The following is a 143,577-nucleotide window of genomic DNA, read 5'->3' as shown; positions in this document are numbered from 1 at the left end:
TATGTTTTGTTTTTTTTTGGCCGCAAGGCATGTGGGATCTTAGCTCCCTGACCAGGGATAGAACTCTCACCCCCTGCATTGGAAGGCAAAGTCTTAACCACTGGACCGCCAGGGAAGTCCCAAAGGCCCCAATCTGAAGTAAGGTCTGAGAAGTGCCCATTCCAAGGTGTTAGCCATCCGCTTTCTCCTCCATCTCATGTCAGATTCCCTGCATATTCTTCTAAGGATGAGAAGTTTATTCTTCATGTTACACTTAGAATAGTATTTACTGACTCTGTCCTCTTTCCTATATATCTTGCTGATTTATCTTTTCGGTCTCACACACGAGCTAGAACCATTTTCCACCTACAGGAAAGTGTGCCATACACAGTGTCTCTCCATTTAGTACAAATGCACAAACAGACACACACGCACACACACGCGCATACACACGCACGCACGCACACACGCACACACACACACGCGCGCGCACACGCACACACACACACGCGCGCACACATGCGCACACATTGTTTAGGAAGAAAATCTTTTCCTCTACCCTCTTAGATTTTGTTCTGGGAGGGGGCACTGCAAATTAAACCGACAAAAAAAAAAAAATTAAACCGACAAAAGACAGATTAGCAAAAAAAAAAAGACAAAATTACACAGAGCAATTCACCAAAATGTGACTCAAGGACTTTGGTTAGAATTAAGATGGCTTATATATCATCTTTTTTTTTTTTTTTTTTCGGTACGCGGGCCCCACACTGCTGTGGCCTCTCCCGTTGCGGAGCACAGGCTCCGGACGCGCAGGCCCAGCGGCCATGGCTCACGGGCCCAGCCGCTCCGCGGCACGTGGGATCTTCCCAGACCGGGGCACGAACCCGTGTCCCCTGCATTGGCAGGCGGACTCTCAACCACTGCGCCACCAGGGAAGCCCTAACTGCATTTTCTGATATGGTTTGTGGGTTTGAAGAATAGAGCGTTTTTTCTTAGTAATTCAATTTGTATATGTGTGTTATCTGACATGATCATCTGTTGGTCAACAGGTCCTTCAGCTGGAGATGCTACCTTGAGGTAAGAATTATACTATCATAGTGCACATTTAATTCAACCAAGAATAGATGGATATTTAAGAGATGGAGGACTATAGCTTTCCTTATTGTTCCTTACTTATTCCACGCTCCCATTTTTTCTTTTGCTTTTTCTCTCTCTATCCTCTATGATTATTATTGCTTTCTGTATCTTTGCTCCTATGGCTTTTGGTTTCTGTTGAAAAAAATTACCTTCCAGCTTTGTTCTGTTATTGTCTTACTATTGTTCTTCTCTCTTTAAATCACAGGTTTTCATAGTCATTAGTGAAAAGTCCAGGGAACTCATTTGTCACTTTGATTTCATCCTCTTATTCCATACTCTATGCCCATTTTCTAGACTTTTTTTTTTTTTGGCCACATCACCTGGCTTGTGGGGATCTAAGTCCCCCGACCAGAGATTGAACCCAGCTCCCTAGTAGTGGAAGCGTGGAGTCCTAACTACTGGACCACCAGGGAATTCCCTACACCTATTTTTTTTCTTTTTTTGAAGTTCCAGGAGAGCAGAGATTGGTTTTATTTTGTTCATGGCTGTATCCCCAGGTTTTAGAACACATAGCAGATCACATACTAGATTCTCAATAAATGTTTGTAGAATGATGGACATAATAAATGAACATTTTGCACAGTTTTCAAAAAAAAACAAAAACAAGTAAAGGCATCTGGGGAGGCTGGGGCTTGCCTCCCTGGCACCTAGACCTATTTTTATAACAGGGAGACTTTTGTCAGGGAGCATATTATCTCGTGATGGGTGGGTGGAAGGATTGATTTACATAATAAATGAAGTGATTCTTTAGGAATGAGTGGAAAATATGATGATGTAATAAACTTATGACTCAACCATATTGCAAGGAAGAGTCCTCAGAATAATTCTGAGTCACAGCTTTGACCCACAATGAGGGTGGTTATCCAAAGATGCCCTTGAGAGAAATTTGAATTTATTTCTTTTGAGGAAATAGTGTGCAGAATTGAATGTGGATGAAGCCTGAGGTTAAATTATTCTCTTCTCAGAGTTGGGAATAGAATCCTCTTGGCAATTTGAGACTTCCACACCTGAAAAAACTCTAGCTAGAGTCCCCTGAGGAATAGTGAAGATTAATGAGTGGGACAGGTCACCTCTAAGTGTGAGATAGAGAGATTAGAGGGAATTCCCTGGTGGTCCAGGGGTTTGGACTGGGCAGTTTCACTGCCGAGAGCATGGGTTCAATCCCTGGTTGGGGAAATAAGATCCTGCAATCCGCACAGCATGGCCAAAAATAAATAAAGAAAAAGATAAAATAAGATTAGAATATAATGAGAAACGTTTAAAAGAGGAACAAGGACACACTTGTACCTGAATTCAAGACCACCAAGCAATGGTATAGAGAGTGGTAACCAAATAACGTGAGCTGGGAAAAATCTCTTCACTATGTTTGTGAGAGAAAATTTAATAATCCAAACGGACCTCCCCAGATAACTTTGAGATACAGAATAGAAAAAAAAAAGTTTCCTGAGATGTCATGTTTTAAATATTTATTTATTTAGGCCGTGAAGGGTCTTAGTTGCGGCCCGCGGGATCTTTAGTGGGGGCATGTGGGCTCTTAGTTTCGGCATGCATGCGGGATCTAGTTCCCTGACCAGGGATCGAACCCCGGCCCCCTACATTGGGAGCACGGAGTCTTACCTACTGGACCACCAGGGAAGTCCATGAGATGTCATGTTTTAGATCTGCCTGATCCAGAAGGAGAAGATGAAATTATTTCTAGGGTCCCTCAAATGATGACATAACAACACGAGTGATTTTTTATATTTCAGGAGAAGAATTGAACCCTGGGAATTTGAAGTCTCCTTTGACCCCCAAGAACTCTGTAAAGAGACCCGTCTGCTCTATGAAATCAAGTGGGGCAAGAGCCAGCGCATCTGGCGACACTCGGGCAAAAACACCACCAAGCACGTTGAACGCAATTTTATAGAACAAATTACTTCAGAAAGACGTTTTCACCGATCCGTCAGTTGCTGCATCATCTGGTTCTTGTCCTGGAGTCCCTGCTGGGAATGCTCCAAGGCTATTCAGGAATTTTTGAATCAGCATCCTAGAGTGACCCTGCTTATTTACGTAGCACGGCTTTTCCAGCACATGGATCCGCGAAACCGGCAAGGACTCAGAGACCTGACTCACAGTGGTGTGACTATCCAGATGATGGGACCCACAGGTGAAAACAATAAACCAGGAATCTTAAGTGTTTCTTAGAGACTGTGGTGGTGGTGATATGTTTCTAGGCCAGGAGACTGATTACCCCAGACCGGAAGTCTCAGAAGTTAAAAGTCCAAAATAACAGGAGAAAGAACCAGGTCTGAAATTCATAGCAAGGAAAGCACCAAAGATATGACTCCTTTCCCCACTCCTGTCGCTATGGCCTCTGTGCCATCTTCAAATGAATTGCTGAGTTCCTTTAAGGGATTCTGGAAGAGTCTAGCCTTCTCCAGCAATAAATAGGCCAGAGAGATTTTTATATCTATTGTATTTTTTAAAAAATAAATTTATTTATTTATTTTTGGCTGTAGTGGGTCCTCGTTGCTGTGTGCGGGCTTACTCTAGCTGCGGCGAACGGGGGCTACTCTTCATTGTGGTGCGTGGGCTTCTCATTGCGGTGGCTTCTCTTGTTGCAGAGCACGAGCTCTAGAGCGCAGGCTCAGTAGTTGTGGCGCACGGGCTTAGTTGCTCCACGACATGTGGGATCTTCCCGGACCAGGGCTTGAACCCGTGTCTCCTGCATTGGCAGGAGGATTCTTAACCACGGCGCCACCAGGGAAGCCCCATAGTATTATTATTTAATAACAATAATAATTATTATTATAATTATTATTATTTTTAAATTGGGCTCTCTTTAACTTTCTGTTGTATGTGTTGACTGAACCAAGATTTGTGTTTCCTTAGAGTATGATTACTGCTGGAGGCATTTTGTCAACTACCCACCTGGGAAAGAAGCTCACTGGCCAAGATACCGCCCTCTGTTTATGAAGCTGTATGCACTGGAACTCCACTGCATAATTCTAGTAAGTTACTATAAGGGAAAATGATTCTGATGCAAAAAGAGGCATCCGTCTTCAGACTTCTCTCCTGATTACGTTGACACATACTCTTCTCACCATCACTTTGCCATTTATATTGACATTTAGTTATTTACCTGACATCTTTAAAAATGTGAGAACAAGACAATCTCTTTGTGGGAAATAAGTGGGAGAAAGGAACGGATAAACTGGTCTAAGATGTATGTGGACTCCATAGGAGTTAGATTTCATCATCATCATTACTGTTGTTGTTACAGCACATACTTGTCACACCAGATTGCACAATTCTTCCTTCCCTTATTGGTGTGTGTCATCTTACTGAAGGAATGTATGTGTCCCACTTGTATTCTCTTGCAAGTAGTTCAGTGGTCTTTCAAATGATGTTTTGAAATGTTTGTGAAATATCACCCTAACTTCTTTTTTATTTCAGGGTCTCCCTCCCTGTTTAAATATTTCAAGATGTCAGAATCAGCCGACCTCGTTCAGACTTATTCCTCAAAATTGCCATTACCAAATGATTCCACCCCATATCCTTTTACATACGGGGTTGATACAACTTCCTTTGACTTGGAGATGAATAGAGTATATACTGTTTCATGAACAGGAACTGATGGCCCACTAAAGAGTACCATTAGAATCGAGAAATTTTACGTTTGCATTTCTAGACACTAACAACATGTTATCTGGAAAAGAAATTTAAAAAAAAAATCCCATTTATAGTAGCAATGAAAAATGATAAAATACTTCGGAATTAATTTGACCGAGGAGATGAAAGATCTGTACACTGAAATCTACAAGAGAGATTGAAGAAGACACAAATAAATGGAAAGACATCCGATGGTCGTGGATGGAAGAAATAATATTGTTAAAATGTCCCTACTATACAAAGCCATCTATAAATTCAATGCAGTCCCTATCAAGATTCCAATGGTATTTTTTACAGAAATGAAAGAAAAATCCTAAATTTCATATGGAGCAACAGAAGACCCTGAATAGCCAAAGCAATCCTTATGTATCTGAAGGAAATGAAATCATTTTCTCAAAGAAATATCTGCACTTCTGTATTCATTGTAGCATTATTTACAATAGCCAAGACCTGAAAACAATCTAAGTATCCACCAACAGATGAATGGATAAAGAAGATGTGGTATATATACATATATACACACACAATGGAATATTATATAGCCATAAAAAGGAAGAAAATCCTGCCCTTTGCAACAACATAGAAGAAACTTGAAGGCATTTTGCTCTTTGAAATAAGTCAGAGACAGACAAATACTATATGATCTCACTAATATGTGGACTCTTAAAAAAATCTGACCTCAAAAAAAAAAAAAAATCTGACCTCATGGAAAGAGACAAAATTAGTGGTTGCCAGGGACAGGAGTGAAAGTGGTCAGAGGGTAGAAACTTTCAGTGTTGTTTTTTGGGTTTTTTTGACTACACCATGCGGCTTGTGGGATCTTAGTTCTCCAACTAAGGATTAAACCCAGCACTCGGCAGTGAGAGCGCAGAGTCCTAACCACTGGACCGCCAGGGAATTCCTGGACAAACTTTCAGTTTTAAGATGAACACATTCTGGGGATAGAAGGTAGAGCATGGTGATTATAGTTTATACTGTACTGTGCAGTTGAAATTTTCTAAGAGTAGATCTTAAATGTTCTTGCCGTACACAAAGAGGTGTAAGTCTGTGCGGTGATGAATGTGTTAGCTTACCTTATTGTAGTAATCATTTTGCAATATATACATATATCAAATCATTACGTTGTACACCTTAACGTAGTGGGGCTTCCCTGGTGGCACAGTGGTTAAGAATCCACCTGCCAATGCAGGGGACACAGTTTTGATCCCTGGTCGGGGAAGATTCCACATGCTGTGGAGCAACTAAGCCCATGGGTCACAACTACTGAAGCCCGCGCACCTAGAGCCCGTGCTCTGCAACAAGAGAAGCCACGACGATGAGAAGCCCACGCATCACAGCGAAGACCCAACACAGCCCAAAATAATAACAAATAAATAAATTAATTAAAAAAAAGACTTACACAATGTTATGTCTCAATTATATTCAATAATACTGGGGGGAAAAGAGATTAAAACAAAAGAATATAGAAATTTTCACAAATAACAGTATCACGGATAGCATTATCTACTGCTGTATCACAAATTACCCCGCTACTTTGCAGGCTTAAAACAACAATAAATATTTACTATGTCACAGTTTCTCTGGCTCAGGAATTCAGGAGTCCCTTAGTGTGTTCGTGTCTCAGGATATCTCAGGAGGTTGCTGCCAAGCTGTCAGCCAGGATTGCAGTCATCTCCAGCCTTGACAGAGGCTACAGAATGTGCTTCCCAGGTGGCATACACACGCGGCTGCGAGCGGGCACCCGTGGATGGTGGGAAGTCTCAGTTTTTCATCATGTAGGCCTCTGCACAGGGATGCTTAAAAGTCCTCATGACTTTGTGGCTGGCTTCCTACAGAGCAAGTGGCCTAAGACAGACCAGGGCACAATTTGCCATGTCTTGGAATCATACACTATTTCTTCTGCAGTGTTCTTGGGTCACACTGGCCAGCTACAATTCAATGTTGAGTGGGGGGAACCACACAAGGACTTGAATCCCAGGAGATGAGAATCACTGGAGGCCATCTTTGGGTTTGACCTGTAGGGACATTTGCTGTGACTTCAGGACAAATAATTCCATGGAGCCAATTTCTCAGAAGATGCTAAAGGGAAACAAAGGACAAAGTAGCATCTAAATACAGAAAAGGGTTATTTCTCGCTCCCGTTGCAAGGCTAATGTCATTTGGGTGGAACGTTTTTGCTCTCTGTGGTTACTCAGGGACCTCATTTTCTACCGTCTGGTGACTCCGCCATCTCCTATGGCCTTGAAGTCCTCTGCTGAATTCTCTACACTCAGCTGGCCCACAGGAGAGAGAGAGAGACAGAGGCGCACAGAGAAGGAAAGCATTAAAGCAGTGTGAAAGGGTGTTTTTTAGAATCAGGACTGGAAATGGCAAACGTCACTTCTGACCTGATTCCTCTAAGCCAAAATCAGACCCGTGACCCCACCCAGCTTTAAGGGAGGCAACAAAACACAGTCCAGCCACGTGCCCTGGAAGGAGAGGAAATGGGGTTTGGTTGAACACATGACGTGTCTGTACAAGGAGGAAACTAGGAAACAGAAACTTTGTGGCCAGGGTCAGATAGGCAGTACCACGGCAGAAATGAAACTAAAAGGCAGTGTGCTGTGGTTTTTGTTTCCTTTCCTTGGCATTCAGGATATGCTGGTAACCAAAACATGACCGCTTTTCAGAATGGGCTCAGGCTGCTCAGTCGCTCGCCTGGCTTGCCTTCCTGGGGTGGCGTGGGGATAAGGCGGTCTTCTCTGGGAGGCATAAGTGGGGCTGCCACCTTATTAGATGTCTGTGTGAAGACTGTCTATGCATATTTTAAAACTGCTGTGGAGGAGTTAGCGACAGGGAGGGCGAGGGCCCTGGGCTTAGTTTTGGGGGAGGAGGTGGCCAGTTTAGGGTCTCAGGGGACAGGTGGGGGAGATGGCAGAGTTAGATGGGGCTGGGGGGGTGGGGGGTGCCAGGAGAAGGAAGGTTGAAGGGGAGACTAGATTTTGGGGGAACTGTGCTGGGAAGAGCTGCGTCGGAAGTGTCCACAGTAACCCGTGGGGGAGGAGAACACCCCAGGCCTGGCTGTCGCAGCTGCCTGCTGGAGAAGGGGGGCCTGACCTCTAGGAGGGCGCCGCTCCTGTACAGAGGGTTGTGAACCCGCCTGGGGATGAGGCCTGGTGTTGTGGAAACTGAACTTAGCTTCGCGGGGCTGACAGTTCTGGCCCAGGGCGGTGGCAGTGCACCCCTTTGGACTTTTCCTCTAGGTTCCATGCTTACCTCTTCTGTGACCTCACTCTGCCCTTCCTCCTCCCTCTTAACTCTCTCGAGGTTACCCCTTCACTTAAAACGTTGCTTCTGGTAATCTGGTAAGCCGGGAAAGTTGCTGGAGTCCCTGCCGGAGTCGGTATTGTCGGTAACCCCGAAGGAGGAGAGGCGTCCCCAGCGGAGACTCTGGGTGGGCGGGTTGGTCTTGCTTGCCGGTGGAGAGGGTGGGGATGGAAGGTGCACCCTTGGGTGGGCCCACAGCGATGGTACCAGCTGAAAGCTACAGAAATGCTTCATAGACCGTGGTCTGTTACTGCAGTGTTCATCATGGCAAGCCGGTGGCACCAGGAGAAATGGAGCCCCTGGCCAGTGTGAGTCGTAGCCGTGCAGGAGGGGAGACCCTGGAGGAGGAGAGAGCCCGCCTAAATTGATGTCTACAGATTGAATTTCCAGAGGCTTAGGAGGAGGAGTTCTCCAATGTCCTGTTTCCAGGCCTTGCTCAGGAAGCCCTGTATTCATTCAGGAGACCACCCTTTAAGGTTTTCAGATGAGCTTATGAGGGGGCAATCTTTAAAAGTCCAAAGCACATGCATCCGGGGCCTTCAGCAGATGCGTTGCTTTGAGTGTGTAATCCGGGAGCAGCGATCTCTGGGCACGTGAATGCCAGCAGGCGCCTTTCCTGTTCCGGGGTGGAGGTTTTCAGATGCTGCATCTTCTCAATTCAGCCTCCTGTTGTACTAGTTCTGTGCCACGCACCTTGCTCCCAGAGGACTCGTCAGCTGTAGAACATTTTAACGCGATGCCACAACACAGAGTGCTGCCTTGTAGACGGAGCTCGCAGATGCATCCCCGTGCCCCTCTCATCTACCCGCCCGCCTTCCTGCGCATTGGTCGGAGGAATTCTTAGTGTGATGATATAATCTGTGTGTTGGGAAAGTGTTCAAGATTGAATGCCTTAGGCAAATACTTAAATGAGCCGACTGGCAAATTGAGGGGGCCATTGTACTGTGCTGGAGGTGCGGGTGGGTCACGCCCCAATTGTGATAGAAATGGCAGGTCTAGTTTGGGCATTCCTACTAAGAAGGGAGCGGTCAGGATACCGGTAGTGATCTTTGATTCATCTTGCTCTTTGTGTTTTTTAACTTCAGTTTTACTTGATCAGATTTGAGAGTAATCTTAGTGTTCAAATGGGAGGACCCTGAGGTGAGGGGTGGTGGGGAGGGAAAAGCCTGCCGCAGGTGCTGGGAGGGGTGGGAGGGGTGGGCGTGAAGAAAGGGAGAAGGGGGGAGGGTTGTGGTTAGGTGTGGGTTGTAGAGGGTGGGAGTGGTAGGGAATGTGGGTTGAAGGGAATTCTCTGGAGAAAAGATCAGTAGACAGAGCTCTGGGGAATTATATAGAGCTCATGCGCAAAGAAATTACTAGTTAATAGTAAATTGTTAATGCTAGTTAAATTATCACTTGTAAGCACAGAAAACAGTTGCTTGGAAACTTTCTAAAATGCTTAAAACTCTGCTAAGTGCAGGGGAAAAAGCAAAACTGCTTTGCTGCAAGATGGGGAAGACTGAAAAGGTAACTGAAGACCTGGTTATTGGTGGCTTGAAAGATTGGTGTCAGAAACTTGCATCAGCAGGTTAGCATCCTTCACTGCTTTCAAGCTTCTTACGTGGTTCATCTGGAGATGTGTGGTATTTGGGAGAGGTCTTCGAAAAGACTTTAAATACCCATATTGTGGGCTTTTAAAGCAAGCTTGAGATTTTGGAGTGCACTTAAGATGGTGAGATGTACTCTTCCGGGTTTGCAACATTGTTTTTCACTGAGGTTTTGCAGTTGAAAACTTGAGCAAAGTGAAAATGCAATGAATTCTAAAGCAATTTTGTGTTACTTCCTGCCTTAAAAGCACATCTTTTCTTTGTGATGAGTATTAATTAGAAACAGCAAGAGTTTTTACTTTTCGTCGTCAGTGTAACAAGGAGAACCTAATGACTTTGTGATCACTGTGAAATTACTGTCATGTTTGGTAGCAGACAATCCATGTAGGCTTGCTAAGGTTACAGTCAGTAATCCACTGCATCTTTAGTTTGAATGTTTGTGTTTTTTAAGTGATAACCGTATTAGAGGGGAAACTATCAGCCAAACTCAGTTTGGGAAATAAGCAAAACTGGGGATGGGGAGGTGCTTTATTACTAGATTATGGTGTGTTTGTGAAAATTCAGGGAAAGATCCGAATCCTTTGTGATAAAGTAATACCAGTGGCTTTTTTATCTTGTCCCTCTTCCCATTGAATTTCACTTTGAAAATTTTAAATCCCCAATATTTATATACTTGGGATCTTTCTGGGTTCTCTTTTTAATGTTTAAAAATATGTTGACATGATAGTTCAGTTCTTAACCCGTGATTTGGGCATGATATAGTAACTGTCATTGGAATGTAAAGAATACTAGTCATGCATGTATGGGGAAATGGTAAGCTGTTGTGAAATTGAAACTGGGCCCAGCCTCTCCGCGGCATGTGGGATCTTCCCGGACCGGGGCACGAACCCGTGTCCCCTGCATTGGCAGGAGGACTCTCAACCATTGCGCCACCAGGAAAGCCCAGTGAGAAGTTTTATAACAATATTACCCAAGGCTGGGTTGCTGACAAGATGAGGGTGTGTGCAGGGTTTCAGGTGGTCGGGTCTCCTAATCTTGATGAGCTTCTCTGGTCCCTTTAATCTCGCCTCAGGTGGTTTCTTGCCTGTTCTCCCTTGATTAGCAACTGTTTGAAGCTCAGCATAGGTCGTGGAGGCTGGAGTCTTGCCTACAAGAAATCGGGGGCCAAAAAAAGAGGCTCCATGCCTGGAAGCCTCACAGGGCCCCACTCGGTTTCATTACCTGCCACAATCAAAAATCTAACTCCATTCTCAAAATCTAACTTCCAAATGGCCCTACTTACCTCTTTTAGATTTTTCAGTACCTTGTAGATTTTCTGCTTTATTTGCTTGGTTTGAATTCCATAGAATTTAGAACCAAAAAATGTGATTTTACAGACTGAAGGTGTCCAGCCTTCTACATGAAAAAAGACCCACACTGGTGCACATCAGCCTCGTGGAATTTCAACATATGTTTAAAAAGAGAATCCTAACAGCTTGGGGGTGAGGCAGGGGGTGTTACATGCAAAAGATAAGAAGATTATTGTCAGTCTTCTCAAGATCAGCCTTGAAATCTAGAAGAAGCTTGACCCATACTTTTAAAATTCTGAAGATAAAATGTTTCTCAGCTGACTTCTACAGTCGGCCAAGCTATCTAGAGGAAGTTGTGAATAAAGACATTTCCAACGTGCAATGTATCCAAAAAAATCATTTCCCATGCTTTCTCAGGAAGCCACTGGAGGATTCCCTACATCAGAATGAGGGACTAAACCATAAAAAGAGAGTGCTTGGAATTCAGAACACAAGTAATTCAACACAGAAGAGAAGAGAAAAAAAATTCCCAGGATGATAGTGAAGGGAGATCCCAGGGTAACAGAAAGTAATGAGTTTGGAGAAAGAGGATAAAGAGATCCAGAAGAATGTATCCAAGAAAAAAAAGTGAAATTCCAGTTTTCCTACATCCTTGCCAACACTGGATAATGAAAAAACACAGTCCTCTGTGTCTTTCCTTTACTCTCACCCTGCTTTGCTACTTCACTTTTGACACCAACTGTGTGGGTTTTCCACACATAAAGCAATTCTTTGATTCTCAATTCTGATACTGTCTTGTGTCAGATCCCGCTGGTTAAGGACTCAGTCCCGCGAGACTGCCCCCACCTCGGATGCCAGTTGAAAGTCCAGGTTGTTACCTATGTTTCTGACCAACTGGGTATAAATTGGAGGTTCCCTTGACCCACTCCTGGGGTCTGATTAATTTGCTAGAGCAACTCACAGTATTCAGGAAGTCAGTTGACTTACTAGATATCTGGCTTATTATGAAGGATATTAAAGGATACAGATGCTGGGACTTCCTGGTGGTCCAGTGGTTAAGAATCCTCGTTTCCACTGCAGGGGGCACAGGTTTCACCCCTGGTCCTGGAACTAAGATCTCGCATGCCCTATGGCGCGGCCCCCCCAATAAAAACGGACACAAATGAACAGCCAGTTGAAGAGATACATGTGGCAAGACCTGGAAGGGTCCTGAACAAAGAAGCTTCTGTGCCGGTGGAGTTTGGGGTGCACTACTCTCCAGGGATATGGTTACCCTCTGGCTCACCAATATGAAAGCTCTCAGAAACCCCACCTTTTGAGTTTTTATGAAGGCATCATTACATAGGCATGATTGGCCATCGGTGATTGAACTCCGTTTTCTCCATCTTCTCTCCCCCAAGGTCAGGGGCTGAACTGAAAGTTCCAGCCTTCTAATCGCATGTTGATATTCCTGGCAGCCAGACTTCACCTTTACGTTACCTAGGGGGATTCCAAAAGTCACCTCATAAACATAACAAAAGACACTTACTGTGCTCAACATTTAGGAAGTTCCAAGGGAGCTTTGTGCCGCGAACAGGGTGAAGACCAAATATATATTTCTTATTATAAATCACAATGTCACATGGGTATGATCAATCTCTTAAATCTTTGACAATCTGATGGATGAACAATGGTACTTTAAGTTCTAATTCTTTAATTTGTCGTATTTGGCATTTTGTGTGTGGGTATTCATTGACTCGGAATTATGTTTTCCTGTTGCGGAGGAAGAAATTTCCCTCTACCCTTCTAGTTCTTCTGGATGGTCTAAGAATTGATGTGACATGATATAGATAACAGGAGAAAATCAAACAAAAGTTTGATAACATGTATACATGGGAGAGACCCAGAAAAACTGAGTAAGTCACCCAAATGGCTGAAGCCCTGACCTTAAATACCATCTTCAGCTAAAGACAAAAGAAGAGGCTGTGGGTAGTGATTTGGGACCTCAAAGGGGAGGAACGCAATTCACAAGGAAATGGAAAAGTGACTGGGAAACAGATGTTTGCTGGGCTGTGCAGAGACAATGGGACCCAGAGTGGACTCTGATCTCCAGGCCCTGCGGAGTTTCCCCACCACACTCAGCCCATAATCTTTGCAGAGCTCTCTGGTGACAGCTCTGTTCTGGGAACTGGCCCTTTATCTAAATTCTTTAGGCAGCTAAGGAGGAAGGTCAAATTTTCTCCTTGAGTCTTTTGGGCCTTGATTGTTTTCAGCTTGAAATAACCCACATGCCAAAGAGATGTTTTAGGGTGGCAAATTTTGCTCCCCTTCAGTCCTTTGCCCTTTTTTTCTATTGGTTTGTCTTCTCTCCTCTATTAATTTGTGAGAGAGATTTGTACATGAGAGGAAACGTCCATTTCTCTCATATGTATTTTTCCCAGTCTTTTGACTTTATTGAAACAGAGCTGGACTCTGTGGGGCCCTCCTAGGTACAAAAGCCCCTCTGTGTCCCATGGTTTCTTGTTTGTTAGAAAAAAGCTTTAGACTCCTAGGCCTCCCCTGACTTCCAAAGTGCAGAATCTAAGTTTCTAATTAGGGAGGTGAGGGAATGCAGAAACTCAGGAAAAGCAGTCCAGAAGCAATAGTGCAGCAATAAAAGAGTCTGAGTTCCTCTCAAGGGATATATATAACAATCTGCTGCATATCTTTGAATTGCTCTGCAGAAAATAAGACCCCAGCCCAGGTGGAGGATGGTGACTACATGCCAACCACAAACATGTAGACCCCAGACTGGTTGGAACCAGAAGGTCGATGATTAAGGTTTCTGAAACACCACCCTGTTACCTCACCAGCAACCAATCAGAAAAAAGTCATGCCCTCTGCAACCCTCACCCCAAATGTCACCTTTAAAAACCATTCCCTGAAAGCCATCTGGGAGTTCAGTTCTTTTGAGGATGAGCTACCTGTTCTCCTTCCTAGGTGCCCTGAAGTAAATGCGGTACTTTCCCTCACCACGTCCCCGTGTCAGTAAATTGGCTTTGCAGGGAGGCCGGCAGATCCAAGTTCGATGCGGTAATGTTATGACTTTTTTTCTTAATTTAAAATTTTATATAGACAAATACATATTTTGTAGTTTCTATGGCATGCTGATAAGGATAATTTGTATATCGGGACTGGGATGTTAGGAATTATGATGTGAATTATAATAAGGAATATGTATTCGGGCTTTGTCCTGTTTTCTACGACTGAGCTTCTAAAACCCTTGGAATTTCCTAAGTGATGAGAGAGAGAACGGTGTTTTGCTATGTTCAGGAGGCAACTTTTGGAATGCCCTTATGTTGCCTAAGGATAGGGCTGATTGCCAAGGGAGATAACCCTGCATTTGTAGGGTTGGAACTTTCTCTTCCACCCTTGCACCTTCTAGGAGGGGAGAGGGGACCAATGGCAAAAGATTTAGTCAATCACGCCTGTGTAATGAAGTCCTGTAATAAAAATCCAAGACAGTGTTTGGAAAGCTTCCAGGTTGGTGGAGATGTGGGGAGAGGGTGGCGCTGGGAGAAGGCATGGGCACCCCATACGCTTTCTCCAGACCTTGCGTTGTGCATTTCCTTTATCTGTTTTTTCCTGGTTCATATAATAAAACGGCAATCGAGTAAGTAAAACGTTTCTCTGAGTTCTGTGAGCTGCTCTTGCAAATTAATCGAACCTGAGAAGCGGGTTGTGGAACCTTTTTTTTTGGCTGTACCGTGCAGCTTGTGAGATCTTAGTTCCCCGACCAGGGAGCGAACCCGTGCCCCGCCACGCCCTCGCCCCCCCCCCCCCGCAATGGAAGCGAGGAGCCCTAACCACTGGATCGCCAAGGAATTCCCAGAAACTTCTGATTGATAATAGCCAGTCAGTGAGAAGTATCAGTGATAACCTGGACTTGAGATTAGCATCCTAGGTTAGAGGGGATCTCCGGAACCTCTAATTTGTAGTCAGTCAAAAGCGCAGGTCATTTGGCTTGCAATTGGTGTCTGAAGGACAGGGTTGGGAAGTAGTCTTGGAGAACTGAGCTCTTAACCTGTGGAATCTGATGCTGTCTCCAGGTAGATAGTGTCATAATTGAATTGAATTGTAGGACAACCAGCTGGTGTACCAAGCATTGTTTGGTGGTGTGTATGTGTGTGTGTGTGTGTGTGTGTGTGGCGGGGGAGAACCTCCCCTAGCAGTGGAAATGGGTCTAGGACCTAACTTAGGGACCCAAGAAATAGAGGATGGTCCACATCACAAAACTTCAGTTTTCAGCCCACACTTAAACAGGAAATGCCCCACTGTCCAAGAAACCTAATACACACCAGCCACCACCCTCCCACTCAGCTTTAGTTTACCTTACCCGAGAAAATAGGACCTCCAGCCTTACAAGGAAACCCTTGACCTCCCAGCCAATCACACATCCCCTGTCTCCAAGCTGCTGCTTCTAACACTCACTCTTGCCTAGACCTCCCTAGGAAAAAAAAAAAAAAGAGGGCTCCAGGGCTTCCCTGGTGGCGCAGTGGTTGAGAGTCCGCCTGCCGATGCAGGGGACACGGGTTCGTGCCCCGGTCTGGGAAGATCCCACGTGCCGCGGAGCGGCTGGGCCCGTGAGCCATGGCCGCTGAGCCTGCGCGTCTGGAGCCTGTGCTCCGCAACGGGAGAGGCCACATCAGTGAGAGGCCCGCGTACCGCAAAAAAAAAAAAAAAAAAAAAAAAGGGCTCCACTGCTTCGAAGGCACTGTATTCCCCCAGCTCATGGTTTGTTTTCCTTTGAGTAAAGGACATCAAACTGGTTACTAAATTGTTTTATTTTTGTTATTTGACAATGATTAGACTTTTCCTTCTACCAGAGTATAAATACATTCACTCACCTCTACCCCCTTACACCCAAGGTGGTGAGAGTGAGTTGACAAGGGGAATCGAGTAGACTCGCTATCCTTAGTTATAAGGGCCCCTTTGGGATGCTGGAGATATATTTACAGTCCTTCATCTGCCCTATTGGAATTCCCTGGTGGTCCAGTGGTTAGGACTCTGTGTTCTCACTGCCCTAGCCTGGGCTCAATCCCTGGTTGGGGAACTGAGCTCCCACAAGGCACATGGCGTGGCCAAAAAAAAAGAAATCTGCCCTATTGTGTGGAATTTTCCCGTTGAACTGAGCTGCTAAGGTGCTGGCGTGGAGGATGCTGATAGCCAGTTTTAGGATTTGGGCAGATGGGAGCAATAAAAAGAGGCAGAGGGGCAAAAATGAGTCAATCTCTGAGCTGAATAAGAAAGAAAATGAAGAAAGAAGAGGGCTGGTGGGTTGGGAAAAGTCAGAAAGGTCACTGAAGTGGAAATCTTGATAAGATTAAATAGGTATAGTGGATGTATTTAAACAATCAAGCTTGAAGAATAATACATATGGTCAGAAACAGGATGGATTAACTATTTTTAAAGTGAAGTTAGAATAGAAAAGTAGAAAGGAGATCAAGGAGGTATGAGCCATCCTTTTTCTTTTCTTTTTTCTCGTTTTTTTAGTAATTTTTATTGGAGTATAGTTGATTTACGATGGTGTGTTTCTGCTGTACAGCAAAATGAATCAGTTATACATATACATACGTCCATTCTTTTAGGTTCTTTTCCCATATAGATCATTACAGAGTATTGAGTAGAGTTCCCTGTGCTGTACAGTAGGTCCTTATTAGTTATCTGTTTTATATATAGCAGTATGTATATATCAATCCCTATCTCCCAATTGCTGCCCATCCTGCCCCCATTATTCTTTTTCTTTTTCAGAGTTTTCTTGGTTTTCTCACGTTTCTTTTACTAGATAAACTTTATGATTTTTTTTTTTTTTTTTTTTTTTTTTTTTTTTTTTTTTGCGGTATGCGGGCCTCTCGCTGTTGTGGCCTCTCCCATTGCGGAGCACAGGCTCCGGACGCGCAGGCTCAGCGGCCATGGCTCACGGGCCCAGCTGCTCCGCAGCATGTGGGGTCTTCCCGGACCGGGGCACGAACCCGCGTCCCCTGCATCTGCAGGCGGACTCTCACCCACTGCGCCACCAGGGAAGCCCCTAGATAAACTTTAGAATAATTTTGTGGGAGTTCCTAAAGAGCCAGCAGTGTTTTCAAAATGTCACTAGTGAAACAATAAATGCCAGATAAAAAAGGTAACCCTCCCTCTAGTCTCCAATTATGTGTTACTCTTGTGCAACCATTTCTTCCCAGCCAAGTTTCTTGAAATAGTAGTGCAGACTCATTATTCTATTTCTTTTTTTTTGTGGTACGTGGGCCTCTCACTGTTGTGGCCTCTCCCGTTGCGGAGTACAGGCTCCGGAATCGCAGGCTCAGCGGCCATAGCTCACGGGCCCAGCCGCTCCGCGGCATGTGGGATCTTCCCGGACCGGGACTTGAACCCGCGTCCCCTGCATTGGCAGGCAGACTCTCAATCACTGCGCCACCAGGGAAGTCCATCATTATTCTATTTCTTTATCTTCTGCTCCAATTGCTTTGTAAGCCTTTGCTAAGGACACCAATGGGCTGTCTTCAATTTTGACTTCTTTTGTCTATTTGTCTTCTTGTGTTTGATCACATTCTTCTCAGAACTCTTTGATACCCAAGACCTGTTGTCTCCTGGTTTCCTTCTCAGTTTTCTTCTTAGGCGTTTCTTTGTCCACCACTGAAATATTGGTGTTTTATAAGATTATCACCTCTCATTCATTCATTCATTCATTCGATAGATTAAAACCAATCTGGTAACAGCAGTAAATAAAAGAGACCCTATCTTTCATTGAGCTCAAATACTAGTTTTCTCATATCGTATAAATATTACTGAGTCCAGGCTCGCTCTGCTCGCCCCACGACAGGCCAATGAATAGAAGGTGTTTATTCGGAAAGCTGGCAGACTGGTGTCTCTGAAAAACCATCTTATGGGGTTTGGATGTCCGTTTCTTTTACAGCACAGAGAGGGGGAGGAGATGAGGAAGTAAAGTAAAAAGGCCATAATTTTTGCAGATATCTCCTGGAATGGCCAGCCTCCGGGAGGGGATGTGTTAATTTCTGCTTCCTTGCAGCCATCCACAGGTGGAACGGGTCTGGATGTTTCCCTGAACAAAAGCACTTTGGTTTAACATTCAGGCAGAGGGGCAGTGTTCCCCTAGGCAAGCCATTGTGTAGAGACAGTGAACAAAAGCAGTGGAGAGCAAAGGTTAAAGTGAAAGAAACAGATCCAACGTGTAGTCCGATTTGGCCCTTCCCTGTTACCTAAACACTTCCCAGGACATCTCATTCATTTCCGTGGCTTCAACTACACCTGTAATCAGGCGTGATATAATATGTTAACAATGGAATCATCCTAGCACCAACTAAGTCAGAAGAGGGCGTCAACCAATCAGACAGCCGGTCTGGCTGTACTCTGTTGTACTGGCTGAATATCAGCGCAACCTATAATATATAAACATGATAATATGATGTCTGGTAGGAAGAGGACAGTCTAGAGCCTAGAACCTCCAAACTGCTCAAATTCTAGCTCTGTTACTTCTGCTGCGTGACATGGGGCAAATTACTTCACCTGTTTGTGCTTCAGTTCTCTCCTCTATAAAATGGCATAATAGGGCTTCCCTGGTGGTGCAGTGGTTGAGAGTCCGCCTGCCGATGCAGGGGACACGGGTTCGTGCCCCGGTCCAGGAAGATCTCACATGCCGCGGAGAGGTTGGGCCCGTGAGCCATGGCCACTGAGCCTGCGCGTCCGGAGCCTGTGCTCCGCAACGGGAGAGGCCACAACAGGGAGAGGCCCGCTTACTGAAAAAAAAAAAAAAAGGTATAATAAAGTACCTACACCATACGGTTGTTACAAGAGTCATACAATATAATACATGTAAAGCATTTAGAACAGCCTGGAATTTTTTTTTTAAGTGATTTAATATTTTATTTATGGCTGAGTTGGGTCTTCGTTGCTGCGCATGGGCTTTCCCTAGTTACAGTGAGCGGGGGCTACTCTTCGTTGAGGTGCATGAGCTTCTCACTGCGGTGGCTTCTCTTTGTTGCAGAGCATGGGCTCTAGGCACGCGGGCTTCAGTAGTTGTGGCTCATGGGCTCTAGAGCGCAGCCTCAGTAGTTGTGGTGCATGCACTTAGTTGCTCCGCAGCATGTGGGATCTTCCCGGACCAGGGCTCGAACCTGTGTCCCCTGCATTGGCAGGCGGATTCTTAACGACTGCACCACCAGGGAAGTTCCTAGAACAGCCTGGAATATTGATAAACACTCAATAAATGATAATTATTATTATTAATTATTTTACAACTATGTTTCTAATCCTGACTTTTCCCCCCTTGAGCTCCAAAGTTATAGATTAAGTGGTTTTTCTTCCAAATATACCATAGGTGCTTGGGAAACCTACAAGGTTCAGTATAGTTAGTCAAGGCAGCCTTGTAGACAAATAGGGCAATCAAATTTTATAAGTACTAGGTAGAATGGGGAGAAATAACATATATATACATTTATATATATATATGCATAAATACATACCTATATATACAGTTGTAAGTGGTTTATACATGTGAACTCATTTAATCTTAACGACTGCCCCCACTAAGTAACTACTATCATTTTTTTTTTTTTAACATCTTTATTGGAGCATAATTGCTTTACAATGGTATGTTAGTTTCAGCTTCACAACAAAATGAATCAGTTATATATATACATATGTTCCCATATCTCTTCCCGCTTGCGTCACCCTCCCTCCCACCCTCCCTATCCCACCCCTCCAGGCGGTCACACAGCACCGAGCTCATCTCTCTGTGCTATGCGGCTGCTTCCCACTAGCTATCTACCTTACGTTTGGTAGTGTATACATGTCCATGCCTCTTTATTGCTTTGTCACCGTTTACCCTTCCCCCTCCCCACAGCCTCAAGTCCATTCTCTAGTAAGTCTGTGTCTTTATTCCTGTTTCACCCCTAGGTTTTTCATGACATTTTTTTTCCCTTAAATTCCACATATATGTGTTAGCATACGGTATTTGTCTCTCTCTTTCTGACTTACTTCACTCTGTATGACAGACTCTAAGTCTATCCACCTCATTACAAATAGCTCAAGTAACTACTATCATTATCCCCACTTTATAAATGGGAAAACTGAGGCACATAGGTTCAAATGACTTGAGAAAAGTCACATAGCTACTAAGTCTAAACCCACTCTTCCTCCAGAGTTTAAGCTCCTTGTCACGCCACTATACTGCTCACCAAAGGGGAAGCCGTCTTGTGACAAAAAGAGCATTTCTTATAATTTTCTTTACGGATCAGATCTATTTCCCTTCAGATTTTACAACTTAAAAACATCCCTTGGAGGAAACATGCGGTGGGTTCTTGTTCTGCTAGTTTGTACATGTCTTTTTCATTATACTTGGAATCAGCACCCTAGTGCAGACTTGTTTTCTGAGCTAATATTTTTATTTTTTTATTTTTAAAATTATTTATTTATTTATTTTGGCTGCAGGGGTCTTAGTTGTGGCACTCGGAATCCTCATTGCGGCATGTGGACTCTCAGTTGCAGCATGCAGTCTTCTTAGTTGTAGCATGCATGCAGGATCTAGTTCCCTGACCAGGGATCAAATCCGGGCCCCCTGCATTGGGAGCACGGAGTCTTACCCCCTGGACCACCAGGGAAGTCCCCTGAGCTAATATTTTTAAACATCTGATCCTTCTTCATGAAAGATCTATTTCTTGCTTTAAAGTATAAAATGAGTTTTCTGAGTCTGAAGAGTTTCCATGGGCTTGGACAGCCCTGCTTCATTGCCTCATTACTAAAACTAACAAATTCCATAGGAGCCAGAGACAAAAGAACAAACAAACCCAAATCACTTCCTGTACACCTACCTCCTTGTCCCAGCACTCAAAGTGAGTGGACGCAGATACGTGTATCTGTACAGACCTGGATGATGAGTTTTGCACACCAAAAAGTATCAGATTTTTACACAATATAATAAGAATGCTATCTATGTTTCTAGTGTTCTTGACAGTTTCACTGAGACCCTATACTTGCTGAGAACAGGTATCCTCTGAAACTGGCCAAGACAGTATTTCTCAAACTGAGGTTCTTTACTTTTTTTTTTGGCTGCCCCCTGCGGTGTGTGGGATCTCAGTTCCCCAACCAGGGATTGAACCTGACTGAGCCTCTTGCAGTGGAAGCCCAAGGGTTGTAACCACCGAACCACCAGAGAATTCCCTAAGAGGTTCTTAAAGGATCAGAGATAAAGTACAGACTTTCATATAAGAATAGGCTAGACTATCTGGAATAACTATTTTATAACTGATAATTGTCAATGTCAAGAGCAGCGTGGGGACTTCCCTGGTGGCGCAGTGGTTAAGAATCCACCTGCCAATGCAGGGGACACTGGTTCAAGGCCTGGTCCGGGAAGGTCCCACATGCTGCAGAGCAACTAAGCTCGTGCACCACAACTACTGATCCTGAGCTCTAGAGCCCGCAAGCCACAACTACTGAGTCCGTGTGCCACAACTACTGAAGCCCGCATGCCACAACTACTGAAGCCTGTGTGCCTAGAGCCTGTGCTCCACAACAGGAGAAGCCACCACAATGAGAAGCTGGCGCACCACAACGAAGAGTAGCCCCTGCTCGCCACAACTAGAGAAAGCCCACGTGCAACAATGAAGACCTAATGCAGCCATAAATAAATAAATTAATTAATTAATTAAAAAAAAAGAGCACCAGGTATGCCAAAGAAAGATTCGCAGTAACTTGAATAAATTAAAATTCGCAGTAACTTGACAGCTAACCCACAGACATAGAAAACAAACATATGGTTACCAAAGTGCAAAGGGTGGGGAGGGATAAATTAGGAGTTTGGGATTAACATACACACAGTACTATAAAAAATAGATAACAACAACAAAAAAATTAGGGGACAGCTGATTCAGCCTGGGACACAAGATGGAATTCTGAACCCGTTTCATTCCTATGTAAGTTATTGGCCATTTTTATTTTGTAGTAAATACTTATGAAATCTCATCTTTGCGTGAACCGCTCACTGATTTTGATATACTTTATCCCTCTTAGCTTAATTTTGGATTCAGATCTCATCTATGGTAAAGGGTACATGAAGCCCCCATGGGATATAAAATTAGAAGGAAAAAGAAACCAGATTTCATGGACCATGACAGCTTTAAAACCCTAGGGGCAGAATTTATTTGATTAACACTCAGAGGTGGTTATTTGTACTGTGTAGGTTTCATGGTCCAAAGATTAGAACAGCTTGTTATGCATTAAGCTAGCTAGGCTTTGTGCCTATTTCCCTGGTGGCCTGACTTAAGACAAGTTCTTTCCAGTTCTTTCTTTTTTTTAAATTTATTTTTTTATTTTTTAACATCTTTATTGGAGTATAATTGCTTTACAATGGTGTGTTAGTTTCTGCTTTATAAAAAAGTGAATCAGTTATACATATACATATATTCCCATATCTCTTCCCTCTTGTGTCTCCCTCCCTCCCACCCTCCCTATCCCACCCCTCTAGGTGGTCACAAAGCACCGAGTTGATCTCCCTATGCTATGCGGCTGCTTCCCACTAGCTATCTATTTTACATTTGGTAGTGTATATATGTCCATGCCACTCTCTCACTTTGTCACAGCTTACCCTTCCCCCTCCCCATATCCTCAAGTCCATTCTCTAGTAGGTCAGTGTCTTTATTCCCATCTTGCCCCTAGGTTCTTCATGACCATTTTTTTTTCTTAGATTCCATGTATATGTGTTAGCATACGTTATTTGTCTTTCTCTTTCTGACTTACTTCACTCTGTATGACAGACTCTAGGTCCATCCACCTCACCACAAATAACTCAGTTTCATTTCTTTTTATGGCTGAATAATATTCCATTGTATATATGTGCCACATCTTCTTTATCCATTCATCTGATGATGGACACTTAGGTTGCTTCCATGTCCTGGCTATTGTAAATAGAGCCGCAATGAGCATTGTGGTACATGACTCTGTTTGAATTATGGTTTTCTCAGGGTATATGGCCAGTAGTGGGATTGCTGGGTCCTATGGTAGTTCTATTTTTAGTTTTTTTTTTTTTTTTTCGGTACGTGGGCCTCTCACTGTTGTGGCCTCTCCCGTTGCGGAGCGCAGGCTCAGCGGCCACGGCTCACGGGCCCAGCCGCTCCGCGGCATGTGGGATCTTCCCGGTCCGGGGCACGAACCCGTGTCCCCCGCATCGGCAGGCGGACTCTCAACCACTGCGCCACCAGGGAAGCCCTATTTTTAGTTTTTTAAGGAACCTCCATACTGTTCTCCATAGTGACTGTATCAATTTACATTCCCACCAACAGTGCAGAAGGGTTCCCTTTTCTCTACACACTCTCCAGCATTTATTGTTTGTAGATTTTTTGATGATGGCCATTCTGACCGGTGTGAGATGATATCTCACTGTAGTTTTGATTTGCATTTCTCTAATGATTAATGATGTTGAGCATTCTTTCATGTGTTTGTTGGCAATCTGTATGTCTTCTTTGGAGAAGTGTCTATTTAGGTCTTCTGCCCATTTTTGGATTGGGTTGTTTGTTTTTCTGATATTGAGCTGCTTGTAAATTTTGGAGATTAATCCTTTGTCAGTTGCTTCATTTGCAAATATTTTCTCCCATTTTGAGGGTTGCCTTTTTGTCTTGTTTATGGTTTCCTTTGCTGTGCAAAAGCTTTTAAGTTTCGTTAGGTCCCATTTGTTTATTTTTATTTCCATTTCTCTAGGAGGTGGGTCAAAAAGGATCTTGCTGTGATGTATGTCATAGAGTGTTCTGCCTATGTTTTCCTCTAACAGTTTGATAGTGTCTGGCCTTACATTTAGGTCTTTAATCCATTTTGAGTTTATTTTTGTGTATGGTGTTAGGGAGTGTTCTAATTTCATTCTTTTACATGTAGCTGTCCAGTTTCCCAGCACCACTTATTGAAGAGGATGTCTTTTCTCCACTGTATATTCTTGCCTCCTTTATCAAAGATAAGGTGACCATATGTGCCTGGATTTATCTCTGGGCTTTCTATCCTGTTCCATTGATCTATATTTCTGTTTTTGTGCCAGTACCATACTCTGTTGATTACTGTAGCTTTGTAATATAGTCTGAAGTCAGAAAGCCTGATTCTTCCAGGTCCGTTTTTCTTTCTCAACATTGCTTTGGCTATTCGGGGTCTTCTGTGTTTTCATACAAATTGTGAAATTTTTTGTTCTAGTTCTGTGAAAAATGCCAGTGGTAGTTTGATAGGGATTGCATTGAATCTGTAGATTGCTTTGGGTAGTAGAGTCATTTTCACAATGTTGATTCTTCCAACCCAAGAACATGGTATATCTCTCCATCTATTTGTATCATCTTTAATTTCTTTCATCAGTGTCTTATAATTTTCTGCATACAGGTCTTTTGTCTCCTTAGGTAGGTTTATTCCTAGATATTTTATTCTTTTTGTTGCAATGGTAAATGGGAGTGTTTTCTTAATTTCACTTTCAGATTTTTCATCATTGGTGTATAGGAATGCTAGAGATTTCTGTGCATGCATTTTGTATCCTGCTACTTCACTGAATTCATTAACTCTAGTAGTTTTCTGGTAGCCAGTTCTTTCTTAGCTGGCTCTCTCCCTACAGCTAATTCTTCCAGATCCTGCTAATATACCTTTTCTGGCTCTCAGCCAAGAGATGGGACAGCTCCCATGCTGTTACTAGCCCCAGGACACTTCACTATCTCTTTTTGGCTCCCTTAAACTCTATTCTCACTTGTAGTGAAAGTGTGCACTCAGTTCCTGCCAGGATTCTGACTGTTTTTATGAAATCAACAGGAAATACACTCTGCTCTTCCCAGATTTTGTAGGCGTTGGCAATATTCATGGTTGTGTTTGTGGACCAGCATTTATTAGTGAGCTGTGGTTTACAGAGCCAGTAATAAAGCAGAGACCACCTCTCAACTTGGACACCTGTATGGAAAGGAAACTGGGGACAACTTTTTTTTTTTTTTTTTGGTGGTACGCGGGCCTCTCACTGCTGCGGCCTCTCCCGTTGCAGAGCACAGGCTCCGGACGCGCAGGCTCAGAGGCACGGCTCACGGGCCCAGCCACTCTGCGGCATGTGGGATCTTCCCGGACCGGGGCACGAACCCGCGTCCCCTGCATCGGCAGGCAGACTCTCAACCACTGCGCCACCAGGGAAGCCCGGGGACAAGTTTTTGTACCTAGTTCTGGAGTGCAAGTACCCAGGACCTGTCTTTAGGTCTCATGCCCTTCCCATAGCACCAAGTATTGGAGATGGCAAAGGGTTCAGAAGTACTTCCTCCAAGCATCTGCTCTTTTGTGTATTTTTTTTCTTCATTTTTATTGGTGCTGGATGCTGGTTTCTGAGCTAGAAGATCCAGGAAGGGTGTATCTGAATAGAGAAGAGTTGTTGAAGATGAGAATCTAAAGGTGTTATTAACTCTATCACCTTCAGTAGCTTAAAAGAAAAAGAAAAAAGAAAGAAAAGGGGCATACTTACAGTTTGGACTGGAGATGTGAGAGAGACACACGAAGAAGCAAACCAATCAATATCTCTAGCTTGTATTTTCTCTTGGTAACTGATGCTTTCACTTTATGCAAAAACTTATGAAGGATCTTAGAAACTGGTTGGTCGTCTGCAGCTCTTCCTGGCCTTGTTATAGTGCATAGTAGTATGAGCAAGTTGCTAGGATAAAACCATAGTTGCTGTACTACAATATACTCTTGGTAGAGGAGGGAATTATTCTATGGGATTTCTGTGAAGGCAACGTTGGTGGGTCGATCACATTCTCTGACAGACAAATGGCAGAGATATTCTCCCAGGTTCTGACTGGTCATCAGTGAGAGGACTCAAACAGTGCTTTCTAGACTGATGATATCAAAAGAGCTGAATTGAATGAGAGATTATATAGCCAGGTAAGCAGTGGAGGTAAGATAATCCAGAGTCCTTTTTTGGGCCGTGCGGTGTGGCCTGCAGGATCTTAGTTCCCCAACAAAGGATCGAACCTGTGCCCCCTGCAGGTGAAGCACGTAGTCCTAACCACTGGACCTCCAGGGAGTTCCCAGAGTCTTAAAATAATAAGGAAAATTACTCCATATCTTCCTGAATCCCCAAATCCCTGAATATGGAAATGTTTGTACAATTTCCCAGCTGTATCCCAAATCAAATTTCCATGGAGGGTCATATGTTTCCTACAAATGTCCTTATACCACAAGGTAATAAATTCTTAACCTTCAGTAAAGTTTTATATATTACCTCAAGGCAATGTTTTCCCACAAAGAAACAAGTTACCCTCTATATGATGCATAAAAAATAATAAAGCCATGTTGAAATACAGATTCTTGGTTGTCAGCTTCCTTTATACCAGCCTTGAAAATCATGCACAAACAAAAAGTATTACAGGGCTTCCCTAGTGGCAGAGTGGTTAAAAATCTGCCTGTCATTGACATATATACACTAATATGTATAAAATAGATAACTAATAGGAACCTGCTGTATAAAAAAATAAATAAAATAAAATTCAAAAAAGAATCCTCCTGCCAATGCAGGGGACACAGGTTCGAGCCCTGGTCTGGGAAGATCCCACATGCCGCGGAACAACTAAGCCCGTGCTCCACAACTACTAAGCCTGTGCTCTAGAGCCCACGAGCCACAACTACTGAGCCTGAGTGCCACAACTACTGAAGCCCACGTGCCTAGAGCCCATGCTCCGCAACAAGAGAAGCCACCGCAATGAGAAGCCCGCGTACCACAACGGAAGAGTAGCCCCCGCTCGCCGCAACTAGAGAAAGCCCACGCACAGCAACGAAGACCCAACACAGCCAAAAATAAATTAAAAAAAAAAAAAAGGTATTGCATATCATAGCAATTCAGTCTTCTAGGGAAATACTAAAACTATTTAGGGGTGGAAAAATGTTTCCTTCCCTTCTGGATTCTTTGGCTGGTGTAATAAATTACACCTGCCACAAGACAGAGTAACAGGAGAAAAACAATTTTAATTTTGTGTGTACTGGAGCCCCATAGAAATCTGAGACTCAAAGAAGTAACCAAAGCAGGAAGCTTCAATACTGTTTAGGCAAAGAAACAATAAATTTGTGAGGAATTGACAAGATCAGGGGTTTTGGGCTTGGTTTAGTAAATAGGTGAAGAAGTAACAAGGTTTGTTTACATAGCCTTCTTGGCCCTAAATTCCTTGTCTCTGGTGATAAGGATGCTTTATATCCTCCTGGCACAGGGAGGGTACCTTTTACTTGGAGACAAAGGAGGGTCAGAGTGTCCTTGTACCAGTTTCACCATTTTATCTTTCAGAAAACTAGAAACACTATCAAGGGTTGAAGGGAATACCCAGTGTATTATGTATGACTTGGGTGAAGGGTAAAGGCATTCTTACATTCACCAACTAGACCCATTCATGGCCTTGGGGGAAGAGGTGTGTATAAGATAAAATCACGAGGGATGTGTCAAGGAGATGGCTGAGTGCTATCTTAAGACCTATAGACCTGAGGAGGTACTTCCTTGGGTAGGGTGAGATGTTTAACATTCTTTTTCTTCTGTTTTACATTCCTTTATGAGATGATCAGTCAAGTGCAGCCACGAGAATACAGACTAAAGTTTATTATACTTGCAGATCTTAGAGATAGGAGGCACAGTATGCCACCCAGGGCTACAGAGAAGAACAGAGCGGTCAGGAGACACAAGACAGGAGGGAGCAGGTTTAGGCCAGAGATGTTATTGGCCTTTCTGGGAGGAAAGGCAAGGCAGTGCAGGGTAAGCAAGTTAGGACTGGCTAGTTTGAGTAATTTCACTGGGTTCTACCCTATAGGGATGGTCCCTAGTTGCCTGGTACCCGGCCCTGGGATGATTAAGGGAGAGGAATATTGCCTCTTGGGGTATATGAGCCAAACAGAGGAGTCATGGCTCTGGATTGGTTAGCTTGCCTATCTTTGCTATGTCTAAGAATTGGCTCACCCCAGAAAGGACAGCCTCTCCCCAGCCAGAAAGGTATTTTTAAGGTGTCATAGTATACAGAAAAAAAATTTTTTTTTAATGTATACAATACAGGGGACCCTACTACATATGAATTGCCTATATTTATGTGTGACATTAAATTTATACATGAGTTGGGGAACAATTGGCTAATTGGCATGGTATATTTTTTTTTTTTTCATGGTATGTTTTTTTGCCATTCAAATGTTTACTTTGTTTTTGCAGGAATTTGGCAATGGGGAGCTGGGTATTTTAGAGGTATTTCTTTGCTTTTAGGTCTCAAATAGTTTTTAGATCCTTGAAAAGTTTATAAACTGTAGGGTAGCTTAGACTCCAGTTATAACCTAGTTTATCAAACTAGGACAAACCTAGGTTGTCCTTAATCTATCTTCACATGTACCAGGAGTGATGGGTTATGGTAATCCTCAATTTTGATGGATATCATACCACCCCTCCACTCAGTAAGACCAGACAAATTTGTCCTTGACTAATGGACTGTGTGATCCCCTGGCCTGCTATGATACTTGGCATATGTCAACAGACCTAATCGTCCACAGAACAGATAGAGGTACCCTGCACTCCACAGACCAGCAGATATTTACTATTTGTGGCCTCCCAGGCAAGAGGAGGTATGGCCTGGTTGCAAGCAATCTCATTAGAATTAAAGATCTGTTGAGGAGCTTGACCTGTAGCCCAGTTTAAGATGCTCAGCCAATCAAAACAAGATGTAGGCTCTCCTGGTGGCGCAGTGGTTAAGAATCCACCTGCCAATGCAGGCGACACGGGTTTGAGCCCTGGTCTGGGAAGATCCCACATGCCGCGGAGCAACTAAGCCCATGTGCCACAACTGCTGAGCCTGCCCTCTAGAGCCTGTGAGCCACAACTACTGAGCCCGTGCACCACAACTACTGAAGCCCGCGTACCTAGAGCCTGTGCTCCCAACAAGAGAAGCCACCGCAACGAGAAGCCCACGCACCGCAATGAAGAGTAGCCCCCGTTCACCGCAACTAGAGAAAGGCCGCGCACAGCAACGAAGACCCAACGCAGCCAAAAAATAAACAAATAAATAAAATTAAAAAACAATATGTATATAAAAGGCCTATTATGTTTCAGACAACCTTCTAAGACAATAATGGGCAAAACAAGACAATACAAATCATACAATTCTCTCTCATACACAACCTTCATAAATGAACAATTTCTTTTTTTTTAAATTTTTATTGTAGTATAGTTGACTTACAATGTTGTGTTAGTTTCAGGTGTACAGCAAAGTGATTCATTTATACATATAAATATATTCATTCTTTTCAGAGTCTTTACCCATCTAGGTTATTACAGAGTATTGAGTAGAGTTCCCTGTGCTGTACAGCAGGAGTCCCCAACCCCCTGGCTGTGGCCTGTTAGGAACCAGGTTGCACAGCAGGAGGTGAGTGGCAGGTGAGCCAGCAAAGCTTCATTTACCACTCCCCACTGCTCCCCATTACTGCCTGAACCATTCCCCACCCCCCGCCCCCATCCTTGGAAAAATTGTGTTCCACAAAACCAGTCCCTGGTGCAAAAAAAGGTTGGGGACCGCTGCTATACAGTATGTCCTTGTTGGTTACTTATTTTATATATAGTTGTGTGTGTATGTTAATCCCAAACTTCTAATCCCTCCCCTCCATGTTTCCCCTTTGGTAAGCATAGGCTTTATTTATTTATTTTTTTTCGAAATCTATGTGTCTGTTTTTGTTTTGTAAATAAGTTCATTTGTATTATTTTTTAAAACTGGATTCCACACGAGCGATATCATATATTTGTCTTTCTCTGTCTGACTTACTTAGTATGATAATCTCTAGGTCCATCCATGTTGCTGCAAATGGCATTATTTCATTCTTTTATATATATATATCACATCTTCTTTATCCATTCTACTGTTGATGGACATTCAGGTTGCTTCCATGTCTTGGCTATTGTAAATAGTGGTGCACAGAACATTGGAGTGCACGTATCTTTTCGAATTATGGTTTTCTCCGGGTATATGCCCAGGTGTGGGATTGCAGGATCATATGGTAGCTCTATTTTTACTTTTCTAAGAAACCTCCATACTGTTTTCCATAGTGACTATACTAATTTACATTCCCATCAACAGTGTAGGAGGTTTCCCTTTCCTCCACACCCTCTCCAGCATTTATTGTTTGTAGACTTTTTAAAAAAATAAATTTATTTATTTATTTATTTATGGCTGTGTTGGGTCTTTGTTGCTGTGCGCGACTTTCTGTAGTTGCAGTGAGCAGGGGTTACTCTTCGTTGCGGTGCGCGGGCTTCTCATTGCGGTGGCTTCTCTTGTTGCGGAGCACAGGCTCTAGGTGCGTGGGCTTCAGTAGCTGTGGCTCGCGGGCTCTAGAGCGCAGGCTCAGTAGTTGTGGCACACAGGCCTAGTTGCTTTGTGGAATGTGGGATCTTCCCGGACCAGGGATCGAACCCGTGTCCCCTGCATTGGCAGGCAGATTCTTAACCACTGCATCCCCAGGGAAGTCCCCATCATCCTTTTTAAATTGTTGCACACTTTTACTAAGAATGGCGGTTGTATAATATATTTACCATTCTACTATGGACTTTCAGTTACTTTTAGTTTCTCCCTACTACAGTGTTGGAATGAATATCCTTATATATGTAACCTTGAGTGAGTCCCTGGGACAGGCCACCAAGTGAGGTTCCTTGGCTTTGCACAGGAAAGAATTCAGAGCAAGCCAGAGTAAAGTGAAAGCAAGTTTACTTAGAGAGCTACACACACCATAGAGTGTGGGTCTTCTTAGAAGATGAGAGGCGGCCACAAAATATGGAGTGTTTAGTTTTTATGGTCTGGATAATTTCATAGGCTAGTGAGTGGGAGGAATCTTCTAAGTATCTTGCGGAAGGGCTGGGGATTTCCAGGAATTGGGCCACCACCCACTTTATGGCCTTTTTGGGAAATTGTGTCATGGCCCCTGCGGGTGTGTCATTTAGATGCTAATGAGCGTATAATGAGGCCCAGGTCTACTGGAAGTAGAATCTTGTGCCATCTTGGACCTAGTTGGTTCTAACCAGTTTATGTTCTTAAATGGTTGTGGCATTCCCTTAATCGTTGTGCCCTGCCCCCTTCCTTCTTGTCTCAAAGCCAGTTACATAATACCTTTGATTTTAGTTCAAGATAATATGCATTCAAATGTAATGCAAAGAATTCTGCATTAGATATTGGCATTTCAGGCTGAAAGGTTTAAGAGAATTTAAGTCCGTAAACCATATTAAGATGTTTGGAATATTTAACATTTATTTTGCCCTTTTATAGGTTTAATTTGTTAGCTTTGTTTTCCAGTCTGCCGTGTCAAGCATTTAAGGTGGTTAAAAAGCAGCTATGTTAATGTAAAGTAGTGTGATCATATTTGTGAATAGAATTGTTTTTTTTTTTTTGCGTTACGCAAGCTTCTCACCGTTGCGGCCTCCCCCGTTGCGGAGCACAGGCTCCGGACGCGCAGGGCCAGCGGCCACGGCTCACGGGCCCAGCCGCTCTGCGGCATGTGGGATCCTCCCAGGCCGGGGCACGCACGCGCGTCCCCTGCGTCGGCAGGCGGCCTCTCAACCACTGCGCCACCAGGGAAGCCCAATAGAATTGTTTTAAAAGGGAGATGGGAAGCCAGCGAGGTCGGTTCCGCCCGACTCCAACATGGCGGCACTCTTTGTCTGCTCTGAAGTGCTGTCCCTGGCCTCCTCGCGGCCGTGATGCATCTCACTCTGCGGTGTCGTCCAGGACATGGCAGGTAATGAGCTGGAGGAGGAGAGCCAAGCTGGAGTTGCCCCAGACAAATTGTCAGAACAGAGTAGGGTGCGCTACTTGGAAATCTGAGAAACAAGGTAGTGAGACTTCCCTGGTGGCACAGTGGTTAAGAATCCGCTTGCCAATGCATGGGACACGGGTTCTGAGCCCTGGTCCAGGAAGATCGCACATGCCGCGGAGCAACTAAGCCCGTGCGCCGCAACTACTGAGCCTATGCTCTAGAACCGCCGAGCCAGAACTACTGAGCCCGTGTGCTACTGAAGGCTGCGTGTCTGGAGCCCATGCTCCACAGCAAGAGAAACCACCGCAATGAGAAGCCCATACACTGCAAGGAAGAATTGCCCCTACTCGCCGCAGCTAAAGCCCACAGACAGCAATAGAAGACCCAACTTACTTATTGTAAGTAAATAAATAAATAAAATTGTTTTTTAATTAAAAAAATTGTTTTAAAGGGTTTAATATATGTTTTGAGTTGCTCTAATATTAAAAACCAGTGAAAGTTATTCCTCGTATTTAATACAAAATTATTATTTAAAAAATTAGTTAATTATTTTTTGACTGCATTGGGTCTTCGTTGCTGCATGCGGGCTTTCTCTAGTTGCGGCGAGCCGGGGCTACTCTTCGTTGTAGTGTGTGGGCTTCTCATTGCGGTGGCTTCTCTGGTTGTGGAGCACGGGCTCTATGTGTGCGGGCTTTGGTAGTTGTGGCTCGTGGGCTCTACAGCACAGGCTCAGTAGTTGTGGCACATGGGCTTAGTTGCTCCGCGGCATGTGGGATCTTCCCGGACCAGGGCTCGAACCCGGCTCGAACCCGTATCCCCTTCATTGGCAGGCGGATTCTTTTTTTTTAATATGTATGAACTTTTTTTTAAATTAATTAATTTAGTTTTGGCTGCTATGGGTCTTCATTGCTGCTTGAGGGCTTTTATCTAATCGTGGCGAGCAGGAGCTACTCTTCATTGAGGTATGTAGGCTTCTCATTGCGGTGGGTTCTCTTGTTGTGAAGCACGGGCTCTAGGCTCACAGGCTTCAGTAGTTGTGGCATGCGGGCTCTAGAGCGCAGGCTTCAGTAGTTGTGGCTTGTGGGCTTCAGTAGTTGTGGCTTGCGGGCTCAGTAGTTGTGGCTTGCGGGCTCAGTAGTTGTGGCTTGGGGGCTCTAGAGCGCAGGCTCAGTAGTTGTGGTGCATGGGCTTAGTTGCTCTGTGGCATGTGGGATCTTCCTAGACTAGGGCTCGAACCTGTGTCCCCTGCATTGGCAGGTGGATTCTTAACCACTGCACCACCAGGGAAGTCCCAATATGTATGAAAATTTTTAAAAAGTTATTTATTTATTTATTTATATGTTGTTTATTTATTTTTTGGCTGCACTGGGTCTTCGTTGCTGCGTGCCGGCTTTCTCCAGTTGTGGCGAGCGGAGGCTCCTCTTTGTTGCGGTGCGCGGGCTTCTCATTGCAGTGGCTTCTCTTGTGGAGCACGGGCTCTAGGTGCGCGGGCTTCGGTAGTTGTGGCACGCGGGCTCAGTAGTTGTGCCTCGCGGGCTCTAGAGCACAGGCTCAGTAGTTGTGGCTCACGGGCTTAGTTGCTCCTTAGCATGTGGGATCTTCCCGGACCAGGGCTCAAACCCATGTCTCCTGCATTGGCAAGCAGATACTTAACCACTGTGCTACCAGGGAAGTCCCTTAATAGAAAATTAGATTTGGAAATCATACTACACAATTTTGAAGGCTTAAAATTAGGTATTGAAATTTGTATCTTTAATAAATTGAACATGTACTTAAATTCTAACATGCTATAAATAACATTCTGTGACCAAAGTCCTCCAATTCCCATTAACAGATTCAGCATTTATTTCTCATGAAATTTTCTTAAAAAAACAACCATCATCATCACCACCACAGAATAACTGTCAGTAAAATATATTAAGAATTACTGAATACCATAACTCTTGGCAATAGAGTAAGCAAGCAATGTTGATAGCTCCAACTAAGGTGTCAATGGCTCCAGCTAAAGACCATGAAGAAAATGCCTGCAGTTGAAGAAGTGAGATTTATGACTCTCTGTGAGGGAGAATGCACCTCATTTGGAACCATGAGCCATGAAATGTCTCAGCATGAGGGCGTTTACTGGGACTCTCCATAGCTATACATTCAATTATAGAATTTGGGGTTTGGTTTGGTCATTTGGGGGAGGGCGTAAGAAAAGGGAGATTTGCGTTTGATTGGTTAGATTGGACATTGTGAGGGAGTAGGGTCGATTCTATGGTTGTTGATAAATCTTTGGGGAAGGCTGACTGGAACAAGGATAAGGCTGTAATTGGTAAAGAAGTAGCAGACATTCTTTTTACCCAAGAGAGGGGGTGTTGGGTGTTTTGTGGGTGTCTCAGACAAATTATGAAGTGGCTTTGCTTGCTCTCATTTTATCATGGTCTTAGAGTCATCTTGTCTGAGGTTGGTATTCTACGAGACTTATGTCCAACAGGGAAATGATATGGCCTGGTTACGAGTATCAGGCCAGTTTTTGACTGTCAGGGGTTGCTCCTTGCCCTCCACCGTGCCACCCCCACCCCTGCCCACCAGGTGATAGTAAATAGAGAAAAGTAAATAAATTCAAGAGACTTAGCCCACAAATCTACAGGACCAGATATAGGGTCAGAGGGAATGTCAGCAGTGATTTCTAGGTTGCTGTTTTCTAGAGGGTGGCAATGCTGTTCACGAGGATAGCACCAGCTTTGTGTAATCCTTCACCTTGAGACCAGAAATAAAGAACCTACTGTACGACACAGGGAACTTTACTCAGTACTCTGTAAGGACCTATATGGGAAAAGAATCTAAAGAAGAGTAGATATATGTATATGTATAATTGATTCACTTTGCTGTATAGCACAAACTAACACGACATTGTAAATCAACCATACGCCAACAAAAATTAATTAAAAAAATATATGAAAAGTTAACATATCATACCCATTTTACAGATGGAAAATTAAAACTTTAGAAAGGTTAAATACCTTGCCCACTGTTGCATGGAATCAGAACTCTGGATTTATCCATTTTGGACATTTCACATAAATGGAATCATACAATAGCTGGTGTTTTGTGTCTGACTTCTTAGCACAATGTTTTCAAAGTTCATCCATTTTGTAGGAAGTGTCATTACTTCATCTATTTATAACCAAGTAAAATACCATGGTACAGATGTACCACATTTGTTTATCCATGTATCAGTCGATGGATGTTTGGGAATTTCCACTTTTGGGCCACCACAAATAATGCTGCTAGAATAGTCACGTACAAGTTTCTGTTTGAACATGTGTTGTCAATTCTCAGATATACGCCAAGGAGTGGAATTGCTGTGTCATACAGTAATTATATGTTAATTTTTGAGGAACCACCAAACTTTTTCATAGTGGTTGCACAATTTTACATTTCCACCAGCCAATATATGGTTCTCATTTCTCCACTTTCTCATATGACAGTTCTGATTTCTCCACATTCTCACCAACAATTGTTATTATTGGTTTTTTGTTTATAGCTATCCTAGTAGGTATAAGTGGATCTCACTGTGGTTTTGATTTGCATTTCCCTAATGACTAAGGATGTTGCGAATCTCTTCATATGCTGACTAGCAGTCTGTAAATCTTCCTGGGAGAAATGTACTCAAGTCTTTCAGCCGTTTTTAAATTAGGTTGTTTTAGGAGTCCTTTATGTATTCTGGATACTGAATATGCAGAGTATATACAGATAATATTTGTAAATATTTTTTTCCCCATTCTGTGAGTCTGAAACCGAATCCTCCTAAAACAAGAGTTCCCCTGCTGAGTTTATGATTAGCCTCTCTATCCAAAATTTATCCCCTTTCTTGTCCCTCTTCATTCCCCTCAGGATTGAGTCCTATCAGAGAAAAGGGGGGATTGAAAACGACCCTTCCCGGTACAAAAGCCCCACTGTGTCCCCTGTTTCTTGTTTGTAGAAAAAGGCTTTAGTATCTTAGGCCTTCCCTGAGTTCCAAAGAGCAGACTTAAGCATGTACTAATTAGGGACATTCTTAGATTTAGGTATTTGATAAACTTTAAGTTAATTTTTGTGTATATTGTGGTAGAGGTCCACATTCATTCTTTTGCGCATAGATATCCAGTTGTCTCAGCATCTTTTGTTGAAAAGACTGTTCTTTCACCCGCTGCATGGTCCTGGCACCCTTGTCAGAAATCAGTTGAACATAGATGTGTGGGCTTATTCCTGGACTCTGAATTCTATTCCATCATCCGAATTTTGTAATTTAACCTTTTAAAAATCACTTTTGGATTTACTTGAATTTGGCATTTTTATCTCCAAAACTTCCAAAATTATTTATCATTTATTCAGTTGATTGAAATGAGCCAGAATCAAATTTGCTGTGGGAAAAGTTTACTAAACATCAAGAGGGTTTCATAGCAAAGTTATTACAGTGTTAGACTAAGCATCGAGGGTTTCATAGCAATGTTATTACAATGTCAGACTATGTTAGAATTACATGCTTTGCTACTAGAAGCATTTCTAAAGGTATAAACTTATGAGACATTAGGAATCCATTTCAACATATCAGAAAGGGAAATTATGATAAAAATACGAGACACCACACAGCATAAACATACAATATGAATGAATACATGAATAAGGATTTTAATATTTAACTCTTTCGCAAATTATGTACAATAAAAATAAAATAATACAGTTATGTGTTCAGCCTTTCCTGTGGATCTGTTTGTCTGCGTTGCAAGGGTTGCTAGGTAATAATTGTACAGTGTTATGGTTATTCTGAATATTTTTCTCAGAGTCCAGGATAGTTATTAGGGACAAATGACCGCTCTCCGCCATGCTGGCTCACACCATTTTACTGGATAAAACACCATTTCCTTGCAATGCTCTGTCATCCTTCCCTCCCAACTATTCTTCTGTCACAGTCTGTTATATCGTCACATTTCTTTGAGAGAGGTGACACATACACACAAAAAGGGGAAAACCTTGACCTGGTTGGCATTGCTGAGGTTCAAAGACCCATCAGAGAGAATAGATTTTTCTGTTCTCAACATTCAAGCAAGTCCCTTCCAAGCATTCACTAGTTATATGGGAAATGTATAGTTGCAAAACTATGATTTTAAAAGGATCATATATATATATATATATTTTTTTTTAAATTTAGTTTTTATATTGGGCTGGGTTGGGTCTTCGCTGCTGCGTGTGGGCTTTCTCTCATTGGGGTGAGCGGGGCCTACTTTTCGTTGTGGTGCACGGGATTCTCACTGCGGTGGCTTCTCTTGTGGCTCACGGGCTCTAGGAATGCGGGCTTCGGTAGTTGTGGCTCGCGGGCTCTAGAGCACAGGCTCAGTCGTTGTGGTGCACGGGCTTAGTTGCTCCGCGGCATGTGGGATCTTCCCGGACCGGGGCTTGAACCCGTGTCCCCTGCATCAGCAGGCAGATTCTTAACCACTGCACCACCAGGGAAGCCCTTAAAAGGATCTTTTTGCAGATTTGTTACTTGAGGTATACATTCACTTTTAGTGTGTCTTCTTCACAGCCCTCAAATTCATTTTAAGATCCTTTATTATACAAGAGCCTAAAGGTGACCAGGCATTTTCCATACCAAGAAAAAAATCCTCTGTACGTACAAACATAAAAACATACTTCAGACAATTAAAACATGCAACACATGCTTGGATATTAATGCTTTGAAGAGATGGCTTGGGGTTACAATCACTCAGGTTCTCTCATTAGGAAGTTCTGTGGATCACAGGGTGACAGAATTTTGTTCACTTGAAAGTGAGCCCCAATGGAAAAGAGTAGAAAAATTTATCATTAATACCACTGAAAACTCAGAACAAGAATCAAATAATAAAGAATACCGGTTATAAAACATTTGATCCTCTCACCATGCTCCTCAGTATTTACCTTCTGCTTTCTCTCTGCTTAAATGGCAGAGTATTGACACTTAGGGGCTCCCAGGCCCTGCAGTTCTGTCGTTTCCCAGTAGGGGGCGATGCTGCATTTAAAAACTGCACCAGTTGCGGCATTAACCCTGGTGGGTCTGGGTTCCTTCTATTTTCAAGACATTTTAAAAACATCTATGAATACTTTTTTCTAAACTCAGAGAAAGTTAGAGTTGAAGAAAAACAGAATTCTTGAAGGATAGTTCTTTTACCCCCTGTCTTCAGAGGTATTTCTTTGTATGTGACATTCTTGAAGGTTGGTATCAAAGTCCCAAAGTACGAAATGCATCTCGTAAGTCATCAACCTCATATAGGGGCTGTGGAGAAAAAGAGAGAGTGGATGACTTTGTAAACATTTTTGAAGAAAGTAAGGGGAGAGGGGCTTCCCTGGTGGCGCAGTGGTTAAGAATCCCCCTGCCGATGCAGGGGACACGGGCTCGAGCCCTGGTCTGGGAAGATCCCACATGCCACGGAGTAACTAAGCCCGAGCGCCATAACTACAGAAGCCTATAGCCTGTGCTCTGTAAAGTTTTCATCAGAGGAAAAATAAGGAGAGAATGATAAATACACACACACACACACACACACACTCACACACACAAACACACACGACAATGTGGGAAATATAAGAAAAGGAAGTGTAAGTAGCTCCAGGGATAGATGACTTTGGAGAGAGAAAGAAAATGAGAAGCAAAGAAGACCCTTAACTTACCAAAAGGATGCGTCGAAGCTGTCTGGTCAAACGAACCGAATTTTCATGCAGCCCCTCCCAGGCTTTGAAAGTTCTTTCATGATTTTCCACAAAAGTATTCCAGCAATAAAAATAATCTATAAAAAAAAGGAGGGGGAAGGGGATAGCTCAGATCTCAAATCATGAGGAAAGAAAGAAAACCCTGGCTCCGCCCAAAGCCTTGGGTCCAAGCCATTGGTTCTTTTTTTTTTTTTAATATTTTATTTATTTATTTGGTCTTGCTGGTTCTTAGTTGCAGCAGGTGTGCTCCTTAGTTGTGGCTCGCAGGCTCCTTAGTTGCTGCATGTGAACTCTTACTTGCGGCATGTGTGTGGGATCTAGTTCCCTGACCAGGGATCGAACCCGGGTCCCCTGCATTGGGCACGTGAGTCTTAACCACTGTGCCACCAGGGAAGTCCCAAGCCATTGGTTTTTTTCCTCCAATTCTAGTTGATAACTTTTGGCTCCAAAGGCGAACCAGAACTCCCAGAATTCTGCCCCCCTGGTCCCCCCACCCTGCAATCTGAATTGCAAACCGTGCTTTGCTGAGCCGGGCAGAAAGGTCCCTGCGCACCTTTGAAGGTCATAATGGCGATTTGGACCCCAGCGCGGTGCAGCCGCCTCAGCCCCTCGGGCTCCGCCTTGCGTTCCTTGTCGCAGAAGTAGAGGCGCGCTGTGAAGATCCTCAGACTCAGATTGGGGTACCCTCTCAGGAAGTCGGCCACATGCCGCGCGCAGTCGTAGCAGGGGCTCCAAGACGTGAACCAGGTGACACGGTAGCACCGCCCGGGGTCCAGGTCCCAGTCGGAGATGTAGCGGAGGAAGAGCAATTCCACATGGCATCCCGCCTGGGGAGAGAGCAGAGGGCTCAGTGGAGGGTTACTGACCTTGACTGCCCTGCTGGTAGCTTTACAGTCATTAATTTGTGTCCCTCCCAGGGTGATCTTTTTTGGGGTGTCTGCAGTTTTGTCCTAGGTTACAGGAAGGTTAAGCAACTGCTGGAAAGGACACAGTGTAAGTGGTGAGCCCAAACACTTTGCACTTTTGGCCCTAGGAAGGGAAAAACGTACAGCTTCTCTGTGGAATGGGGAGGATGGAATGAGTTGGCTGGATGAAGGAGAAGCACACTATCTCAGATTTCATTTTTGTTTGTGAAGTTCCTTTTTCTTCCTTGGAGGGGAAGGCAAATGGCTTGGAAGGGCTGTTGATGTAACGTTGTGGAAATACACTGGACCACTAAGTGGAGGTCAGAACATTTAGGGTTAGGAGATAGATTATGAGACTGACAGGTGAGTGTTGTTTTTTTAAAATTAATTAATCTATTAATTAATTAATTTGTTATTTTTGGCTGCATTGGGCCTTCGTTGCAGTGCGCTTTTCTTGTTGCACGGCACAGGCTCTAGGTGCGCAGGCTTCAGCAGTTGTGGCACGCAGCCTCAGTAGTTGTGGCTCGTGGGCCCTAGAGTGCAGGCTCAGTAGGTGGGGCACATGGGCTTAGCAGTTCCACGGCATGTGGGATCTTCCTGGACCAGGGATCGAACCCATGTCCCCTGCATTGGCAGGCAGATTCTTAACCACTGCGCCACCAGGGAAAGTCCCTGAGTGTTGTTTTGAGAGAGGTAATAGGTGCCACTGGGGCTAAGAGCAATTAAATACAGGGATACCTATATTGTTGTGCTTGGCTGTATTGGACTTTGCAGATATTTTGCGTTTTGAAGGTTTGTGGCAACCCGGTCTCGAGTACGTCTATCAGCATCATTTTTTCCAACAGCATTTGCTCACTTTGTGTCTCTGTGTCACATTTTGGTAATTCTTGCAAATTTCAAATTTTTCATTATTTTATTTGTTATGGTGATCTGTGGTCAGTGATCTTTGTTACCACTATGATTCTCTGAAAGCTTAGATGATAGCAGTTTTTAGCAATAAGCTTTTAAAATTAAGGCATGTACTCTTTAAAAAAAAAATTTTATTTAGCTGTGCCGGGTCTTAGTTGTGGTGCACGGGATCTTTACTTGTGGCCTGCTGGATCGGTAGCTGCATGTGAACTCAGTTGCGATGTGGCATGCGGGACCTAGTTCCCCGACCAGGGATCGAACCTGTGCCCCCTGCAGTGGAAGCGCAGAGCCCTAACCACTGGACCGCCAGGGAATTCCCAGCAAGTCCCCTTAATACTGCAGAAAAGTCATTAGTCCCAGAATCTGAAGACCCAGGTTCCATTTCCTGGCATCGCCACTCTTGTGACTTAAACAAGTCACCCAACTCTTGGATCTCCTGATTCTTCATCAGCGGAATGAAGTTTGGTTGTGAGGATTAAATGAGAGGGAAGGAAAGGGTTGTTAACACAAAAGCTTTCTATGTTTAGAATGTGTCTTATTACCAAATAGGAAAGAGATTAGAATGTAAAACAATTGCAGTGAGATAATTTACACAATACAAATGGAGGCCAAAAAAATTGGAGAGTAAAACTAGCCCTAGAAACTAGCCAGTGTCATTCCACCCATGGATTCTTCCCTGGGATTCCACCAAGACTAGATGTCACTGCATGTTATGAGAGGAAATATTCATTGGCAGAAGAGTATGTGAACCCATCTGGGTTTTGGTGAAGAAGTCTCTTGGAAATGTAATTCTCTGATCTTCAAGTTTTAATTAATGGCTTCCCTGAGTTTTCTGAGGCTCACTATTACGTATGTACTTACTGGCCTCTGATCTAGGTGAGCAGGAAGGAATAGAACTCATTTGGAAGACAGAATGGAGTCATTAATTTTTCCTAAATTTTTCTTCCTTAATTTTTTAAAATTCTAAAGCCACAGTTTGTTTTTCCACATTTAAAATTCAGCTTGAATGAGCTGTATATATATTCCCCCAAATCAAAAAGCCTCTTTCTTTGGATATCTTCTTTAATCTTAAAGGCAATTTGGATGCTGGGGAAAGGAGAGGAAGTTTTGGGGCAGTTATTCTTGGCATTGAAGCAAGGTGTGGCCTTGATGTGCTCAGCATGATTGGGGAGGACATTAAATGACACCCTTTGGGGTATTTCTATTGTGGTTGCAGGGACATGTAAAAAAAGATTTGAGGAATCTAGTGGAGACAAATGAAACAGGCTGAAAGTGGTACCATCAGCAGGTGGCTCTAAAAATGCCCTGCTTGGGAAGCAGGTATTAATTGATACCTTGTTTCGAAGGTGCCCAAAGTCCAGTGAGAAGGAGGTGGCGCTATCCCGTCGCTTCACCACGTAGCACAAGTAGGTTTCATGGCGGCCCTTAGCCCAGCGCACGTTTTTGAAGTGGTAAAGAAACTTCCTCCTCTTCATCAGGAGGCTGTGGGTGAGAGGAGGGAGGAAGTGCGGGAGCATCGCTGATGCTCTGGTCACTCCTGGCTTTCCTTCAGCTTTTTAAAAAAAATCTGTAATACTTGGGCCAAACCAAAGGAGATGCTCTTGCTTCCCTTTGTTGGATGCCTGAGACTTACTGAGCTTGGAATCCATTACAACCCCCTTATCATGCTTATATTTAAGACCAGTTGAGACAGCAAGAAACCCAAAGCCAAACGCACTCACAGGACAGGCTCCTCCCATGGCTGCCTTCTAGATGCTGATAACTTGGAATTACAAACCTGTTCCCCAGTCCCATATTTCCCCTCCAATCTCTATCTAAATGTCCAGCATGGACCTCTAACTCACGGGGTTAACACAGTATTCCCAAATTGCCCTTTCCTGAGCTGCCTCTCCTCTCCTACCGACTTTCCGTCCCAAGGAACCAGGCTAAAAGCTTGGAATCATTTTTGATTCTCCTTCACTCCTCATATTGAATTAATTTATTAATCATCTAAATTTATTGAGTCAAACTTTCAAATATTTCTGGATTTGTTCCTGCTCTACTTCCTCTGTTCTCTGCTTCAGTCCAAGCTCTAATCTTTCCCTTTATCCGTTGTCCTGACCTCTTAACTGGTCTCTCTGCCCGCAGTCCCTTCAAAATAACATTTTCCACGAGGTGCCTGAGAGATCTCACAAAAGCCCAGGTGTGGGCCTGTCATTCTGATACCGAAAAGCCCCTAACTTCCGCTGGTAGAATAAACTCCAAACTCTTTAATGCAGTAAAGCTTTTACATCTGGACATCAATCTACATTTCTAGCCTCGTTTCCTAGTATTTTCTCTTTTCCGCATCACTTCAGCCTCCCCGCCATGCCTACAGCAGGACCCCTGGCACTAGTCTTTTCTTTCCAGCCACCTGACTGCAAGCTTCCCTGCCTTTTTTTCCACTGGGCAAAACCTACCCATCCTTCAAAGCCTTAATCACAATTTCAGACCTTTCTCACTGCCACTATGCCAAAATTTCTAGGCAAAATCAAACATTAACAGCAACAAAAAACCCTCCCGTAGTTTCCTACTGTTCTCCGCTTATCCTTATCAAAGCATTCAACCTTTGTTATCAATTGATTGCTACATCTGTCTCCTCAATTAGAATTTCTGTGTTTTGAGTCAGGAAGTGTCACTTTTTGAGTCATGCTTTTTAAAAATATGTCAACTTGCATGCTACTAAAAAGTAGAAAGTTAAAATTTTTTTAATGCTTAACCAGTATATCTAGTGATAATTAGACATACTATCTCATGATAATTACTGTTAATATACTTACGTTTTTCGTTCTAGTCTTTTTTATAGGCATGTATTTACAGGATTTAGATTAGGCTGATTTCCTGTGTAAATTTGTAATATAGCCTAAATATTTTGCAATGTTCTTCACACATGGTGTGTGTGTGTGTGGGGGGGCAGGGCGGGTTAGGGGAGGGGCGGATTGCACTTTGTTTCCCAGCACAGTGTCTTGCATATCATAAGCACTAAATTGAGTTGAATTTGTGGAAATACTCTCTAACACAAGTTTCTTTGTGGTTGTGAACACACCACAAGCTATACAGTGCGGTTGATACCAAAGCATCAGGAGTGAGTGTCCCTGGTTTTTGTCCTTGGACTTTTCCAGAAATGTACTTATCTAATCTGTGGAGATAATGTTGCCACCTAGTGGCAATGAGCAGAAGTGCAGAGGACTTGTCAAAGTAATGACCTAGTCAGTAATTTGAATACGGTTTGCTGGCAAGAGAATTGAAACTTTTTTCAATTTTTTTTTTTTTTACATTGAGGTATAATTTACATACTTCGCCCATTTAAAATGTACAATTCTATGAATATTGGCAGATGTAAACACCCAAAACTGCTACCACAATCAGGATACAGAACATTTTCAGGGCACCCCTCCCCCACAAGTTTCCTCACCCAACTTTTCAGTCAATTCTTCCCCTCCCTCCCAGGCAACCACTAAACTGCTTTCTGCAACTATAAATTATTTTCTAGAATTTCATATAAAGCACACATTATTTCCTCCTTTGTGTCTGACTTCTTTCACTAAGCATGTTATGACTGTGACATTCATTCCTGGTGTTGCATCTATCAGTATAGTTTGTTCCTTTTTACGGCAAAGCAATATTCCATGGCTTAGATACAGCACATTTCGTTTAGTCATTCACCTGTTGATGGACGTTTGGATTGTTTCCATTTTGGGGCTATTGTGAATCAAGCTTCTCCATTGATGTACTAGTCTTTGTATGGACATACGTTGATTATTGATATTTTAATAATGAAATACATGAGATAGACCCTGAAGTCAAGTTCTCAAATGTCACTCTTATTAAGTAGATAAGCAAGTGCTGGAGATTTTTAAAGCTGTTACAATTTGAATGTCTTCCTCACACACATGAAGGTTATAGGAATCCACTTTTTTTTGGGGGCGGGCCATGCTGCACGGTATGTTGGATCTTAGTTCCCCCACCAGAGATCGAACCTGTCCTCCCTGCAATGGAAGCACAATGTCTTAACCACTGGGCTGCCAGGGAAGTCCCTGGAATCCACTTTAAATCCTGAGGCAGAGATGGTGGTACATCTAAATCACCAGTATATACATTACGTATGTGAAACCGTATAAAAATTAGTCAGTCAGATTTTTAGAATTAAAAATGCACATTTGACAGGAATCCGAAATGGATGCTAACAAAGATCTAATAATAATTGGCTTAATTTAATTAATTTATTATTATTATTATTTTGCGGTACGCGGGCCGCTCACTGCTGTGGCCTCTCCTATTGCGGAGCATAGGCTCCGGACGCGCAGGCTCAGAGGCCATGGCTCACGCGCCCAGCCGCTCCGCGGCATGTGGGATCTTCCCAGACTGGGGCACGAACCCGCGTCCTCTGCATCGGCAGGCGGACTCTCAACCACTGCGCCACCAGGGAAGCCCAGTTGGCTCTATTTTAAACTGATAATAGTTCACACGGTGATCACCACAGCACTACCTCTGTTACTATTACGATTGTTAAATAATTAACATAATCAGCCTCAGCATAGAACATAAACCGAATACATAATACATGCTTAATAAATACTGGAGTGGAAGAAAAAACATTCTGTCTTTCGGGCCCAGTTTTAAATAGATTAAGCATAATCTCTTCATATCTTATTCATTCATAATTCATAATCTATACCAGTAAATTCCTTTTACATTTAACCTGTCTTCCTGGAGTGTGTGGATGTGAAGTGGAGAAAGGGGGACTATATGATGCACTGCAGGTGGTGTGGGAGCCCTGTTCCCATGAGGAGTAAAAAAGTGTCCTGGGAGTATAAGAAAGGACAGGACATAGACTAAGGGATTCACATAGCCTTCTGTCTCCTACCCCACATGAAAATACAGTAGCTCTGTTTCCATCAGAAGTTACCAGTCACAGTGAAGTGAATTGCATGACCATGGCCTTGTTAATTAACTATCTTGATCCATCACTTTCTTTTACTATAGCTGGGGGCCTATGTCCAGCACCCTATGCTCCTCTGGTTTCTCTTAAGTGTTCGGAGGACTCGGCAGAGACAGTCTGTAAGGCCTGCAGGTTGACAGCTGCACAGGACAGCTGTGTTCCCTGAGGCAGAACACTGGCTGCATCCCCAGCAATGCAAACCGGAGACAAATGGGTTAAAAATAATCGTGACAAGGTCACGCTCTCCCGCCGTGTGCCATTACTACTGTGCTCTGCAGATAGTATTTTCCTTAATGAAAATCACGTATTTCCCTTTTTCTCCTGTTGAATTTCATCTCCTTTGCCTTCTCTGACTTTCTCTGAATTGCAGCTCTGATTTTACCATTGCTTTGCATTTCATTATTTACAGGTATCTCCACTGAGGCTTTTTTCTCTCTCTTTTACCTCAGATTAGTTTTCAAAATCTCACTGTAAACTGAGCTGACATTTGACATTTTTGCCCTCAATTTTCTGAAGGACATTGAATCTACCCTTAAGATTCTTAGCTCTGTAGTTTAAATTCTTTGTAAAAGATTAATTTGAGATAAAGTATGGATTAGGTGTAAATTTTCCTACATTTGCAATCATCAAAAATAGGACTAGATTAAGTTCTATGACAATAACATACTTGTCATAAACTTCATGTGAAGACATTGTGAAAATCTTACAAAAGACACAGTGAAGAAGTAAGTTAAGTCATGTCTGAAGAAATGGAAAGACTAGGTAAATAATAAATACCATTTGACTGCCTAACAATTGGGCCTTTAATATTAAATAAGTTGCTTGACTGATTTATCTCCTTATAATAGTAGACAGAGTCATAGTGACCTGCAAGCAATTAATTTTGAATATTGGCATTTAAAAAATAATTTCTTGACTGTGTAATTATTCAGTAAAGTCTCCCTAGTAAAACTTTTCTTCAAGGAGTTTCATAGTTGAATGTTTACAGAATGATTACATAGTATTACATAGTATTGCTCTGAGCTTTTCATGATTTCAGTCTCTTAACATTTGATTGGTTCATATTACTACCAGAAACTAGTTCTAACTGCAAGGACAAGTCAATACATAGTGCATAAAAGTTCTTTTGACTATGGGAAGAAAAGAGAAAGAGACAGTTGGTTGGAAAGCATGTTAAGATCTGAACAGAAGATGAGACAGAACTAGAAAAATAAATGTGCATCTTGACCAAGCAGATCTTGTGAGTCAGACAGTGACAGGGGAGAAGGGGAGAGTTTACCCATCTTATTACTCAGATTTGCTCTGAGAGGAAGGCCAAACACAACCACCCACGAGCCGGCTGCTTTACCTGTCCATGGTGGACTCCAGCGTGGCTTTCTTGGCTCCCTGAAAGTCTTAGGAAGGGAAGCTTTCCTCCAGCACTGCTGCTGCTCTGGCTGACAGTGCATGGGCCCTACACATTCAAATTTGAACTCAGTCCTTTACGCCCCTCCCCACAACAACATTACCACCACCAGGCAGCCTTCCTCCTGTGTGGGTCCAGTGAAGGTGGGCGGGGTTTTCACAGGCCAAATCACATAGTTCAAATGATTGAGGGCCACTCTGCCTAATACGTAGGTTCCTTTAGGGCTGCCTCTTTAAAAGTCCAGTCCATGCTCCACAGGTAATATAGATCAGGGGACGGGAGGAGTAGTCAGTTTGTAAATTGTAATCATGGTAAAGTGATATCTTTAATTTTAGAAGCATAATAATAATCGTAGTAACTTTATTTATAGTTTTTTATTTATTTAATTTATTTATTTTTGGCTGCATGGGGTCTTCGTTGCTGCGCACGGGCTTTCTCTAGTTGCAGCGAGCGGTGCGGTGCGCGGGCTTCTCATTGCCGTGGCTTCTCTTGTTGTGGAGCACGGGCTCTAGGCGCGTGGGCTTCAGTAATTGTGGCACATGGGCTCAGTAGTTGTGGCTTGCTGGCTCTAGAGCGCAGGCTCAGTAGCTGTGGCGCACGGGCTTAGTTGCTCTGTGGCATGTGGGATCTTCCCGGACCAGGACTCGAACCCGTGTCTCCTGCATTGGCAGGCGGATTCTTAACCACTGCGCCACCAGGGAAGCCTGTAACACTTATTTAAAGGCATCTTGTGTTCCATCAGCCAAAAGCATCTATTCCCTCATTTAATTACACAATATGTCTGAGTCTCAGTAGAGACCAGCAGTAACTGTTCCTGCTTTGTGGCCGGGCAAGTAAACCCAGTTATATAGGACTTAGGACAGAGATTTTGCTTCCCAAACCGCTTCTTTGATTGCCTTACAAGAATTGCTAGAAGACTAGATATTTACACCAAAGGATTTTTGCATAAGCCATGTTTTCCACAAACGTGGAAGCCATATTCTAATTTAAAGTCAGAAGCAGCATCATCTCAAAGAACAAAAAAAAAAGATTTGTTTCATCAGAATCAGCATCTAAATGACTGCACTGAACTTGGAAAACAGGTCGGGCTTTTCAAATAAGAGGCTTTAAATTCCTTCCCTCATGCAAGCTGGTCTATTAAAGATTTTGCTTCTCCCTCCTACCTGAGGCCGTATGCATTCTATTTATTCATTCAGTAGAAACTTAATACCCACCAGATGATAGAAACTGTGCTGGTGTTACAATAGTGAGCAAAGCGGCAAGGGTTCCTGCTCTCTTCCTGCCTCAAGGCTTTGAACACCATCTATACATTGATGACCCCCCAGTCTGTAGTTCTAGGCTGGACCTCTCCCTTGAACTCAAGGCAAGTATGTCCATCCTCCACCTCAGCATCTCCATCTGATTGTCTGATGGGCATTTCAGACATGGCTGAAACTGAGCACCTGTTCTCTCTCCCAACATATAACCTGCTCCTTTTGCTGCCTTCCCTGTCTCAATGGCATCAGTGGCAACGTCATTCTTCCCATTGCTCAGGCCAACCCGGCCGTCTTCTTGATTGCTCTCTTCCTTTTAAATCCCATGGGGGATTTAAATCCCATGGGGGAAGGCTGGGGGTGGGGGCAGGGAGGGATAGACTGGGAGTTTGGGATTGACATGTACACACTGCTATATTTAAAATAGATAACCAACAGGGACCTGCTGTATAGCACAGGGAACTCTGCTCAATATCCTGTAATAACCTCAATGGGAAAAGGATTTGAAAAAGAACAGATGCATGTATATGTACAACTGAATCACGTTGCTGTACACCTGAAACGAACACAACATTGTTAATCAACTATACTCCAATATAAAAAAGAAATTAAAAAATAAATAAATCCCATGCCCAAATCCTGTTCACTGACCACTTTCACCACCTCCAGGTCTAAACAACCTGGATGGTGACATTCAGCCTCTCAACTGGTCTTCCTTTCTTCAATTACAGACTCTTCTCTGCACAGCAATCCTTCTGAAATATTTAATTTATTTATTCTATTTTAAAATTTTATTTATTTTATTTTGGTTGCCCTGGGTCTTTGTTGTGGCAGGCGGGCTCCTTAGTTGTAGCATGCGAACTCTTAGTTGCAGCGTGCATGTGGAATCTAGTTCCCTGATCAGGGATCAAACACGGGCCCCCTGCATTGGGAGCCTGGAGTCTTAACCACTGCGTCACCAGGGAAGTCCCCTGAAATATTTTAGTTCATGTCTCTCTGCTCTCAAAACTCTCCATGGTCCCTCATTTTCTCAGTAATAGCCAACATCCTTACAGTGGGTCACCAGACCCTCTACCACCTGCCCCTGCCATGCCTCTCTCGTTGCACAAAGAACACAGAGGAGCAAAGAATACTTGCTGGCCCTTCTGCCTGGAATGCTACTCCCCTGTATATTATTACAGCTTGATCCCTTATCTTTTTTTTTTTTTTCTTCAGTACGGGCCTCTCACTGTTGTGGCCTCTCACTGTTGTGGCCTCTCACTGTTGTGGCCTCTCCCATTGTGGAGCACAGGCTCCGGACCCGCAGGCTCAGCGGCCACGCCTCACGGGCCCAGCCGCTCCGCGGCATGTGGGATCTTCCCGGACCGGGGCACGAACCCGTGTCCCCTGCATCGGCAGACGGACTCTCAAGCACTGCGCCACCAGGGAAGCCCTGATCCCTTATCTTTACTCAAATACTCCCTCGTAGTTGAGGCTTTTTCTTGTCCCATATCTAAAATTTCAACTATATCCCATCATCCTGACCTTTCCTTTTCCCTTTTCCTAATGTATACTTCTCTTTAGCATGCGTCACTTAAAATACAGTATTGTCTATGTTCATTGAGCCTTAGGTCCATGACAAGAGGATTTTTTGGTCTGTTTCTTTTTTACCCACATGGAAAAAAAGTACATAGTACCTGGTATAATAAACACTGAAAAAAGTGTTGAATGAAACCAATAAGGATCTCATGGGAGTTAAATTCAAGTGGGGAAGAGACATTGATTAAGTAATTGCATTCACATGTAAATATATAATTAAAACAGTGATGTTTAATATGAAAGAAAAGTACACATCTCATAACAAGAGACCTAACTGGCCGAGGGACCGGTGAGAGCACTCCTGGTTGGGAGGTGGTGATAGCTCTCCTCTCAGTCAAGATCCTTTTTAGATTATGGAAGGAAGGAAGTATATGCTGTTTCCTCTCTACATTTCATGCCCAACTCAGAAACTTTCTAATCACATCCTTTGTTAAACCATAGAACTCTCCCCTTCCCTATTTGTCCTGCACCTGTCCTCACCCATCAATACCAGAACTTTAAGGGGAATTTCTGAAGTGAGCATTAATTCAAATAACAGCTAATGCTTTGAATTCTTATTATGGTTAGGTTTGTGCCAAGGCTTTAAATGCAAGCTAGACAAATTTAGGAAAACTGGTGGTGGGGGAATTCTCTTGTAAGCTCCTGAGTTGTGATCAAGGTCACTGATTCTCTGGATTATGAATTCTTTGCTCCAGTGTGGGTCCCCAGAGGGGGATGGCATGATGCTAGTTCACTCTAAAGGACTCTCTGGGAGAGGGTGGATTGAATGTGGGCCAAGCCTCACTTCCCTTTACAATGACTTTCCTCCAGTACAACCACACTAAATTGTAAAGGTGCAGCAGGTTTCAATATTTATTTCTTTATTTGGCTGCATGGGGTCTTAGTTGTAGCACGCGGGATCATTCGTTGCAGCACGCGGGCTCAGTAGTTGCAGCATGTGGGCCCTCTGGCTGGGGCGCACGGGCTTAGTTGCCCCGCGGCACGTGGGATCTTAGTTCCCCGACTAGGGATCGAACCCTCGTCCCCTGCTTTGGAAGGTGGATTCTTAACCACTGGACCACCAGGGAAGTCCCAAGGTACAGCAGGTTTTACCGAAGTTTGGAGAGCCAAAGGGAATGATACATGTGAGAGAAAGAGAAGTCACGTACATTAATTCATTGTCATATACATTAATACATTAATTATAGCTTTTTATAGTTTGAATATTTGCAAGGAATTAAACTCCACACAGGAGCTCTGCTCATGACCAAACCCCACTCCTAGCCTTGCTCCCCTGTCTTCACGTCCACTCCTCTGTTAAAAAACCCTACGCTGTGTTGTCATGGGTTATTCTCACCCAAGGATCTAAGCTTCCTCTCTATACATTCTTTTCTCCAAGTCTAATTATCTGTGGAATAATTCCTCAGGGCACCAGAAAGACAGGAGATGGTCACCTTTGGCATGAACAGATGAGTGAGGAACATAGGGACGGAGAGTTTTCAAAATTCTTCTGAAAGGAATTCCCTGGCCGTCCAGTGGTTAGGACTTTCACTGCCAGAACTTTCACTGCCGAGGGTGCGGGTTTAATCCTTGGTGGGGGGAACTGAGATCCCACAAGCCCTGCAGCACAGCCAAAAAAAAACAAAACTAAAGTTCCTCAGCAGAAGACAAGGTGGGATCATACAAGGGCATGTAAAAATGTGATCCTTTGTTTCCTCAGATATGAGTTGCACTTTTATCCTATTATCAACCGATTGTCCAGAGAATAACACACACACACACACACACACACACACACACACACACACACACACAGGCACACACCCTTCCAAATAATAAATATTAATTCTCAGAGATGGTAACATCTCTAAATCCAAAAACTAGAAAAAAATTTCCTAGCTGCCCCAGTGGGAAGACCCCTCACTGATACTGCAGGTGGTAACTTCACATGATTAGGCAAAACTGTATTAGCTCCTTTCGTATATTCTCTCTTTTTCAAATTATGACTTCTTGTTCCAGCCAGAAATAGGAAAATAGGCCCATTGATGATGCACATGCTTCTCTTTTGTTTAGTTTTGGCTTGGTGTGGTTTCTTGGGTTTTAACCTCTCCCCCCACCTTGGCTGCCCTGTGCGTGGCATGTGGGATCTTAGTTCCTCGACTAGGGATCCAACCCATTCCCCCTGCAGTGGAAGTGCAGAGTCTTTAACTACTGGGCTGCCAGGGAAGTCCAACCATTTTTAAAGGCACAATTCAGTGGTGTTAATTGCATTCATAACGTGCAACCATCACCACTCTCTGTTTCCAAAACTTTTCATGACCCCAAAAAGAAAACCCATAATCATTAAGCCCAAACTCGCCATTCCCTCTGCCATCCAACCCCTGGTCATCTCTATGAATTTGCCTATTCTAAACACTCATAAGTGGAAACATGCAATCTTTGTCCTTTTGTGTCTGCCTTATTTCATTCTGCATAATGTTTTCAAGATTGATCCGTGTTATAGCATGCAGCAGACCTTCCTTCCTTTTTATGGTCAGCCTTACTTCAAAACCCATGCAATGCTGTCATGCTGGTAAAATCAACCCTGCAGATATTATCCGTTGACGATAGCAGTTTAGAAAACTTCATCAGAGCTGCACAGAGGGGTTTTTCCCCCATATTACTGTGTCTTTAAAATTGGGTTTGGCTGCATATGTCAGGGAAACTCAACAGATTGCTTATGCAATCTATTGCTTATTGCTTATGCAATCTAAAAATGATACAATTTCTCTCCCACATAGAAAATGTAGACTGTTGGCCTAGTGAGTAATTAAATCTAAATCTAATTGAAGCATGGACTTTGGAGCTCTTTGTTTTGTCAAAAGAGTCTCTGTTGGCCACTTTGAGCCAGAATGTTTTCCCATCTCTCAGTTCAATGATGGAACGTGAGTCTTAGCCAGGCAGCAAAGAGAAATAAAACACTACATATTGGGAAACATACAAGACCAGGCAGTATGGGAGAGAATAGAGAAAGGTGGCCATCAAGTCAGTTCCTCCAAATTAGTTTCCAGAGCAGAATTATCTGCAGATATTTATTCTCTTTTATAAATTAGATTTGATAGGGTTGGCAGAATCTAATAAACACAAAATAGTCGATGTACATTTTTGTATCCTATCTCCTGTTTTGAAAATCTTACTTTTCAGTGTATAGGCTACATAAAGAAGATTCTCTCCAACATACACAAATGTTTTAGATATCCAGTACTTGAAAATGAAGGTGGGAGGAAGAAATATCTACTGTGTTTGTTTTGATGTTCTATCCCTTCGGGGGCAACTCAAAAAGTGCTTCTATAAGTAATTTATAAAAAGCAGGGCTTCCCTGGTGGCGCAGTGGTTGGGAGTCCTCCCGCCGATGCAGGGGACGCGGGTTCGTGCCCCGGTCCGGGAAGATCCCACATGCCGCGGAGCGGCTGGGCCCGTGAGCCATGGCCGCTGAGCCTGCGCGTCCGGAGCCTGTGCTCCGCAACGGGAGAGGCCGCAAAAGTGAGAGGCCCGCGTACCGCAAAAAAAAAAAAGCATCTTTGAAAACTGAAATTCATTCAATATTTATTGAAGGCCTATTATGAGAAAGCTGAGCTTTGAAGGGGAACAATTATGCACATTATAGTTAAAGGAATTTATAATTTTGTTTAAACTTTAAAATAGACAATACTGGAACTTCCCTGGTGGTCCGGTGGTTAAGAATCTGCCTTCCAATGCAGAGGACACGGGTTCTATCCCTGGTTGGGGAACTAAGATCCCCCATGCCATGTGGCAACTGAGCCTGCATGCTCTAGAGCCCGTGTGCTGAAACTACTGAGCCCATGTGCCGCAACGAAAGATCCTGCATGCCACAACTGAGACCCGATACAGCCAAATAAATACATAAATAAATAAAAATAAAATAGACAATACTGAAAATGACAATATAAAAAAATTAAATGTCAATAAAAGACTAAAAATGACAGAATCATAGCATCTCAAAGTTGAAGGGACCTTAGCGTTCATCTAGCCCTGTGCTTCTCAAAATGGGATACACATATCTTTACACCTAAATTCGAGTACATGGCAATATATCAGGGAGTAGGTCAAAACTACAAGATAAACAGGTCATGTTATCCTAGAGCATAAAAGTTTTCCGAAGATATGGGGAAAATGGTGTTCGTATTTAAAATTATTTAGAGTAGAATATAATATGCATGTTAGTTTTCCTTACACTTATGCTTTTCCCCATTACCCTCTATCACCCCCATTTAAAAAGTAAAATTCCTCATGACATGGAAGGTTTCAACAATTTTTATTCTCCCCGTGTGAAGAGTAAGCCCACATCTGGCAGACGCAAAGGTAAATAGAGGATCATGTAAAAGAGAAAACATAGATTCCAGGGAAATTTCAGCCCAACATGGGGGGCGGTTTGAGATTATAGCCTCAGATACTCAGCATTTCTTATTTTTACTCTTCTTTATAGGACAGTTTAATGGGAAAAACAAATAGAGAACCAACGATTCCACAATTCTTTGTAGAGAATTTTCGCTAAAGCATCCCAAACAGTGGTCTCCTACCCTCTTGTTTAATCCCATTAACAGGACACCATTGCCCACTCGGTGCCATGAGCTCAGAGGAAGGAGAGACTCCGTAATCTAAAGCTTCATAATAGACCTAGTTTTTTTTTCTCTTTTATAAATTTATTTATTTATTTATTTTTGTCTGAGTTGGGTCTTTGTTGCTGTGTATGGGCTTTCTCTAGTTGCGGCGAGCGGGGGCTACTCTTGGTTGCGCTGCACGGGCTTCTCATTGCGGTGGCTTCTCTTGTTGCAGAGCACAGGCTCTAGGTTCGCAGGCTTCAGTAGTTGTGGCACGTGGGCTTCAGTAGTTGTGGCCCACGGGCTTAGTTGCTCCACAGCATGTAGGATCTTCCCGGACCAGGGCTCGAACCCGTGTCCCCTGCATTGGCAGGCGGATTCTTAACCACTGCACCACCAGGGAAGCCCTAGACCTAGTTCTTGATTGAGACTCTGATGAATGTATAAAATTTTAATAAATAAAGTGTACAGACCAGAGAGTTTCTGGAGAACAGTCTTGAAGATAGACTTGGGCCCTACAACTGGACCTTTCACCTGTGAAACAGAGGATGTTGGGAAAGAATTCTTCGCAAAGTCATTCCAAGAATCTACTTAGCTTTACTGTGTGAGTGAGAAAGCAAGGTATCTGGAATACATGAATATGCTTGATAAAATTTCTCATCCTCTCTCCAAGGGGCAGAAAACATAAACAAAGGCAGGACTGTAGGAATGGGCTTCCTATGTTTTAGTAACAAGTAGCTTATTCTGGTTTGAGTGATGGCTCATAACAAAAAATAATGATAGATAAAAATGAGATGACATTCACAGTTCATATAAACTGCTTAAGGAATGCTTTCTAACAAAATGGAGACTTAAATAACTTGCATAATGGCTGTAAAAAAATTATTAAAGAGGCATGATTCATCCAGCATAAGGAAATAACTTTATTTCTCAGAAATCTATTGTTCCTGCTCACCTTTCTTCTGTTAAAGGAAAGAAAAATACATCTCTTATGATGACAATAGCATTTTTCATTCCTGGAGATTTGGAGTTAGTGAGATTAAAAGAAACAATTTTGTGGGGTTTCCTTCAGCTATTTTGAAAGTTATTTTCCTTACTAACTACCCTCTCCCCTCACCAACTTCTCTTGAAAAGTTAAAAACCACAGAAACAACATGACTTGGAAATTGTGCCTCTGGTGGCTGAGTTAAGTCTTGGACATCTGGACTTCACCATGGGTAACCTTCATGAGAAGAACAAAACAAGGTGGTGGGGTTTCGTTATGGCCAGTGTGTGAGGCCAGAAGGCCCCCTGGGAATTCTTCAGGGTATCCATTCCTGTGTCTGAGAGATGAGATGCTCAGACAATGACTCCCCAGACCACTATTTCTGGACACCAGGTAGATTGTTCAATATGATACTTTGTTGTTTTTGAAAAGAGCCCAAAAAGGTTTCCACGTGGGTTAAAGTGTGGTTTTTGGAGTGCTTCAACTTCTGCATTTCCCAATTTTTGTTTTTCTCACTTTACTGCCAGGCACATTACTGAATTTCTCTGGGGGTATGAAGAAGTTGAGGGACATATACAGGAATTACTCACTCGGCTTCTGCTGTGCAGCTGCCCAGGACTTATCGAGGTTGAGAGAACAAATAAATATTCATCAAAAGCCTGGGGTTGGTCAAAGGTCTAAAAGAGTTATTTTTGATGGGAACATTAACCAAAGCTTCATTGATCACACACATACAAGAAAGAATAAAAAGTTAGGTTTCTATAATCAAACATATGAAAACTTGAATTCTGTCTCCACCATTTCCTAGTGGATTGTCTTTGGGTGTTGCCTGATGCCATGTGTTTTTTAGTTTCCCCATGTATAAAATGTGAATAAATAATAGTAATAATAGCTAACCATTTTTGTGCACTTAATTTATGCCAGGTTCTGTGCTAAGCATGTTGCATATATTATCTCACTTAAGTCTAAGAGGTAGGAACTATTATCTCAATTTTCAGATTTGAACACTGAGGCCCAAAGAGTTGAAATCATTATCTTATGATTGCTAAAAATAATTTAAAATCAGTGGCTCTGCATGTGGCCTAGTGCAGGGAAGGTATGCCATAAGAACAACTACTTTTATAAAACAGTATCTTCTAGGGACTTCCCTGGTGGCGCAGTAGTTAAGAATCCACCTGCCAATGCAGGGGACACGGATTTGAGCCCTGGTCCAGGAGGATCCCACATACTGCGGAGCAACTAAGCCCATGCGCCACAACTACTGAACCTGTGCTCTAGAGCCCACGAGCCACAACTACTGAGCCCGTGTGCCACAACTACTGAAGCCTGTGTGCCTAGAGCCTGGGCTCTGCAACGTGAAGCCACCGTAATGAGAAGCCCGCACACTGCAATGAAGAGTAGACCCTGCTCGCCCCAACTAGAGAAAGCCCGCACACAGCAACAAAGACCCAACACAGCCAAATAAATAAATAAAATAAAAATTTAAAAAAAGTAGTATCTTCTAATATCTGATAATATTAAGGAGGCCAGATACTTGAAAAAATAAATTATTGTCATCAAAGTTAACTCCTCCCATGGTTCAAAATTTTCTGATTAGCAATAAAATATGAGTGCATAATTTTGAGGTTCTCATACTTTGAGGTTTGAGCAAGTGTATAAAATTGCATGTTCCAGTGTTTAATCCCTGCAGATTTTTTTTGACTCAGTGATTCTGGAGTGCAGCCCAGGACTCTGCCTTTTCAACAAACTGCACCACCTGGGAAGTTCTGGTAGAGATAATCTTGATAAAAACAACAGCTCTAAAATGAATAAGGGACAGGTTCTGAAGTAAGGATAACGGATTAAATGTTACCTGCAGAACTGCTATTCTCTACTGTGTCTAGTGACCAACACTCATTGGTATCAGATCATCCCCTCTAGGAAACCCTGGCACCATATTGGCAAATTCTTCCTCCTTGGATCTCACCTTTTTTGAAGATCTGTGTTGATCACTGCATTCTGCAATAATCATTCCATCACTACTAATTAGATCATATCACCTTTTCTTTTTTTTAAAAAAAATTATTTATTTTATTTATTTATTTTTGGCTGCGTTAGGTCTTAGTTGCGGCACGGGGGATCCTTCGTTGCGGTGTACAGTCTCCTCTCTAGTTGTGGTGGGTGAGCTCCAGAGCTTAGTAGCTGTGGTGCACAGGCTCTCTAGTTGTGGCGTGGGCTCCAGAGTGCGCGGGCTCTGTAGTGTGGCATGTGGGCTTAGTTGCCCCATGGCATGTGGGATCTTAGTTCCCTGACCAGGGATCAAACCCGCATCCCCTGCATTGGAAGGTGGATTCTTTACCACTGGGCTACCAGGGAAGTTCCCACATCACCTGTTGATTTAACTAAATTCAGTATCTTTGAGAAACAGCTACTTGATATCAAATAGTCCCAAATTCCTTAGTGTGTGAACCTGGTTTCCTCCCCCCAACAAGACCCCCATGTTTTTCACCACCACCAACCCATCCACACGTTGGCTAAATGCACCACCAAGATCTCTTCAGTTTGTTACCAGAGGACAGGAAGAGTCAATTGCCTCAGCGCAATTAGAAACTCAGTACACTCAGCACCTTGGTTACTTTATTCAGCATGGCCCTGCCTCTCACATGTCCTGGTTACTTTAGACCTCCATCCAGAGGTTCCTTAAAGGAGGTATGGCTACAACATAAAAAGTGAAGTAGAAGTTCTTCCTATTAGTAACTTATGTCCTATATGGATAACCTTAAATCCTGATTATGGCAGACACAAAAGGCCACCCAGTGTATGATTCCGCTTACATGAAATACCCAGAGTAGATAGATCCAGAGAGGCAGAAAGCAGATTGGTGGTTATGCAGGCGCTTGAGGGAGCAGGGAATAGTTATGACTGCTTAATGGATATGGGATTTTCTTCTCAGGGTGATGAAAAAAGTTTTCAAAGTAGATAGAGGGGGTAGTTGAACAACAATGTATGCATTAAATATCACTGAATTTTATACTTTAAATGGTTATTTTTATGTCATGTGAATTTCACCTAAATAAAAAATTTTAAGAGTCCTGATTAATTCAGAGACTTCAAGGGGCTGAACACCCGGAAAAAGGGTGAGAGTGATGACGGGTATTCTCTCAGCTGTTGGTATGTGAAAGCAGAGGAGGAAGTCCTTAATAAGAGAGGCAAAGGTGATATATACCCTGGAACAGAGGAGAAGAAAGAATAGAAACGGGAATGGGAAGAAAGAACTCAGACAGAAATGGGAAATTCAGTTGCTTACGTGGTGCTTACAGGGAACTGAAGGCTGTGGGTGGGACTGTACAAACTTAAGCATCTCTTTGACCCTGAACAAGAGGAAACACAGAATACATTAAAGCATTGCGTTATCTCTGATCAAAAATAAAAGCTGAAAAGAAAACATGTGGCATTGTAAGAGGTGAAAGTAGAAACAAGTTGAGTAATAAAGACGCTACTCTAATCTCGTTGATGGAAGAGACCATGTCTTACTCATCTTTGTATCCCCAGCACTGTGCCAGGCTCAAAAGCCGTTGACCGAAAGATAATGACTCACACTGACATGGGGGCCTATGTGCCAAGTGCTATTCTTTCTTTTTTTAAAAAAAAAATTATTTATTTGGCTGCATCGGGTCTTAGTTGCGGAACATGAGCTCTTCATTGGGGCATCTTTCATTGTAGCGGGCTTAGGCTCAGTAGTTACGTTTTGCGAGCTCTAGAGTGTGCGGGTTTAGTGGCCCCGCAGCATGTGGGATCTTAGTTCCCTGACCAGGGATCGAACCTGCGTCCCCTGCATTGGAAGGCAGATTCTTAACCACTGGACCAGCATGGAAGTCCCCCAAGTGCTATTCTAAACATCTAATTCATTTGATCTTAAAATAGTCCCCAGGTTCAAAGACATTGTGCTCTCCTTTTACAGATGAGGAAACTGAGGCACAGAAGGGTTAAACTTACAATGATGGAGTCAGGATTGACACCCATGTGGCCTAGCACAGTGTTTGTGCTCTGAAACACTTTCTCAATTTCCTGAAGAAATCAAAGAAACCATGATGAAAACGTTGACTAAACTAATTCTCCATCCTTCTGAGAAGAGGAAAAACATGACCATCTTTGGCATTTCGCATGTTCTCCCACGTTCTTCTAACCAGATCCATGGCTCACAACTAGTGGCTGTCTCCACAAAATTCCAGAGAAGCACAGTTGCTGGGTAGTGCGTGTGGTGTATGAAAGCAAAACGGTCGCCTGCAGTCTAGATTCCCTTACAAACCTTTAGCAAGCTAGTAGACTACCTCTGATTTCTAAACAAGATGTTATTGAGTTTTCCTTTTGCAACTGAATGAGCATTAACCTAAGTTTTAGAACTTAGTTCAGGCATGGTTCTGCCACACTAAATTTCATCTGGTCAGTGGGGCTCTTCATTTCTCTAAACCTTGTTCCCTGTCTGAAAAATAGGAACAATGATCCCTCTGCTGCCCACCTCACAGGGTCACTCTCAAAATGCAATAATGATGTTTGTTAAAATGAATGAACAAACAAAACACTCGGCAGAGCAGTAGGCTCCAACATGCGAGGGAACTTTGGCCACAAGAAGGACCGAAGAGTTCAGGGCCGGGAGCTCTCCCGAAGGCTGTTTGTCAAGCTGTACAGGTTTCTGGCCAACCAACTCCACCTTCAGCCAAGTTGTGCTGAAGAAGTTGTTTATGAGTTGCTCTAACGAGCTGCCCCTGTCCCTTTCCTGGATGGTCGGGAAGATGAAGTTTCCTGACTGGGAAGACAGAACGGCTGTGGTTATGGGAGTTATACCTGACGATGCACGTGTCTCAGTATAACCCCCAAACTGATGATGCACACCTGCCCAAAGTTCAGGTGTGCGCTTCAGGGAAGCAGCCGCGCCCAGAGTTGCATCCCCAAGGCCAGAGGCAAGATCCTTACTTTCCATCACCCGGCTCTGGACTCCCCCAAGAGCTGCGGCACCGTCCTGCCCTCCGGTCCTCTCAAGGGTTGCAAAGTGTCCAGGTGTCTGGGCGAGGCCCAGGGAACACTGCACAGCTCCACCCATCCTGTCTGCTCTCCAAGCACCAGAGGCCGACCCGCCAGCCGCTGCTACAAAAACGAACCTGCCCTGCTAAAAGATTTCTGGATACTTAAAAAATTAAATTTAAATTAGGAAGCTCCAACTGTTGAGAAACTAGCATCGGTGGCATTGTACACCCTTAGCAGGCTTCCATACCTCTCCACACAAAAACTAATCCACAAGGGTGATCTCACTTTGTCACAAGAGAAAGAAAGGAGAGTCAACCTACTCAAGGACAGTTAGGGAGAAACCAATCGGCTTAACTAGGAAAAAAGTCCCATAGTTTTACTACATAATAGTCTTACAGGCGCCAAACCTTTGAATACATGGTCTTGTTAATCCCCAGAACGACTCATAAGGCAGATGTATCACCACCAATTTACAGTTAAAACAGAGGTTATCACCTTAGGACCACACAACGTGGGTGCTAATCAGGACTGGCCGGAAACCAATATCAATTCTTTTATATTACTTGAAACAAACAGGATGATACAAATGCACCTGATTTACGGTCTAGATACCCTGTGTTTAGATGATATAATTTTTAGTTTTTTTTTTTTTACATGGCAAGAGAAATTATTCTTGTCCTATGTCATTAGAACATACTGTGATTCTTCTGAATTGTAATTTAATTATTCATAATTAAATTTAATTATGAATTATTGTACTTATCAATTTATTACACATTGTCAGGTCCTTCGATGCTGGGTAGCTAATGGCAGAGAAAAGAGCATAGTTGTTTAACACAATTAAGTTATAGCTCACCTTCCAACAAACAAACTGGTTTCTCTTAATAGCCAATTAAGGAGCTGCCATGCATGATTTTATATGAACTTTTTTTTTTTTTTTTTTGCGGTACACAGGCCTCTCACTGCTGTGGCCTCTCCCGTTGCGGAGCACAGGCTCCGGACGCGCAGGCTCAGCGGCCATGGCTCACGGGCCCAGCCGCTCCGCAGCATATGGGATCTTCCCGGACCGGGGCACGAACCCGTGTCCCCTGCATCGGCAGGCGGACTCTCAACCACTGCGCCACCAGGGAAACCCTATGTGAACATTTTTGAAGTACTTTTTTGTTTTCACATTGATTTTGATGTTAATATTACACATTTTCATAGGCTGATTTGTATTTATATTACTTTATTCTCCTTCCCCCCTAAATCTCACCCATTTTCAAGAATGAATGAATATATGAGGGTTTTTCTATGCAGTTCTCACTACCCTTCTTTGTAACTCCTTGTGTTTGACCATTTGGGACAGAACAACATATTAGGGAAACATATAATGACACAGTTGACACCTCAATGCCCATCAACCCCTTAAGTATAATTCAGGTTATTTTCCATTAAAATATTTCCTTATACTTGCTCAAAGTGCATCTATTACTTTTTAAAAGAGTTGGGGGGAGGTGAGTCTCACAAATGTATGAGATCATTCCGAGTTCAACCCTTATTGATTGGTATGGAACTCCGATAATGTACTCCCCAAACTACAGAGTACAGATTTATGGCTGGGTAAACACACAGAAAAAAGGAAAAGGGAATGAAAGAGGAGAACACCAGAGACAGAGAAAGGAATTTCAGGACCCCTGAGTTAAGAAAAAGCTAGAATCTTACTGAAAGTGATTGGACAAATAGAAAGAAAAAAAAAAAGTTATCAGCTATTTTTTTTTATTTTAAAAATCCATAGCACATATTTTATTAGTATTCCAGGAAATTCCATTGTAATCAACAAATGGAAAGGATTTTATTGTCAATAAGCCCGTGAAACTTAGTTGTTTCATTTTTCCAGATTATGTGGTATGTAGACAGATAGAAGGGATGGGATAAGACCAGCAGTGTCATATATGATTCCACATGGAAGTCCAAGAATATCTTGGGATTTTCTAGATTTTACATATCAGAAAAAATGCTCTGTTTATGTTGTGAGATATATTTATAATTTTAATACACAAATAAGTGAATGATCAAAATTGTTCAAGCTATAGTATTTGAATACATTCTCATGGTGGATGTATATGCCTCAACCACTATGAAACTCAGACTGTTATTGAAAAGAACGTTTCCCTCTTTCTTTACACTGAATTCAGGGTCTTGCAGATCTTTCATAATTTCTGCTTTGAGATCAGGTGGTGCTGTTGTACTAAAGTTGCAGGTTTCTGTCAAAAAATCCCAAAGCAGGTCTTCATTTTCATTGCTGTCATTAAAACAGTCAGCTATGTCCATGGTGGACAGAAGGTCATAACACTCATACTTAATCCCCAACTTGTCCAGCATCTGCACGAGGTCAGATGACGTGACATACTGGCAGAGGTCATCCCGGGGTAAGTGAGATCCATACTTTTTCCATAGCTTGTCCCAGCCACTGGTTCTGGACACAAGAGTAATGAGAATCTTAGCACTGGTAGCTAAGAGACTATGGAAGAATTTCAGGGTGGCTGGGATGTCTTTTACATAATACAGCATCTGAATCATATGAATAAAGTCCCACTTCTGAAGTTCTTTTTTCTCCATCATTCTATTTTGATATTCAGGTGATGTCTCCTTATGCCAAGTAAACTTTATGTTCTCGAGGTTTGATGTCTTGGCTACAAGCTCTTTGTACTTGGTGATTTGTTCAGCCCTTGGTTCAACAACTTCATTGTTGATACTAACTCCTGGGTATTGAGCCTGCACTTTGGAGAGGCTATGAAGATCAATTTCACCTGCACCTCCACCAATGCTTAGAATCTTAATTTCAGATTTTGTGTCTCCAATCCTTGCTATTATGCCCGGCAGCTTCTCGTCCATGAATTGCTGCATGCAATAGCACCATGCAATATCAGCATTGCTGATGCCCCGTGGAATTGTTGAGAAACCTCCGGAAAGATTCAACATATCTGCTATGGTCAGAAAACAAGCTCTTCATGGAAGATGCCATGTTTGGTTTTCCGAGAAAGACAAGGAGGGAGGGGAGGTCTAGCTTCCCTCTTCCCTTCCTTCTCTTCCCAGTTCCTTCTTTCTCTCTTCACCCGCACCAGTTTCTATCCAAAAAAAAAAAACACACACACACACAAAAAAGCCCTGCTTTGAATTTAACGTGCTGGAGAGGCTGGGTTTGCAAAGCTCGTTACTAAGTGACTATCAGCTATTTTTAAAACCATTGAGGGTTTGAGGTGAAGTGAAGCTCATTTTGTCAACAGGAAGTTATGGGCTCTGCACCTCTATTTATATAAACAACATTTGCTTTTCCATCTTGGGTTCTGCCCAGAAGTTGTCGTCTGACGCCGCTTCTGGCTCTGGTTGACTGGTTTTTAGAAAAAAAAAAAAACTGGCCACCTGTTCCTCTCCCTGCCACAGAGAAAGTCAAGTCACTTTCGCTGGTGTTTAGTTAGTGAAAAATGCTAAAACACACAAGGATTTCAATTTTTTAAAGTTTTTATTTATTTATTTATTTGGCTGCCTTGGGTCTTCGTTGCTACGCGCGGGCTTTCTCTAGTTGCGGCGAGCGGGGGCTACTCTGTTGTGGTGCGCGGGCTTCTCATTGCGGTGGCTTCTCTCGTTGCAGAGCATGGGCTCTAGGCGCGTGAGCTTCAGTAGCTGTGGCTCACGAGCTCAGTAGTTGTGGCTCGTGGGCTCTAGATCGCAGGCTCAGTAGCTGTGGCGCACAGGCTTAGTTGCTCTGCGACACGTGGGATCTTCCCAGACCAGGGATAGAACCCATGTTCCCTGCATCGGCAGGCGGATTCTTAACCACTGCGCCACCAGGGAAGTCCCAAGGATTTCAATTTTTATTGGAGTGTTGTATTTTTAACCTAATCTTTGCCTCCCTGAATTTGACTAAACTCTAAGCACAGCCCTGCCCCACCTCCACTGTGCTTCTGATGTTCATTCTACCCTGTAAGGTTCCAGATGGATCGGTATGGAACTCGGGTCCTCTTCGCCACACTTTGCAAATTCCCTTCTCCCAGACAGATTTGTGAATTCCCAGAGCCTCCGGGTTCCCCTGCTCTGATGTCAACCCATCATCCCTCTGCCATCTCCTTATCCCCCTTATCTGGTACTCCTCCAACTTCTGTTTCTTCTCAGATGTCTCTCTTAACTGTGTTACAGCTGCTTCAGTACAGAAGGAAGGTGAACCTTAAGAGACTGCCAGTTGCTGGCACCTCTGACCAGGTGTAAAGTATTTGGCTAAACATCAGCTCTCACCACGAGTGCCCGAGGCAGGGGAGGGATGAGCTTGTGGCTGGCAACACGTACTGCTTGAGGTCATCAAAAGTGGGGAGACAGCTTGGGGTTTGCACCATCTGAGTCAAATGAATACTTAGAGAGTGTGCAAGGAGCTCTTTTTAGAGAGTATAGTGCATGCTTGAATTTCCAGAACTTCTTCATTCAAGGAGGGAGGAGAATTTTCTTTAATCAGAAGCATGAAATATGGGAAAAGGTTAGGCTCAGAGCAGGATCAACTCAATTTTGGAAGATAAAATAAGAGTAAAACTTTTTTTTTTAGGTGAGGTGAGTAGGCAGGTGAGTCTCTTCAAGGTACCAGGAAGGCATTTAGTCACAAATTGCTTAACGGTACTTTCACCCGATCTGTTAATTCCAACATTAAAGACATTAAGGTTCCTTGTTTAAGAAGGTTGTCACTTGTGTTCACCAGGAAAAAAATAATGTTAATACCATAAAGAGTGAAATGTTTTCACATCCTTTTATGGGGAGGATCAAGGAAAGAAAGCTAGAACATCGGGAACTGAAATGGGTCGAGAGTAAAATGCAGCAAGAAGGAGGTGAATGGAATTCTGCAAACGGGGAAGAAAGGACAGAGGGGAAGAACTAGGACCAAAAGCAACCCCCCAAAACTGCCCTGGGACTGTTCTTAGAGGAAAGTTATGAGGGAAAATAAGCCTTTGTAAGGGTAAGGAAAGAAAGGACGGAAAGTGAGTTAGAAGTGTTGGTTTACATATAGAGACGAGCACAAAAGGCAGAGGATATCAGAACAGTAAGAAATGGCAAAGCACGGGAATTTGATGATGCAAAAGAAAAACGAGGGTGAAACACAGAACTTCACCCAGTAAGACTAAAGGAGGCAGAAAAGAAATGGAATTTTCTAGAGGACCCAGGAGGGGACCACGTCTGGGGGAGAGAAAACAGATTTGTAATGTTGGAGAACCAGTGGTCAAGTTGTGGAGGGAAGGAGGAAACAATGGAGAAGAGCAGAACAGAGAAATGTGAGCGATGCTGCCACTCAGCTTTCAAAATGGGATCAAAGCCTAAGTTCAGGCCTTCTTTCTAAACATAGAAAAAGAAATAACCAGACCAAAGACCACTGCCTTCTGAGAAGGAAATTGGGAACATTTATTTTAAATGTTTAATTTGCAGTATACCCAATACTGGGATTGGGGTGCTTTCTGGTGGGAATGCCACCTCTCGTTCAGTAGGCAATTGGAGGGTCAAGTTCATGAAGAGACTGAAATGATTCTTGGAAACTCTGTGCCTATGAGATGCCTCTACAGTGGCTACAATGTCCCTTGACTATGTCTGTCTATATACGAGTACATTTGCTTTGAGAGATTGGGGTAGGGCTTACATGCTTTGGGGCTTTTCTAGCGTTTCTCTTTAATCCGTTGTGCAAATCCTATTAAATTAAATTGCTTCTTAACAGCAAGAATCTTGTCCTCATTTAGGTAGTATTTCCGCAAGGTGAAAGGAATCCAACCCTTACCAAGCTGAATTCTGTAACATATAACATCTAGGCTTTGAGAAAAACGAAAAATGCATTTAAATCTCAAACCATCGAGTTAAAAGAAACCTTAGAACTAACATAAATTTAACTTTGTCATGTTAAAGATGGGGAAATTAGACCAGGGCCTAGTGAGAGAACATGACTTAACTGAGGCTGCCTGGTTACTGCTAGAGCCAGGATTAGAATGCAGGTTGCCTGAATATTGTGTTTCTTTTACTCTTTCCTGTAAACCATCAGGTAAACTTTATACTTGTGTGTTGAAGTTCAGGTCTGAATTCCCTTCTTATGCCCCAAGTCAGGCTACTCTAGAATCCATTTGCACAACATAATCTCTACAGGTTTTGGGAAGTGGTGAGGATAAAAGAAGTACCAACCACTCAAGGAAATTAGGAGCAAGGATATGCTTTCACATTAAGTTGTCTAATTAACTTGTGGAGGTGGGCTAACCCCCATACTACCCTAAATGAGTGGGTAAATGAGACTTGCTAGCCCTACTTGCCGACTGAACAACTGCATGAAAAATTGAATAGTTTAATACCTGGTGTACTCCTCTCTCTTTAGCCTTGGTCTTGTATAACTCGGCTCTGGAGAATTTTCTACGACTACAAAAATTACCATAATTCTTCTCCTAAAAAGGACCTACCAGGCAAATGTTAGGACAATCCAGCAAAATAATTAATAAAAGTAAAGGGGACTATGTAGGTGAATGGGGGTTAATCTAGGAAACTCTTGAACGAAAAATAAAGTTCCATGGTTAGTTAAGGTAGACAGTGATAACGTCTTCCACCCTAAGATCTATCTCAAACAGATTCAGTAGTTAACTATTATTTTTAATCATTTTATTGAAGTTTATTTTCCCTTGAAATTGTATGTAGAATGTTTGTATCTAAGCCACATGGTATATCTACTAGGTCTATGATATGGGGAAGCAGCAAAACCATGCAATACTATAGACTATTTTAAGTACTGAAAAATGAGATAAATGGGTGAAAAATCAAGAAGTAGGGGCAAAAGCTAGGCATTGCAATGGGATTGGTTTAAGAAATACTCATGTCTATGGGTTGGCTGACAATGGTTGGACAAGAAGTTCCCTCTTAGAGCAGTTCCCTCTCCCTCCCACCCACACATTCTTTCTTTCCTCTTCCTTGACATCACAGACCACTGGGTCTCTGCAAGTTCACATCATCACAGGGGGGAAGGCGGAAATAGCTGGAGCGACGGAGTCGCCTTGGGGGTAGACCAGCCATCTGACGGCAGAGTTCATCTAGAAGAGAAGCAGAGCATAATGGGATGAGGATGCGGGAAGATGGCAAGGGCTCGTGTCTTAAGGAAAGGGAAGACTGCAGGATGGTGTAGTGAAAAAGTTGAAGAGAAATAGATCAGGGTTAGAACCCCAGCCCTGCCACTTACTGGTTATTTACGTCCTACCAGAAAGTTTAACTTTTCTGAACCTCACTATCCCTTTCTGTAAAACAAGCATTAAATTACCCACCTCAACAAGGTAGTTGTCAGTATGAAAATGAAAAAATGGATACAAAGGTACCTAGCACACTGGTGGTCGGTAAATTTTAGTTTCCTTTATACACCTTGCTCCCAATTCTTCTAATCGTGGACTTATTAAACAGCAAAAATATGAGGTCCAGTCATTCAATATACATTTAAATGTTTACTATGTGAAAATGGCTAACTTTAGCAAGTCCCCTGAGACACTTGAAAGTGCCTGGAGTCCCAAATACTCATCCTCAATGTCAAGGTGCTTCCCTTGCAGGTGGCTTGCACAGAGCCAATTGGGGGCAAGCAGCAAGTTTCCTTCTGCGAAGTTAAGTACAGCTCTTACTCAGGGGCTTGGTGTAAGGCGGGCTGCTGAGTCAGAGTGGTTTTCGTGTGTGGTGCCTTTGCTGACCACAGCCATCGTTTGGGGCTGGCCAGGGGCAAGGTGACAAATATCTTTTTTCCCACCATGCACAGTCTGTAACCACACACTCTGGACCCTTGTAAAATCTTTCTACCTTCCTCTACCTCTGACATTTCACAATAAGCAAGGTGAATGGTTCTTGGAATTGGTGGAATGTTTAAAAGGTAGCTGGTGTCTAGGAGTCCAGTTGATTTTTCACATATCCAAATGCTACTGCCTCCAAATCAGTGGCTTTCCCCGCCCCCCCAGAGTTATGAACGTGGCTACAGACGAGTAGAGACTGTTATTTTTAATGGCTGACTTGGCCTTCCATCTAGAAGTCTGCTGAATGATCTTCAAAGCAACCGGAGCATCTGAAATTTCTATCTCTATGTAAGAGAAGTTAGGGGTTACTGTCTAGTTGGAAAGAGATCTGGGGAGGGGTGCTTTTCTTAGGGTTACATATATAGTAAGCGTACTGCTTTCCTTAGATTGTTTATTTGGGGTAACGTGTTGGAACGGGAGCTATTGTACGTCAGGGAATAGCCTAAAGCCCTCCTGCAAAGCCAGACCTTGGATCTGTTAGCGTCTTGTGCCTAGTTATCACTCTCATTACCGTCCCTCCCCACTAAAAAGCCAGTCTTACCTTTCATAACTTCATGCTCTTTACAGACAAGACGGGAGCAGACCTCATTGTTGATGATGTACATACGCCGTAAACTGCCACCAGTGCAAATGTCACGGTGCAGGAAGGAGATAGAAAAAGCATTGAGAGGGAGATCTAGCCTCGGCCTGCAATGCCTCTTCAACTCCTGTATGTCCCACTCTTCTCTATCTGTTCTCCCCTTATCTGGATCTCCTTAAGTGTTTCAGACTTCTTCCTCACACTCCCCGCCCCACCCCACCTCCCCAAGTAGTGTAGGAGACGGGAATGGGATCAATCACTCTTCTTGGTGACACTTTGCACACTCCACCTAGACTCAAGCTTCATACTCCTCCCCACCATTCCCTACTATTTTCTACCTTCACACTTGGATGTTTAGCTCCAGCCTTTTTCAGTGAGGTGGAAAATTTGGTAGACTGGAGTTTCCCTCATGATGATCCTGCCTCCAGCCCCCACCTTCCTTTGCCTTCTAGCGTCTACACTTATTAGTCAAACTGTTCTCTGTGTGCCTCAATCCCTACTCCACGTGCTCATTGGCACCTTCAGGAGTAGCTAAGAGGGTTATGCTAAGAAACGTGTGCCCCTCCAAAGACTGAAATTCCACAGGGATGCTCATTAAATAGTTACTGACACGAAAGCACTATCATGGACGATGCTCTCTAGGTGTTCTGGGACCTTTACCTGGTAAAGCATAATTGATGGATGCATTGCTTCACTGGCCGATGCACAGAGTAGAGTCTTGTGCAGGCAAATTTCTCATCCCGGCACTCTGAAGAGGCCCAACATAAAAAACACGGGGAGGCATAACAAACAGGCATGAACAAAGGGTTAAGGGGATGGAGGAGGGGAGAGAGAGCTGGGGAAAACCTACAAAGTAATCGCTACAGGGGATCACTGTAAGTTGGGGCATGTTCTTCCTGTCACCAAAACAAAGCAATAATAGAAGTTGGCTAAAAAATGAAATTTAGGTGCTTCCCTACCTGGAAGGAAAGTGGGTTAAAATAGTCCCTGAGGTCTCTTCTAGGAAAAAAATCCTTCTAGGGTTATGCAGGTGGCAACATGAAATATCAAATGCTAGCAGTCCCATTCTGAAGAATTTGAATTCTAAGGTGGGTCACTATTTCTCAGTTCTGGTGGGTTTTCAACCCTATCTGCACATCAGAATTATCAGTACATTAGAGAAAGCATGACATCTACAGTCATATGGAGTCCTTGCAGTCACTTCCCAACCCACTAACCAACAGATAGTGTCCAAAGGTAGTTTAGGGAGAAGACTGGTCTGGGACCATGCAACGGTGGTCCCATCTTTTTCCCATGACTTTTAGAACAGGAGCTCGTAAAACAGTGGGATGGGGTGGGAGGATAATGAAGAGTATTACAAATACGCTTTGAGATAGAATTGGAAATAAACTAGAAGATGTACCAAGTATCCTCCCAAGAGCAAGGACAAGGAATTCTCAGGAAGGAAAAACAAAGCTTAAAAAAAGACATGCAAAAGACATTCATACCTGTGGTGGTATTTTTATCGGACGAGGCTAGAAGGCAAAAATTTTATTCGGTTATTACTGCTTCTAGAAGTCACTGCCCTGTAACTGTCATGTTGCCTTACTTGAGACCCACGTGCGGCACCCATAAGTAGATGAATTAATAACTCTTTTTTAGCCACTTCTAAAAGAAAACCCATAATGGGGTGTTTTGATCCACAAAATTGAAGAGATTTAACATGATTTTAAATGATTTTTGTCTTTTTCCTTTCTCTCCTAGAGAGTTGAGAAACTCATTGTATTGAGAATATCTTTGTTTCTATCAAGAGGCAAATTTAGTAGAAACACAAGGCAACGAGCCATGCTCAGAAGAGCGTCATCCTGGAGCTAAGGGGAGAAAAGATTATTACTCTGCTGTGGAAGCTCTAGATACATCATCATGGGTTCTTGGATAAAAGTTATTTGGTAAAGAATAGCAAGGGTCATAGTCACATCCAGCCCTAACCTAGGGGCAGGTTAAATACCAGCGAAGTTTGTAAAATGGAGAGTAAGTCAAGGAGTAAGATGAGTCTTGAGGAAATAGACTAACCACGGGAGTTATCTGTAAGAATGGCTTTGGAAGGGTTGCTTATAGGATACCGTAGGAAGAATGCTATATCTGTCGCATGGTTTCAATTACAGATTTATATGTTGAGAATTCTCAAACTTATATGTCTAGCCCAGATCTTTCTCCTAATACGCTCAAGACCTACAAATCCAACTGCCATTTTTGTGGAAGAGTTCATGGATTTTTTTTTAAAAAAGATCCTTCCATATCTCAAACTGCCTTATCTTTCCCCTTCACCAATATTCACATTGGTACCACCATCCACCCAATAGCTACCGTCTACCTAATAAAAAACTGGACATCATCTCAACAGTCCCTGCTCGCCGACAGCTCATTTCTCTCCCTTACCTCTAACGTAGTTCAGGCCATCATATTTTATTGGGACTAGGCAAAAGCATTCTCACTGGCTTTCCAGTTCATGAATCTGCTTAGGACCTTCCTTTGCATGCATTATTCTCTGATTGGTTTTCATTTCCATTCTAAGCCTTTGCCCATATTGTTTTCTTTACCTAAAAGCTCTTCCCCTTTCTATTCACTTGTCTTTCAAGAATCAACCTGGTCAATATGCCTTCCATAAAAGCCCTTCCTAACTCCCAACACAAAGTATAGTCAAGGACTCTGAGTCTTCCACAGCTTCTTTTGCTTATCCTGATTATAGCATTTGTAAAACTGAATAAGGTTATCCATTCCTTTGTCTATCTCGTCTACTAGACAAAAGATATCTAGAAGAAGATCAGTTTTGTTCACCCTTGTCTTACCTTTACCCATCCAGTCTCAGAAACTTGGAGAGAAAAATCAAGTCTTGGTATTTTGTGTATCAAACCCCTCGCGCAGTTCTTGCTTGTTAGGGGATCAAAAATGTCTTTAATTTAACTTATACTGTTGGACAATTGTGCTACATAAAATGGTAGCCCTAATTAGGATCCTTCACCAGCCATACTGCCTTCTGTCATGGGGGATAGGGAAAGACCAGAACGGGCCCAGTGGCCCTGGGATCCCAGATCTGAACTTACCCAGGTCATCTGTGGGAGGCTTGATATCGGCCAGAACTGAAAAGGCACAAAACAGCGGTGTGAGGAGGGTTTCGAATTGGCAAAGGGGAAGGCAGAAGGCAAGAGGGAAGAATATAGATAACAGGACAAAGTCAAGACTGTGGCTGGGTTTGTGTATTATGTCCGAGGGAATAAAGTTAATTGAAAATAATTAAATATTTTTTGAATATTATTTGGCCTGTTGACATGATGCTAATTTTTGGAAGACTTTAATTCATGCTTTTTTAAGCTATTAATCCACTTTGCTTCCTGTTTTTAGAGGACTAGCAGGATTCTTTCCTTTTATCCCACCGTCACTGAACAACATCCCTTTCCCTGTGATAAAAATACATGATTAATTCAAGAGCTGGAATAAATAATTGTGAATATTAACAAGAATCACGCCATCTTTAAGGAGATGAAACATACCTGTAGGAGTGAAACCTACCTGTTTCATCTGTAGCAGGATCATTCACCAGATCTGCAAAGATACAACATAGGGAATGAAAAATGCAAGTCGGAAAAGTAGCAAAGAGGAGCCGGATGAAGGGATGATGATCTAAAAGGAGGCAAGATTGAAGTGAAAGAATGTGGACTCTTGGGGAAAATATAAGGGAGCGATAAAAAGATTGGGCATGTTTAGAGCCCTCGGTGGCATCTAAGATAGACAACAGAGCTCTGAACCTCAGCAAGTCCCCTACATACAAATGAGTTCTGTTTCGAGAGCACCTTTGTAAGTCCAATTTGTTCGTAAGTCCAACAAAGTTAGCTTAGGTACCCAACTAACACAATCGGCTATGTGGTGCTGTACTGTAACAGGTTTATAATACGTTTCACACGAATAATACATAAAAAACAAACACAAAAAATAAACATTTTTAATCTTACAGTACCTTGTAAAGCACAGTAGTACCAGCTACGTCACCTCTGCTTTTACACTTGCTTCTGGACATCCTGGGCTTGAAATAAAGATGCTGTACTACTGTACTCTATACAGTACTGTACAGTAAAGTACACAAAAGCACATCCACTTGTAGAGCATGCACACACGTGACAATGGACGCCAGACACAAGAACTAACTTAGGTGATTGGACATGAGAATGTTCAAATCTTTGAAAGTTCGCAACTTGAAGGTTTGTATGCAGGGGACTTACTGTTCTAGTCTTCCTTTAAGGAAGGATGTACAGACCTCAACCCTTCTATCCCCAGTTTGAAAGCAAAGAAATAAACAAAAGAGTATCCTACTAGGATCTTCTGTGAATGTCTCTGGAGTCACTGGAGTCACATCATCTGCATAAAAACAATCGGGAAACATTTTCTGAGCATTCTCTGTCCCCCACCCCTACACTTGCACGCCCAGTAAGTGAAATTGACAAGCACAGTAGACTCATAGTAAGATCCCAAAGTGTTTTTCTTTCTTTGCTTCCCAGCCTAAGTCCTTTCCCCTGTAGCCCAAACAAATGTCACACTTTCCTACTTCCATAAATATACCTGTACAGTCCTAACACTAGAGAGTCCTTCTCCCTGTGTGCTCCTTATTTAGAGGAATGAATGAACTACATGGCCATTAGACAGTCCACCACAGGCACGCCCTTTCTCGGTTAGACTTCGGTTTAGTGTTGGACTGCAAGAATGACTTCTTCATCCTAGCATATAATAACAGGTACAGCTAATTTGGGATTACTATGTACTTGTTTTTACAGATGGTAAAACTCAGGACCAGGAGAATAAATAACTCACACAAGGTCATAGAGCTTGTTAATAATTATAATGGATTGATGACCTCTTTGCAATACTTATTTAAAATGAAAATTGTTTTTCTCAAACAGACTGTGACTTTTAAAAACTTTTTGTTTTATATTGGAGTATAGTTGATTAACAATGTTGTGATAGTTTCAGGTGTACAGTAAAGTTATTCACTTATAGATATACATGTATCTATTCTTTTTCAAACTCTTTTCCCATTTAGGTTATTTAATATTGAGCAGAGTTCCCTGTATACAGTATACAGTCCCTGTTGATTATCCATTTTAAATGTAGCAGTGTGTACATGTCAATCCCAAACTCCCTAGCTATCCCTTCCCCCCTGGTAACCATAAGTTCGTTCTGTCTGAATCTGTTTCAAGCAGACTGTGATTTTGATATTCATAATTTGGATGTAATTGGATATCAGTCTGATGATAGACTTTACACAAAAGAGTGTTCACAAAAGGTAACATTGGTAGTTTTCTGATGCTCAGTGATAAGTGAGGTAAAGAGAGGGGAGAGGAAATGCCTTGTTGTTGATCCTTGGAAAGTAAATGCCGGAGGGGAAGAAATAAAAATGGTCCAGGTCTTAAGGTGGAAGCTATTTGGATAAACTAAGAAAACTGTATCTGAAACTGTAAATAACAGCAGCTCCGGAAACAAATAGTCTCTGCTTTAAAAAGCAACATAACAAAGCGGTGTGAAGAGCTAAATGTTTGTTAACCATCCCACCGGTAATTAACCTTCACTGCAAATGGCTTAGAGTCATAATCTGTTTTACCCACTAGAGGTCAGCAAAATCACAGTTTGCCTTGAGGTCAGCTTATAAATGTTAGATTTAAAATCTGGTGAGAATAGCATTTTTATAAAGCATGTCAGAGTTACTGATCCTTGCACTAGAAGCAATACACAAAACGTTTTTTTTTTTTTTTTTTTGCGGTACGCGGGCCTGTCACTGTTGTGGCCTCTCCCGTTGCGGAGCACAGGCTCCGGACACGCAGGCTCAGCGACCATGGCTCACGGGCCCAGCCGATCCGCGGCATGTGGGATCTTCCCAGACCGGGGCACGAACCCGCGTCCCTTGCATCGGCAGGCGGACTCTCAACCACTGCGCCACCAGGGAAGCCCCACAAAACATTTTGAAGGAATTTCCCCTGCTTATTCCTTAACTCATCCTTTAAAAAAAAAAAATCCGGATAGAAGGTCATCAGATTGACAACAGCCTCATCTTTAACACTCAGTATAAGCTTTTGTCTTCCGGAACAAATTTTGATAAAAGGAATTCAAGTCTGCTCCAGTCCCACAGGATATTTGAAAAGCCACTGACCTGAACCATTCCAGAAGCTGTAAGAAGGGAGTGGATTCTCCCCGGGGTGCAGCCCTATCCTGCCCTGTTTCCCATTCTCTCCAGCTACATTCCGGTCCAACCACGCACAGAAACAGAGGGAGCAGTGGGCGAACAAAGGGTTTGAGAGTATCCTGGCTGTCTCCTCAGAATTCCAGGCAGAGTACTAGTTTTCTGTATATTCCTCAGTTTACCCACCTTTTCCATGAGCTCCCACCATCTGAATGCTTTATTAAGGATTCGTGAGTGTTCCCTGAAGGAACGTTTTCATCATTACTTGTACTATTTCTGCATCACAAATCATAAAATAGGACTGGACCTTAACCAGCCCAAAGAAAGGAATTTGGATTTTTAGTTTTGCTACTGCTGACTATGACCTAGGTTCAAAAATGTAGGGATTCAGACCTCCGTACCCACAACAGAGAGAGAAAAAAAAAGAAGCTTTTCTATATTTTAGCTTCTCTACCAGGATGCACAGTAAGAAATGCTATTGTGCCTCAGAATACACAAAGATAACTGAAACAAGTTTAATAAGATAATACTTTACTCTGGTAATGTACTTGCAGTGTACTCTATTTTTATTTTAGTCTATCCTAACTCATTAAAAGCCCCAGTTGTGACCCACTCATTTGGTTTCTGACCCATTAACCGGTTGCATACTGCAGTGCTCTCAGGGGTTGGGAAAAACAAGAGAACTTATGTTAGGTACCTGGAGGCAGCCTGGGAATGTTGATGAGAGTATCCTTCATCAAGCTGAAGGAAGTGGCCCTTTGGAAGCCAGAACTTTTGGGTTCTGTCTGATTGTGCCACAGATGCTCTGGTGCTGGGAAGACTTCTTAGGTCTGCATTTTAGTTCCTCCACTATTACATGGTTAGGAAAATGTTTTCTGTTAGGATCTGTGGGCATTTTCCAAGGGAGTGGAAATGAGACGGACATAGAGAAGGTCTGGGGAAAGTTATTTCAGTAGTTCAAAAGAGAACAAGAATGTTTTATGAATGGGCTCTTAGTCCCCCGACCAGGGATCGAACCCGTGCCTCCTGCAGTGGAAGCATATAGTCCTAACCACTGGACCACCAGGCAATTACCAGGATAATAGGATTGTTGAACTAGTGAATTAGATCCTATTATTTCCCACACCTTGGCAATGCTTCTCTGTGTTGTATTACAAATTCTTGAACTCTAACCGTTCGGCTACATTGTCCTAATAAGAACCTCATCAGAGCCCAGTTCCAAGGGTTCACCTACCTCCTCTTTGGCTGTTGACCCCTAGGGGTGTCCAGTCTGTATCAAAGGAAGGAGAAAATGTATGTGAATGAGTCCAGCTCTATACCCCGTAAAGCTTGTATAAGATGAACCAGAAAATGATGGGAAAATTGTACTTTATCTTTCAGTGTTTTATTTCTGTTAGAGCTCAATGTAAAAGTATTCAGAGCGTTAGTGCTACACACAGACATGGGAACACTCAAAGAGAGCAGATTCCTGAGAACAAAGGCGAGCTCTGCTATGCCCTGACTCAAGAGGCCCTCTTGCCCTCAGTCCAGCCAGAAGGGGTAGGGTCCTGATCCACACAGAAGGCCGGCAGACTCTCTGATGTCCCATCCTTCTGTCCCCACAGCCAACCCCTGTTAACTGCACTACTGAACAAGTCCAAAAATTGTCATCTCACAGTCTGCATTTGGCCGAATTAAAAAAAAAAAAAGAGTAGGATTTTTTGAAAGCCAAGGTTCACTTTCTGTGGTCAATCTTCTAGTTCGATTCTTTGAAATCTGTGAAGATCATTTTTCATTTGTGTATAGATGTGGCAACATATTTTCTGTGTGCGTGTGAATCTGCTTGTGTGTAGGCTGGTACTAGTGTTTCTTAGGTGTATATATTCACTGTTTTCCTTCACGGTTTAAACTTGACTTTCTTGTGAGGTGATCCTTATATGTTTTTGTATGCATTTGTATATATCAGCTTCTTTATCCTTTGGGTTTTTTTTTTTCTTCACTGCCCGGCTTGCGGGATATTAGTTCCCCCGACCAGGGATTGAACCCACGGCAGTGAAAAGTGACGAGTCCTAACCACTGGATCACCAGGGAACTCGCCGTGTTCTTCTCTTTAATGGCAATTCTAGAGCTCAATAGCAAGCATCTCTTCTCCTCTTCCCCTTCAGCCTCATTCCATCCAACCTCTAACGTACACCTCCACCCACATCTGAGGAAATGACATTTTAGGGAGAAAAAAAGGTAGGGACTCACCAGAGGGAATGATGAGTACAGTGAGAAACAGCAGCACTTTGGGTCCCAAAAGCAGCATATCTGACAGGTGGGCGGGGAGAATAGAGATTTCAATTGCAGGCAAGGATATCTGTAGGATCTCTGTCTCTGCATCTTCCCAGGAACTTTCCTAGTGCCCCTTAAGTCTCAGACCCTTCCTCTCTTTCACTCAAAATTTCTCCTTCAAATTCTATTCTTTGATCATTTGCCATTATTCTCTTTGCTTTTTTCCTACCAAGTCAGAGGAAATTTTATACTGTAAATGGTTTATGATGACCCCCGACCTGTGGCGTCTTTCAACCCTAGTGTCTAATCTTCTGTTTTGAAATCTGTGGCTTTTTAATATCATCTGCTCATCTTGGTGTCTCCTCATTGGGATTCCATGGATAATTGGGATGTCTGTTCAATTCTAAGTCAGTGACATTCCCCATTGCCTTCTTCCAGCCTTTCAAAACACACACACACACGCACACGCACACGCGCGTGCGCGCACACACACACACACACTCCCTACCCCTATTTAGGGTTTTAGACAATCAAAACAACTCACTGTTTACGGTTCTCTGCTCTTTCCACCGAGTCCTTTGGTTGTTGAATGTGTCTCTCTCCTTCTCACTCTGTTCCACTTTGGCTGGAGAGTAAGATGAACAGGGCCACTCCCTGGAAAGGACTTCAAATTTGGCCTACTCTGAAACAATGAGATGAGGGAGAGCGAGGAAGAGAGAGAGAGAGGGAGGGAGGGAGAAAGCCGGGCTAGAGAGTCTGAAGCTGTGCTACAGTATGAGGCTGGGAGGAGAAGGGGGATGGGGCTTTGCAGTCACTCACACCCTCATTCCGAAGGTTCTGACCACGTTGTTGCTGCTCCTCCCTTGAAGGGCTGGCTGGCGCTCATATCTGCCTTCCTTCCGTGAGCCACGTTCTGGCTCCAGCCTCCCTTTCTCCTTGGGTTCCTTCTTACCTAAAGAGCAGCTCCCCAGCCCCCTCCCCGGTCACGCGCCCAGAATCTGTTTCTATTTTTCTGGCCATCTTCCATATTGGAATCATTCCTCTAGCCCCCTTTCTCACTTTTGTCCTTTTAGAATTCCACACCAAAAATTTTCTTTGTATCCTTTTATTATTTTTTTTAATTTATTTTTTAATTTTTTGGCTACATTGGGTCTTAACTGTTGTGCACGGGCTTTCTCTAGTTGCGGCGAGCAGGAGCTACTCTTCGTTGTGGTGCGCGGGCTTCTCACTGTGGTGGCTTCTCTTGTTGCAGAGCACAGGTTCTAGGTGCGCGGGCTCAGTAGTTGTGGCTCACGGGCTCAGTAGTTGTGGCTCGTGGCCTTAGCTGCTCCGCGGCATGTGGGATCTTCCCGGACCAGGGCTCGAACCCATGTCTCCTGCATTGGCAGGCGGATTTTTTTTTTTTTTTTTTTTTGCGGTACACGGGCCTCTCACTGTTGTGGCCTCTCCCGTTGCCGAGCACAGGCTCCGGACGCGCAGGCTCAGTGGCCATGGCTCACGGGCCCAGCAGCTCTGCAGCATGTGGGATCCTCCCGGACTGGGGCACGAACCTGTGTCCCCTTCATCAGCAGGTGGACTCTCAACCACTGTGCCACCAGGGAAGCCCCTCTTTGTATCCTTATGTTTCTCTTTTTTCTTTGCCTCTTTCTTGACCTACACGTTTGACTCTCTCACCACCCCCTGCCCCCCTCACACGCCTTTGAGAATCTCATATATTGCTACATCCAGGCAAACAGACAGTACATGAGTTTTGTCCAAGAGGAGGGCTGCTGTCTTAGGAAAAGTTAAGGAACACAGAACCCTCATCTTTTTGAAATGTGGAGGAGCTCCATGAGAGGAGATTCCAGCCTTACGTTGTCTTTTGTCTTTGTTGAAGCTTATATTAAGAATCTTGGTTTCTGGAATCTTAAGGACAAAAATGCTATCAGAAGCCCAAAGAAAATTGGGGCCAAGTTCATTCTGCTTGCTTTATTTTCCATCAGTACTTTCCTTCATGTCACGTAATATGTACATAATGTTTTCCCTGATCCAGGAGCTATAAAAACTTTGTCTTCACTCTTATTCCTAGAAACTCTAGTGCTTAGACCATTACAACATCTCCACTTCGGAGGAATAAACTTGAATTACAGAAACTTCAAATCTGAAGAATGGTTGCCCTTACGTGCCCTTGCAGTGTGTAAATTTCAAGTTATCTGTTAGCTTCTTTAGTCTATATTTTGTATTTCCCTGATGAGCTAAATTAGAGAAGTGTACAGGTAGACAGAGCAGATAGTATTAATGGATTACAGACTAAAAGAAAGAAGAGAGTAAATGATGGAAGGGAAGAAGGAAGGAAGAGAGGGAGGGAGGGAAGGAAGGAAGCTGTCACGAGCAAGGAAGAGCTATGGACATAGTCAGAAGTAAGCCAATAGCCCCTCTGGTTTCTCTTAGGAAGCTATACGTTCTCCATCTCTGAGATACATGGGTTCTGGTCAGTCCCCAGAACAAATCTGTGTACAAAACCCAGCTCTTCCTGGTCGGACCTGTCCAGAACTTGATCTTTTCCCACCTGTTCCACAATGAGAATGCAGAGGCTACAGAACAGATGTCTGGGGAGAGCCAGGGCAAGAAAAGGCAGGGAGGCAGGGGTGGGGGAAGAGACAAAAGCAGACGCAAAGCAGAACTGAGGCAGGGCCTACAACGGAGAGCCTAGAGCCACACTCATGTTTTCCATGAAGCACAGACAGATGGAGAAACTGAACTCAGGCCAGTCATTTGGCAGGGACAGCAATGACCTCAATGTGCTCCCAGCCAGAGACTGTAGCTTAGGAAGGCCTCCCCAGGCAGTAGGAGGGGGCGCCTTCCTAGGGTCTCGAGGGGGAGTCTGAAGTTAGGGCAGTAAAAACAGGAACAAAATGTTCAGAGCAAGGCAGGGGGAGCAGGCAGGCAGCGAGCAGGACCTCGCAAGGAAGGAAGGGAGAGGAAACAAGGAAGCACGGCAGGAACTGGCAGAAGAGCAGAAGCCACCATGTAGTCTTTCTTGGTCATTCAAGGATGCCGTTTACTTGAAAGTACTTGGGGTGATGTCTTGTTCATGGCAGCTCTGGTGGCCCCTTCTAGCACAAGTCCCTGTTTGTTTTCAGAGTCTCCGCTTGGACCCCCAGTTTTAGAGATCCTCTGATTTACTTTTCTCATTGGTGGTTATCATTTAATTACATCAAGTCAGAGTCAGCAGCCACGGTCAGGAATGAGCAACTACCATCCAGAGATGTGAGCCTAGACTCTTCCGAGGTTCTCGCTGACCCTGGGGAAAAACTCCCTGGGCAGCAGCCCACATACTCATCCAACACAGGGTGGATCTCCTGCGGGTCGAGGATGCAGGAAAGTTCTCCATGGAATTGACGGGCAGGTGAAGAAGCGACTTAATGTAGGCAATCTAATGTCTGAGACATCCAGGAAAATGTGAGTTTTACAAAGAGGTCTCCAATCAGGGGACGATGGGTAGAATGCAAAGAAAGAGAAGGGAGACAGGGATGAGAGACAGCATGCTGGTTTATTCATCTGTTTACTGGCCTGTGAAGAATACACCCATTAGCTGAAGGCCTCTGGGCAAACGTACAGAAACGTTATTACTACAGTCCGATCCAACTAAATTAAATCCAGGGCCTAAACACACACAAAAATCCCATAAAAGGAAGGAAAGGAAGGAAGGAAGGAGGGTTATACGAGGTGGGTGTGTGTGGGGGGGAGTGCTGTGTGTAGAGGGAATGAAGCAATAAAGTGGTAACAGCCAAACTTAAGAGATGGACCCAGTGGAGGAGTTAAGAGCCAGCAAACATATGTCCTCAGAGAACTTGGGCAAGGGAAGAGTTCCCGCTTCTCAGTAACCCATACCTCTCTGTTCTTCACGCCTCCATGCCTTGCACTTTCTGTTCCCTCCTTTCTCAAATATATATCCTCTTCCCAGCTCCAGGAAATAAATGCTGATGTGTACGTCAAAACCCAGCCCCATGCTGCTCTTGCTGGTCCCCTTTGCTTCTGAGTAGTTAATCATTCCCTCTTGAGCTACCTCTCTTTTTTAATCATTGTGGCATCAGCTTTATTATATTCTTTATAAATTTATTTTATTTTTTTGGCCACACCGCACAGCATGCGGGATCCAGCTCCCCAACCAGCGATCGAACCCCTGCCCCCCCGCAGTGAAAGTGCAGAGTCCCAACCACTGGACTGCCAGGGAAGTTCCCCTCAACTTTATTGTATTCTTTTTTTTTTTTTAATTTATTTATTTATTTTTGACTGCGTTGGGTCTTAGCTGCAGCACACAGAATCCTTCATCGCGGTGCGCGGGCTTCTCTGTAGTTGTGGCGCCCGGGCTTAGTTGCCCAGCGGCATGTGGGATCTTGGTTCCCCGACCAGGTATTGAACCTGCGTCCCCTGCCTTGGAAGGCGGATTCTTAACCACTGGACCACGAGGGAAGTCCCTATATTCTTTGTTTTACATGTCTGTGTTCTTGATTAGACTGAGAGGTTCTTACTCGTCTCTGGCCGACATAATGATCAGCACAGAACAACTCAAAATTTGGTCATTTGAATTGAGGTGAGACGAAGACTCGAAATATTTCGAGAGAGAAACATTCAAAAACTGAGTCAAATGCAAAGTAAAGGAGAAAGTTCTAGAGAAGAAAGTAGTTTGAGAGGCTATAGGAGCACAGCCAGTGGAACAACTAACCAGTGTTTTGATCCAATACGAGAGGAATAGACCTAAAGGAAACAGGCACAGAGACTGGGCAACAGTTATTCCAGAAATAAAGGAATTTTGGCAGAAGGGCTGTAAAATCAGTGCATGCGAAACATAAGTGACTTCTATCAACAATAATGAGTGCTTTTGTCTCATCGTTTTGCTTTGTGTAAATTTTCAGATGGTGCTGGTGGTCTTGCGCTGTTAGACCCACACTCTATGTAGTATCCACACTTACATTTGACTCCCTTGGTCTTGGTTGAGAGAGGAAACGTTCCCAGAAGCAAAGGAAGAAGCCGCAGATCTCTCAGGGCTCAGCATCAGTTTGCCAGCGTCACTCCCATGTCCTGTTGGTCTATAGGGTCTCAGTTCCAAGTTAAGGGGAGGAGAAATAGACTTTACCTCTTGATGGGAGGAGTGGCAAAAAAGTGTGTAGCCACATGTGTCACAAAGTTAAAATGAATCTTTTTAACAGATTAGACAAGGCCAAACAAAGAACATATGTATTTTGCCGTTTCCCTGAAACCTGATTTACCTCTCTTCACAATTCTAAGGACCTCTTGGATGCTCAATATGATACAAAAAGTTCAGTGTTATTTTCTTGTTTTCTGCAGCATCAGGCACTGTTGGCCTGTCTCTCCTTTTTGAAATGTGTCTTTCTCTTGGCACCTATGACATCACTTCCTTTGTTTTCCTCTTTAGCTTGGCTCAGCATTCTTTTTTAATTTCTTTTTCTTCTGTGTTTACCCTTAAATGCTGGTCGTTTTCAAGGTTCTTGCCCCAGCCACCTCTTTTTACTACACCCCACTCCTGCGTCTCTATTTACCATCTACTGGCTTCTGCTTCTAGATCTGTACTTCAGTCTCTTCTACATCTGCAGGTGAAATAGTACATCTCTAGTTGGATGTCCCATTAGCACCTTGAGTCCGTCAGGCTTCATATTAGAGCAGGATCATTTAAGCAGAAAGGGGGGAAGCTAAAGAACAGACTCCCAGGAATAGCTACCAAGATTCTAGTGCCCCTCCCACCTTCTGGAGGCCACCTTCCGTGCTGAGATGCCACCACTCAAGCTCTGGATCCACGCTGGCTCTGCTAGAATCCACACCAGCAGAACGGATCCTCACTCCCTGCCTCTCTCTTCACTTAACCTTGGTTTTGAGTTCAAGACTTAGATCAGTGCATATGGTTGCTGAAACCTAGCTATAGGATTCAAACTCTAGCTATCGGAGAGTCTAGGCTATGTCGTTTTTAGTTTTCCACCCTCTGTAATCCAGGAAGGTGCCCAAGAAGAAGCTTCAATAAATGTTGAGCAAGCCCTAGTTTTGCATGTGTAAAATTGAGTCATGCTCCCTGCAGAGTCCCCCCCATACTAGGACTGTGGTGCCACCATCACCCCATTACCCAACTGAAGCACGGGGTCACCTCCAGTTTCCTCGGTTTCTCTCTTTCCCTCACCTTGAGTCCCAACACACACAACACACAACACACACACAGATACACACACACACACACACACACACACACACACACAGTCTTTCAAATCTATCCCTTTTCTCTATTATGTCCATCACCACTTTAGCTCAGTTCGGTCCAGTCATTGCTCTAACGGAGTCTTAACTGGTCTCCCAGTTTTGGCGTTTCCCCACCTTTATTTATAATACAAAGCACTATGAGCAATATTTCTAGCATTACTCAACCTAGGTTACTCTGGCTTAAAAACCTTAGAGGAGGAGGGCTTCCCTGGTGGCGCAGCGGTTGAGAGCCCACCTGCCGATGCAGGGGACGCGGGTTCGTGCCCCGGTCCACGAAGATCCCACATGCCGAGGAGCGGCTGTGCCCGTGAGCCATGGCCGCTGAGCCTGCGCGTCCGGAGCCTCTGCTCCGCAACGGGAGAGGCCGCAACAGTGAGAGGCCTGCGCACCACAAAACAAAACAAAACAAAACCTTAGAGGCGCTTCATTATCCTTAGGATACGGTCGGAACGTCTCAGTTCCCTCTCTCATCACCAGTGCTCTAACCCACCCACCCCGACACATGCTGCATCTTGCTTTCTGACACACCGAATCATTTACAGCTCTGCAAAAGCTTCAAGCTCTCTAAGCTGCTGTACACGTTACATTCCATTTACAACACCTCCACCAGAATCTTTAATTTACCAACTCAACATAACCTTTATGTTCATCTGTCTAATTTCTACTCATCCTTTCCAACTCAGCTTTGGCTTGTTTTCCTGAGTGTCTCCACTACAATGTGGGCTTCTTGTGGGCAGATGCTTTGTTCACTGTTGCATGCCCGAGGCCAAACCCAGGAACTCATATTCGTACATCAGAGAGATGTGTTGCCCGTGTATGGGAGAGACTGTATTTCCTAAAACTGAACACAAGAGGGCAACGAATCACTTCTCCAGACCTGTTTTGAAGTTTGGCGGCCCTTCCCTGCACCTCATTTACTATTCCAACTGATGACATAGTTCATGGAGCACGACTCTTGAGCTGTGCCCGACAGGATGAAAGATTCTTAATGACTCAGAACTGTACTGCATTGATATTCTGGCTGCCTTTTCAGTGCCAGGGACTTCACTTACCTACCGGTAATTAAAAAAGATGAATCAGTCCCAAGTCGTCCATTCAAGGAATCGAGAATCTAGTGGGAAAGAGAAGTGAACTGAATTTCCTTTATTCCCTGACATATGAAGAAACAAGTGACATATGAAGAAACAACCGGTTTTTTCAGTATCATTGGCTTCTTAAGATGGTAGAAGGGGGGGCTTCCCTGGTGGCGCAGTGGTTGAGAGTCCGCCTGCCGATGCAGGGAACACGGGTTCGTGCCCCGGTCCGGGAGGATCCCACAGGCCGCGGAGCGGCTGGGCCCGAGAGCCATGGCTGCCGAGCCTGCGCGTCCGGAGCCTGCGCGTCCGGAGCCCGTGCTCCGCAACGAGAGAGGCCACAACAGTGAGAGGCCCAAAAGGTGGTAGAAGGGTTAACTACTGGGTGTAAATAAGACAGAAACTTAGATTCTCCTAAGTGACAATTTTGAAAAACACGCACGACCAATCCAGCTAATTCAACCCCAGGTAATTGTAGGATGGCGGGAGAAGCTTGCCCCGTCCTAAGCCCATCTCTGCGGCCACCCTACCCCCTTACCAATTTTAAATAGACTTCTCTTTCTGGAGCACTTTGTATGTTCACAGCAAAATCGAGTGGAAAGTACAGAGAATTCCCTTATACTCCTTGCCCCACATACCTACATCCTTCCCCACTCTCAACATCCTGTACCGAGAGGTCCATTGTTACGAGTCAGTCAGGGTTCACTCTTGCTGTTGTGCAGTCTATGGGTTTTGACAACTGTGTGTTAACATGTGTCCACCATTATAGTCTCATACAGAGCAGTTTCACTGCCCTCAAAAGGACTCTGTGCTCTGCCTATTCATTCCTCCTTCCCTTCTAATCCCTGACAACAACTGACCTTTTTACTGCCCCGTAGTTTTATCTTTTTCCGAAATACATACGGTCGGAATCATACAGTATGTGATTTTTTTCAGATGGGCTTCTTTCGCTTAGCAGTAATGCATTTGTTTCCTCCATGCCTTTTCATGGCTTGGTAGTTAGTTCATTTCTTTTTAGGGCTGAACAACAGTTATGTATTCACCTACCGAAGAACATCTTGATTGTTTCTGTTGGGGCTATTACAAAGCTGTGATAAGCCTCCGTGTGCAGTTTTTGGTATTTCCTTTGGGTAAATACCAAGGAGCACAATTGGTAGATCATATGGTTAGGGTATGTTTAGTTCTATAGGAAACCCTAAACTGTCTTCCGAAGCGGCCATACCATTTTGGACTCTCAGCAATGAATGAGAGTTCCTTGCTGTTGTTTCATGTTATCAGGATTCTGGATTTTAGCCATTTTAATAGTCATGTAGTGATATCTCCTTGTTTTAAATTCTTATCCCTCTAATGACATAAGATGTGGAGCGTTTTTTTCGTATGTTTATTTGGCACCTTATATTTTTGTTGGTGAAGTGTACGTTTCAGGTCTTCTGCCCATTTAAAAGTCAGGTTGTTTATTTTCTTATTGTTGAGTTTTAAGAGTTGTTTGTATAGTTTGGATAACCGGTCTTTATCAGATACGTATTTTGCAAATGTTTTCTTCCAGTCTGTGGCTTGCGTTCTTATTCTCTTGACACGGTGTTTTGCTGAGCAGAAGTTTGGAATTTTAATGAAGTTCAGCTTATTAATGACGTAGTGTAATGAAGTTCAGCTTATTAATGACGTAGTGACTTTGTATTTAAAAAGTTGTCACCATACCCAAGGTCATCTATGTTATCTTTCAGAAATTTTATATCTTTTCGTTTTACATTAGGTCTATGACACATTTTGAGGTAATTTTTTTTTGAGAAGGGCATAAGGTCTAGGTTCTTTTTTTTAATTTTTGCATGTGGATGTCCAATTTCTTGCATGTTTCTTGTCATGCAGTGACAAATTTGCCTCTACACACTGCTTTTGCTGCTTCCTACAAATTTTGATAAATTGTACTTTCATTTCCTGCTGACTTTTAAAAAGTTAATGTGATGTAGTGTGACATGCATATATAAATACATAAAATAGCAGTGTTCAACACGTTAAAGATAAATTGAGGCATGTTAAATATACCGAGTTTGAGCAAAAATTGATGTGAACCTGGTAGCGCCAAACTGGAAGTGGTTAGGTATGCTCCACCAACAGGATCTTGGAGTGAGACTTGTAGACAAAAGGCAGAAGCAGAGCAAGAGAATTACTGCTTGGCTATAGCTTAAGGCCTCTTGGGCTACCCTTAGGTTTCAATATTGCAACCCTGAGGTATTTTCAGGCTTAGATTTTGGTTTGCTTATATAGGCCACCTTGGAATTAGAGCCACCTCAGTCTAATGGCCCCCTGCTTAATGAATTTAATGATTTCTCTCTTTTGACCATCATCTTGAATGTGATTCACCAAAAATTTGGTATTAGCGGCACTCTCAGTCACCATCAGAGTTAAGTTGCTCTTGTCTCATTGTGAAACTGATTATGATGTCAGGTTCATAGAAGAATTTGTTTTTGGGGACTTCCCTGGCAGCCTAGTGGTTAGGACTCCAAGCTCTCACCGCCGAGGGCCTGGGTTCAATCCCTGGTGGGGGAACTAAGATCCCACAAGCCGCACAGCCCAAAAAATTTTTTTTTGTTTTTGTTATTCATCTTGTTTCTGTTCTACAAGCACAGCGAGACCATCTGATGTACTGCTGATGGCTGTGAATATGCATTTAAGACCTTTGGGACAACACAGTGCACCCAGGAAACAACCATGATTAGGAGGGTAATACCAAGAGTGAAGTATATTCCTTGATCAGGACCTCCCATGAACCAAACCAGTTGTTCTCAAATAAATCAGAGAATGTACCTGAAGGGTCATCAACCCCTGGCTATTAATTAATAGCCAAGTGGCTACTTATTAATCTCTTGTATTTGGTACAATCCCAGTTGCGTTGATCCAGCTGCCACAGGAGACATTCTGCTATGGTGCACATTCCTCCTTGTTCAGCGGATGAGTAATGTCAAGCAGTTCTATTATCTAAAACCATCCTAGCAAGAAAGTCTAGGGACTCTTGTTGTGCACCTCTGGCCTTAGTGATAGATTCAGAGATGATTGCCAGAGTTAAAGGCCTTCCAGGAAGTGACCTTCCTTATTCACCTGGAAAGGCTGCAGGAATCCTGCAAACAGGGTAGCAGGCCAGTTTTTCCCAAGGGCCTTTATTGACTCCACAGAGTCAACCTTAGTTTTACTCTGGGCTTTAAATTGCTTCTAGAGCTGCACTTCTGTTCCTGTAAGGACTCAATTTATAAGACAAGTACAGTTGTTTTTAATTCCACAAAGAATAGTGTTGCAACCTGATCGAGATCAAGAGGCTGACCCACCCACCCAAATACATTATCTTCAATGAGTTTCTTCATATTAGGGAGATTTCCAACGAAGAGGGAAAGATTCCCATGTTCTAGATTTAGAGCCGTGTGTCTTTGGAATATTTTCGTAAATGCTTCCACAATGACCTCAGAATGTTTTTCTTTCCCTCTGGGTACATAGTTTCATTTTAGCTTAGGAGAGAACGCCTTAAGAAAAGGTTTTGAAATCAGCTTCCAATGAGGACAACTTCTGACCACAGGCGTATTTTTAAAAATATATATCCTCCCTCTCCCCCCCGCCCCCCAATATCTTGTCAGGTTTCAGCTGGGACAAACAGTAAATGCCTGGTAGTTTTGACCAATCCCGTGGGTGCAAGAGGTGTCTCCAAAGAGGGTGCAAAAGGTACTACCTTCCCCCAATCCGGAGCCGCTTCCAAAAATAGCCCAGAGAGTGCTAGCAGCAATCAGTAGAGCCCTAGCCACAAACAGAATACAGCCCACGTTTCTGTCCCGCTGTATTTTTGTGCCCCCAACCTGAGGGCTGAGGTTCCCGCATATGCACGTAAGAACCAACAGCCTGAGTGCCCCAGGCAGGCAGAGAGCCAAGCCATGACCTCAGGACACAAGTTGAGACAAGAGAAGGATAACAAGTGGGTACCCCAAAATCAAATTCAAACCCTGAACTTGGTAAGGAAGGGACAACTGAAACTTTACCTTCCTCTCTTGACCAGGCGCCACAGATAGAGATCTGGGAGCGTTGACTTTTTAAGAACTCTTGCCCTTGGCTCACTTCTGCCAGTTTCCCTGAGATCCTGTCTGCAGGAGAGAGCAGGGTGTCCCAGCAGGTCTCTTCTTTAAAATATGTATTTATTTACTTTTGGCTACATTGGGTCTTCGTTGCTCCTTGTGGGCTTTCTCTAGTTGCGGAGAGCGGGGGTTACTCTTTGTTGCGGTGCACAGTATTCTCACTGCGGTGGCTTCTCTTGTTGTGGAGCACAGGCTGTAGGTGCACGGGCTTCAGTAGTTGTGGCACACAGGCTTAGTTGCTCCGTGGCATGTGGGATCTTCCCAGACCAGGGCTCGAACCCGTGTCCCCTGCATTGGCAGGCAGATTCTTAACCGCTGCACCACCAGGGAACTCCCCCCAGCAGCTCTTATTCTGGTAACTAGAAACCGTAGAGGAGGAAAAATTATTTTCTTTCTACTCTTTATAGTGAGAGAAGTGCCCTGTTCTCTAGGGCACCTCTTGACTGGATTTAGGTTAAAAGTTCCCCACTGTGTCCACTGTAATTCAAGATTATCTGTGGTGAGATTAATATACTTGTTCAGTCTTAAAATTTTACTCACCTGAAGCCTCACACTGGACCTAGTCCAGTTTAGGTCAGACCCAGTCCAATCCCCGACCCAGTCCGGTTTTTAAGTTGGACTCTGGCTGGTTTCCGGACCCAGTCTGGAAGAACTCAGATAAAGTCTGACAGCTCATAACACGAGGATCCAAGAGGGACTTGGACACAGAGAAGCAGACACAGAGAAGCAGTGAGTTAAAGGGGCTACATGGATACGTCCACCTGGTTCCTCATTTCTCCTGGGAGGGGTCCCTGGGGGGCTCCTTTGGTTCCTTCTTCTGACAACAGAACAGTTGAAAAGAGGCATATTAAAACTTTAAGAGTTTATGTGAACTAAAATCAGTTCTAATTGGGCAGCTTTCCACCGATGGGAGCTGGGGAGAGACTTTCATAGGGAAAGGGGAGAAACAAGGAAATTATTGATGGGATGTAGCTTAAAGCCTATTCAGTGGCCATTCAGTCTAATGGCCCCCTGGTTTAGTTAACGGAACAGCATTTATTAAGATTTAGGGAGGGCTCCATGAATGAATTGTGAGGAAATCAGTGATTATCAAACTTTAGTGCATCAAAACAAACCAATGTATATCATCACAATGAAGATTCTTCAGCTTCTTCTTAGGGATTTCAGTTTGGTATGATTGTGGGGTAGAGATAAGGATCTGCAAACACCTCCAGGTGTTCTTACTAAAGGTAGGCCTTCTTACTTCTCACCAGTATTTCTCAAATTGAGCGTGGGTCAGAATCCTCTAAGAATAGGATTGCCAGATAAAATGTGGGATGGTCAAATAAATTTGAATTTCACATTTTTAATATATCTCAAAAATTGGGACATCATCTGTTGTTTTAACTAAAATTCAAATGTGCTTTCTTTCCAAGTGTCACTAAATCCTTCAAAATAGCAATTTAAATTTTCCTTGTGGCAGATATTTGTGATTGTTGTCTGTTTTGTCTTTTTCAGAAATTTCAAATGATGCAATCTCATCAGGAGATTATTCTCTTTGTCTCTGATTCACCTATTGACCTCTTTATAAGAATCTTCTGTCCTACTTCTACGGTCACCTTGGTAATGTAGTGGGTAACAAAAAGCTCAATAAACTGTTATACCAAATCTTTCATACTTTTATCTTTTTTCTTAGTTTCTCCCTTTACTTTCACACCTCCGTTTTGTCTCTCCACTGCTTTCCCCTCCTAAATCTGTTTCTCCGCTTTTGTTCAAGTTGTCTTCGTTGAAATGTCTCCCGGGGCTTTCTCTCTCCTTTCCTTTTCTTTCTTTCTGTTTTCTTTCTCCTCTTTTTCCTTCTCCTGAAGCCTTCCATGGCAAAATTAAAATCTGTAGAAACAAGTTAGCGCACTAGGGACCAGGCCACAGTATCGTGTTCCAGAAGGAGATTCTGTTCTGACAGTCCTTTTGCAAGAGCAAATTCCCAGTCAGGAGAAAAGAGAGCTTCAAGAAACAATTGCTTTGCCCGAGGATCTGTTGGGAGAGTGATGGATGGCACTGCACTGAGAACTGCCGGAAAAGGAGGGGAGACATTGCCAGGCAGCGTGAGGGGAGGAGGCGGCTGGGAGAAAGAGCCAGTCAGGAAGAGCTAGGAAAGGGGCGGAGAATGTGCTGCCTGTATATGCTGCCTGCAAGACCTTTCTGCAGATGTTGTGTCTTTGTGAGCTGACTGCAGAGGCCATGTGCGTGCAGACTGTATGTGAATGTATGCGTTGCTTATTTCAGATCGTGGGTCTATGGGAACCGCTGACTGCAAGAAACAGGAATGTATTGTTGAAAGGATTTTGCAGTCAGAGTGCTTGTTTGTGGTTGTGTGGTATGTGTGACTGACTTTTTGCCAAATGCGCTGTTCTGATGCCAGCTCTGAGAGTTTAGTGGAAGTCTGGCCGACTAAGCTAAGACACAACAAAGTCAGAAGGAAATATGGGGGCAACCTGAGATGGAAACAGAGAAGCTGTTGCAAGAAGAGAAAAAAAAAAAAGACTTGGAGAAAGGGGAAATGAATGAGAAAACAGAAAATAAGCGATAAAAATTCCTTCCTTAGAAAAGGAAGAAATTTGAAAGGAAGAGAAAGAAAAGCAACATTCTTCCAGATGCAGGCACTATATATATATTATATATATATTATATATATATATAATTATATATATATATCTCCTTACTTCTGGTGCCTTGGTGAGATATTTCCTAGCTTTTCTCCCTTATTTCTTTCTAGACACAGTTCATCGTGGCATATTTATTACACGTATATTTTGCTTACACCAGGGGATATTTTAAAACTTAACAGTTATCCAGAAAGAAACATTAGTAGCTCTTAAATGAGAAAGGATTTTTGGGTGCTGTTGTTAGACAGGAGCGCTATTGGACATAATGGAAAGACACTCAGTTTTGATCAGAGATTAATTGAATTTTAATTCTTTAAAATGTTTAAGTGATTAAAACAGTACGTGAAATGCATGACATTTCAAAAGCAGGGGTGTTGAAATACAGTTTCCACATTCCAAAGGTGGTTATTGTTACTACTATGATTATTAACAATTTAACAGGCACTACCTACACCTGCAATGAGATATTTAAATTAGTCACGAGAACGTCTAGATCTCGACTGACCGATAAACACGGAGGCAGCATAACTTTGAACTTGGATGTGGACTGGGGAGGGAAGTCCCAGTTGGGACCATCCCAGTTTCGCTTTGTTGCAAACACACTACATATTTTGGATGGTTTCAAATTGCAACCATTATGGTGTCTTCCTCAGCTCTTTGCTTGCTTCATTTTTAAAACCTTAGAAGTTATTATAATTGTATTTCCAGTATACTAATTTTGCTCCATGCACTAATACGTTTTTTGGTTCATTCAGCCGTCTTTTCCTCCCTTTCCACTATTTTTTTCATCTGCCTCTCTCCTTTTTTTTTCTTCTTTCCCATCATGTTTCCCTGGTTTTGATTAAAATTCACTTCACTTCTCTCCTCAGCACTCTCTCCTTTATGGAAATTATTCCTTTTCAGGCTTGTCTTTTTCCTCATTCCCTTCTCTGGTGTCTTTGTCTCCAGCAGAGGGGTCTGATGTTGATATGAGGTAGGGAATGAGGCCTGGGAGAAAGCAGCCTGGGAAGAGGGAAGAGGGCGGAGGAAGCGGTGCTTCAGCTGTTTCTGCCATTAGCCTGTAAAAGGCTGCCTTAAGTATGCCTCTGTAAATTCCTCCCCTCCCATCCCCACAGTCCCCCCTGCAAAGGGTCTCTCCACTTCCCCACCTTAAATCCCACCTCCCCTACCCCCCACCCCACTACTTGGGTGACATCACTCTTTCCCAGCTGTGACTGCCAGGGACACTGACCTACTTTTGCCCCCTCGGTCAGGCACTAAACCCTGGTTTGTCTTTTAAACGCTGACTTTCTGCTAAACCCTTTTTGCCCCAACATATCAGTGGGTCCCTCTTTGAAGCGCCAAACATTTCAGTTCCCCACAAAAATAGCAGTTTTTATTTTTAGTAACGGAAGTTGGAGAAAAAGCTTAATGATAAAAAGCTTCTACGACTTTAGCAAATCCATCTATGACTTAAGTGGATTTGTTCTTTGTTGATTACGATGGAATCTATATGTATTTGGAGAATAACATTAGTAATAATTTTTTGGTTGACTCTTTATATGTACGGTTGAGGAATGGACTATGAGATCCTTTGTGACAAATTCCAAATATATATATATTCCATATATATATATATATAAAACCATTATTTATCAAATGTTTGTATATGATGTTAGAGACATAAGCCAAAATAGCAGGCATCAATATCCAAATAAAACTTTACATACTAAGTAGTGGGAAGAAATGGCCGACAAAATCAATTGTGTAGCCTTTGAGGGATTATAAAGAGTTGGTTAAGAGTATGTACTTTGATGCTTGGATTCAAATCACGGTTTTGGCACTTGCTAGCTGTGTGAGTTTGAAAAAGTTACTCAACGTCTCTGTTCCTCAGTTTGCTCATTTGTAAAAAGGAGATAACTCAAGCGCAGTAGGGTTATTAGGAGGATTAAACATGTTCTAAGACATATTAGGTTTATTATGAGACTGGGGACAGATACAGAACTATATGCGTTTCAGATATTTCTATGGCTATTTCCTCATTCACCATTTATTTACTAAGCAAGCCAGTGTTATAGATCCTCTATCTTGGTCTCCGTTGTCTGCCCTAGTTGTCCAGAAAAGTTTTGGGAAAGTAGCCAGAAGGTTTGGAACTTGGATATTTCGAGAGATTTGCCTAGTAATTCCACCGTGTCACTCGTTGTTTTCTTCCTCTTCACTGTCTCCTCATGCTGCTAGGATGAATCCCAAACTGAAAGGCACTGAGAGAGAGAGAGACCAGAAAATCAAGGAAACAGTTAGTTTGGGGGAGTCAGGTCGAGTCGATGGAAGAAGGGTTAAATAGAAGAGCAAGGAAGATGAAACAAATCTAGCTTGATGATCAAATGGGTTTGTAACCCAAGAGAGCAAAAATGATTGAGAAACAAAATGTAGAAATAGAGTAGATAAGGATTTGGACACAACAGATATAAATTGTTCTGTTTCTTTGCATCAAGGATAAATACATGAACTTAGATTAATGAACAGAACTCCCTAGTCTAACTTTTTCGATGTGCAAAAGATAGCAAACTGGACCAGGACAGTCACGATGGTGGCAGGTCAGTAGGATGATCTCAGAACGCATTCATTCATTCATCCATTCAATCTGTAAATCATTCAAGGTGCTGCTGGTGACATAGGTGTGTGGCGGATCCTACAGCCCATACGTGGTTTGATACCATCATTTCTATGGTTGAAATGTCAACAAATTCAATCCGGTGTCTCCCTGCACCTAGTGGAGGGTTCTTGTTTTCTTTTTTCCCCTATTATTTGAGGCTTCCTCTATTCTTTAAAAGAGAACATGCTGCTGCCTTTCCACCTTTGCTTAGTCCATTCTCTCTTCTTCTGTTCTAACCAGACTGAAATACTTTTATGATACTCCAGTGGATAGGGAATCAGGAGACTCGGAATTGCCACCAATGATTTTATCTCATTGCATTGATTTTCCCTTCTGTCAGAAGAGACTAACAATATTTACTCAACATTTCGAGGTTGCTTGAGGCTTACATCGAGTTTATAAATGCTGAGTGCTTTAAATTAAGAACATTTTACAAATGGTTATCTCTTTAAGACACTATTCTCAAGCTGTCATGTATCTAAGATTCAACTTGGTAAGCTTGTTAAATTTGCAGACTATTGGCTGATTCCATAAGTTTTTTGTTTGGCTCAAAAAATGCAGATACCCGGGCTCATTCAGAAGGTCGGGGTGAAGGCCAAGGAATCTGCATTTTAAACATCCTGGTTTATTCCTGTGTCACAGATAAAAAGAAATAGTAGCCAGATACAATTAAAGGAAGGGGAAAAACCTACATCACCTCTCTTTCTAAGGGGAAAAACCTACATCACCTCTCTAAGTCATTTTTTTCCTTTACACTTTTTCTTTCTCTGATGCAGCCAATCTGTACCGTCTTTCCTCCCTTTCCCCACCCCATCCTCCTTTGTGTCTGGCATCTGTATTTTCTTAGCATAGTTAGAGAGGCACTCAGCTTACTGTGCACAAATGGAGTGGAGGGAAAGGAGGAGGGATGTGGGTGGAGAAAGGCTAGATCAGGGTTTAGCTATTCTAACTGAAGACTGTTGCCGCCAGGCTGGTTCTAGCCGGCTGGCTCTGGGAGAGGAAGCACAGGGAGAGCTACATCTCCTGCAGCTGCTTCTACTGTTCCTTATTTGCTAGTGTACGTTCTGATATAGGACACCCACTACCTTTTCTCCACCCACAGGAATCACGTTAGATACCCAGTGATGTACACTATTTTAGGTACTGAGAATAATTCTGGATTCATTCCTGTTTACAGTTTTTCTCTTCACTACTTTAGGCCTTAGTTTTGATCAAACCCCAGCTTGTTTGTTTGTCATTAACCCCAGGAGAGAAAGATTTGCACCAGATGGTGTCTATGGGGTACTTAAAGTTTTTGCTTGACCCAAAGTCTAGATAATAAGTGAATTATGCTTTCTGGCTGATATAGATATACATGGATAATTCCAGCACCTCTTGTCTAATCCTCGGTCCCTTCAGCTTCGGGGAACATCAGTCTTGTGTAATAATAGCTAATATTTATTGCACGCTTCATATGTAGTGCATTATATTTAAGTTACCTCATTAATCCTTATAGTTCAGTGAAATAGTTAATCTTCATTTTGTTGATGAGAAAACTGAGGCTGATAGAGGCAACAATCCCATGACACCAGCAAATAAAGCTGGGATTTCAAATCAGATAAATCAGATTTATCTGACTCCAGAGATGTGAGGTTACTTATAATATGTCTTCTCAAGGGATTCAACCCACCCCCTCCTGAAGAGTATCAATTTATGGGTTAAAAATGAGTGGTGCATGATTAAACCAAGATAAGTTACATTGCCACCAAAAGGAGTTGTGAGTCCATACCTGACCAGACATAACTACCGTGAAAACACAAAGATTATGGTTGAATCTAAGAAACTGAGCCTTTCCGGAAATGCTAAAAACAATTTCTGCTCCCTCATTACTTCATACAAAAATAGGAAGTATGAATTTGATCATTATTCATGTAAAGATTATCTTATAGAGTGACATATCATTGGCTTTGGTTTTAAAAATATACTTCTGGGTTTGTTTTTAAAAATATACTTCTGGGTTTATTTCCCTGACTAGATTAAGTGAAAAGCAAAGTTGTTGTGTGTGTTATGAATTTCTTAGGCTGTGTCTGGCACATAGTGACAGTATATTGAATGACAGCATTTTTTTTTTTTTTTGCCTCTCACTGTCGTGGCCTCTCCCGTTGCGGAGCACAGGCTCCGGACGCACAGGCTCAGCGGCCATGGCTCACGGGCCCAGCCGCTCCGCGGCCTGTGAGATCTTCCCGGACCAGGGCACGAACCCGTGTACCCTGCATCGGCAGGCAGACTCTCAACCACTGCGCCACCAGGGAAGCCCTGAACGACAGCATTTTTCTTAACAGACAAGTGGCCTGTTAGTTAATAGTCTCATACTCCCTATCCACAGTTTCACCTATGCAACCTGGTTTTCTTGGGCAGTGCATGGTTACTGTGAATTGGGATCCTCTGCTGGGCATGCCCGCGACCTTTTCTCTGTGCCAATTTCCCTATGTATTTTGCGTCAGATTCTCATTGTGTTCATATCTCTGTGATCAAGCTTTCTTTGATCACAAAATGATTCTCCTCTTTTCCTCTTTAGATTGAAGGGAAGTACTTCATGTTCCAGGAGATAGTATCAGAGTGGAGTAAATAGCAACATTTTAGTTCTGTAGACTTTTACCCCCTTTCTTCTGAAGGTAGTATATAACACTTTTGTACCTCTAAACGTATCTTTCGTGAAAATAGTTCACCATCCTAGGTTACTCTGTGTCAAAACATGCAGTAAACACTTAGTTAACACCCTAACTACATTTCTCAGTTATGGTACTCTCAAGTCCCCCTGAGGTAAATCAGCAAAAAAAAAAAAAGCAGACCCTAAAGATTGGGAAAGGAATGCTGAAAAGAATTTGTTGGCTGAGGGGACTGAGAAGGGGTTGTGATCTGCAAGAAGGCAAACATGTTAGGACATACTCTCTAACATCTGGGATATCTGGTGTAATAACTGACTAAGGTTATTTGGAAATGAATCTTCCATATAAAGTATGGTTTATCACAGGATATTGAATACAGTTCGTTGTGCAATACAGTAGGACCTTGTTGTTTGGATATTCTGTTATATAGAATGCACCTGCTAATCCCAAACTCCCACTCCATCCCTCCCCCAACCCCCCTCCCTGAAGTCTGTTCTCTGTCTGTGAGTCTGTTTCTGTTCTGTAGATAAGTTAGTTCATTTGTGTCGTATTTTAGATTCCACATAGGACATCACTTGGTATTTGTCTTTCTCTGTCTGGCTTTATGGATAATCTCTAGGGCCATCCATGTTGCTACAAACAGCATCATGTCATTCTTTTTTATGGCTGAGTAATATTCCATTGTATATACATACCACATCATTACCCATTCATTTGTGGATGGATATTTAGGTTGTTTCCGACCTATTCATATTCTTACCCTCCTTTGTGGAGGAGTTTTTCAACCTTCCTCACTAGAGGGAAATTACCAGCAACATCTTAAAAAATCTTCTACCCCTTCTCAGCCATACTGAGAAGAAACACCCTAAAGTGTAAATGAAAAAAAGTGTAAAACATTCATTTTACACAGTTTGGAAATTTACAAAATGCTCGTAAGTCTATTATCACATTTCATTCACACAGCAACCTTGGGATATACTCTTTTCATAACAAAGGATCAGAGTTAGTTAAGTAACTAGGTTAATTAACAAGTGACAAGGTTTACACTGGTTTCTAAGCGGCAGAGCTGGCTGTACCACGGTGCCCCGCCTGTATCTTAAAATCTGCCTAAAGCCTGGAGAATACATGATGTTTAAAAATTGGCCTCACTACCTACAGAGGCATTGTCCTTACTCTGTACAGGGACAAGGACCTTATGGGTGTTTACGGTCTTTGTCCCCCAAACCTTTGCCTCCGGAGGGAAGACTACGGTTTGAGGGTACTCGAGGGGGAGGCGGTCCTCAGGGCGGCGCGGGAGGTGGGCGGGGACGGGCGGGAGACGCGGAGGCGCGGACACGCACTCCGCACACTGCGCCTGGGAGACTCGGTGGGCTCGCGTCAGGGTTCAGAGTGTGGGTGAATGGGGCTGGAAGAGGGACGGTGAGGGCGGGGAGGGTGTACAAAGGAAGGGATTCACCACGCGGTTTCGAGTTGGGAACAAACCTCGCCCCTCCACCCGTTTCCCTTTCTCAGTGAGGACGGTTTGGGGGCGGGTGGGGAAAGCGCGTCCTCGAAGCGCTCTCGCGCTCCCCTTTTCCTTCTCGCGCGCGCCCCCATCGCCTCTCCTCGACCCCAGAGGCCGCGAGGGTTGCGTGCGGAGACGGGACGCCTGGGGGTCGGGTCCCGACGCAGGTGTCAGATCCGCTTGGCCAGGTTTGGCCGGCTGGCTGGCCCGGCCCTTCGCTCGGCCGGCCCTCGCAGCGCCGCCGCGCCTGGAGGGCGGGGCCGGGGCGCGCACGGGTCCTCGGCGCGCACGGGTCCTCGGCGCGCGGGCGGACGGCGCGCTTCGCCTAGGTCTGGGGGAGCGCGGGGCGGTCTCCGCCGGCGTCGCGCGCGCTGTGTGAGAGCGGGGTCGCGCGCGCGCACGCCAGGCGAGTGAGGGAGTGTGAGGGAGTGAGGAGCAGTCGGGTGTGCGTGGGTGTGGGTGTGGGGGGGGTGAGTGTGAGTGTGTGTGTAGGTGTGTGTGTAGGTGTGTGTGGGGGTGTGTGGGGTGAGGGAGAGCCAGACCGACCGCGCGGCTGTGAGAAAGGGGGCGAGTGGGCGAGGGCGCCGGGCCAGGCTGTGGGAGCCGTGGCGGCGGCGGCGGAGAAAGGAGGCGGCTCCCGGCCTCCCGACCCCATCCCCCTCCTCTCCTCGGACTTACTGCCCGCCCGGCCGCCCGCCCGCGCCGCCCTCGGAGGCCCCAGCCGGGCGCCGCCGGCCGAGAGCCAGGGAGGAGTCGCCCCAGCCAGGTGAGCGGGACCCTCGCGTTCCCTCCGCGGGGGTCGTGGCGAGAGGCGGAGGCGCGCCCGACCCCCGCCGCCCGTGGCGGCCGAGTTGGGCGGAACGGGCTCCAGACGAGCGGGGCCGGGCCCGGGAGAGGACGGGGCCGTGCGCGGCTGGGGCCCGGGGCTTGGGGAGGCCGGTGGTCGCCTCAGAGCCGGGGACGGCGGGGCGCTCGGCGGACCCTGGGCTGGGATTCTGCTCCGGGAGGGGCTGAGGATGCCGGTGGGTGCGGGAGGCTGGAGGGAGGCGGCGGCCTCGGGCGGGGTGCAGTGTGGTCTCCCCTCGGCGAGGGGGTGTGGTGACCCTGGGGATGCGCGTCGGAGCCACACACGCGTGGCGCAAACCTGTCTTCGGCAGCGTGGTGATCTCTGCCTCCACTGCTGCCATCAGACAGATTCCTGTGGTGTGTGACCGAGGCGGGAGGGGCTGGTATTGGTCCCGCAGTTATTCTGTTTTAATTCCACGCTTTCCTCCTTACGTGTACATTTTTAGAAGAGTGACAGCCATTCCTCTTTTTCTTTTGAAAGCCCTCTGAATAAGATGGGTGACAGTAATTGCTTGTCTCGTTTGATTTTTTTTAACAGCATTTGACCGTGATGCAGATCTTCCCCCCCCCCCCGCAATAAATCCAAAGTAGTTAGGGGATAATTACTTCAGATTTGCCTTACTAATTTTTCCTTATCGCTGATAGCAGATTTGTCATCCCCTGTATTTTCTCCCATTTGTGTTTACGGATAGAGATGGGGCGTTAATTCTCTTCTGTGAGTGGGATTATTATAGTAACCGTGTTGAATGTAACCTCGATGTAAATTCTTTGCTTGTGCCGTTTTCTTATTAATTACAGGAATTGTTCCCACATCTTTGTGGAGTTGGGTTAAATTTGAAGTCTGTATTGAAACTGCATGGGCAGCCTAATATGGAAGGTTTTCCTTTTGTGGGCTTGATATTTTGATTATATTTATGGATGATTTAATTTTTAACTGTAACCATTAAAATGTAAATGTTATTTATTTTAGATCTCATTTCATAGCATCGGATAGTTGTAAGGTCTTTTTAAAAAGAAAAAAACGATTTCTTTAACAATTGACTGTCCAAATACTTTAACATATTCACTTGAAATAAAACACTCTGAAATTTTAGTCATGGAGAGTCACCGTAACTTCTGGAATGAAAAGCTCTAATGTAGTCGTAATATAGTTAGATTTCTTTTATAATGGTTACTGGATTTAGTTAGTGTGTCAAAGGGGAGGAGGCCTATTTTGTTTTGACGTAATCTTTTGTTTATTCCAGTCTATCTTGGTTAGGTATTAGTTTCCTTCCTTCATGTCATAGACTTAGTTTGGCAACATGGCTGTTGATGTTTTTCTCTTTCTCCGTCTCCCTTGTTTTCTCTCTTGTCTTCTCTTACCCCCGCCAGGTGCTGGAGTCTGCTTGTCAGGCAGGGAGGCAGTCTGTGGGATCCTGAAAACAGAGCCAAGAAGGGGAGCAGCAAATTGAGTCACATTCAGCCCTCTACTCGGTGAAGAGCCACTTTTCTCTTCCTGCCTTTCTCCCTGTAGGGGGTAAGGAGCTGTATATCTAACCTTCAGACTTTTGGCTATGAGCTAAAATTCCACTTATCTTAGTTCTAGTTGGATAGCTTTAATTTTTTTTCATGTTTCCTATTGAATATGATAACATCTGGGGGTGCAGGGGAGAGTGACAAGAAGAAATTACCCTTTTTTTCTTTTCCCTTCTCATTCAGTCCCCTCTTCCTCACCTGAGGGAAATACCAGCAATATCTTGTAAATCTTCTACCACTTCTTAGCCATACTGTGAAGAAAGTTCTAAAATGAACATTCTTTTTTTCTCTAAACACCAACCAAACCTCATGCATTATGTTGTTGGGGCACAGGATGAAACATACCTTTTAAATTATCTCCCAATCCTTTCTTTCCCCAATTTGTATTCACATGGGGTTTGCTACTGGGGTAATTCACTCGACTGATCGATCTCTCAAATCCTCTCCCCTCCCAATGAGCTAAAAGACCGAGCACCATGAATACTGGAATAGATTAGGGGAATGGACAGAGTAGAGTGAGTTGTTCCACACTTTGGGACATAGCTTTTATCATCTTCTTCTGGGGAGCAGGCATAGAGACCTAAACACAGAAAATGGGTGGAGGAAGAACTTCTGTACCCACAAACAGGCCATGAAGAGTGAGAAAACCAAACATAAAGTAAGGAGGGTGAGTTATTGTATGTTGCTTGCTGACAACTCTTTTTTGGGGGTGGATTTGTAGAGAGATTTTATGGCTGATTAGCTTACAAAGAATATTCTCTGCAAGTGGGATTAAGTCATAAGCATTTGAGAAAAGAGCCTTTAGAATTGTTATAGTTCCGCTATTGAGGGGTGGGTAGGTAGTGATAAGAACAATGAAGAAAGTAGTATTTTTAGGTGTTAGCTGTACTGGCATGTGCAGTTGTTTCAAGAGAGGTTGAATCGGGGAGATTAGGTACAGGTGTTGGGTAAATTGTCCTGCATTACTTGGGAATTTTCCTGCTTGTCATATTAAGTGTTGTGAAGAAATAATATAGTACCTCCAAAAATATCTGTACATAATATATTTTAGATTTATGTGCCATATGTATCTGTGTAAATGTTTGGTTTGCAGAAAAGGACTGATTTTCTGGCTTCATGGTAACTGATGCCATGGTGTCATTTTCAGTGTTTTCTTTTCCAATGTTTTTTCCTTTTCAAAATTGTCTTGGAGGACAAAAGTCACAGAGCTAGCCAGATCTACTCCCTTAGAGCCTGGTCTGCACGGAACCCATCTGCTTATATATCTTTTTCCCTCTCCTTACTGCCCCAACCCCAGGCCCCACTTTAATTGTTAACAAAGGTTGTATAGTGATGATAGAAAGTAGCAATAGCTTTGGGTTGGTTGTTTTTTATGCGAAACTGAAAAAATAAAATTTTAAACAGCTACGTTTAGATACTATGTTGTACAATTTGCCTGATGTTTAATTTTGAAAATAGCTCTGGTTTTTTGATACTCCTTTGTCATTCAGCATAACAAAGTCCTTTAAAGTAACTCCTAACCCTTAACCATGTCCTTTTGAGGTTCTATGCTGCCCATTGGGGATAATAGTATAGAACACAACAGATGGGGATTCTGCCCTCATAGAGTTTACTGTCTAATTTCATTGGTCCTCTTGTTTCGAGAGAGGTTGAATGGAGGGCGGGGGTGGGGGGCAGATTAGGTACAGATGTTGGGTAAATCGTCTTTCATTACTTGGAAACTTTACTGTTTGGTCCTTTCCCCTGTCAATCACTTCTCCCAGCAATGTCTGGAGGAGTCTACTGGATTGTGAATTGATGAATTAGCAGAACAAATTTGTGTAAATGTTTATATGCCAAGTTTATTATTATTATTTTTTTACTACCTTTCTTTCAAAAGTGGCAGCACACCACCAAGTTGTGATAAAAAAAAAATAATCCAAACCTACCTCTTAAATGTTTTTGCTCTATTCAGTTCCTTAAGTCCCCTTTTTGTTTCCCTCTCTCCATCTCTCTCTCTTTTAACCACCTCTGATACTAGCTCTTAGCTTCATTTTCTTAGAAATATAGAAATAAGGTCTCCAAGATAGAGCATGGATTTGCTATAAAAGATCAGACCGGTTCTGTCTTACTGCTCTGCTGTCCTGTATTTGGCAGTATTTCAGACTTTGATGCTTTATCAGAAAACTACATCTTGAAAATTCATGCAGGTTTGCCCAAATATAACAAACTTGGAATTCTTCCCTGATGCTTTGGAGTTCTCAGTTGTTAGCTTATTCCTTTGACATGTGATGTAGTTAGCCATATCTGCAAAGCCTTCTTGAATGTGTTAACAGCTTCCCAGCCCTTTTTACAGCATAGTGTCCAGAAAGAAAATTTCGAAGGAAGGCCTGACATTTAACATGTTAAGTGTGATGAACTTTGAGCTGTACTGTGCGTTGCATCTCAGGAACATTTTTTAAATTTTGTGCCACATTCCAGAGATACTTTGATGTAACATTTCTCTGTTAAGTGAAATCATTAGAAATGTTATTTGGATTCCAGAGAAAACTTAGGTTTTGTTTATACCACAGACTATTTTAGGAATTTTAGTAACAAAGCTACAGGTTATTTAAAGGTAACATATTTTTTGGACCCTTTAGTTGGGAATGTGTAAACATTTGCATGTTAATTTGCTCATGACAGTTTTTTTCCTTTTCCAGTTTTCTTTTTATTGTAAAATACACACAATATTTCCGTCTTAACAGATTAGTGGTATTAAGTACATTCATATTGTGCAGCCATCACCATGGCCATCTCCAGACTCTTTCGTCCTGCATAACCGAAACCCTATACCCATAAAACAGTAACTCCCTAATCTTTAAATGCCCCAGCCATTAAGGACCATCATTCAACTTTCTGTGAATTTGAGTACTTTAGATTGTGGGGCATAATGTCGTCAAGGTTCATTCATGTTGTAAGCATGTATCAGAATCTAATGCCTTTTTAAGGCATTAGATTCTGATACATGCATTTTGCTTATTATTCATCTGTCAAATGTACACGTGGGTTGCGTCCACCTTTTAGTTATTGTGAACAATGCTGCTCTGAACATACGTGTACAGATACCTCTTTGTGACTTAGCTTTCAGTTCTTTTGGGTATATACCTAAAAGTGGAATTGCTGGATTGTATGGTGATTCCATTTTTAATTTTTTGAGGAACTTCCGTAGTGTTTTCGGCAGCTGCTGCACCATTTAACATTCCCACCGGCAGTTGGCAGGGCTTCCAGTTTCTCCACGTCTTCCCCAACACTTGTTATTTTCTGTTTTTTTGGGTTTTTTTTTTTTGTTTTTTTATTGTAACCATCCTGTGAGGTAGTTTTGTGTTTCAGTGCTTAGTGATGTTGAGCATTTTTTCTTATTCATGACATTTTATCATCAGATCATTTTTAGTTCTGTCGGGGCTGGGGGTTTGTCTCTTTTATTAACCATGGTATCTTTAGGGAGAGTGCGTAGTGGGCACTCAAATATTAATTGAATGTATTATGCAGTTGAATGCTTAGTTTTGTGTATTTAGTAGTTTTATCTTTTTTGGCTATAATAAAGAATCCCAAAATATCATGGAGTTGGAAGTTTATTTCTTCCTCATGAAAAAGAGATAGTAAGCAGTTTAAGGCCACAGTACTGTGCAGTTGTCAGGGATTCAAGTTCTTCTAACACTTAGCTGCACTTTTCCTAGGGTTGACTCTTGTCCTCTGTCCAGCTGGTTGTTGGAGGTGTAGCCATGACACCCACATTCCAGGTAGCAGAATGGAGGAGGGGCGGAGGAAGAGTACATCTCTTTAGCATGCTTCCTGGAAGTTGGAGTGCAGTACTTTGGCTGAGCACTCTGCGACCATATCTAGTTGCAGAAAGGCCTACGCAATACAAATGCAGCCTCTTAGTCATATGGCACTGTGCTCAGGTAAATATCAGATCTGTTATTACAGAGGAGTAAGTGGAAAGTGGATATTGGTAGGCAGGTGGCAGTCTGTGCCATAGAGTGTGTGGAATTTGAAGGGACTCTGGGCTCTTCTACCACTTTCTAAGTTAGACAAATGACCTCTCTGCTAGTGCAGCCTCACCTGCCCAGTGAGGACAATAATGTGTCACAGGGATGACTATGAGGATTAAGTGAGAAGATACAAGTAAACTGCCTAACACAGTAATTGGTACATATAATTACTCAAAAGGGATTTTATCCAAATTCCCTTCGATATCTTTAGATATAGTAGAAAAAGAGTACAAGGGACCATATTGAGTATGTATAGGAAAATGGTTATCCTCTCATTTTTCATGCAAAATCTTGTATATCGTTTTTTTAAGAAAAGGTATTATGATAGAGCTGTAAGGAGAGTATGAGTGAATGTGTCATGTAAAGTTTGGAAAATCAGATATTTGCTCTGTTTTTGAGGTATACTCTTTCAAGAATAAGTAGGGGACTGTCATCCATTTCTGTCACTGTAAAGTCAACTTTGATTAATACCTAACCTGCTCCTGCTTTCACAGCCTTACAGTCTAACTTCAAGTTAATGTGCTAAGGAAAATGGCACCCAGACAGTGATATTTTTAAAGTGGCGTCTTAGCTAAAGGATGAGCCTGTGGAGGAACTACCGAAGTTTCAAAGGGACATTGTTTTAGTGGATGATGGGGTAACAGGTTTAACACTATTAATCGGTTGTCTCTGAGACTTCTGAGATTTTCATTTTATCATTCATGTTCTGTACCCCTTTAATAAGTACACCCCCCACACACACACACAATGGGGTGTTCCTACCTTTCTCTCATCTTCTTAATGCTTTTGTCCCTCTGCCTCTTACTCCCATTCATTCTCATTTCCTACAGTAATTCAGATCCACCTCCGAAAGAGACACTGGATAAGACAAGGAGAGGAAAGAGGGTAAAATTTCATATGTATCCCAGATTGTGTTTTGTTGTGTTTTGGATTTTTTGGGGAGGCGGGGAAGCATTAGAACTTACTGAGATTGAGAGAAAAGCCTTGATAAACAGATCCTTGGTTTAAAACCTTAAGCATAACAAAGTAGGTGTTAAAAGGTACAATTAAAGTCAACATAGGCATGTGGTATGATCTGGAGGGAGACTGTTGGGATTTAGAAAATCTCTGGAAATATAAGCTATGCTACTTAGTATTACTTAGTTAAAAAAAATTTTTTTTGGGTGCATTTCTTAACTCTCTTAACCTTCATTTCTTAATCTGTAAAATGGTTACTGTTAATACCGAGGTTTAATTTGAAATAGTGTTCATTCAACTTTTAGTTTTAAAATAGCCCAGTATTTGGAGTTTGATAAGCATGTCATTCAACATCTTTAAACATTATGCTTCTGCTGTGGCATCTATTTATTATATGTGTGCGTGTATATTTTTATATATATATATATTTATCATCTGTATATATATTATCACACACACACACAGAGTTGACCCTTGAACAGTGTGGGTTGGAACTGTGCAAGTCCACTGATTTGTGGAATCTTTTTCAATAAATATGTACTGCAGTACTTTACTTGCTTAACTGAGGCAGTAGTGGGTGGCATTTAGTTAAGGATGCCCGTTTAGGCATATTGAAACAAGATCTGAAATTCAGTTGAACTGCTGGTTGGAAAAATATATTTACTAGGTCAATGATAGTAGTTGAAACTGGACTGAGAATGACTTTTCTAGAGAAAGGAAAGAAGGGTTTAAGAATGAAGCCCTGGGGATTATGTACAGGGGGAAAGCCGTCAGGAGAAAACAGTTACAAGAAATAATAGTGAAAGAGTGCCCGTTCACACATTTGTTATTTTCTGTGCAAACCTAATCCTCATCCAGGAGAGAACGACATCATTGAAAGTACAGCTGTAGTTATTGCCAAATTGAGTAAATTCTAGTTTTTATATTTAAGTATGTATATATTCTCTCCTCCAACATATTTTCTTTTTCAGTCTTTTGATTCTAAGTTCATTTGGTATATCTTATCTGGAATAAAGAATTTTTCTAGCAGTAAGAGATGCCCTTAATATCGTCAGATGGTAGATTGTGATTTTGCTTTTTCTTTACCAGAATAATTACCACTGGGAAGGGGGCCTTACAAGAAATCACCTTGTTTATGATTCTCATTTAATTAGCCTTGCCTGGAGTATTTGAAGATGACAGTCATAAAAATTGGTGTGCTTATCCAGAAGTTTTCACGGGAAAACTATCTCTAATATAAAATTAAATTTTATAGATTTCTCTTTATTTCAAAAAGGCTAGTTTAGCATTTATTTATTATCTGATGTTTATATATTATTTGGTACTTCTGGAGAAATAAAAAAATAGAGAATTAGTAGATCTGATTTTTTTTTTTATATTTTAAGAGGAAAAATCAACTCCTATGTATATGTGGACGTTTGCAAATGCCCTATTGATCTTACACTGTTGGAGAATAAACTCTTTCCCTACAGATATGTTATTGGGTAGCCAAACCTACTACTTTAAATGTCAGGGGAAAAAAGGGGAACCATTTTACTTTACAGGGGACTCTTTCCTGTCATTGATTGATTGCTATGTGGCTTGAGGGATCTTAGTTCCCCGACCAGGGGTCAAACGCATGCCTCCTGCAGTGGAAGCACAGAGTCCCAACCACTGGACGACCAGGGAAGTCCCTCCTGTCTTTTATATATTTATTTATTTATTTTGCGGTATGCGGGCCTGTCCCTGTTGTGGCCTCTCCCGTTGTGTAGCACAGGCTCAGCGGCCATGGCTCACGGGCCCAGCCGCTCCGCGGCATGTGGGATCTTCCCGGACCGGGACACGAACCCGTGTCCCCTGCATCGGCAGGCGGACTCTCAACCACTGCGCCACCAGGGAAGCCCCCTCCTGTCTTTTAAAACAGTGGATATGATATGAGCGTCAGTACTGACCTTTTATTGGCATACTTTGTGCTCCTAGGCTGTGTAGGTTTACTGTTAACGCTTTTGACTTTTTATCAGCTTTTTTGTTTTGTCTTTTTCCTTGATATTAACAGATGGGGAACAAAAAGAGAAAAGTAGATGTTTTAAAATCATAGTCAGGGAGGAGATACCAACCTATTGGTCTCTGCCTGGCCTATAGGAATGCATTGGTGGCCTTTCAGGCCAGGAGGGCTGTTGGAGATGCAGAGCCTCTGCTTTGTGGCTGGCGTCTTTACCTGTTTCCTGGGTATTGTTAAATGTGAATCCCAACGGAACAGTCTGAAAAAGGCGAACAGTCACTACAGCAGTATCCCTGGGCACCAAGGATGGTCAGCCGCTCATCCTCCCATGGAAACTGGGGGGGACCACCGGGCAGAGAAGAGGTTGTGCCCTTTCACTCCCTGGCAATAAACTGGTCTCTGGAGATGACTAAAATTATAGTAGATAAAAAATCTAGACAGGTGTTACTTGAAGATACCAACACCAGTCAGCTGAGGGATGTTAAGCACACTTTGTCTTTTAGAAACTGGTGATGTCATTTACTTGTACAGGAAGACTGAGTTGGAATACAGTGTCGCATACCTCTACAGATTTTTACAGGAAAACCAGGGCATAATGCAAAAATCTTTTGAAAGTGATAAAGAAAATGTATTCTACGTGATCAAACTGAAGATACCTCAGTTCAGGACAAGGTGACAGCTCCCATGGTACCACTTCTTCTGTAAGGCGAGAGCATTCCTCCAGTTCCAGATTAGGGGCTGTGGGCATCCCCCCTGAAAGAATGTGGTCCAGTTGCGGCCAGTGATGCTCTCTACCTTTGCTTCATGTCTTCCAGACAGAGAGGGGAATCATTTTCTTTCTTAGAACCCTAGGTTCATGAGGATTTCGAGCCCTTTCATTAAAAAGAAAATGAAAGGCGATGGGGAGCCTGATATGAGTCTGTTGTTAGTTGTTGGTTGCACACCAGTGTAGAAACACCCAAACTTTACATGAGGATATCAGGGCTGTGGCCATGAAGGCAGACAAGATGGATATGCCCATTGGCATCATCTCTTAGGAGTTGCTGCATGACTGTGAGATTGCAGTCCTGGAGTGTTTTTATTGTCTGGTTATAGAATCACTGAAAACACCATGTTGTGTTACGGTTGTGGCCTGGGCATTTTCCTGAAAGCTGACATGCCATAACTGCTTCCCAGTTGCCAGTGGCTATAACATCCCATCCTGATTTCTACTGGGTCCACAACTGCCCTAGTAATGCAGTGCAATTTCATGCAATGAAGTCAATCATAGAACAGACAGTGGTCAAGAACTAAGTGTCAGGGGAGGCACAGACGTGGCTTCGGAGTATTGGAGGTCAATGACAGGTTGCTTCAAAACCTACCCAATTGTAAACATTTTAAGGGCATTTTTATAGTTCCCCTCTCAAGGGAAACTGGACATCTCTACATTAGATGCTCTGGTGTGACTTGTGGAGCTTTTCCTTCTGAGTGAGACCCTTTCCATTCGCCTGGAAGGCCACATCCCATGTTCCTCATGTGTGAATTGAGCTCCAGTCCCCTGATGCCTTTGAGACTGTGGGTCCCCAGGCAGGTGGGTGAGTGTGGTAGGCAGGACAGGTCAAGGTCTTGAGGGAGGGGGTGGTGTGTGTGTGCGTGTGTGTGTGTGTGGTAGTGTCTCTGTCCCATGATGTTCTGCTCTTACTGTGTGCATCTGTGGAGCAGGCCCTTCTGGCTGAGACTGTGGAAAGCACGTGAACGGTGCATAAGGGACCAGTTCCGGCTGCTGTGATGCTGGAAGCCGTCCATCTGTATGGCCGTTGCTTCCTCTATTCCTTGCCCTTGTCCTGTCCTTCTGTGTTAGGTTTGCCATGTCATCTGGGATAATATTAGAAATCACCTATTATGCTTGTTAGTAAAACTTGTAACTTTTTTCTTCTTCTCATGAAAATGACTTTCAGTTGTCTTGCTCATGATATAAACCCTGAGAAGCAGAACTCTTGGTGACATTCTAGTAAACAAGCTATGTTTGTTTAAGAAAAATTCTGTTTAAAAACAGAATAAAAACAGTGAGTAAGAGCATGCTGTCTCCTGACTGAAAAACAAATTTTAGTGAATGAACTTTGGCATTTATTTAAATAACTTTGGCAGTTATTCAAATTTTTCCCCCCACATTCTCAAATTACTTATTTTGACTAAAGTTGCTATGTGAATGACATCATTGTTGATGCTCATCTAGTAATATGTGCTACCATCTGATTTTTAAGCATACCTATAAATGTTTATAAGAAACTATACATATATGAAATAAAGGAAGATAATTGAACAATAGCTATAGATGCATGAATATACATAATTTGTTCGAGTTTGTAGTGACGGAGAAGACAGGGTATAGTTCCTGTTTTTCATAGCTAGTATATAATCATGGTGTGATTTGTGTGAAAGCAAAAAATTGAGTAGTTTCTCGATTTACTTTGTATGTATATCTTCTCTTCCAGCTAGAAGGAGCCTGTATTCAGGAGGAAGTAATCCCAGAAAAGGAAGAACAGGCAGAGCAAGATGTGTAGCTCTGTGGCCGCCAAGTTGTGGTTTTTGACAGATCGTCGAATCAGGGAAGACTATCCCCAAAAAGAGATCTTACGAGCATTAAAGGCCAAATGTTGTGAGGAGGAACTGGACTTTAGGGCTGTGGTGATGGATGAGGTGGTGCTAACAGTCGAGCAAGGAAACCTGGGTAAGTCTACAGTTAAGTAACTTCTTTGCATTTTTACTTAGAATTTGGTGACTCTGCGTATTTTAGGAATAATTAGGGCAAAGGATTTGTTAATAGCCTTATTATTACTAAGTATCATCTAGTCTAAAAATCTAGTATATCTTATGGAAGAAATGGCAACACCGGTATTTGTTAAATCCCTTATTGTATTATTTAGGAAATAGTTGGGAGGGAAATTAAAGATAACCTACTAGTTTTCTTCCATCATTGTTTTCTATTTTTAAAATGCCTTGTTTACAAGGTGCCTCTATGGGGGAATTTGTACCCCATCAGGGTCCTTTTAGTAAATTGATCAAAATCCATGTGTAATTCTCATTTTCTTTTTTCTTTATAAGATGCTTTATATGTGTGGTGTTAAATACAGCTTTTCTTTCTGGATAAAAGTGTCCAAATGATTTGACTTAATTGGTGATAAGTATTTTTAATATTTTCAGTAGTTCATATTGTTTTCAGATTACTAGGGGAAGATATTTTGGAAACGTGTAGAAATTCTTTAGGACTGACTTGCAGGAGTCTTTAAGCTCTGTAAAAGGATTTGTTACAGTTAAATTGGTCCTTTCTATTAGGGAGAGGTGGTTATTGTGAGAATTAATAATGCAGAGTACAGATCTGCTTTTAAGGTAATTTCACTCATGGGCTTATTTCAGCTTTTCTGTCTCTGTCTCTTTTGACCTAATGCATCCTTAAGAGTCATTTATGCCACAAAATTCTGTTGCTTTTTTCCCCCCAAGCCACAGCTATTCTGACTTCTACTTCTTACTGTCCTGGGTCAGGATCTTAGGGCCCCAAATTTTAATGCTGCAGCAGCCCTCTAAGTCTTTTTCAAAAGTCTTTCCTTTCTAGCCCTTTCTCATTCATTAAACACTACTTTTATCATCTTAACATGATAAAACCTTCAGAAACTCTCTACTTCCCTATAACATTAAATCTAATCTTATTTTAAAGACTTTTCATTGATGCATGTCCCATAAATCCAGGAGTTTCTAGGTTTTTTTTTTACATTTCGCATATTTTGAATTATTTAAATCTCATACCATCTTGTAAGGAAGGTAATATTATCATTTTACAGGTGAGGAAACAGACTCTTGAAGAATTAAGTGGATAAATTAGAATAAAATTCCTCTTCTCACGTATTGTTAACTCTGCTGTAAATGCTGCAGATAGACCATTTGTCCGACCTTGTCTCTTATTAGTCTGTATTGTTTGCCTTGGGTCAGTATGTTCACTATGAAAGCTCAATGTCATTTGTGCTCATTGCTGTTTCTTTGTCTTTGCTCATATATTTCAGTACACCTTAATATTTCTGGACCACAGTTAACTGTGGTAACTGTGGATAAGGGGACTGCTGCATTCTCCTATAATATTTTTTATTTCTGTAGAATCGGTAGTAATGTTCCCCCTTTGATTTCTGAGTTTAGTAACTTGAGTCTTCCCTCGTTTTCTTAGTCCATCTAGATAAAGTTTTGCCGATTTTATTGCTGTCTCCTGTATTAGTGTCTTCTTTTGTGTTTGGTTGACATTTTTGTAGAAATCTTTACATTCCTTTTATTTCCTTTTGTGTATATTTCATTTGCTTTTTGCGTTTACCATGGGGATTACATTTAACATCCTTAGGTTATACTACTCTAATTTGAATTTATACCAGCCAAACTTCAGTGACATGCAAACACTCTGCTCCTTTACCACTCTGTCTCCACCCCTTTCATTTGTTGATGTCACAAAATTACACCTTTATTCATTTTGTGGCCAAAAATATAAAATGATAATCCTTTTAAATGCACCAGTCTCTTAAGTTATATAGAAAACAAGAGTTGGAGTTACAAACGAAAGTTATAGCAATACTAGCTTTTATACTAATGATTGTTTATTTTTTCTTGAATTATATTGATCTCTAAATTCTGAAGTACAGTTACAAACTATTGTTACAGTAATGTTAGCTTTTCTAATTGCCCATTTATTTACCTTTATTGAGATATTTATTTTTCCATACGAATTTGAGTTACTGGTAGATGTCCTTTCATTTCACCTTACAGGTTCACGAACTCCCTCAACTTTTGCTTTTCTGTGAATGTCTTAAATTCTCCCTCTTTTTTTTTTTTAACCTCTTTATTGGAGTATAATTGCTTTACAATGGTGTGTTGGTTTCTGCTTTATAACAAAGTGGATCAGTTATACACATACGTATGTTCCCATATCTCTTCCCTCTTGCGTCTCCCTCCCTCCCACCCTCCTATCCCACCCCTCTAGGTGGTCACAGAGCACCGAGTTGATCTCCCTGTGCTATGCTCTCCCTGTGCTATGCGGCTGCTTCCCACTAGCTATATATTTTACGTTTGGTAGTGTATATATGTCCATGCCACTCTCTCACTTTGTCACAGCCTACCCTTCCCCCTCCCCATATCCTCAAGTCCATTCTCTAGTAGGTCAGTGTCTTTATTCCCGTCTTGCCCCTAGGTTCTTCATGACCTTTGTTTTTTCTTAGATTCCATATATATGTGTTAGCATACGTTATTTGTTTTTCTCTTTCTGACTTACTTCACTCTGTATGACAGACTCTAGGTCCCTCCACCTCACTACAAATAACTCAATTTCGTTTCTTTTTATGGCTGAGTAATATTCCATTGTATATATGTGCCACATCTTCTTTATCCATTCATCTGTTGATGGACACTTAGGTTGCTTCCATGTCCTGGCTATTGTAAATAGAGCTGCAATGAACATTTTGGTACATGTCTCTCTTTTTTTTTTTTTTTTGGGTACACAGGCCTCTCACTGTTGTGGCCTCTCCCGTTACAGAACACAGGCTCCGGGCACGCAAGCCTAGTGGCCATGGCTCACGGGCCTAGCTGCTCCGCGGCATGTGGGACTTTCCCAGACTGGGGCATGAACCCGTGTCCCCTGCATCGGCAGGCGGACTCTCAACCACTGCACCACCAGGGAAGCCCCATGTCTCTTTTTGAATTATGGTTTTCTCAGGGTATATGGCCAGTAGTGGGATTGCTGGGTCGTATGGTAGTTCTATTTTTAGTTTTTTAAGGAACCTCCATACTGTTCTCCATAGTGGCTGTACCAATTCACATTCCCACCAGCAGTGCAAGAGGGATCCCTTTTCTCCACACCCTCTCCAGCATTTATTGTTTGTAGGTTTTTTGATGATGGCCATTCTGACCGGTGTGAGATGATATCTCATTGTAGTTTTAATTTGCATTTCTGTAATGATTAATGATGTTGAACATTCTTTCATGTGTTTGTTGGCAATCTGTATATCTTCTTTGGAGAAATGTCTATTTAGGTCTTCTGCTCACTTTTGGATTGGGTTGTTTGTTTTTCTGATATTGAGCTGCATGAGCTGCTTGTAAATTTTGGAGATTAATCCTTTGTCAGTTGCTTCATTTGCAAATATTTTCTCCCATTCTGAGGGTTGTCTTTTCGTCTTGTTTATGGTTTCCTTTGCTGTGCAAAAGCTTTGAAGTTTCATTAGGTCCCATTTGTTTATTTTTGTTTTTATTTCCATTTCTCTAGGAGGTGGGTCAAAAAGGATCTTGCTGTGATGTATGTCATAGAGTGTTCTGCCTATGTTTTCCTCTAAGTGTTTGATAGTGTCTGGCCTTACATTTAGGTCTTTAATCTATTTTGAGTTTATTTTTGTGTATGGTGTTAGGGAGTGTTCTAATTTCATACTTTTACATGTAGCTGTCCAGTTTTCCCAGCACCACTTATTGAAGAGGCTGTCTTTTCTCCACTATATATTCTTGCCTCCTTTATCAAAGATAAGGCGACCATATGTGCATGGGTTTATCTCTGGGCTTTCTATCCTGTTCCATTGATCTATATTTCTGGTTTTGTGCCAGTACCATACTGTCTTGATTACTGTAGCTTTGTAGTATAGTCTGAAGTCAGGAAGCCTGATTCCTCCAGGTCCATTTTTCTTTCTCAAGGTTGCTTTCGCTATTTGGGGTCTTTTGTGTTTCCATACAAATTGTGAAATTTTTTGTTCTAGTTCTGTGAAAAATGCCAGTGGTAGTTTCTACCTCTTTTTTGAATTAGAGTTTTGCTGGATGTAGGAGTTTCGGTTGGCAGTTTTTCTTTCAGCACTGTGAACGTATTAGACCCCTGTCTTCTGGCCTCCAAAGTTTCTGATGAGAAATCTGCTGATAATTTTATTGAGGATCCATAGAATGTGATGATTTGCTTCTGTCTTGCTTTTTTCAAAATTCTCTCTTTGTCCTGGGTTTTGAAAGTTTAAGTATAGTGTATCAACATGTGTCTGTTTGAGTTCATAAGGTGGAGACTGTTGAGCTTCTTACATGTTTATATTCATGTCTTTCATCAAATTTGGGAGGTGTTCAGTCACTATTTCATCAAATATTATCTCTGCACAACACCCCCCCCCCCCGCCCACCTCCCCGCCCCAACCTTCCTGGGACTCCCACAATGTGTAAGTTCACTGATTCTTCTGTCTGCTCATATCTGCTTTGAATCTCTCTAAGTGAATTCTCATTTCTGTTATTGTACCTTTCAGCTCCAGAATTACTTATTGGTTTCTTTTTTATGTTTTCTGTCTACTGGTATTAACATTTTGTTCACACATTGTTTCTTTGACTTTCTTCACATCTTTCTTTAGTTCTTTGAGCATGTTTAAGGTAGTTTCTTTTAATGTCTTTGTCTAATCTCTCTGCCATTAATTAGGACTTCAGGAATGGTATCTGTTGATTTATTTCATTCCTTTTAGTGGCCATACTTTCTTGGTTTTTCTCTATGCCTTGTTAGTTTTTGTTGAATTCTGTACATTTGAATCTAATGTGGAAACTCTGGAACTCAGTCTCCCCCTTCCCCAGGGTTTGCTGGTTTTTGTTTACTGTTTTTGTTGTTTTGATTGTCATAGGCTGTCTCTGTACCTCAGATCAGCCTAAGGTGCAATCTTAATGTCTTCTAAGGTCTTTTCTGAACCTTTACCTAGGCACTTGCAGTCACTTTTTAATTTTCCCCATATTTGCAATTGAATGTCCTAGTGTTTAGTGTATGGCTTCTGAGGGGAAAAATTACAAGGGACAAAGGGGCAAAGAGGATATTTGAAGAAATAAATAAGTCCCCTGGAAGTGACTTCAGCTGGAAGGGGAGGGGCTTGTAAAAGTGGGAGGAGTGGTACAACAAAAATGGCTACTGGCCTCTTTGTCTGCACCTCTGATCAGAAGCTGCATCCAGCCATCAGAGCAGAGATGCCGGATATTTGGAGGGCAGCGTCCTAATAGACCACCCTGGCTCCTGCAAGGCATGTCAGCTGCTCCAGAACCAAGTGCAGTATTGCTAAAGAATGGGGGATGGGTAGTTGCTACTTTTCTAGAGCTGAAATCGATGAAAATTAACTGCACTTACCATGCCAGTATTTTCCTTCATTATCCTTCAACAGATTGACAATGCATTTGTTGTTTAGGTGGCGAGACAGAGTCCTGATGCTCCCTACTCCTCCATCTTCCCGGAATCCTCTCTGTACTCTTTTTTTTTTTTTGCGGTACGCGGGCTTCTCACTGTTGTGGCCTCTCCCGTCACGGAGCACAGGCTCTGGACGCGCAGGCTCAGCGGCCATGGCTCACAGGCCCAGCCGTTCCGTGGCATGTGGAATCTTCTCAGACCGGGGCACGAACCCGTGTCCCCTGCATCGGCAGGTGGACTCTCAACCACTGCACCACCAGGGAAGCCCCTGTACTCATTTTTAATTGGTGTGTGTCTCTTTTTGTTTTGTAGTCTTGTATTATATTCTGGGGAAAAGTCTCTTACCGGATACATGTACTGTGAATATCTTCTCTCACTCTGTGGCTTGCCTTTTTTACTCTGTTAATGGCATCTTCTGGTCAGTGAAAGTTTTTAAATTTAATTAAGTATGGTTTATTTTTTCTTATTTTTTGATTAGTGCTTCTTGTGTCCCAGTTAAGAAAATGTATGTGCCCAAGAGTCCTTATTTTGAGATACATGCTGAAAACCTACTTCATAAAATACAACATTGTTAAGTGAAATTATTGTTAGGAAAAAGGGCGTATACTATTTTCTAAGGGGAGGATGGGTATGTGACTGTAACTTTTGCTGGTTTAAAAAATAGTTAATAGAAGGATAAATCATAATTTTCCAAGTGTGGTTACCTTTAGGGAAAAGAAAGGGTTCAAGAGGACAGGGATGCGCTAGACTACTGTGACTCTCAACAAGGTTGAAAGTAGGTGATGGTACATTGGATTCATTATAGTATTTTTATTTTCTGTTTAGGAGTTTTCTTAATAAAATTAAAATAAATGGAGAGAACGTTTGAACTGATGAAATTTTTGACTCAAGGATGGAAGGAGAAAGTTTGGAATTTAATCATTTTTGGTATGGCACTTTGATGAGATTATAGGTTGTTTCTTGCTCAAGTTAACTAGAGATATTTTAATTGCTTACAAATCAAATAACCTTCCCCGTGACAGAAATTAATTCCAGAGAGCATATTGCCAAAAATAGATGCTCAGAGACATGGTTACTTGGCATAGATAGGGCAGAAATCAATTAATACTACCTTTTTTATTTCAGAGTGGGAATCTCCTAACCCATGGTACACAGTGGTGAAACTGGTAATTAAGTAATTACTTTTATTCACTTGGAATCATGGTCTTTTTGAAGATAAAGCCTTGGAATCTGTTAGGTACTGCCACAGGCAACTTTTTTTAAAGAGTATGAGGGATTTGGAAACCTGATACTGAATGGCCTTCTGAAGGCATTGGGGAACTTAAAGCAAAGGAATGATGAGGAGCTCAAATCTCTAAATTCTTCCTTCAAGGCAAGTAACAAAATTCAGGGGCTTTCCAGTATTTAGGATTATAGGTCTAACCTAACCATTAGAGTATATTCTTGTTGAAAGGAGTCTTCCAGCTGTCATGCTGCTAGGGCTTTGGAGGGAATTCTTGTGATATAATGAAAACAGCTTCTGCTTTAGAACTAGTTAGATCTAGCCATCCTGGCTGATTTAGTTTTTAAACTAAACTCTTTTGCAGTTGGTCAGACTGGTTGTCTTGATACTGCTAAATTAAGTCTGCTGGTAAATTCTCTCCTTGACAAGTAGAGAAATTTCTAGATATCATGTAGTTAGGTCACCTGCTCTCGATTGCCAAAAGGAGGTTAGAACAGACTGATATAAATGTCTTTAACCTGGAGCCACTGTTAAAAAGTTTATTACTCTTTTTCAAAGTGGACAGGGGGCTTCCCCGGTGGCGCAGTGGCTTAGAGTCTGCCTGCTGATGCAGGGGACATGGGTTCGTGCCCCGGTCCAGGAAGATCCCACATGCCGTGGAGCGGCTGGGCCCGTGAGCCATGGTCGCTGAGCCTGTGTGTCCGGAGCCTGTGCTCCACAACGGGAGAGGCCACAACGGTGAGAGGCCCGCGAACCGCAAAAACAAAACAAAGGAGAAAACCAAAGTGGACAGGGACTTGACATTTAAAGGACATCACAAAGATACTTTGCTTACACTCTCCCCTTTTTTACATTAGTCTGTTGCTGGGAGACTGCTGTAACTTTTTATGGCTGGATTCATTAATAGCGACCTAAATGATACATTTCCCCAGTTTTCTTCTATACAGTTTTCTTTTAAACTATTTCAGTATAGATTGCTATCTTATGGGGGAAGAAAATGTAATTTTTGTTAGATAATAACATTTCATATTTGGATAATAGAAAAAAATTCATGAAGTTTTCATGTTAGCAAAATAGAAATATGTCTTCTTGCTTCTAATACTGAGACCTTATGCATCAGTTATCAAATAAATCAAGTTTGCTTGGGAGTTGAGGAAAAAAAGATGAAGAATCAACAGCTACCACATGTGCCGTCAGCCTACCCCAACCCACCATTGTAAACTAAGAGTAATTGATAGCCACTAACAATTATTAACCACTTACTATGTGCCAATCTTTATCAAATACTTAACATGCACTTTCCTCCATCATCCTCCTCAAAACTGTTTACGTGGGGCTAGGACTTTATCCCAAGGCTCAGAGTATCTTAAAATAGATGCTCAATGTTTTTGAATGAATAAAAGAATGAGTGGATAAGTGGATGAGTCCTTTAAGGGTATTTTATCTTTTTATCACTTTCATGAAGTATTTTCTTCTGAGCCATTTTTTTCTATCTACAGAAAAGGTAAAGAGAATGTACTCAAGCATGCAGAGCTTGAATGCCAGCATTTATAAAATTAATTAGAATTATTTAGCTAGTGGCATCACATTTTCTCTACATTTGATACGTCCTACCTGCTTTTTGGGGTAGGATCAGTTGTCTTGACCGCCAGATTCTGTATTTTTTAAAGGTACTTAGAGCAGAAGCTGGCCAGTCATTACCTTCAATAAAAGATGTTTTTAAAACAGAGTCGTAATCTGACTTTCCTCATCTCTTTCTCCTTTTCTCTCTTTTTTTCAAACACATGATGGTCAGCTGCAAAGTGGCATTGCTCAGTGATAATGAGGCACACTGTTACAGTAGACTTCCTTTTGTTTCTTCCAGTACCACTGATGGACCTGGGAAAGGAATTTTATTGGTTCCTTATCGTTCCCCAAAGAGCATACCATTGAAGAGAAAAATTTTCTTGCTACCTGGGATTAATAGTGAGATAAGGCTTGGAAACAAATTGGACAGGAAAAGGATTGCTGAGGATGTTAAACAGGGGTAGTTTGATAGGAAACATAAAATATATCTTCGTAGGAAGCAGGTAAGCAGATAGAAAAGGCATGTATATTCTCAAAAGAATGGATTCTTTTATTCTTGTTTTTGATATTTGATAACTTAGATGTATGAGTTCTAACCCAGCCTTAATAAAGACTTTTTAGTGTTGTATATAACTCTTTTGAGAATTATCTGACCCTTGGTACTGTAAATTTCCATTACCACTTGTCCTATTCTCCTCAAAATTTGGGTAATTACTTTTCATCCTACATTTTTGGGACCTGGTGGGGGAAACTAGCCAGTGATTTTTTTAAGGTGATAACTTTTTAAATATTCATTTATTTATCCCCCCTGCCTGCGTCGGGTCTTAGTTGCGGCACATGGGATCTTCATTGAGGCATGCGGGATCTTGCCTTATGGCGCGCAGGCTCTTCTTTGCAGCGCGCGGGCTTCTCTCTAGTTGTGACACGTGGGCTCCGGAGCGCATGGGCTCTGTAGTTTGCGGCACTTGGGCTTTCTTGTTGAGATGCGAGAGCTCAGTAGTTGGGGTGCGCAGGCTTAGTTGCTGCGCGGCATGTAGGACCTTAGTTTCCCGACCATGGATCGAACCCGCGTCCCGTGCATTGGAAGGCGGATTCTTTACCACTGGACCGCCAGGGAAGTCCCAAGCCAGTGATTTTTTTTTTTTTTTGCTGTACGCGGGCCTCTCATTGTTGTGGCCTCTCCCATTGCGGAGCACAGGCTCAGGACTTGCAGGCTCAGCGGCCATGGCTCACGGGCCCAGCCGCTCCACGACTTGTGGGATCTTCCCGGACCGGGGCACGAACCCGTGTCCCCTGCATCGGCAGGCGGACTCTCAACCACCGCGCCACCAGGGAAGCCCCAAGCCAGTGATTTTTAAAAAAAAAAGCTTAGGAGGACAATTCTCATGTGAGGACAGTTTTGCATTTATAGTAGGCACCAGGTCCGTGTGACTTAAGCCCTCTTGCTGCAATCTTTTTTTAATGTCCTAATGTAGATTAATTGATAAATAGATTTATAGTGAGTTGAGTATTTTAAAACGTTCAGAATTATCTCGTCTTTTTTGTTAATATAGCCCCTTTTATTTTACATGTGGTGGTGAATTTAATAGCTTTGCCAGTTAAGTAATGGATTAGCATTCTGGATTATTGACCTAAACAACTAAAGTTTGTTATGTGAATTTAGCTGGAAGTAGGGAGCTCAGAAGTTATAAATCTCTTACCCTGACTCCTTGCTTTTTCTAAGTAGAACTCACAGCCTGAGAAAGAACAGGTTAGATTTCTTGTCCTAGATTTGGTTTTGACTGCCTTTAGCAAGTTACTTTAGCTTTCAGTTAGTCTTCCCTCTTCCGCCTTCCAAGATGAACTAATATAAAGTTTTTACTGCAGTAGTAGCACTTGAAACATAAATGGCAAGGGAGATGGGTCACTGGCAGAATAGTAAATGGGCTTTTGGTGAGAGAAAGGATGAGAAACCATTTAAAAAAAAAAATGAAAAGCTGAGCAGCAAAACCCAGAGATTTTGAAACTGGAATGACCAGCATCAGTTCTCTGTAGAGAATACTTAAGAATTTGATACGTCTTGGATTCTCCCCTCCAAATCGGGTTTTCATTAAGAATTTTAAATGAAGAGAAAAGCTGAAAGACTAGAATTATGAACAGGTATATTCTTGCTACCTAGATTGAGTGTTCAGTAGTAACCCCCTGTTATAGTTCTTTAATATCTTTCTCCTAGTATGTATAAACATTATGTACATTACACACAGCTTTTTGAGAGAGTCATTATCTTTTGAATACAAGTAGCTATCTTAATGTTCACCCCTAAATATTTCAGTATCTGAGGCCAAAAAATAAGGATGTTGTTCCCTATGAGCCAACACAATTAGCACGCCTAAGAAAAGTAAACTCTTTAATATCATCTCATATATACTCTAGAATCAGATTGTCGCAGTTGATTCCAAAATACCTGTTTCAGTTATTTTCAAATCAGGCTCTATAAGGTTCATGCATTGTATTTGGATATAATGTCTACTCAGTCTTTCTAACTCTAGACATTCTTCCCATCTTTAGTTCTAAAGTGACATCAACTTTTTGAAGTGATCAGAACAATGTCTCATATCCTGGATTTGTGTGATAGTTTTCTTGTGATGTCTGCCTCCTGAAGCTTCCTGTGAGTTGGCATCATTAGATAGAGTTCATATGTTTTGTGCACACAGTTACCTCTTAGTTGACCATGGATGCTTCACAGTGCGTTCTTCCAGGAGGCCCAAAATGATAGTCTGTGCCACTGTCCAGGATAAGTTTGATCACTGGGACAGGTAGTGTCTGCATGGTCTGTTAGAAAAATCTATTTTTATCTTTTGCCTAGCAATTCTTTGATATTTTGGCACTATACAGATATCCCATCCACCTTTCCTTATAACGATTATTATTATTATTATTTTTTGCGGTACGCGGGCCTCTCACTGTTGTGGCCTCTCCCGTTGCAGAGCACAGGCTCCGGACGCGCAGGCTCAGCAGCCATGGCTCATGGGCCCAGCCGCTCCGCGGCATGTGGGATCTTCCCGGACCGGGGCACGAACCCGTGTCCCCTGTGTCGGCAGGTGGACTCTTATCCACTGCGCCACCAGGGAAGCCCTCCTTATAATGATATTTTGATATTTCATTGGGATTTGCAAAATGGTGATTTTTCTAATTTTGCTATTCCTTCTATATTAGTTGACATTCTTCTCTAAAGAAGACCTTTTCCTACAGGTGATAAATAGCTCCTCCTGAAATGGGGGCATAAATGTAGTTTTTCCTCATTATTTACCAGTTTTTATTTCTTTATTTTTTAATAAATTTATTTATTTTTGGCTGCATTGGGTCTTTGTTGCTGCGTGTGGGCTTTCTTTAGTTGTGGAGAGCGTGGGCTTCTTATTGTGGTAGCTTTTCTTGTTGCAGAGCAGGGGCTCTAGGCGCGCAGGCTTCAGTAGTTGTGGCACATGAGCTCAGTAGTTGTAGCACGCAGGCTTAGTTGCCCTGTGGCCCGTGGATCTTAGTTTCCCGACCAGGGTTCGAACCCGCGTCCCCTGCATTGGCAGGCGGATTCTTAACCATTGCGCCACCAGGGAAGTCCCTACCAGTTTTTAGAATACAGATTTATGTAATAGTTCCTCAAGTGATAGCAAATGAGCCCCCCTTCTCCATTATCATTATAGAATAATGAGCTTTTTTTGGGCATTGTTAGTAGTTTTTTTTCCTTTGAAATTTAGCTAAATGAAAGCTCTTTCAGGCTGTCTCCCGCGTTCTAGTAACTCATCTGTCTTAATCTTTGGGTGCGTCCTTGATTTTTGGCACAGAGACTGTGTCGCTTTTTAATTGTGTACAAATAGCTCCTTCACTGGAAACTTCCAGTTTAAATTCTTAAAATTTGTTAGCTTTAAAGTGATTCCAGAGGTCCTGGTAAATCCTCTGGAATAGTAAAGGATGGAAGAAAAAGAAATGCCAGTCAGCAGATAAGCCTATCCTTATTTCCTGAGGATGAAAACACCTAGTACTTGTCATGTAGCCAAACTAGTTTCAAAAAGCACAGGTGTAGAGCAGGCTACATGAGAGATTTCCCGCTTAATTACTGACAAGGAGATTATTAATATCCCAAAGGAATCTTTCAACTTGGGAGAATAATCAGCCCTCAGCACTTTCTCACTCTGCCTTGACAACAGTAGCAGCCTTTTAATACATAATACATTTTTATCTAAAAAATGTAGGAATAAAAATTGTTCCCAACCTCATTGCTATTCTAAGGTTAACTCATTATTTATTGGCTTTTAATTTTTTTTTTAAGATGTTGGGCGTTGGAGTTTATTAATTAACTAATTTATTTTTGCTGTGTTGGGTCTTCGTTTTCTGTGCGAGGGCTTTCTCTAGTTGTGGCAAGTGGGGGCCACTCTTTGTCGCGTTGCGCGGGCCCCTGACTATCGCGGCCTCTCTTGTTGCGGAGCACAGGCTCCAGACGCGCAGGCTCAGTAGTTGTGGCTCACGGGCCTAGTTGCTCCGCGGCATGTGGGATCCTCCCAGACCAGGGCTCAAACCCATGTCCCCTGCATTAGCAGGCAGATTCTCAACCACTGCGCCAGCAGGGAAGCCCGGCTTTTAATGTTTAATCGTACACTTAATTCAAAACTTACCCAAAATATTTATATTGAAATCTCTATCCCAGTATGAAACAAAACTGGATGAATAGTTTCATAAGTTGCTGTTTAAGATGATGAGCAAAAAAGACAGTATATGCTTGAAGAAGTGGAATTGAAAGCAAAGCTGACTGGTAGCACATTCAATTGGAATAGCTGTTTTCACAATGAGTAGAGTGGAATTGTGCATGTGTATAATGAATAACAGGGATCTAAGGAAAAGAGTCATCCTCCCTATATTTCAGTTTTATAAGCTCTGCATCAAAGATGAGTGGTATTTACTAAGAGTGCTCAAGAGATCAGTAATACTTTGCCTTTTTCTTTTTTTTGCTCACATTCATCTGTACCTGCCCTTCTTTCTGGGCAGTCTCGGATCACCTTCTGCTTGTCTAGGATAATAAAGTGTCTGTTTCTGTTACTGGAGGCATTGAATTTCTTTCCATCCTCAGTAATGCCCATATAGTGTACTATGCAGATCTGACTGTGCTTTGGATAAAGTACTCCCATATTCCCAATTTCCGTTGGCAGCAGACCGAGAGTGGAACACATTGCCTTCTCTATCCCCTTTCTTAAAAGGCGCAAAAAGTATCTCCGTTTTAGGGAAATGAGAAGATAGTGTCATAATGGATGAATTTTCGCTTGACAGTTGACAGTGTCTCTTTTCCTGATCACTCAAGTTTTCCCAAACTCAATCTTTGTTTTACCTCTGTTTCATTTAACGAATTTGATTATTCTCTCCAGGTAACACTGACTTTTCTTATTTTTCATATTACTACTTAAAACTAGATTTTCCTGGTTTTTTGACTCATTTTTCCTCAGGTTTTTGCTTCTTTCTCGTGTCCCTTAACTGAGATTCATCAAATCCAGTCCTAGGAATTGCCATTTTTTCTTTTTCTTTTTTCAGCCTATACATCCCCATTTCTTTAGGTATTAAGTCTTGGGCTGATTCCTTCTGTAAGCACACACACACTCCACACTACCAGATATGAATTATTTTACACACCTGTAATACACATGTGTATTTTATATACACATCTGTATAGTTCCCATCCGTACTTCAACTGTTACAGAATAGTTCTACTTTGATTTTATCACCAGAATCTTTCATATCTACACCCAGAGGCAGCATCTTTTGCCGTAAACTGGGTTCCCTTTTCACCTTTCCCATTCTCCATGTCCCCTTTTAACTCCCAATTTGGTCACTAGGCTTTTTTCTGATTTCAAGTAAAATGCTGTTTAGATTTTCCTGTTGAGGCAAGTCAGCACAAAAGCCCAGGAAATGAGAAAATGTAGGATTGCAGGAATCCGCTGCTGCTGATCTCAAGATGCCTGTAGCAGCATGGTCAGTGAACGACTGCAAGGACAATGCCTGAAGCCTTTGGCAAAAAACCTCACATCTGCTGATGACCACAGCGCTACCAGCTGCCCCTGGAGAATAATGACTTCTACTTCTCTTTGACCTTTAAAATTTTGTGTAATTGTCTCTCGTTGGTGGATTCTCAAAATAGAATCCTGCTGGCAAGGGAGAGTAGGAAGTGCTTCTAGTCCATGCCATACAGGGAGGGAGTAAAAGATGGGGATGGTGTGAAGTATCAACAGGTAATATCAAGCACATAACCTCAGTTCCCTTAATCAGAATAGATAAAATCTCTTTTGGCTCAGAATTGTGGATCCAGCATGTTACCTCAAGGAAATGAAATCACTATCTTGAGGATTTATCTGCACCCCCATGTTCATAGCAGCTTTATTTATAATAATTACAACGTGGAAGCAAACTAAGTGTCCATTGACAGATGAATGTATAAAGAATACGGTGTACATACACACACACACACACACACACACACACACACACTCACTCACTCACTCACTATAAAAGTCCTGGGTATGTAAATGTATATAGAGTACAGTGACTAGTCAAGGACCTTATCTGCCTTAGTTACCAATCTATTCCCAACTTTTAGAAAAGAATCTGACACATAGTAATTACTTAATGTTTATTCAATGAATGAATGTCCATGAGTAAGGGATTGATCATGTGGTGTATCTTTAAATATAATTCTGTTGAGCCCAATACAGTTATATGTGCACTGACTTAGATGTCTGGTATAATTTTAAGTGATGAGAGAAAGTGACATAAAATGATGTAAACAAAGTATCTCATTTGTCTAAAAATTATATATATTTTTCTATAATTAGATAATGGTGGGGAAAATACTATTAACATACTATTAGTTAACTATTAACTGTTAGTTGATACATACTGTTAACACTGTGTAGGATGTTGGATGGGAGGTAAATGTGTTATGTTTTTGTATTTGAATGTTATTTAAATAAGTATATGTAATTTTTTAATGAAAGTAGGTTGTAAGGAGCAACAAGTACCTTGTTCCTTTATTATTTGGGACCTCTTTAAAAATAGAATGGTATTGGATAAAACTCAGAAAACTGCTCTTTTAAAAATTCTCTTTTTGGGGCTTCCCTGGTGGCCCAGTGGTTAAGAATCTGCCTGCCAATGCAGGAGACACGGGTTCAAGCCCTGGTCTGGGAAGATCCCACATGCCGCGGAGCAACTAAGCCCGTGTGCCACAACTGCTGAGCCTGCGCTCTAGAGCCTTCGAGCCACAGCTACTGAAGCCCGCGAGCCGAGAGCCCGTGCTCCGCAACAAGAGAAGACACCGCAGTGAGAAGCCTGCGCACCGCAACGAAGAATGGCCCCTGCTCGCCACAACGAGAGAAAGTCCGCGCGCAGCAACGAAGACCCCACACAGCCAAAAATAAATAAATAAATACATTTATTTATTTTTTACAGAAAGAAAATTCTCTTTTTGTACTAAAAGCATACATCCTCACTTAAAAAAGATAGAGAATTGCATGGAGCAAAATGTTTTAAAGTTCCTCATTCTGCCCTTCTCTTCCTGCCTTGCCAGCCACACATACCCAGAGAAAGCCATTTTTATATATTTTCTGTACATATGTAAACACAAGAGTTAATTGCTTTTAAAAAACTTAACCTTATGCATCTGGACATTCTTTCCATCTTTGAACATAGAGATTTATGACATTCTTTTTAATGGATATGTAATACTTCATTGTATTGACATGTACTGTAATTTATTTACCCCGGCATACATTCTTCTTATTACATCTTCTTTGTTCTTACAAAAGAAAATTATTTAAGGAGGAATGTCTCTCTGTCCCAGTGAAATGTTAGCAAAATAGTACATTTAGTTTGGAGACCTAAGCTTTGGTATATATCTGTTTCTCTATTGTATATTCCCCTTTAATGATTATGGTTTCATTCCTGTATATTTCAGGTCTTCGTATCAATGGAGAACTAATTACTGCCTACCCTCAGGTGGTGGTAGTGAGAGTACCAACCCCTTGGGTGCAAAGTGATAGTGACATCACTGTTTTGCGTCATCTGGAGAAGATGGGATGCAGGTTGATGAACCGACCTCAAGCCATCCTGAACTGTGTTAATAAGTTCTGGACGTTTCAAGAGTTGGCAGGTCATGGTGTTCCTCTGCCAGATACTTTCTCTTATGGTGAGTTAACTAATAAGAATTTATAGCCTAAATTTTAGAGCACCAATAAGTTTTGAAAGCCCTACTAAACTATTAGGGTTATGTGATATAATGAAATTCGTGAACAAGGAAGAACTCTTAGAAGCGGTTTTCAGTTTTAACAAACTGGGCAGGAGAATTATGAATCTGTGTATGGTATGAGTAGAATGGACTGACCAAACTTTCTGTAATGGGTCAAATAGTAAATATTTTGGGCTTTCCAGGCTGTAAGTTCTCTCTTGTGACCCTCAGTAAAGCTGTTGTACTGTGAAACGTGCTGTAGACAAAGCTTAAACAATGAGTGTGGCTGTTTTCTAGTAAAACTTAATTACAAAAAAGGGCTGTATGCCCAAGCAGTCCTTAGTGTGGCAACCCCTGAGGTAAAAGAATCTGTCATCTCTATAATTTCTGATTATCTTCATTACCATTTTCATGATAATGGTTCATAAATATTTCCCTATTTTTAAAGAAAATTACACTATACTAGGTGTGCTTTAAACCAGTGCTTCTAAAATCACCTGTGGTAGAGGACTATTTTTTTTTTTTAAGACCCATTTGCTGTGGATAAGTACACGTAAAGTACCGTAAAAATAGCAGAGCAATGCCAAATTGCTTTCTTGTGCTTACTCTTTTTGTATTTATTTGGACACATATCAGTAGCAAAGAAGTCACAGGCAGGGGTTACTGGACCACACTTGGAGTAGCACTACTGTAAACAGTATTATGTTAATATATTTCCTGCCTTTCCAGTTTTTCTAGTTTGGAAAGAATCAGACTTGCTATAAATCAGTATACTTTTTCATAAAAATATTTCTTAAAATGTCCAGCAGAATGCTTGGAGAGTTAACGAGGCTTTAAAAAGAAATTCCTGTCCTGTTACAGTTTGAGAGTTCTCTCTTCCTGATGCTTTTGAGATATTATATAGCTTATTTCATCGTTCTACAATTCTGATTTTAAGAGAATGGAAAGGAGAAAAGTATATTAACCAAATTAATGAATATTACCTGTGCTCTCACGTTTAAGGTTTAAAATTTGGAGACTAGGTCATCTTCATATCTCTGAGCTGAAAATTTATGATATCACAGTTGTTTAATGAACCTTTTCTTGGTGTGATTATTCTGTCACCATGCTGATTTTGTACAACTACAATCCATTTTTGCTGTAGCTTTGCTTCTGTATCGTTTGTTCCTAGGAATATAAACAGAAAGAACAAGACATAACCCATGGGTACTGAATAGCTCAGTGTAGAAAGAACTCTGATTTATAATAGAGATAAGAAATATTAATTTGTGTATTTGATGAGAGAGAGAGCCATGCCTGTGCATGCAGCATCTTTTCAACTTTGGATAAGTCTACCCAACTGCCTCACTCTTCTGTTTCTTAATCCAAATAGAATTCTATATACTAAAGTAGATCTTGGCTTCTATTATTTGTGTGGTAGAGAAATAAGGGCTAAAAATATGAAAAATGTTATAGAATCAGGAAACTTCGTTTTAATTTCTTTGAGTTGTATATTAGAATATTTATAGTTTAAGATAGTTTTTATCCATTTTAAAAGGAGTGGTTGTTTAACTGAAGACAAAATTTAGCCATCAGGTTATTACCTTATACCTCCCTTGTCTTGCTGACTTTAGTATAGATAAAATTTATCACAAAACACCTCTGTTGCTGTTCCTAAATTTCTTTTTTGCTCAAACCAGGTGGTCATGAAAATTTTGCTAAAATGATTGATGAAGCAGAAGTACTGGAGTTTCCAATGGTAGTGAAGAATACACGGGGTCATAGAGGTGTGTATGAGTTGTTGCTACCACACATAATATTGAAATTACTCTTGAGAGTTAATAAGTGGTTATACAAAACAGATTTTTTAAGACTTAACTTAGATCTACCTTGTATTTGCTCATGGTTATTGACTAGACGTAGTCTTGTCAATTGAAGTTTATAGCTTTTGAAACAGAGCTTCTGAAGAATTACTGTAGGGAAATTGCTAGGTGCATGGTACCTCAGACTCACAGAAGGCGCTTTTGTGAGTTGTTCCTCTAGGCTGGAACAACAACAACTCACATTTCTGTTCGTTTAGTGGTTATCCTAGAGATTTTTTTTTTTTTTTTTTTTGCAGTACACGGGCCTGTCACTGTTGTGGCCTCTCCCGCTGCGGAGCACAGGCTCCGGACGCGCAGGCTCAGCGGCCATGGCTCACGGGCCCAGCCGCTCCGCGGCATGAGGGATCTTCCCGGACTGGGGCACGAATCCGCGTCCCCTGCATCGGCAGGCGGACTCTCAACCACTGTGCCACCAGGGAAGCCCTATAACCATGTTTTAAAAGCAGACACTTCTGTTGGCATAGAAGTAGTAACATACTGCTACTTTACTATATGCAAACATGGCATCTTAATATTGTGTAATATATAAAACATATGTTTTAACTCAGAAAAATGTTTTGTTGATAAGTGAGGCTAGTATTATTGGCTAACCTGGAGGAATACAAATCTTAAGAACCCAAATATTTAGTTGGTCTTTATATACATTTTACCATAACGCTGTTACTTTGGTTAAAAAGCAGTTGGTTCTGAAAAAGGAGATTGGAACACAAGAAAATGCAGGTAATGATATCAACTGCTCATAGTTTGTTGACTTACATTTTTTATTCTTTTCGACCACAGGCAAAGCAGTTTTCTTGGCTCGCGATAAGCACCATTTGGCTGATCTAAGCCATCTTATTCGCCATGAAGCTCCATACCTGTTTCAGAAGTATGTTAAAGAGTCTCATGGAAGGGATGTACGTGTCATTGTTGTGGGAGGCCGTGTGGTTGGCACCATGTTACGCTGTTCAACGGATGGGAGGATGCAAAGCAACTGCTCACTAGGTAAAAGCAATGCAAGTGTCTTTCTAGGATATAAAGTAATACTATTAAAGCTTTTTCAGTGAGTATTTGTATATAACTTAGATCTTTTTATTTAATATGTTGAAAAACGTATCTTTCACATGTAAATATGATTCATAGATTTACCACGAATATAATAAAAGTATAGAATTGTTTTTCTAGTAATGAAGCTGGATTTCTCTGAATCATAAATTTGCTTTCACCCAGGCTCAATTTGTACCCCAATTTGCACATGTGTGAAATGTCTAACAAATTCCCTCTTTGGTCATATTATTTCATTTAAGCTGTGTTCTAACCCATTTTACCCATTGGTCCAAAGAATGTTGCTGATTTTGATTTGCTTAAGTGTATATCTTCTGAGATTTCTTACCGTTGAAGGGCCTCAGAGCGTGGTCTGGGTGTTTTCTTCTCTGTGTATTTTACGTTCTTAGTAATCTTACCTAGCTCATGGCTTTAGATGCTATCTATGTTATTATTTTCAAATTTATCTCTCCAGTTTAGGCTTTCTTCCTGAACTCCAGGCACATATAAATCACTGCCTCTCAATATCTCCATGTAGATGTCTGTTAGACATTTTAGTCTTAACATGTCCAAAACTGAACTCCTCATCTAACTCCTCCCAGTATGTCCCATCCACAGTTTTCTCCTTATTGTTTTTGGCAACTGTATCTTTCTAGTTTAGACCAAAATCCTTGGAGTCATTCTTGATCTCCTCTCTAGTCTAACACCTCATATCCAAAGTCCTTGAAATCTCTACTCTCAAAATGCATCACCTCTTGTTCCCTCTCTCTTCCCATGAGAGGATTAGAACAGTTTTACTTCCTTTCCTACTCCTCCCTCTTGATTCATTCATTCACTGAACAAATATTTTTGAGTACCTCCTAAGTATCAATACTGTTACAGCAGTATTTTGTATATAGCAGTGAACAAAACAGACACAAATTTCTGCTTCCCTGGGCTTTGTATTCCACTGTTTTTCTGAAACCATTTAATAGTTTTAGTTCAAGTCTATAATAGAATTTCTTTTATTGTGTGTCTCTTCTGTTTCAAGAATCCTTAGGTAGCACTTACTTTATCCATTCCCAGGCAGTCTTTATCTGTTGAGAGTTAATTACACCTGTTTTGCAAGAATCACACTACTAGTCACTCTTTACTCCCCATCTGCATCTTCCCATAGCTTGAGTTTTCTGTCCTTAGTCATTTGCTGTTATGTTAGTATCTCTTCTTGATTATTTTCCCTGGATGGTGTATGTGAGTGATAGATACCTCATAGCTTGCTGTCTTTCTCAAAGGAGAATGATATATTGGCTGAGATAGGATTCTTAAATTGTGTGAGTCTTGCTTCTGTTCTGCTGCTCTACAGTTTACACTTTTGCAATTGAATGTCCAAATCTACTCTGATTTTGGGAGGGGGGTAGGTTATATTCTTTGTAAGTTTGTTTTTTGTTTTGTTTTGTTCTCTTATTTTTGGTTATTTTGTTTTACTTGAAATGCGAAACAGTTTTGTCAGGATATTTTTAGATATGTGTTTCTTCTCAGTCAGTCCAACCTGGATTTTAGTAAGCTGTTTCTATCAGATTCAGTTTTTCTAAGCTTCAGGAAAATTTCTTCTCTCCTTCTGGGGGTTAGGGTTTTTCTGATTCAGTTATCCAAATTTTTTGTCCTTCTTTTGTGACTTCACCTCAGGTTTTTTGTATGTGCTTCAAAATATTTCTCACAGTAGATTTTCCAAGTTATAAGTTAGACTCACAAAAGCAACTCTCCTTCAGTTTCTCTGTTGAAACTTTTAAGTTGGGTAATCATGTTTTTGTGTTAGTTCAGAGAGTCTTTTTGTGCTAAACTTGAATTTGTGCTCTTATTTCTTTCATTCAGGTCATAGACAGCTTGTTATTTGTTATTGTCACGTCACATCAGAGCTCTGCTCTGGTTATTTGGAACATTCCAGATGGCCTCAGTACTATGGATGCTGAGAAGCAGTGTCATTTAATTCATTGGCTAGTGTGCCAGTCCCCTCCTTCCTGCACTCCCCTCCCCGTACTCTTCCAGCCACAGTGGTAAGGGAGACTCTGGTCATATGTGCCTTTACCTTTGGTCTCTTTGGGTCAGGCATACTTACATAGTACTGATGTCAGCCTTCCTCCTGTTGAGCTCCTTAAGCCAGGGTTTTGTCCAAATTCTTTTGCTTTCTAGTCCTTATCTAGTCCTTTCTAGTCTTGAAACTGTCTCCAACTAGTTCTAATTCTTTTCTCTCAGATACCAGCGAAGACTTCACATACACTCCTCCAGCTACCTGAAACCCCAGAATACTTTTGGCTTAGGAACAGCAAAGAGATTAGAATTGGGACTGTGGAGGAAGAAAAGCATGTTCCTAGATTCTGTCCTCTGTCCTTGTTATGCATCTCTATTTTTACAAATCAAAATCTGAAACTGATAAAAACCAATAACAACATTAAGTGGTTTAACTGTATTTATGCAAAAGTTCCATGTGATTGCAAGTAAGATAGGCTTCAATGAAAGTTTAATGTCTTCAGAAAAAAATAGCATATGGAAAAAGTACAAAGTCATGAATTTGTCGAGAGACTGCGTTGGAAGGGGATTCCCTAATGAAAGAATCTTAGACTTCAGAGTCCCAGTTTTACACTAGAATAACACTTTTGCTATTCTACTGATTTAGAAGAGAGGTTTAGCCTTAGAGGCTAACTTTAAGGTCAGCTTTAGTTTTACTCCAAAATTTTGTCATTTGGGTAACTTCTTATTTCTCTTTTGCCAGGTGGTGTCGGGATGATGTGCTCATTGAGTGAACAAGGGAAACAGCTAGCTATCCAGGTGTCTAATATCCTGGGAATGGATGTGTGTGGCATTGACCTGTTGACGAAAGACGACGGCTCCTTCTGTGTCTGCGAGGCCAATGCAAATGTAGGTTTCATAGCCTTTGATAAGGCTTGTAATCTAGATGTAGCTGGTATCATAGCGGACTATGCCGCCTCCCTTCTGCCCTCTGGCCGGCTCACCCGGCGTATGTCCCTGCTCTCCGTGGTGTCCACGGCCAGTGAGACTAGTGAGCCGGAGCTGGGTCCCGCAGCCAACACTGCTGTCGACAACATGAGCGCAAGTTCCAGCTCTGTTGACAGCGACCCTGAAACCACGGAGCGAGAGCTGCTCACCAAGCTCCCGGGGGGCCTATTCAACATGAACCAACTGCTAGCCAATGAAATCAAACTCCTGGTGGAGTGATTCCACCAGTAAATAATTAACCAACAAAACCCTTGTAAAACTTTCTTTTTCTTCTTTCCTTTTTTTCTTTCTTTCTTCTTTTTCTTTTTCTTTTTTTTTTAAACCAACTTGCAATGCTGTTCATGGAAAATGCTCAGAGAGATGAGAGAAAATTGAGTAGGATTAGTTAGGAAGGAAGAATGGGGAGATAGACGAGACCCTTGCTACTAAGATGTTACTGACTTTGATTTACAAATCCTACAGATAGAGAGGCAGAAGAGGTGAGATACAGAAAAATGTCAGGCTCTCGTAGTTTTACATTACTCAGAGAAACGTGTAGGCTCTCAGGCCATGAAGAACATAATATTTTCATGGTCTCTTGCTTTTGTTTTTGTACGGTTGGTACAAATTTCAGAGTAGTGTACTTAACATTGTGTTGTAATCCGTGAGGAAGACATCTACCTAAATTATAATTTTTTTATACACATCTGAAAATTCAGCCTATACACTATTATCTAGGAGCTTTATGTTCATAGTTATGAGATCTTGAGGAGCTCTGTTATTGACTTTTTCCCCCTTAATTTGGGTGGGAGGGCAACGTGAATGTGACCCAATAAAGATTTTTTTTAATGATAAAGTTGGCATGTTTGCATGATAAAAGGGAAATGAACAGTATTGCAATGTCTGGCACACAAAATAACATTTACTCCATTGTAGATAAAATTGCACTAGTTAAAAATATGTGCATTGACTTGTATTTGTTAGTGTTTTAGCCTTTTTTGAAAGATATATGCTCTGTTAATGTTGCATTTTTTTTTTAAATACATGCTAGTCTTAACATTCCCTGATCTATGCCTGCATCTTTAACAATGGCCAAAGTGAAGAAAATGCTACCTTTTTTGTTAACAAGACACTGACTTGAAACATGTGCATTTAAAGCCTTTTATTTTTTTCCTTTTTTCTTTTGGTGGTTGGGCATTTAAAGAATAAGGACAAGGAAGAATATTTTTGGGGGGCAAATCAAGGGTCTATAAGTTCCTAAGTATAAAGTTGAAGTGATTTCTAATACCAGCGTTATATATCTGCATTTTTCACATTTTAGGAGGGTGTGTGTGTGCGCGTGCGTGTGTGTGCACGCACTTGCACGCTTGCATGTTTATGTGCTTTGCTTTTTGTTTACACCAACCAATCAAAAAGGAAAGATTCTAGAAAATGGAGCATGATGGGAAACAGTTTTTTACTTTAAAAAAAAAACAACTGAGTCGTTTTCATAACAATAATCTACTGGTAGAGGTACTCACCTAAAGACATGAGGAGAATAGCTGCTGCTTAGGCTTTTGTGTATATGTATGTTGTTTGCTTTTTTTCTTTGGTTCTAGACTGTTCAGTGTATGATTTATTCCAGGCTACATGCTTTTCCTCTGCTTCTTGCTGTGCATTTTCTCCTATTACACATAGGTTTTGGGTTGGGGTGGACTGACCGTTTTTGTTTGGGGACTTATTTAGCAGTATTGAGTCTCTTATAGCCCTACTCTGAAGCCTTCAATATTCTACTCTTTATATTACTTTATTTCTGAATTTATAAAAGCCCCCAAACTGCATATAATATGAGCCTTTAAACATGGGTAAAACTATCCCAGTGAATGGTTTGGAAGGCGTGTTAAGAAATGGAGATGCACCAGCGCTCAACGTAATTTTTTTAAGCGGCAAGTTCCATCTCCCTACAATCCTCTGAAGCTTTTTACCCGAGTCGTTTCTTGCCTCTCCAGTGCTTTTTTCCTTCAGATGGACATTAAACATAATTTCTTGGACACTACTAGAGAGACTTCGAGGCAATAAGATCAGTATTAACCAGCTCTAACAGAGGTTTGATCATGCTTACTTGTACAGTTTTTCCCCCATTTTAAAAAAGGAATGTAATAAAACGTGTTTTTTCCATAGAATTAAATAATATTAAAATGGAGTGAAAGGTTGATTGTTGACAAATAGAATAGTACCTCTGATCTGTGCAGTGTCTCATTTCACCTTAGAAAAAGATACATAAGAGGACTTTCTAATTTATTTTAGGATATTCTCATCTCATCTAAAAGAATTTGACTTGTACAGGGTTATTGTGCGACATATCGTGGAGTATATAAGTACCTCTGGCTCACTTGGTACTTCTTTTACTAAATGACCATACTTTGGAAGATGCACAGTATTCGGGATAGAGAAATAAACAAGGGAGAAGGAATCGCTTAATTAAGTCATCATTCATATGTGTGTAGAGACCATCTGGTTGCCACATAGATTATGATACATGTACTTTGAATAGTTACATGTCACATGTATATAGATTAGTGAATTTTAAAACACAAATAGAACACCCTGTCTATTTGATGAAAAACTCAAGGTTTCTGTTGGGTGGGATAAGGCACCAGGAAAAATGTAGGTAGCCTTTTAAAAAAATTATCAAATTAACCAAGTACATTAGAAGAAGTATCTGAGATTATTTCACTGTTAGTTTTACTCACTGCCCATCTTTTGTGCATTCACACTATGTTAAAACATAGCCTTACCAACCTATTTCTGGATCGTACACTGAATGGACATCTTAGAGTTTAAAAACATGAATATCCTCTTGAATTCCTTCAAAAAGTAAGGTAAAGAATAAGAGCAAACCATACTGGAAGAACCCAAATAAAACAGCCCAGATATTTAAGTGAAAGTTAAATATATTTTCCTATTGTTGAGTAACTTTCTTAAGATCTTTATTGCTATTATGAGAGGTAAAAATATGTATTTATCAAATATGTATAGTTATTTTATCATGCAAAAATCTGATTATTGTAAAAGTATTGTACATTGTTAAAATTGTAATTCTGAATTGTATTTAAAAGTAATTCTTTCTGATATTGTTTTTATGTCACCCATGATGAAAAGTGGACTATGTATATACATAAACACACAAATATGAACTATTCCATTTAAAATTCTTAATAGTTATTTTCTTTTGATTGGTCATTTCTGTTGGCTTTAACTCCACTGAACTTTGAAGTATTTCTGTATATGCTATCAAATAAGAAAATACCCTGGAACATTAGAAAAATCCATCAAGAGACTTGCTTTCATCAAGTGCTTTATCAGACTTTTGAAAAGGTATCGAAGGCATTGAAAGAAGTAATTGACTTTCAAGATCATCTCTTCTTTTTCTCAAGAAGAAAACAAAGGAAAAAGAAATTCTCTTCATTCAGTGAGTCCCCAGTCTGGGGTCTGGGGCACTTAGAGACATTGTGAAATCAAATCTTGTGTTACATTTTTCTCCTGGCTCACTCTTTTTGAGAAGGTTTATGGGCTATATGGCTGGTGAGACACGATCCCCTCCTAAGAAAATGTAGGTGCTCAGACAGGTAACCTCTGCTGCTACTGTTTTTATTTGTTTGTTTGTTTGTTTAATTTCTTTTATAATTTGTTTCTGTCGTACTAGGATATTTTTAAATGTAATATATTGCAGGATTTATAACCAGGTTCACTGCTTTCTTTCTTTTTTTTTTCTTAAACCAAACAAAACAAAATTTCATTTAAGATACATTTAGGCGCCTTTGAAGCTTGGATTTTGGAATGTTTCAGTAGTGGACAGAAATCTGCTGTTGGAATCTTCTAGTCTTCCAGGTTTAATTTGAAATGTTTTTAGTTTTGTTTTGGATTTTTGTGTGGTATTTTATTTCCTTTATACCAATGCCCTTTTGCCATGCTGTTTTGGGGTGGCTGCCTAACTCTAGTGAAAATTCTTTCTATATTAACGAAAATGTGGTGTTTTAAATTCCTTAATGTTTTGCATTTTTAAAATTGTTTTTAAAGAAATATTCTAACTGCTTGCACTATTACTGTTCTTTGCCAGCCTTTTCAGGAGACAAAAAAACAAAAACAAACAAACAAAAAAATACCCAGAGAAAAAACTTTCCTTCTTCCCCCTTCCTGATGATGAGTGAGAAGTATTGAGAACTTTCGGGGTCAGTGCCCTTCTAAACTCCCCTTCCCCCAATAATGCAGCTGTAGAATGAATGGTAAATGCAGCGGTTTGGATTCAGGCACAGCCCCAGCCTGCTGGCAGGTAATTTGATTCTTTCTCCTTTTTTTCATCACAAGGCTAACTTTACTTTCTTTTTAAAATTTCCTTTCTTTTATGTACTTTGAAGGCACCAGTGGGTTTGTAATATAACTTGGATTTCAAAAAACAATGTATAAACATATCTAGCAAATAATTTGGTTATAGAAAAAGTTTTGGGGGTAAAGTTTGAACTGGTTGGGATGAACCCAGGACTTTCTTTGGGGATTTGTTTTAGCCATTTAGATATCTCCATTCCTTGCATATATGTCTATAATAATTTCAGAGTGTGACTTTTTTAGCTTTGTTTTTGTTTTGGGTTTGTGTGTTTCTTCCATTGTGCTACTCTGGCTTAAGCTTTTTCAGGGGTTGGTGTTCCGAATACACAGTGAGCTCACAGTATAAAGACATCAATTAGGAGTGGACAGGTATGGAAAACTAGAGTTTTGAAAAGGTAAAATTAGGTTCTAGGTTATATATATGGTAAAAACTCAACATAGCCTTCAGTTGACCTTAGTAGTGCTTCTCTTTCTGTGGCTTCATTATAAAAGTGAAAGGTAATGAGACAAAAGGTAATAGCATTTCAGTTATTTCAGGAGCAGCGTGATTTCAGAATTAATGATTTTAGCATTTCTGATGCACTAATTCTAACAAAGAGATGTCAGCCATTCGAGATTATCATTAAGTAATGGTTTAAATATTGAAAAGTTATAGGTTTGAACAGATTGGAGGGCATTTCTGAAGCACAAGATCTTGGAGCAGATTAATCAAGCCCATAAAACAAAGTTAATGGCAGGAACAGGAATACAACTTATCCATTTTAATAGCCTTCCTGTTAATACTACTATCCTTTCCTGTCTGCCCCAGTCCCCCTACCCTTTTCCTCCTTTTTCCTGTCCTTTCCAAAGTTTTAGCTCTAATATGAGTTATTATCATTATGGGAGATAATCCTCTTTCTGATAAGGTAGAATTTCAGTGTCAGTAGTCAAGACCTTTTCAAGATGTATTCTCTTTGGATGCCCTATCCAAGGAGGCTGGAAGTCTAGTAACTCACTAGTTAGGGAATAGGAAATCCTGGCTTGTAATGCTGTTTCTACAGCTGAAGGCATAAAATAAGTCATAAACTTGTTTTGTGCTTCAGTTCACTCATATGAGGTAGGGACAGTCGTTCCCCTAAGCATCTTAAGATAAAAATATTTATGTCTTGAACTGAAATTTACCAACAAAGGAATCCTGGCTGCACTCCTGCAGTAATTTATGACATATGGAAGGATCTTGTTCTTTTGCTAATGAGAATGGCTAGCATTAGCATGTGTGCAGTCTGTGGTTGCATGGGATGTGGAGGATTTATGAACCTCCATTCCGCTGCCCCCCCCACCCCCCAAGATCACTGCCATGTTAAAAATGATCTTGCTTTCAGATTTCACCATATTCAAACTATATTAGATGGTCCTTATATAGTATATATACCTGGCTGCTACTGTGGGGTTTGGGAACATGAGGGGTGGGGTGAATTGTTGTTGTTTTAGGTTTCAGTCAGACAGCCATCCCTGTGCCCCAGTTCCCAGAAGCACAGCAGGCCTCTAGGAGCATCCGTGGGAACGGCGCAGTCCTGACATCACCAACTCTTCTGCTCAGGCTCATCCCATAATCAGAGGTCAAAGGGTGGGGCTTGAGATGGGGGAAGGAATGAGAAAGTAGAAACAATGTCACGGCAGTGCCACTGTTGACTAGCCTTTGGTGCTTATGTCAGTGTTTGTTTTATTTTTTAAGTTCACAAAATAAGTTTTTATTTTGGGGTAAAGGTAGTGGGAGGGTGGAACAAAAGCTATTATTACTAGTTCATCATTATCACTAGCTCATTCTAGCATATTGTTCTTTAGTAGCGAATAAAGAATAAATTTGAAACTTAGACCTCAATAATAAAGAGACTGGGAATAAAAATGAATCTCAGGATATTAAAAAACAAAACATTTATGTGGTATTAATTTCCAGTTCTACAACCGCTATTACCTTTGTCACTCTCGCTTTTTTGCCCTTAATTCTTTTATGTATGTATACAGTTTGAGGAAATGTGCATTTGTGGTCAGTCCTTTTAAAAGGACCTAATGAAATTACTACTCTTTTGCAAAAAATATACCCATTGCTTATACGGGCATACAAATGCTACCCTATTTTAAATGTAGGTGGCGTATGTGTTCGTGTTTTAATGTATTCAGAGCCATTGGGCAATAAGCAGTCCAGAACATGAAAACTCAAGCAGGTAAAGCGCCTAACACCCTTAGTTTCTAGAATTACTTTTAAAAACTCCTTTATTGCTGCATCTTCCACAAGTCTTTTGGTAGTCTCTGAACTTAAAATTTGGAGGAGTTCACTACCTAGTTAAAATTTTAAGTTATGCATTTATTATTTGTAGGGACAGGTGCGGAAGGAAAGTAACAGAAAAGGAATGGCTCCTTGAGGTGGCAGCTGCTGAGTGTCTAAATCTTTCCAGCTCCCCCCTCCTCCAGCTTAGCATGAACATTGATCATACGTGTTTTGATCTTCTGTGATTGGGATTTTTGTTGTTTTAACTTGGAGGGGAGGTTTCGGGGAAACAGGAACTTCATACACATGTGAAAATATGAAATGTTAAGGAATTTTTCTGTTTAATATGAATAGTAAGCAAGAACTTTTTCTATATACTCTTCTGCTGCAGCAGAGAAATAAACTGGTAGGTGGCAGCAGAAGAAAGAATTCTTCAGATTGATGGCTACTGACAAAATCGGCATAGGAGAAGAGATAGAGCATGACATACCACGACAAGCAAAGGGGGCAAAAATGGAAACAGGACTACGATCCCTGATCTTGACTCTTAAATGGTAAGTTAATTTCAAGAATGTGTTTTCAATATGATACCAGTGTCCTGTAAGTCACTGTGGTGTGTAATCACGAATGCCTGTAAATTCTTGACGTAGGATGAATTTGTCCTAACTGGGGTACTGTCATTCTTTAATTTGGGAAAAAAATGAGCAATATGTAAAATTAGGGATTTCCAGTATATTGATGCGTGTGAAACCTTTTTTTTTCCCCCCAGCTTTATTGAGGTATAACTGACAGATAAAATTGTAAGATGATGATTTGATATACATTGTGAAAGAGGTATTATCATATCCAATATGTAGACCTTAATGATGGCAAAAATTATGCTATCTCACAGTAAATGTGATTTTTTAAAAAAAATCTGCAAGATAAATGAAATATGCATTGTTAATCATTTTGTAAAAATGAAAGTGTCCCCTTTTTAGTGTGAGCACTGGGGGGATAACTACAGAAGTATGTAATTTGACAATATTTTGTGGTAAAAATGACCTTTTCTTCTGGCTATCTCTTTCCTTTCTAGTCCCATTTCTTTGTCACTGTACCTGCCCATCAGTTCCATTCTGCATATTCACCTTTCTGTCTTGCTTATCTGTCTCTGCCCTTCTTCTCTTACTGTTTCTTCAGTTGTGCTTCTGCTTTCCTGGTTTGGTATCTCTCTCTTTAGTCATTCAGTCCCTCGGGATTTTATTTTTCCAATGTTGTCATTTTTTGCCTCTGCCTACCTATTCCTCTGTGTGTGTGTGTGTCCCCATTTTCATTTGTGTTCTCTCTGGTAAATAGGTCTGTTTCCTTTCCATCAACAGCTGCCTTCAGACATGGGCATCAGTACCAGTGCTGTGATTTTCTACATTTTAGAATTTGATGAGGCTGAATAAAAGAAATGAAGTGATATTTTGAAGTCCCTAGATTTAAAGACTGTAATTTTCCATTCTTTTAATAAGTTGCAGATCCGTTTATTCATTCAACTACTTGTTTTACTATAGTATCTGTAATAACAGATTCAGCTGCTGGCCTACAGAGGCCTACCATAGAAGTTTAGAATTTTTAAAGTGGAAAGCTTAGAGGTAGTATACTATAATCTTGGATTTACTGGTAAAGAAACTGACGTTCAGAGAAGTTAGTAACTAAGATTACAGAGCCAGGACTACATCTGAAGTGTCCTAACTGCCAATATGGTGCTCTTTGCATTATGTGGCGTGCATTCTTCAAAATCTGCTGTACTACTGAATAAGTGAAGTGCTCTGCAATGAGACCGCTGTGAGTTAGAAAGAAAGTTGTCACTGTTTGGGCTTGTGGTTAGGATACTAAGGCAAGCTGTGGGCAGCCATTTTAGGTGGTTTGTACATAGAATTAATGAGTACATCATTTACAGGGTTTGAGAATAAAAAAGTGTCCCTTGTTAAGAGAAGATGCAAAGAGGTTCTTTGCAATTTCTGGTCAAGAGAGAAGAGAAGTGGATCTCTTAGATCTATTATACCACTAATCCTCTACCTCTCCTCTGGCCTACCTTTATTTCTATTCTGGATAATGAATCAATCTGCAACAAAGGTAAAACATTATATTCTGAATTTTTTTTTTCTGACAGGTTAGCAAGGGGAAGTAGATAGTTAAATGGACTTATTGTGTATACTTGGAATAAAGGATTTATCGTAACATGAAGCTAGAGTAACTGATATTATTGTTTAAATACATGGTGAATTCTGTTTTTTTTTTTTTAATAGTATAAAAAGAAGTCACCTTCTATTAAAAAGTTGTTTAATGCTAAATACAGTTTTACATGTATTAGTATGGAACACAAGAATACATGCCTCAGTTAATATGGTTAAAATTTCTAAACTTTTAAAAAGAGTTTTGTCACAAATTTTGGTTATTATATGGAGATGTCAGTGCTTTAGAACTGAAAGAAGCTTGAATCTTAATCTGAACCAAAATTTATTGCTCATTATATAATTTATTGAAAATGTAGTCTTGAGCACTAGAGTAAGAGCATTTAAGTTTAGTTTTGTTTGTTCAGGCATTTTGCTACAATAACTTTCTGTGATGTTTTAGAAAAAATGTTCTTACCTCAATTTTTTCCTCTTGGTGCTAAAATAAAACACAATTGTCTATATTGTAGGGTTTTCAAGGAGTAATATTGCTGACACATCTTTTATATGATTGTATTTTTTAATATGAAATTCAGTGTCTAAAATTGGGTTGACTTTTGTAAAATATAAATTATCTCTATAGTACAGTTTAAATCAATCACTAGGAAAGTATGCTTACATGGATGTCTAACTGAAATAAGTCTCCCAAAACTCCAGTGATGAAGACCAAAGTTTTGGCTTTTGTGTTGGCAGCATCTTGAAAAAGTAGATAAAATAATGGACCTATAAATTGAATTGTTGATTCTAGAGAGAAGAAATTTCAGGAAATAAGAATAGTTTCTCCTGAAGAAGAATCAAGTAAATCTGGGAAGTAAGGTTGCTCTTTTAAACCTGTTACAGGTTTAAGCCGTTAATTTTTAATGAATGATATACCTTAGTATACCTTTGTCAGCTGAGATCACCAAGATGAAATGTGGTAATTACAAAAAGGGTTATGATTCTTTTTGGCAATCTAGACATTTTGTATTTTTTTATTGTCACATTAGTTAATTTTCTTATTTTCCTTTTCTTTTTTCTCATCCTAATTATAAAGACTGTTTAAAACTGTGATTCAAGTGAGCTCTGTGTGTTTCCCCCCTAGGTTCTTTTGATCTCACAGAATGGATGAAGACTGTATGTTTTTTCAAATGGAGGCTAGAAGTACACAGAACAAGGAAGCAATAGCTCTAACCTGTTTAATTCAATGTGCTTTCTAAAATAAAAACACCAGAACTGGAAATGAAATAGCATGGAGTATGGTTTGTTCTTTTGTCAGTTATTTCTGCTCACTCCATTTTGTATGGGTTCACTTCAGTCTGCATATCTAGACTTGATGTCTAGCTCCACATGTGTCATTCTCTTTTTTTTTTCACTTTTTGCAAGATTAAACTCCTTGGTTCTTGACAGACTGATCTCTCTATAAAATATTCTGATATGATTACTCCTTTTGGCACAAAGATAGGCACTAAAATGTGTCTTTGGATTTTCTCCTGCCCCTTTCATCTCAGTTTATCTGTCCATGCTGAATAATTATTGCTATGTTTTTATCTCTGAAGAAATGCAGGCTTTTTTCTGTTTCACTCTGACAAGGCTCTAGCGCACACTTGTCATAGCATTGCTCACTACATTTTAATCTTGTGACTGGAGACCATGTCTGACCTACTTTATTTGAACTGTAGGGGATCTAATAATATACATGTGTATACAGAGGCAGCCCTAGTACTTTTGACAAAATAGGCTTTGTAAGCTTTGACAAAATGGGCTTTGTAAGCAGATACTGATACAAATTCTGATTTTATTACTTACTGTTTAAATGGTCTTTGGACAGGTCACCTTCTGCAAGCCATAAAGGAGTGTTTGTAAAAAAATGGAAAGAACCATACCTACTTTGCTAGTCTAATGTGTAAGTATTAGCTAAGCTATAATATGTGTATAATTCTTAGCACATAGTTGAGCATTTAATAAATACTGTCTTTTAATTCTGTAAATTTTGGTTATTGAAATCTTATTCAAGACATACCAAATCTTTTTTCATCTCAGAATGGAAGTCTGTAAGGTTTTCTTTCTTGATTTTCTTTTTTTAAAAAATTAATTTATTCATTTATTTTTGGTACGTTGGTTCTTTGTTGCTACGCGGGCTTTCACGCGGGTGAGTGGGGGCTACTCTTCATTGCGGTGCTCAGGCTTCTCATTGTGGTGACTTCTTGTTGTGGAGCACAGCCTCTAGGTGCACAGGCTTCAGTAGTTGTGGCACTCGGGCTCAGTAGTTGTGTCTCGCGGGCTATAGAGTGCAGGCTCAGTAGTTGTGGCGCACAGGCTTAGTTGCTCTGCGGCATGTGGGATCTTCCTGGACCAGGGATCAAACCCGGGTCCCCTGCATTGGCAGGTGGATTCTTAACGACTGCATCACCAGGGAAGTCCATGATTTCCTTTCAGTTTTCTTATTTAAGCTCCTTTTAAACTCTTTTGGTTGGATCATTTTATGTGTGCGTGTGTGTGTGTGTGTGTGTGTGTGAGATTTCTCCTAATATAGACGGATTATTCCTCATTCCCACATTTCATTGGCTGAGGAATTTTATATTTCTTTAAAAAACCTTTTATCTCATTTTTTTCCAGGTTTTCCCCCCCTGTCAGCTCATAACATATTCTTTTCTTGCTCCTAAACTGAGAGAATTAAGTAAGGAAA

General features: G+C 41.9%; 4 protein-coding genes and 1 pseudogene across 11 annotated transcripts in view; 2 read left to right on the top strand and 3 right to left on the bottom strand.

Moving 5' to 3' along the window:
* APOBEC1 (apolipoprotein B mRNA editing enzyme catalytic subunit 1) overlaps positions 1-6,182 on the top strand; it is an 8,132-nt gene extending 1,950 nt beyond the window's left edge. Inside the window, exons 2-5 of the mRNA XM_030834514.3 lie at positions 1,029-1,056; positions 2,865-3,262; positions 3,988-4,106; positions 4,552-6,182. Of these exons, the coding sequence (XP_030690374.1) occupies positions 1,029-1,056; positions 2,865-3,262; positions 3,988-4,106; positions 4,552-4,698 (692 nt within the window). The 3' untranslated portion in view covers positions 4,699-6,182. The remainder of the gene's footprint in view (positions 1-1,028; positions 1,057-2,864; positions 3,263-3,987; positions 4,107-4,551) is intronic.
* Positions 6,183-37,943: 31,761 nt separating this feature from the next.
* Positions 37,944-41,762, bottom strand: AICDA (activation induced cytidine deaminase). Its single transcript, XM_030834456.2, has 4 exons — positions 41,580-41,762; positions 38,985-39,258; positions 38,393-38,508; positions 37,944-37,997 (listed from the first exon to the last, which is right to left on the bottom strand). Exons 1-4 carry the CDS (start codon positions 41,760-41,762, stop codon positions 37,944-37,946), a joined length of 627 nt encoding a protein of 208 aa, XP_030690316.1.
* Positions 41,763-62,074: 20,312 nt separating this feature from the next.
* LOC115840948 (histamine N-methyltransferase pseudogene) lies at positions 62,075-63,017 on the bottom strand (annotated as a pseudogene).
* A 3,940-nt stretch (positions 63,018-66,957) lies between these two features.
* MFAP5 (microfibril associated protein 5) lies at positions 66,958-77,617 on the bottom strand. 3 transcript variants are annotated; one of them, XM_030834511.3, is made up of 10 exons: positions 77,401-77,617; positions 76,833-76,892; positions 75,838-75,873; positions 72,746-72,790; positions 71,948-71,980; positions 71,482-71,517; positions 69,886-69,912; positions 69,059-69,146; positions 68,360-68,433; positions 66,958-67,083 (listed from the first exon to the last, which is right to left on the bottom strand). In XM_030834511.3, exons 2-10 carry the CDS (start codon positions 76,888-76,890, stop codon positions 66,971-66,973), a joined length of 510 nt encoding a protein of 169 aa, XP_030690371.1. In that variant the 5' UTR covers positions 76,891-76,892; positions 77,401-77,617; the 3' UTR covers positions 66,958-66,970. The 3 variants fall into 3 exon arrangements, with proteins under 3 accessions (XP_030690371.1, XP_069902565.1, XP_069902566.1); XM_070046464.1 differs by lacking the exon at positions 75,838-75,873; XM_070046465.1 differs by lacking the exons at positions 72,746-72,790; positions 75,838-75,873.
* Positions 77,618-88,999: 11,382 nt separating this feature from the next.
* RIMKLB (ribosomal modification protein rimK like family member B) lies at positions 89,000-142,136 on the top strand. Of its 6 annotated transcripts, XM_060306288.1 has the most exons (11): positions 98,217-98,488; positions 99,940-100,084; positions 109,509-109,744; positions 125,971-126,201; positions 127,920-128,006; positions 128,883-129,086; positions 131,875-136,410; positions 138,591-138,667; positions 139,103-139,265; positions 140,639-140,814; positions 141,994-142,136. In XM_060306288.1, exons 3-7 carry the CDS (start codon positions 109,570-109,572, stop codon positions 132,336-132,338), a joined length of 1,161 nt encoding a protein of 386 aa, XP_060162271.1. In that variant the 5' UTR covers positions 98,217-98,488; positions 99,940-100,084; positions 109,509-109,569; the 3' UTR covers positions 132,339-136,410; positions 138,591-138,667; positions 139,103-139,265; positions 140,639-140,814; positions 141,994-142,136. The 6 variants fall into 6 exon arrangements, with proteins under 6 accessions (XP_069902658.1, XP_060162271.1, XP_060162272.1 ...); XM_060306289.1 differs by lacking the exon at positions 138,591-138,667 and having other exon boundaries at positions 99,940-100,041; XM_060306287.1 differs by lacking the exon at positions 138,591-138,667.
* The last annotated feature ends 1,441 nt before the right edge of the window (positions 142,137-143,577 follow it).

Source organism: Globicephala melas, chromosome 10 (genome assembly GCF_963455315.2).
Source record: "Globicephala melas chromosome 10, mGloMel1.2, whole genome shotgun sequence".
NCBI classification, from domain to species: Eukaryota; Metazoa; Chordata; class Mammalia; order Artiodactyla; family Delphinidae; genus Globicephala; species Globicephala melas.
This window is presented reverse-complemented; position numbering and strand designations above follow the sequence as displayed.

Coding starts and splice junctions, on each gene's coding strand:
- RIMKLB (XM_070046557.1), top strand. CDS start 109,570: ATGTGTAGCTCTGTGGCCGCCAAGTTGTGGTTTTTGACAGATCGTCGA. Junction 109,745..125,970: donor AGTCGAGCAAGGAAACCTGG/GTAAGTCTACAG, acceptor TGTATATTTCAG/GTCTTCGTATCAATGGAGAA. Junction 128,007..128,882: donor GAATACACGGGGTCATAGAG/GTGTGTATGAGT, acceptor TTTCGACCACAG/GCAAAGCAGTTTTCTTGGCT.
- AICDA (XM_030834456.2), bottom strand. CDS start 41,762: ATGCTCCCGCACTTCCTCCCTCCTCTCACCCACAGCCTCCTGATGAAG. Junction 38,509..38,984: donor CGCCATTATGACCTTCAAAG/GTGCGCAGGGAC, acceptor TTTTTTTTATAG/ATTATTTTTATTGCTGGAAT. Junction 37,998..38,392: donor AGCTTCGACGCATCCTTTTG/GTAAGTTAAGGG, acceptor TTTTCTCCACAG/CCCCTATATGAGGTTGATGA.
- MFAP5 (XM_030834511.3), bottom strand. CDS start 76,890: ATGCTGCTTTTGGGACCCAAAGTGCTGCTGTTTCTCACTGTACTCATC. Junction 69,147..69,885: donor CGATAAAAATACCACCACAG/GTATGAATGTCT, acceptor GGGCCTCTTCAG/AGTGCCGGGATGAGAAATTT. Junction 67,084..68,359: donor AGAGCATGAAGTTATGAAAG/GTAAGACTGGCT, acceptor CTTCTCTTCTAG/ATGAACTCTGCCGTCAGATG.